The sequence below is a fragment of the Erithacus rubecula genome, assembly GCF_903797595.1.
Source record: "Erithacus rubecula genome assembly, chromosome: 1".
Taxonomy (NCBI): domain Eukaryota; kingdom Metazoa; phylum Chordata; class Aves; order Passeriformes; family Muscicapidae; genus Erithacus; species Erithacus rubecula.
The window spans coordinates 55,070,249-55,214,427 of NC_136658.1; the positions used below are offsets into that span (position 1 = coordinate 55,070,249).

At 37.1% G+C, this 144,179-nt stretch overlaps 1 protein-coding gene across 4 annotated transcripts; it reads left to right on the plus strand.

Annotated features, from left to right (window-relative positions):
• The first annotated feature begins 33,076 nt into the window (after positions 1-33,076).
• Positions 33,077-82,380, plus strand: RBM26 (RNA binding motif protein 26). 4 transcript variants are annotated; one of them, XM_079317175.1, is made up of 22 exons: positions 33,077-33,562; positions 44,215-44,333; positions 45,011-45,147; positions 46,052-46,140; positions 46,722-46,933; positions 48,793-49,053; positions 51,241-51,480; positions 53,023-53,190; positions 53,544-53,684; positions 54,695-54,806; positions 55,554-55,713; positions 57,111-57,275; positions 60,635-60,766; positions 61,828-61,899; positions 65,020-65,148; positions 67,285-67,359; positions 67,998-68,168; positions 71,938-72,042; positions 74,013-74,222; positions 75,918-76,004; positions 78,289-78,402; positions 81,703-82,380. In XM_079317175.1, the coding sequence occupies exons 1-22, from the start codon at positions 33,492-33,494 to the stop codon at positions 81,790-81,792; spliced, it is 3,060 nt and encodes a 1,019-aa protein (XP_079173301.1). In that variant the 5' UTR covers positions 33,077-33,491; the 3' UTR covers positions 81,793-82,380. The 4 variants fall into 4 exon arrangements, with proteins under 4 accessions (XP_079173301.1, XP_079173302.1, XP_079173303.1 ...); XM_079317176.1 differs by having other exon boundaries at positions 53,023-53,163; XM_079317177.1 differs by having other exon boundaries at positions 53,023-53,115.
• Positions 82,381-144,179: the final 61,799 nt, after the last annotated feature.

Genomic DNA, 144,179 nt, shown 5'->3' on the forward strand with positions numbered 1-144,179 from the left:
AATTGGCTGTATGCAAAACAAAATCTAATCCGTTAAGGCCTTGATGTTATCTGAAAATCATTTTCTTATACAAGTAGAAGAGGAAAGCAGTAGGTACACAAGAAACTCCATGCTCTTGGAGTATCAACATAGCTGTAAGTATTAACTGCAAAGCACAGTCTCCGTCCTAAAGAAACACAAGTAAGCTAGATGGATATTCACAATAATTTACTGCTAGATCAGTAAGTCTGAAGTGTTGGCAGCTCTCCCAATGCTTATAATACAATATAAAACTATTTGAAGAAACTATAAAATGAAAATTATCTTCTCATTTATCCAAATGATGCTGATAATTTGAATCAGACACTCTGTGACACTGCCCTGCATAGCACTGTTAGTGGATTTTTCTACATAACTTTCAGTCTGTTCCTCATTGTATATATTCCCCATATATACAGCTCTTCAGCAGGCTTTATGCCTAAATTGATTTTCTTCTACACAAAATTAAGCTCCACATAAATTATAAGCCTCTTTTATTATTAACCCTCCTTTTATTCTGTTTGTAATGCAACTGCATTAAAAACCACAGAGTGGTTACACAGCTGTTGAGCTGTTAAAGTGGCTCCTTGTAATGCCAGCTTAGTCTCCTTTGAACAAAAGGCAGAAAACAAACAGAAATAGAGCAGAATATAACAGAAATGTTGTTAACCACCACATCATCAGTCAGACCTAGCCAGCTGCAGTGCTAACTCAGCCTAAATTCTGTCTGAGGCCCCATGCCTCGAGTTTCCTGTTGAGTAAGCATTCAGCTTCTTGGTTCAAATGACTCTTCAAATGACTTTCAGAGGATTCCTGATGTGCATAGATTTTACCTATTAGCTAGCCACATAAGATTAGGTAGCATGTGAATATGACCACTTACCTCAACAGATAATATCTTAAACATGGAGAAAAATGTTCTTTTTCATTGGTCCAACATGCTAACAGTCAAACAACATTGTGTCCCATTGTCAGAATACACTCTGCCATTTCAGATAGAAGCAGTTGTCTAAATTTTATCCAGTCACTGCTCAGGAACTAGTAACATGCAAACACATAACAGTTGCTCAGGTCTTTTGCATACTCTTGTTCTGAAAACTATGTACCTCTCTGGAAAAAAATGCCTCCCTCCTTTGGTGAATCTGAGTGGAAGTGTCCAACAGCATCTGATCTGACCCAATGATGCAGTGGTAAAAAATGAAAAATAAATGTTGAGAAATAATCTTCAGTAGAGATATCCACTGAAGCTAGCTTTTGTTCCATTGTGTGGTATGTCTAGGTAGCTTCAGACATGATATTTCAGCATTCCTATCAGTTTGGAGGCAAAGAAAGCAGCACTGTACTTGAAAGTCAAATGCTGCTGGTAATATGCAGAAGGGCTCTAAACCAAGAGTTCAGTAAGGGTTTGATCCTGCACATGCTTAGGTGAATTCAGCCAACCCAAAGGAGGAACACTTGTCTTGAAATATTTGTCAGCTGTTTTACCCCAATTGATTCTACTACAGAGCAGTTAGCTCACCTAAATTTAGATGTTTCTGTCACCGATGTCTGCATTGGATCCAGATATCTAAGTATTTTTTATAGTGAGTGGAGAAAAAAAGGCACTCTCATGATGCAATTCATCTCAGAATGAGATACCTGCTCATTGTCTTGCCACTGGGCAACACTGAAAAATGTGTGGCCACCTTTTCTTCATTCCCTCCCTGCAGACATTCATAAACATGGATGGGGTTCCCCACAGCCCCTCTCCTCCATGCCCAACTCTCTCAACTTCCTCAAGGAGCCAACAATGAAAGGAGCTTTCCCAGGCTTGATAGTTACAAACAAGGAATAATTGGTCAGGGATATGAAAGTTGGAGCAGCCTTGGCCGCAGTAGCCATAAGACCACTGGGATAACAGGGTCCAGAAGGATACAGGGGAAAGAATATCTAGAAAGGAGGAAGCAGGACAAAAGTCAGGACCACCAACCTGCATTTTGGGAGCTCAGACTCCAACTTCTTCAGAGAACTTGGAATAATCCCATAGGATACGACCCTTGACCCTAGAAAGAAGAAGGTTCTAAGAGAGCTGGTTTATATTCCAACATTACCTCCTTCAGGCTTAAGAAAGCTGTATCCTAACAAGTAAGAGATCAAAAAAAGACAGCAGGAATCCTGCATGGGTGATATAAAAAAGAAATGCATGAGATGAGGGAAATGACAGCTCACCCACAGGTGTGCAGAATGTATATTTAATAAGGGTATATTTATTTAAAAAATAGCAGAAGGTACTTTATTTCAGTGTTGGAGGTATTTTATTTTATTTTATTTTATTTTATTTTATTTTATTTGGATATCTCATTTGATTAGCCCTTTCTACCTGGGAAGTAGGGAAAGGACACTTAAGGGCTAATTTTTCTCACCACAAAATAAGGAAGGAAAGATGAAAGAGGGAAAGGATATTCAAGAATTTGAATAGAGATAAGTCTCCTGTGCTTCTGGAAATGTATTCACATGCCACACATACTCTCTTGGAGATGAAAATCTTGTGGGCAGCAACCACCATGCTACTCTGCAATGTGGCCAAAGCAGAAATTAAAAAAATAAACAAAACCACAAACCAGGTACATATCTCAGGAATGACAATGAGTGGGTGGAGATCAGGACCATGGCATGTTCCAGCCATAAGTCTATAAGTACACTGAATAACAATTAAGTAAGATTATTCCTGTGTAAGTTGGAAAGCTCTTCAGTGAGATCTTCCAGAAGTGCTGGATCATGTGCTGGCAATACTGCTATTAGGATGGTGGGAACGGAAAACAGAAGCCCCTGTAAAATCTGCAGGCAATATTGTGTCTCAGAAAGGAGAGTAGACAAGGAGACAAGAATAAACAGCTGAAAAATAACTTGCAAAACCTTTGGAAGCATGGAGACCAACAAATGGGACAAACCATATTGTTTAAGATGCTGGCTGATACATTAAGAGAGTTTGACAACAACTAAGAAATAGTCCTTTGCTCCGAATACTTAGAGATCTAAGACTGCTTTCCTAGGTCGAGTTTCACTTGACCATATCCCACCTCCATTTGAGAGACATACTAGGGCATGCATTATACCAAATTCCTTAGACTTTGATATTTAAAATACCATGTTTCAATAGAAACAAAGCTAGGAATTGTGGGCTGAATCGGACTCATAGTGTTTTACAGCTTATTTTCCTGGTAATTTCAACTGGAATGATGCCAGAATCCCAGTAAAAGTGAATTTGCACGTAGCAGCTGTAGTTGGAATTCAGGAGGTGCTACAGGAACAGGGCTTCAACTCAGGTGTCAACAAGTAACACAGAATGTTGTTCAACTCAGCACACAAATGTGCACTTGGCAGGATGTGCTGGTCTCAGCTACTTTCACTCTGTGACAGTTGTCCCAGTCAGGAAGGAAGTGTGGCATTTGTTTGGCTAATTAGGACATCAGACTTATGAGTGATAGAAAACTTGTCTCCAAATGTGGAATATACTAGTTGTTCTGATGTATGAGCTCTTGCTGAGGTAAAGCATCTGAGATAAGACCATGGTATTTGCATATCAAAATGGTTTTGCCAAGCATGTGCCTCTCAGGATGACTTTTAGAAACATTATTTTATCTTTGCACTATCAGAACTAGGTAAAGTAAATGTTAATAATTCACTCTCCTTGAAGATCAAGGAACACATTGTAAGGATTCCAAACTTTTCCAGGACGTTGTAGGCAGGACTGGGTGCTCCAAATGGAGGCATCTGCTACAGAGTGAGCTATTTATCCAGACCCTTCAGTTCTACAGCCCGGCACATACAGTACCCATATGAGTCGCAGGCTGCAGGCTCTGTGTGTTTTAAGTTAACACAATTATTAAGGAAGAATTATTATCAGGATTCATCTGGACTTGCCTTGACCTGTCTGAAGGTTGAGATTAGCTTATTTAGCTCTAACAGCTGTTGTCTGATAACCAGCTGGCAGTTACCTGATTTGTTTCAGCCTTTGCTTGACTTTGTACAGCTGAATGGTACAAGGCTTATTGGAATATCTATTTTTATAAACAGTAAATACAACATGCAATTTTTCTTTATCTAGTGATTTATTTTGATGCTAAAATAAAAATACAGGGTAGGGAGGTACAGGCATTAGATGATAACTAGTGTCTTATCAGTGTACACACAGGTTGATAACAGAGGCCTTTGGCTGTAAACAACTTGGGAGCAGCCAGTTACTGGCTGCTAAAGCACTACTATCTTGGCAGATGGGTAAAACAATTTAGGTGTGACAAAAAAAAAAAAAACAACAGTGATCTGATATGTGTTAAAACATGCTGTACAGAGTAGATTTTGCTATAATGTGGAATTGTGAACCAACGAGTAAGGAGCAAGCAAATTGTGTTAGGAAGTACTCAACAATGACAGTAAGAAGACCCAAGAGTGAGGAGGAGGAGACCATCAATACCAACATCATATTTTCAGCAAAGAGAAGAAAGAAACCCTCCACCTCACACCTCTTCCATGGATGTCTTGCCATGACACACCCAGACCCCCCCCCCAACAGAAGCCATCAACTTTAGGACCGTGACTCTGTGTCACCAGAGTGACACTGGAAGGGTGAGCATAATACCAGAGAAAGGGACAATTACTATCAAGTTTGAGTATTTTGATTTTTAGTCTATGATTATTGGGATAAGCCATAATGTTTGGATAATTGGAATTTAAATTGATAATACTATTATGTTCAGACTAATAAAAATTCTTTGATTAGGGTATCAAGATATGAATTAGACTAGCAGTAAATTCCCAGTTCTGCATAAAATGTAAGTGAGCCATATAAATTGCAGAAGTTGTATTGCACCAAACTGCCAGGGGTGACATAAGCTGTAATTTAAATGCAATAAATCAGTACTAATCTTGTGGAGGACCTTGTTGGTGGGCCTAGATTCTTCAAACTTGATGTAGCTACCAACTCTGATTTGATTTCCACAGACTGTAATGGGAGGTGAGGTGCCAAGCTCATATACAGGCATCTAGCTACTGTGTGCCTGTGTGCCTTCAAAAAAGTTACTGAATGTATGTTTTGACATCCTCATTGTACAACTGGAGAGATGCCAGGTGCCAGCATTCAATTCACAGAGGCTAAATACACCAATCAGAGTCACAGAAAATATAGTTTATATGCAACATGCGAAGGTCAGCCCAGCCAACTCTGTACAAAGCAGGCCCAGTAAGGTCAGCCTGCTCAGGCCTTGCCCAGTCAAATTTTGGATAACTCTCAGGATGAAGAAACTGTTTCAACTATAAAACATTAATTCTGTTCTCTCATCTGGCTATAAGAAGGGCTTCTCTGTAGATAGGGATTAATGAAACACTGAAGAACTCAATGTAATATCACAGTTAAATGTGTTATTGTGGACTGGTGTCATGGAGAGGATGGGGGTCTAAATGTTTGTGGGTTTTGGATTTTTTTGTCTGACTCAGTGTAGTTATAATGCTTTTATACAACCTCAATTTTCTTCCTTTTTCAGCAGTTTTTTTGAGATACAGTCATAATGCTGAGCAAGCACTCACACGGAGAAAAGTTCCTCTCATATAAACTCCTCATATATTTTTTAGTGAAAGAAACCAATGGACACACAAAGAATTTGGAATCATACCAAGGCATGAATATATTTAGCACCAGATGTCTGAATGAACTAGAAGACCCTTAATTCCATCTGAACCAGATGTCCATAAGACTAGAGCTAAGAGGGGAAAATGCAACTTTTCAGGCTTTTTTTTTTTTTTTTTCTCCCAGAAAGAAAGGTACTGCTTAAATAGGAAATATTTTTTTCATGGAAGTTTAGACATCTACCACATAATTAACCTCTACTAGTTCTGAGAAGGCTCTTATCACCAGAGTACAAAGTTTGGATTTGACAAAGGACAAAGCAGTATGGATCTTTGCTGTAACTTGTTACTCTGCTATTTCTAAAGATTATACCTGACATACGCTACTGAAAAATCTAGTGATTCACATGTCAGAGAGAATAATAGTGAAGCAATTCAGGAAATCAGTGCCAGTATCCTCTATTTTTCCAGATAAAGAGGCTATTTTGTCGAACTCTGGCTGGAAAATTAATATATCAAATAGATCAAGTTGCTAATTTTTTTCACTACTAAGTACTGTTGCCACTAAAAGCACATAATTGTATTTAGTGCCTTCTTTTGTAAACCCCATTAGTATTGGTTTATGTGATCATCATCTCACAGCTTGGCTAAAAGAGCTCATAAATTTGAAAAACTTAGATTAAATATCTCTATCAGGAAAAAAAAAATACAGTCTGTGCAGAAATAAATGACTAAGGCAAAAATGGCAATGAGTCAGTCCATGGACAGCCCCAGCAGTTAGTGACTGGCATACTTCCCAACAGCATGAGTAAGGAAAAGACCAAACCACTGTGTGGTGATTCAGCTTCTTTCATTCTTCCTATTTTTAGTACAGAATACTTATTTTCAATACTTAGGACACAAAGACAATCCCCACAGACATTGCTAACTAGTATATCTCTTAAATATGTGCACTATGTACACCACAGCTGGAATATTCACAGGCAAGTGTTCCATACTGGTTCTCCAGAAAAATAAATAACTGTATGTTGACTTTGTATTGAATGTCATGCAGAGTACAAGATTTGAAGTACCTGCCTCCAAACTGTGACGCATTTATGTCCATGATAACCAGGAAAAGCTGCAGATCTTAAACACCTCTGCTGTTTTCACAAAATGAAGCATGCAAGAATGAGCATAATGAATGCTTGTGACTTTTGAATAGTTTCTTTATGATTCACTATCTCTTGTAGATGCCAAAATCTGCCACGATTTCCTTTTCTTTTTACTTCAAAGTTCAAGGCACTATATAATTTTTTTCCTAGTAACACATAGTCGATACAAACTAACTGATGTCCCATTATGAGAGAGAAACAGAAGCAGAATTTAACGTGCATCCCCTCAGACCAGTTATCTCCTCAAGAGGGTGGCAATGGATACAAAAGGACACACATTTGTTTGATGTTTTATGGAAACACATAGCTTTAGTTTAGTAAGGCCACAGGAGGATCTTAAATGTCTGTCGCCATTTAAGACAAATAAAAACAAATAGTTGATGGCAATGAGAGTTTAAGGTTGTTTCTGAATTGCAGGTAAATGTAGTGAAATTGTTGTTGCTGTAAATCTTGCTACAGAAAATTCATATATACACAGGAATGAACCCTTCCTGAAGGATGACTTCCTTCCTGTAAATTTCTATGGAACAAAAGCAGATTTCCTGCAAAAACACTCATCCATCTGAATGAGAGCAAAACTGGTTACTTAGAACGGAAAAATGATAAAAAAACAAGGTTACTCTAGCAGCTAACTGGAAGGGAGACTATGTTTTCCCTGGCTACCTCAGAGAGCTACTACATTGTCTGGCATTCCCCTGAAGCAGTGTCCTTGTCTGTGCAGAGGCTGGATGAAAGGTCTTGCATTGCACTTTGTCAGAGGCAGGCACAAATGCTGAAGATACTGTGCCAAAGTACACATCAGTATCTGATTTTTTAAAAATGCCATTGTGTTCAAAGTTAAGGAACAAACATAATTTTATATTTTCCTGTATATTAGTACAATAACATCGTCACTTCAGCAAAGTATGAATAATTGATTCAGTGAGTCATTATAATTTATTTTAAAATAAGCCTAGAATAAAAAAATACTGCCTTTTGCACTAACAGTACCACTACAGTAGAACTTCCTATGCTTAAGATAAGCAAGACTTATTTGCACTGTGAGGACCAGATACTTTTCATGTCTTTAACTACTTTCATATGCTCAAAGGAAGGAAGTAGCTTTAAAAAAAGGATTCATTAATCCAAATTAAATAAACTCAGGTGTCACCAAACTGCTATATTGCTCCAAGTTTGTTGTTTTGTTTTTTTTAATATTATTTCCAGGGATAGAGTTGCTTTCCCATGGAACAGAACACAGGCCACTGGATTTTAAAAGAGCATAGCCATGAAATAACTTGTGGCAGTGATTAGATTTGCCCCAGTTCCTGGGAAAGTAAGGCTGGATGACTGCAATTATTTCCTTTCATTGTCTCTCTTTGCTTAGTTGTGCTACACAAGTTACCAAATCAACTGGAAATGCTAGATTAAAAACACACAAACAAACAAGCAAACAAGCATCCCATCATTTGAGGCTCTAGGTGAGGCTCATCTGAAATTCCCTGGGATAATCAAGACATCCTTATAGGGCTGGCCAAACCTAGGAGATACCTGAGCTTTTTAAGGCTTTTGAAGGCATCTGCCTCAGAAACCAGACAGACTTTGAAATAGCATCTGAAAGTTACAGCAACCAAACCAATCTTTCATTTTTTTTCTGCCTGATCATTTTCCTTCTCCCCACTCTGCTCATTAAACCCACACAGCAGGCTCATAAGAAATGAAGATATTCACAATAGCAATTCATTTTTTTAATTGAAAACATTATCTTTCTGAAATATATTTTTTAAAGTTCTCAATGTTTGAAAACAGATAGACTGGCTTAAATTTTCACAGAATAAAATCCTTAGTAAGTGAAACAGAACCATGCTGACAAAAAAGGCCCAGCAGATAAGTATAATATTGTATTGATCCACAACTGCATCCATTAGCAATATGCTATTATTATAAGAAAATGCCCAGAAAAAATGGGGGTTTTGAATTCTGTGGCTATTAGGTAAAGCAGGAAAAATATGTAGAGAGAAACAATATTCTGGAAAAAAAAACAAACAAACAAAAAAAAAAAAACCAAAAACCCTGTTATGCCTGCCTTTTCCCTTTTCTAGTAGTTATCCATTAAATTAAAGTCTTACTCCCACAGGTTTTGCTTCATTTCTATTCTTGAATGGACTGTCATGAAAATCTTGATACTATTTCCACATATATTTTATAAATTAAACAAACAGTAAACTCTGGAGAAGGCAGAGCAAAAGTTCAAGAGTACCGAGAATATACAAGATTTGAGCTGTCTCTTTTCTAGCCATTATCTGACTGTTGGAATGTTGGAAAATAGGATTTTTCACTTTTTTGTTGTTGTTGTTGTTTGTTTGTTTGTTTGTTTTTTTGTTTTGCTTGCTTGTCTGTTTTGGGGGGTGGGGTGAGGTTTGGATAATGAAGTATCATATAAACATAGAATGGTTTATTTTGAAGGGACCTTAAAGATATCATAGTTCCAACCCACTTGCCCTGGGCAGGGTCACCTTCCACTAGAATCTAGATCAAATTGCTCAGAGCTCCATCCAACCTGGTGCCCATCTGCACAACATGTTCCAGTGTCTCTCCACCCTCACAGTAATCCATTTCTTTCAATTACCTGACTTAAACTTTCCCTCTTCCATTTTGAAGTCATTTGGCCTTGTTCTGTCACTATGTGTCCTTGCAAGACCCTCTCCAGCCTTCTTTTAGGTCCCCTTCAGGCACTAGAAGGCTGCCATAAGGTAGCTGCAGAGTCTTCTTTTCTCCAGGCTGAACAATCCAAATTCCTACAGCATTTCCTCACAGGAGAGGTTCTCTACCCCTCTAATCATGCTGGAGGCCCACCCCTGGACTCTCCATCAGGTGCCTGTCCCTCCTGTGCTGGACCCCAGGGCTGGGTGCAGCCCTGCAGGTGGGTCTCACAGAGCAGAGCAGAGGGGCAGAATCCCCTCCCTGCCCTGCTGCCCACACTGCTCTGGATGCAGCCCAGGACACCTTTGGTTTCTGGGCTGGGAGTGACCATGGCTGGGTCATGACCAGCCTCTCACCCACCAGCACCCCCAAATCCTTCTCTGCAGGGCTGCTCTCCATCTGTTCATCCCAGCCTGTGTTGATGCCAGATGTTGCCCTGATTCAGGTGCAACACCCTGCACTTAGTGTATAATAATATTACATTTGGTTCTATAATATTCCTTCCTGGAATCTGACTGGGTTGCAATTAAGTATTGATGAGAAGTAAAAACTATGGATAGTAATTACAGTACCCTAATAGCCTTCACCTCCCAAGCATTTAATATTTGAGGGACATCTGTAGCTTGCATTACTCATACTGACTTCTTTTTCTATATCAGATATGTAGAAGTCATATATATGCTTTACATATTCAAAATTATGGGTTCATATGATGCTTTGAAAAATTATGATGTCAGCTGGTGGCCTCTTAGCTTTTGTCTGTCAGAATACAAGTAGGGGGAGTTGATGACCTCCATCTGGCTCCCAAAACCTGCCAGATGCTCAGAGACAGGAGTAAGAACAAGACATCACAGAATAATTGCCTAGCCTGTAGCTGCAAAGTGTCTCTGTATCTAACAGATCCCACAGAATTTCCTTTAATACATATGTTTATTGCTTTTTGGACTCTTAAGATATTTGATATTCCAGTGACACATGGCAAAAACTTCTACATTATGTGAAGAAGTATTTCCTTTTCTGCTTTATTTTTTTTTTTAATCTGACCCTCACCATCTTTGATACCTCTAATGTACTTTTTTTTTCAGAAAGATAATCAGTTGATTTCTATCCATATGCTTCACCCTACCTATGTAGACTGCTTTCTTCTCCTTTCTAGACCTCCAAACCAATGAAGAGCTGGTGGTAGAAGCACTATCTGATTCTGAAGGAGATGTAATGGAGCAGAGGCAAATATGGAAGACACTATCACTGAAGAGGCAAAGATCTGATGGACAATGAGAATGGATATATTTTTATTTCAAAGAATACAGTTACAGAAAAAAATAAGAGAATGTTTGTGTAAGCTTCTTAATCATCTCATAAGCAAACTGCTTTTTATGGAAATGAATATGACAGAATTTTTTTTTTAAATAACAAGAGGAAATCAGACTACTTGAGAACAGCAAAATTACATACTGGTTGGTGTCTTGATTAACTATAAAATTCAAAAGATAACAAAAGTAGTTAACAAGCTGAGTTTAGTAGTTGGAAGACATTTCAGTGGAACAGATGAACAGTTAGACATAACAACTTTGGAGAAAATACAATTAGATTAATTTGAAAGACTATCTTGGCATCTCTATCTTTAATGCTATCTTTATTACACAATCCCAAAATCAAAGGAAATGAGAAGGTAACATCAATAGGAGATTCAAAATAAAGCTAATCCTAGGGGATCAAATGTTTTATTTTTGTCTGCTACTCAAGAAAACATGAAAAATACTGTTAAATATATTGATGTTATAAAATTGGTGGCTATGGGGGGAAGGCATATTGTGGCTTTCTGTAAAATAGCCTTGAGTTTTGAGGAAAAGTTCAGAATCTCAGAATACTTGAATGATAAAATTAGGTGTTGGAAGCTGCAAAATGTACTATATAGATAAAGAATATGTATCAGTTTAGGAGTACTGCTTCTTTAAAATGACTACTGAAAATGGTTTAATAAGAAGATAAAATTTTCAGAACATGACAACTACAGAAGAGTTCCACCATCTTTTCAGATATGCTAATAATTTGGTTATGAAATAAGATACATAGGTTGTGGTGAAAAATTGAGTTATTGGATTTGGACAAAAGAATCAACAACAGCAACAAGAAGAAACTTACCTTGAGTTGACAAATTATATTAGCCACCAGCCTATAAACATAAACATTAGTAAGTTAAAGCAATTGAAATTATTATAAGCATTAACTAAGAATTATTTGGGGACAGAGTAAATTAAGGCCTGGGGGCAAAGATGGAATAATTGCTCTTCAAATTAATTCAGTAACAAAAATTAATTGTGAAATACTTTCTCACGTAAAAGATTCTTAACAGGTTTTTTTGTTGTTGTTGCTTTTACAGACGGAACATTCGAGTAAGACAGACAATTCAATATATTACAAAATTAAGCACCAATTTATATTTCGGTCAGTGAGTTTCATTTTTTACAAATTTATAGAACATAATCTTCCATCCTATTTTCAAGAATACTTTGAAAGAATAAATAGATTCAAAAGGAAGGATACATTCAGGTGTCATTTTCATATCAAATAGGCTGATTTTTTCACCTTCCCTGAAAATGTTTTCACTTTATATTTTTGAAGGATCATCACCCCACAAAGACCACTGAAAATTCTGTTCTGCTTAACAAAACTACTTATTTGAGACCATCACACCAACAGAAAAAAAAAAAAAAGAAGAAGAAGCTGAAGCATGTAATGCATTGCTGTACATGCTGATACCACTATTTTTCTTAGTAAAGCAATCTGAGGACTGATGAACATCAAAATACTGAGTTGTAAGTTATCCCTTTGATATTTTCATGGTTTGTTGAAGCCAAAAGAAGATGTGCACTTCAAAGAGTGAAGTGTTTGTGCAGTATCTTTTTTTTCCAACTTTGAGCATTTAACATGAGGATATATTTTACATATTTGCAGCCTGAAAGTTGTTAGTTTATCAATTAGTTTTTATACATGACTTGTTGGAAGATGCATTGCTGTAGCAAAGAAGGTAAAGGAATATAAGCAAACCAAATCAAGTCATTAGTATTGCCGTTTTATTCACAACTATTTGCTGATGATAACCTAAGTTGTTTTGTGTGCCTGAATTATGACAAATGGGCAATGGAGGAGCATTTCTGGGCATTTACTGAGAAACCAGAGGAGGGAAAAGCCAACACAGGGCTCAGAAGGAGTGATCCAGCTGGCAAGTGGTATCTGGCATGTCTCCTAACCCTCAAGTTTCTTCCCGCATTAAGGAAGAACTCTCTGCCTTGTACTCATTCAGTTATTCAGGCCAATATATTTTTTAAAATAGGTCTATAATTAGGCCCTAAATCCATACATTTAACTTAAGCAATCGAACTGAGTAAATTATCAGGCACCTGGAAATTTCCACATCAGCTGGCTGGGCTATTTTAAGAAATCAAATGTACCAAAGACAGTTTGCTGGCACTAGAGGCAATTGGCATGGAGCAGCCCTCACCCCCATAGCTATGTGACTAGGCTGTCCTGAACAGGGTGACCTGACTTAAATTGCCTGTTGGGAAAGTTCCCTTACCCACGGTGTTACCCAAACCATGCCTAGGAACTGCTGGGAAGCTGGGCAAAACCCAGACTTCTAGGGATCATACTTGCAGTTTAATGGTACAAAGTGTTAAATTAAAGTGCCTGAGGATTCTCTCCGGTATTTTGAAATTGCTAGCACAGTCATGGCTAGTAAGCACTCCCAGGTGCACAGGATTTCTAAAAACAGAGCCTCTTTGGTAGGGCTTTTTACTATTTCACTTTTCCTGTTTGGTACAGATTAGCCTAATCCACTTTGTTCATTTATAATAATATCAGTGAGAAAACCTTCCCACGATATTCTTCCTGCAGTATCTTTCCCACTAGACTAGGATGTTCTTTCCACCTTTTCAGAATCTCATTTTCTCAGATATGGTGTTAACTCATTAACCTGTGAAAGTTAGACTTGGATTGTGCAGGCTTTGAGGATTCAGTCTTGCTCCTGCACTGTATTTTTTAGGCAGGCAGACTATAATCCTCTTTCTTGTGTTAGAAAATGTCTTACTCTGAGTAGTCCACTGGCATCAGTGTGATTACCTCTGCTGGAAAAAAATAACAGTGGTAAAAACCACTGGTATATGTAGTTCTTGGGAGTTAGCCCCAACCTTATTTTCCATGGGTTTGGGATTTTTTTTCTCTGATCTCTGTCACACAGTAGTTGAAACTTGAAGTTTTCAGAAGATAATAAATCAATAAAGAACAGGAAGAAATGCTGGTTTAAAAGTAAAAAATGGAAGATGTTCATGGTAAGACCAAAGTTATTTAAAAAGGAAGAAAATTAGACAAATATTTGCATCTCTTCATGCTTGTTTAAGCGTTCTAGCAAAAAAAAAAAAAAAAAAAAAAAAAAAAAAGTAGTTATTTGGTCTGAAAGGCAAAACATAATGAACATTTCAAAGACAACTCTTACAAAGTTACCTTCATGAATTGCTGTTTTGCTGTTTCACTGTTTAGAAATATGTCCTTAGTTCCTCAAATATCTGCAGGCACTGCCCAGCACGAGTGGGTGGCATGAGATGTACTGTGTCATGGAAGGACAGAAGGACTAATCAGAAGGGAGCTACCATCAGGATTATATGACAGGAAACTTAGAGACAGGAAAATTCCATTATCCAATGGGCATTGAGAGCTGTATCGGAGTCTAACCACATGTTTTAAGAAAAAAATATTCTTTCAGATTTCTTTGAGATTCCTCCTATTTAACATTTAAAAAGACTGAGAAAGAAGAGAGGTCTACCTTGAATAAGTCTACCACAGCCTTAAAGTGGCAATGAGGACATGACTAATTATTGATAGCTGTCAACTACTGTCTGAAAGTTGATTAAAACCAAATTCAATAATTTAAAATCCGAGTTTAATTAAGGAGATTTCTTATCCTCTATTTGAATGAAAACTACAAGGATTCATAAAATTCCTGGCTTGCTATTGAAAAAAAATATGTTTTGTCTAAAATGTCTGCTTCTGGTATAATTTAAGGAGAGAATTATCTACACACGAGATGTTGAAACTATGTTTCTGAGTTCTACTGTAAAAGAGAGGAGCTAAACAGTAACAAAAGCTAAGATTAAGGAATCAGCTTCCTCCATAAGAAAAAAGGCACTGCTTCCTATTGAGAAAACCTTAAGATCTCCCAGAGAAAGGAAAAAAAAATTCTTAACAAAACGTTGAGGAGAAGCTTTTAAGCATCTGGTACAATTATTAGAGTGGCTGCCTATTGTGCTTGTGTCTCCAGTTGCCTCAATACATCAGCTGTACAAACACAGATAGAAAAAGAGCTGGAAAATATTTATCTTTTTCTCCATTCTTCAGAGAGGCTTTGGTCTTTTTCTTTTTCTTTTTCTTTTTCTTTTTTTGCCCTGAGACGACATACAGGGTAAAATTCATCCTTTAAATTATGCCAGTGAAATAAACAGAATGGAATCAGGGATTATTTTTCCCAAAGCATATAAATATATAATTTTTATTAGTTATATAAATTATATTAATTATAGAAAACTTCCTTATATGTTACACTGTGGTCAATCAGACTAATAAAGATATTTTATGTAATAAGAACTACAGAACTCTTTATTGTCATTTTTCCCATCCTTATGTTCAGGCTGTGCAAAGGCTGTACACAGATTTTGAGACTCCAAATTCCACTTGAAATATTGTGTAATACTCAAAATGCATATTACTATTACTGACACTAGTAACGTAATTACAAAAACAGTAACACCCAGAAAAGTAGAAAGGCATTACAAATAAGGTGTAAAAGGTTATGTATTCTCATATAAATACAACATATTTTTTTTAGTTAGAATTATCAAAATACAAAATGGAATATTAAGTGGCAAATATAGTCACTGGCATTTATTTTTCTAAAAAATGAAACTGGTGGTTTTTTATTCTTCATGGACACACAAAAAAGTAGCTAATTACTCCACCTTACTGTTTATCAAGTCTTTAGCAAAGCTGAAAACTGTGTTTCTAAACATCTTTTCTCTCTGAAATAGCCACAGGCATTCAAATGACAGTGTCTTAATCAAGAGTCACTTTCTATTTATCATGGCATGTTTTTACATCTGAGGTATAGGCATAGTTGCTTGCATATTTGAGCAGTATCTTCTTTAATAAATAGACATGAATAACAGTTTTAGCAATCAGGCCTTTAATGAAAAATGTAGAAGGCTTGTATGAAAGCATATTTAAATAGCATTTGTTTTAATTTCTGCCATTCAAGTAGGTTATTGTTCAGCATATATTCACAAAAATGTGCTGCCAGGTTCAATTAAATGGAAAGAAAAGCTGTAGACTTCCATATCTACAGACTGTTCAAAATAAGTAATTGGACTGAAAATCAGTCAAAATCATTAATAAAGACAAGAGAATGCTGACCTGTAAGTCTTGACTTTTTTTTCAGCAAATGTCTACTGGAAATATATTCAGTTATTTAACCTACCACAGTTGTAACAAAAATTAAAAGGAGGAAGAGAAGTCTTTTAATCCTAAAGGGATAATCATGACAACACCACCATGAAAAAAGTAAACCTAGGCTAGCAAGATCTGTCCTAGGCCACTCATAGTCAAGAGCCAATATTTGAAAGAAAAAATCTGGTGACATAATGGTAACTAATTTTACTGAGTGATACAGTTCCTAAAGAGAAAATGTGACTCTTCTGCAGAGGCCTTCAAGCAAATAACTGAAGTATGTCAGCAAAGAAAGATTCCTGTGTACAGCAGATATTCCAATTAAGATCTTGCAACAGCATTCATGCTGTCAAGTAACAATAACATAAAAGTTTAAGTTAGGGTTTTCCATAATAGACTAGTACAAAATAAATCTATCAATATATGTAAAGTCTACAGTTTGCAATAATTATGGAAACAAAATGTACATGTCTGTGAATGAGATGCCAAAATAAAAGAATGGTAGCCAGTCCTGATTTCTGTGCTCAGGAATCCTGACTTGCACCCTGTTGTGAATTAGCAATGCAAACAAACTTCAAAAGGAAGTACACATTCCCAAGGCTCAGTCACACATGTGCCTCAGGGTGCCAATGTTGGAAGACAAAATGTACCACATAGAAGAAGGAGTCATGTCAGGAAAGTATATATTTTCAAATGCAGGATAACATTCTTGCTTTGAATTATTATGAGCAAAGATGATGCTGCTTGGATCACAAAGGGAAACAGTTATACCGTGCCAAGTGATAGAAGAATAGCAACATAAAGTGCCTTGGTGTAATGAATATACATGAAACATCAAAGGTCATAAAGCACAGAACACTAAGAAGGCATGAAAACCATGGGTATTATTAGGCTAAAGGCATGGTTTTGAGAAGCCTAGAAATCAGAGTGGTATTGACACATTATGGACTCTTTGTAATAAAAACAGGCAAGAATGGCAAGGGTACTTCTAGCAATCTTAATTTTGAGATATTTTTGTCCTGTATAGCAGATCCATACATTGAAATGGATGGAAAACTACTGACTTTTTTCATACAAATAACCTGAATTGAGTTTTCAGGGGAAAAATCAACAGTGTTATCCCTATGATAATTTATTGATGTACTTAATTGCATTTTTTGTTGCCAACACATTATTAGTAACATAAATAAATGTGCCACTGGTATTTATGTCTATATATAAAGCCACAAAATGTATTAAAGAGTTCATACTGAGTTATTATTACACTGATAAAAAGGATAAGATGCTCTGGTAGCATGAATGTCATTTCTTTAGCCCATTGACAAATTATATGAAGAAAGATATTTTTAAATAATTCAATTTAAAAATCAGACTGTGTCCCTTTGCCATAAATTAAATTTAGGTGCTTCAGCAGAAGCACATAAATCAGCTATTTACAGAAGCTAGGTTTAGCAGCAGGCATACCATTCCCTGAGGAACACAGCTGGCCCTGTGTTTGGTTCAGGAAGAAGCATCCATGGAAGAGAGAGGCAGAGAGCACAGCCTTGTGCAAGGTATAAGGAGCCAGAGATGGAAAAGAAAAAAAAAAAGGAGACAGAATTAACAGAGAGATTGATAATTCCACGCTCTACACATTTATTAGCTTGGTATAAAAGAGGTCTTGGATCAAAAGATAAGGATTTAAGGAATGCAGTCCAGATTTCTGATATCTTTCTTTTGGAGAAAGTGCTCTAACTGCTCTAATGCTGCACAGAAATAACTCCTTCCTTCCCTCCCTGGAATCTAACTGGGCCCTTCAGGGAGCACACACACACAGATAGGATCCACCTGACCTAGTTTTAGATACTTAACATCTTGGTAATTAGATCTGAGTTCACTGTCTGAACAGTCTTCATAGTGAAGAAACAGCTGTATAGCATCATTCCTCTCGGTTCAAATAAACACTCATAATGAATAGGTCCAAGTAATCACTTCCTAGAAACGTTGTTAATTATAAAGGGAGACCTAGGTGACTAACAGAGACACAGATCATTAACACACAGCATAATTTGGGCTGCAAAGGACCTCAATAAGTCTCCAGTCCAGCCTCCTGCTTGACCACCTTCAAGGCCAGAGATGGCAAAACCTCCCTGCACAGCCTGCTTCCCTCCCTGACTGTCTTCATGTCAAAAAGATTCTTTCTTATGTACAGTCTGTCTCACTTTGTGCTTGTCACCTCTTCTCATCTCACCATGCACCACTGGGAAGAACAAGGCTTCATCTTCTTGCTCACCTCCCCACAGGCACTGTTAGGTGAAGGCTTCCATTAGCTGTTCCCAAATCCATGACTTCTTCAGGCTGAACAAGCTCTTGCCCACAGCATCTTCTCACAGGCTCCAACCACTCTGATGGTTTTCCACTGAACTCATCTCAATTTCCTGTAGCAGGGAGTCAAAAACTGAATGTGGTATTTTCAAAACAAGGATGTTTTGAGTTGGAAGGGACCTTCAAAGACCATCTGGATCAAGTCCCTGCTGTGGGCAGGGACACCTTTCACTGATCGTGTTCCTCAAAGCCCCATCAAGGCTTTGAACTCTTCTGGGTATGGGGCATCAAAAATCCTCTGTGTAGCCCACCAATCATTGTATGAAGCAGGAAGAGGCTAAACACAAGCAAAAACAAGGGACTGGAGGACTAAGTGGTAGTAGGAAAATCCTTGAATCAAAAAATGTTTCTGCTTAGGATAAGATCTAAACAGCCATGTAAGTCTCTATGTCTAGCCTGGCCTGCTGGGATCATGCTGTGCAGCCTTGAACCCCAGACAGAGCAGACACAGAGGCACTGTGGGTCTCTGGTTTCTGTCTAGTCTCAGTACCCCTTCTTTCCCTCACAAATGAGTAAGAAATTGATGCCACAATCTGCCTGTCTCATAGCTTGCTGTGCATCTTCTTGCATCTTCTGCAAGAAATATGAAAATATTCCTGAGTTTGATAATGCAAATATTATTGTTGTGGTCACACACTGCTTGAGTAGTAAAAATGGTTCATCCAGCTTGGTCAGAGAAGAGAAATCCCACAGTACTGACTCCAGTTCTGTATCATGGCCACTTCCAGCTAGGAACCCTAGTGAACTGCTAGTCACAACTGGGGAACCTGGACCACTTATTAGCCAAATTATAGACAAAAACTTGTCTTGCATGGAAATTGTGAAACAGAGTTTAGGTCTTCTTGTATGGCTTTGGTCAAGTGCTCCTTCTCACCTTGAAAATGGGCCTAGTATTGCTATTTTCTGTTAAGCATTTAAACTCTTTTACTACAATCTTTTGCTAAGCATTGACATTCTGACTTCTCAGCATCAGCTGTAATTTGTAGGTATTTAAAAAAATAGGAACAGTCAAGTAGAAAAACAGCAATGTAGCATTTGTTGCTGGCAACAACAGTGTTCTAATACTCGAGATGAAACGCTGACTAAAGCAAAAAAACCAACCATGCAGTACATCATTATTCTGAATGGTTGCAAGAATCCTTTTCCAATCCACTCATCCATTATACCAGAACCACAACCCTGGATTTACCTCACCACTACAGGCTTGCCTGGGGGTCACTGGATGGTGGCTGACCTTAATAGCTTGTCACAGACACAATCCCCACACACAGATCTGACTTTCCTTGACCCCAGACCTGCCTCATCCCCATGGACGTCTCGTTGCCTGAATTCCTGGCTGACCAGGTTCCCATCCCCACCTCTCCTCTTTTCCCCTTGTTTGGGTGATGGGAATTGCTGTCCTGCCAGCCCCCCCATCCCTCCCAGCTGCCAGTACCACTGGCCTTGTAGAGGATCCCAGAATTGCTGCTCCCTGACAGAGCCTAGCTGTAAAGCAGGCAGCAGAACACAGCTGAGCACCAGGAGATGAGGATGGACAATTTTATTACAGATTGCACTACTCATATTCATGGAAGTGCTTGCAATGTTATGAACCAAATAACCCTTCTTCCTCATCCAACTCTCCTTACAACACTCTATCTCTCTTCCCCTTGATGGCTTTGTGCTTTACTACTTTGTATGCCTCAAAGTATCAGTAGCTAATGTTTTGGATAATATACAGGCATGAACACAGTTGCTTTCTATGTATTTGCACAAACACAAATGTGCATTTGAGGATCAAAAAATAAGACCTCTACCAACTAGAAGATGCCAGAATAACAGTGTAAAAAGGCCAAGTACAGACAGTATATCTAGCCAACAACTTTTTTTGTCTAATATGAAAGTCCTTTGTCTTTTCTTCCTGTTCTTTATCCTGTAGAACAATTATCCAGTATATTGGATTATTTTGGCTACATAGATATTGAGCCTTATATAGTCCAAATAATCTTGGGTTATAACCTTGAGAAATCAATAGAAAATGTCTGCAGGGTTCTTTTTTTAATGCTAAGATGTTACTTCTTTAATTTCAATTATTAAAATAGTTTTTGTGTGAGTGTATGTCTGGGGAGATTAATTATACTCCACCTAAGTTACAGTTTATTAACTTTTTATCTTTTGCCAAAGAAAAATTAGATTATCTCTTCCAAAATAATTTCATGCGCTTAGCTGAAACTGCCCACTGACTCCATATAAAAATTGACTTTAATGGGGCCATACATGAATTAATTTAACCCACTTAAATCTGGCTGGACTTCAAAGCCAGCTGGTATTTTCCTTGCATGGCTTAGCTGAGACCTCCTTAGTCAGCAGAGCTGGGTCTTCCTCTTACTTTCTCCTAATTTGACATTGTATCTATCCACAGGCTTTCAATACCCTCTTGAATAAATAGTGAGGAGCACTGTTTTTTAAACCAATGAGATTGTAATAAGTGTTGACAGGAGTCAGATTCTGGAGCTGAAAAATACCCCTTTCTGTGTGTCTGTCTCTGTGTTTCATTGCAAATAAATTTGAAGGAATTATTTCTGTAGAAGTCCTGTTGTAACCTGTGAGTGCATTATTATCATCAATATTTTTTAAACTTTTGATGTAATTTTATGTGTGAGTTTTGCCAAAGCTACTTGAACATTCAGGAAACTTCCCTGCCTGACCATCCAGGGGCCACTCCAGCAGTCACACTCCCACCACCTGAGACGGTCACTGCTGGGACCAAAGGCTGTGGGCAGCTTCAGGGACATGACAAGTGTCCATTGTCATGTCCTACACACCCCACTCTCACACAGTCAGACCAGGTTTCCACCCCTCAGATTTCCAGAGCAGAATCTCAGACATCTAGAACCTTAAAACGATTTAATCATGGTGCAATCAGAGTAACTGGCCAAGCTGGTGCCTTTGAGGACAGACCCTGAACAAAGGACTCCCTGGGCTTTCATACCCTCACAGTCTGTGCATGGTGAAGTCTGGGGTCTTCCAGCTGAGTCCTTGGCTCCTGCCGTGTCCCTGAGTGCCCAGTCACCTGGCTGGGACACAGGTCCCTGTGTCCTCTGTTCTGCAAAGGGTCAGCAGTTCACAGCCTCTGGGATGGGCTCCAGCACCCAGAGCTCAACTCGGCTCAAACTGCAGCTGCATCCCGACCTACTGGCACTGAATGTATTCCTCACCATGAATATAAAATGATTTCTAGCCATGGTCTCCTGATTACAGATCACCAAGGAAACATAAAAAGAATATAGAAAACAAATAAATAATTATTTATAAAATGCTCTCACAACTCTAACTCCATGGCCTAAATTTTAAAATGCCATCGGTTATTTTAAATGGGTTTTTGGGAACCTCACCTGAATTATAAATGTGCCTGGTTTAGGTAAAATGCCATGTTTAGAAAACTAAGCAATCACCCTCTGAATATCTATCCCTTTTCAAGTATTTCAGATGGAAAATTTAAATAATTGAAGCCACGGATTGATATTTGTAGATGTAAGATAAATATAAAAGAAATCCTGTAACCCTTCAAATTCTTCCTAAAATTGATTGACATATGTAGGGACAGTCATGTACAAGTTCTTGATGTAATAGCTGCTCAACAAACAAGAAACATTTTGTTTTTAATCAAAGCATAATATTAAGGAGTTTATCTAGCAGTTTCCCTTGAACTTCTGTTTCTTTTCATCCTATTTCCTCTATTCAAAACTCTCTCCATTGGTTTGTTTACATATACTTCATTAGATTAAACTAACCCACATGTATCTTAGTATATTTATAGTATATATCATTCCCTCATGGATACCCTTTGCTGGTGACAGTAATTTCTATTTTTAGTTGAACAACATATTTACTGAGTGCTGGTGCAAGTGCTTGGCTTCAGATTTGCAACACAGTCAAGGTTTATTGAGCCAACAATTTTGTGGACATATTAATATGGCTGACAATGAAGATACAAATATTTGTGTACAAATTATGCTTATTCTTACATTTCCAGTCTAAGACTGTCAGCTTCACTCCTCAGAATGTACATAGGGTCATTTTGGTTTTATTTAATTAAACCCCAGCAAATTCATATCTACATAACAAAAAAACAATAACAAAACAAACAAACACAAATTAAAAAAAACGAGGAAGATGAGCAAATACCAATATCCACTTCTTTTTTTTTTTTTTAAACCTGACAGAAATTTTATTTAATTATATTTTATTACATTTTGCTATATATAATTTTATTGCAGAGTATCCTTTACCATTAGACGACAATATTCCTAAAAGATTTGTTTCGAGTAGAGGAGTCTCAGTCAGTGGAATGGTCTCCCATAAGTATTTTGGGAGAGCCCTCCCTCTAGCGGGAAAAGAGAAGAGTTTTTGGAAGAGGTGCTTTTCTGTCACACCACATGACAGATATACACAATAGGCCAATGCTGCAATATAGGAAAAAGTAAGAAAAAAAAAAAGGCATTTAGCTAAGAATGAGAAGTTAGATGCAGGAAAAAAGTCGTTGTGGACCAGGTCAGAGTGTTTTATGGAACTGTATAAATAGTGATTGTCATCTTCCACCTTTCCTAAAGGGAAAAAAAACCCAACAAAAAACCCCAAGAAAACTTCATACAAAACTAGCTTTCTTATATCAGAAGAGCTGCATCTTTAATATAAAAATATATCTGAAAATCCTTCAGAACTTTTTATAAACAGCAGGTAGAAAATCCTTGTATAGTTATTGATTATTCTAGAAAATCCAATTTCAGATTAGCTTCTGACAAAATTCTGTGTTCTTGTTGTATAAGCATTTACATAAGTGACTTCCCTTCATCCACTGTGATTCGTCAATTCTGATAAGTTTCATCCATTTTGATAAGCTTTGCCTTCCACAGAGGCTGCAGAAGAAAATGCAAACATATGCTGGAAAAGGTGTTAAAAATGGGAAACCTTCATTTCCCTTGTACTGCTACACCACCCATTCACACAGTGCTTTGAGCCCAGTTGTTCAGCCAGTTCACCCAGTGCACCATGTACTGATCATCCCACAATTGCACAACTTGTCCAGAAGCATGTTGTGAGGGACGGCATTTAAAGCCTTACTAAAATCCAGAACTTTACATCCACTGCGTTCCCTTCATCCATGAGATGGATTCCCTTGTCATAAAAAAATATCAAATTATAGTTAAATAGGAATTTCTCTTTGTGAGCCCATATAGATTGTGACTGATCATTACATTATTCTTTAATTGCCTTTCAGTAGTACCCAGTATAATCTTCTACAGTGTTTTTTACAGAAACTGAGGGTAGAATAAAACATCTCTATTTTCCTGGATCTTCCCTTGTTCTTTTTGTGGATGGGAATAACACTGGCTAATTTCCAGATGTAAAAGACCTTTGGTAGATGTTTAAGAAAGGTCCTACCATAACATCCACCAGCACTTACAGAACTCCAGGATGAATCTCATTGGACCTCATGGACTTGTGACTCTGCTGATGGACATGATGGACTCATGTGACTCTGCTGATACAGCTGATCCCTTAAAATTCTGGTATTCACAAATGGAGAACCTCTGCTCCTGCAGGCCTGTGACTCAGTGACTCAGCACCCCAAGGCATACCAGTAATACTAAAGACTGACTCAAAAAAAGAATTCAATGCCTCTGCCTTTTCTTCATCGCCATTTGTCAGATGACTGGCTTCATCAGGTATTGGTGCAGTATTTTCCTTAAACCTCTTCTTGCTATGAAAATAATTTAAAAAGCCCTCTTTATTGTCTTAACACAGCACTGATCAGTTTCAACTCTTCGCCTTTTGTGTTTTCTTCCTAGACATGAGAACTACAGCTCTATGATCTTCTTGTGAAGCCTGACCTTACTTTCAGAGAACACAGAATTTCTTATTCCACCCAAGTGACAAAAGGAGTTCCTAGTTCTGCTAAAATGGTCTACTGTGTCCCTTGCTTGACTTACAATTCCATGGCATTGCCTGCTCCTGGGCTTGCAGAAGGTGGTTCCTCAAAACCGACTGACTCTCACAGAAAGCTCCAACTCCTCAGAAGGCAGGGCACTGTAAATTGGCTGCCTCAACAACTTAAGGCTTGTCCTCTTCTAGTCCAGGGTAGTGGCTTCACTGACCTTTTTTCTCATTACACTGCAAATTTTAAACTCCACCATTTGGTAATCAATGTGGCCAGATGATTATCATTTGTACTATTACACCTAGCATCACCTCTCCTATTGAGTCCTCTATACACAGATAAGAGGTGATAAGATTTAATCTGTTGAGGATATAAGGTGCCATGGGGAGACACATAGAGCTACAAACTGACCTGACATGTTGCATCATGCAGCCTGAGTGAGAAGCCAGCCTCCTGTTCCCTAAGCACCTGGCATAGAGAGCCTGTGGCCCAAAATGATAGAGCTGGCCATCAGGACAACTGGCAGCCATCACCTGGGCATTGCCTGGCTTGTAAGCTGTCATCCTTGTGGTGCTGCCAGTGCTCTTTGGACACAGATCTCAGATCAAAGACATGAGTGAATATTTTTTCAGTACTACAAAGCCATCTCACAGATCATCCATTTTTATTTCATTCAGGGAATTCTTACAAAAGCTTCACCCAAGTCCTGCTGCAGGAAAGCAGTGCAACTCTCCTATACCAATTGATTCAGTAGTAGAAATGATTATCAGGGTGAAATAAGGCACTTTGGGATGGTTTTCTCTCTAAAGTCAGCAATATCTAAGTGGTACAAGAAATTATAATTGAGAAATTGAGGAAATTATGACAGAAGTGAGATATGGGAAGTTCTAAAAATTGCTATTAAAAACTTGGAAAGAATTTATGTATCCTTTGTGTCTTTAAAACAATGTTTTAAAATTACTGAAAATTACTGAGTAAACATATGATCTGAAGTTAGACTAAAACTATGAAACACACTGAATGACACTTTCTAATAATAGACTGCAGTGAATCAAATCTTTCTCCTATATTTGAATTCTGGTAAACTTCACCTTCCTTAGTGTCTGCAGAAGAAAATGCAAAAATACTTTTTTAAAGTTTCTAAAATGTTAAAATATTATACCAGCCATTCATAAAATTACAGGGGTTTTTCCATGTAGCTTTTTTAAAATTATTATTATTATTTTTGGTTTGGTTGTTTTTGGTTTTAGTTTTTTGTTTTGTTTTGTTTTGTTTTGTTTTGTTCTGTTCTGTTTTGTTTTGTTTTGGTTGGTTGGTTGGTTGGTTGGTTGGTTGGTTGGTTGGTTTTTTGTTGTGGTTTGTTTGGTTGGTTAGTCATTTTTTTTCTTTACAGAATGAAAATACCCAATTTTTAATTTCCCCTGATGAAATAATATTCAAAAACTTGTGAGGAAAAAAAGAAGAGTAGAAAAAGAGGATTCCACAATATCTCCTCTTAACACAAGTTTAATGGTTTTCCACTGGAAACAATCCAAGTTGCCTCTAAAAGCATGACCAAGAAGTGGCAATGTCTGTGCTCCCTCTCCTGGCTCTGCAGCTACATTGGCCTGGGCAAATCCTAACCAGGATAACATCAGGGCTGAAGCCTGTGCATAACAGAAAGAACAAAAATGTGAAGCACTGCACTGTTTCAGCTTCCTCAATGAGGAAAACTAAAAGTTTCTTCAAATGGAAAACAAAATTATTAAAAAAATATTTTATTTCCAAGCTTCTTGAAAGTTTTTCCCAAGATCTGACAATGAAAAAATATAAAAATGCCTTCCACCAGGGGCAACAGCAGTTTTCTCAATATTTGTAATACTGCAGGTAATTTTTAAGAATTTTTAAGTTACTGTTTTCCATGGTGGGCAAGCTGAAATCTTTAAAATAATAGTTTATCTGATAAATTGCTCACAAAGAAGATTCAAATAACCTTTTTAATGCTAAAATTAGATCCTTTTTAATTGTGTAATTGTAAACCCAGTAGCTCCCCAAAACCAAGCATTACCAGAAATAAAAAGTAGACAGCTTCATTCTCTTAGGACCAATTTATTTGTATATTTCTATAGGAAGAACTCATAGAACCAAGACTTTAGTGCATCACCACAAATGATTATGTATAGCCTGCTATGAAGAAGAACAGGTGGTGTGAACAATACAACTTCCACTTCAAATATGACAGAAGGTATAATTTAAAATTCTTTGCACTGGTTCTGCTACAGTCAACACAGAGCTCTTACATCTGTAGGATGAAGCCATCCTTGCTGGATTAGTCATGTGGCTTCTTAGCAGTCTGTAATAATGGCTGGTTATTTCAGTCTTAACTAAGAAAATATATTTATTTATAACTAAAAATAAATCAGTGGTTTCACAATAAATAGATAAGGTACATTCTAGCACTTGAGATTACTTTTTCATTTATTACTTATTTCATTTATTATTAATTTATTATTATTTATTTGACTGCAATAAATCTTAAATCTATGATCTTAGATAGCTGAGCCATCTCAGAGGCAATGAGGATCATACTGTGACTCAGGAATGCCTTCTCTCCAGTATAGTGTACCCTACACAAAAACTTGGAAAAACAATTTTCCTCTACTGTTGTTCAACTTAATGCAAAGGTGAGCTGGGTAGCAGGAAGGACAAAATAAAGATCCTGCTTGCTTCTTCCTATATTTTTTGTGTTCTCAATATCTGAAATGGAAAGGATACCATATTGCAAAGCACACTAGACAGCACTAAGCAAAAATCTGCCACTCCAGGAATCAACTGTCCACATACTGTGTAGTGTGACTCAAACCTGAGGAAGAACATTAGGTGGTGTCTAAGACACACTATAGACAGGATTTTGAAAATAACATCTGGGATGAACCACGTTAATTACTAGGGAGGCAGCCTCTGTTCCCTAGCAGTAAATCCCAAACACAGCATGTGTTCTTCATGGCATGAGCTGAGACCACAGCACATCAGCAGCGTCACAGTTGCCTCCAGCCTCAACCCCTCCTTCACAGCAGTTTGCCTGAGGAAATTGGGGAGTGTGGGCAGCCTCTTTCCCCACATGCAGGCATAAATTCAGGTGTGGCTCTGCCCCCTAATCATGTGCTCATGCAAACCAGAATGACATAGTAGCTTGAGACTCCATTAAGAAGATTTCTGGAAGAAGTTCTGCTGGTTGGTGTCATAGGGCCAGAGTTATGAGCTATGTCTTTTCTTTCCTGCTACTCTGCAACTTGTGAAGGAAAGGAAGGAGGTATTAATTGCACCCTGGCTCCTTTTTCAGTTGTCCTTCCCAGAAGCACCAGCAGTAGCTAAGCTTTATTTTGTTGCCATTGGCAAAGTGGAGCAATCCTACATCTGTGCTGGTACAAGGAAATGAGCAAGTCCACAAACAAGCTCTCCCTGCATTAGTACAAACTAATGAGGTTCTGAAACACCACCATCATAACTTACAAACCAACACTTCCCACTTTTCAAAACACAAGGCCGTTTAGAGATATACAATACACACTTAGCATAGTGTGACTTCAGAAGTGTGATCTATTCTGCTATGTATCAACTAAATATCCCACTTTTGGTCTCTGTATTTAAACACACAGAATTTGTAGGTTTGATTTCTAATGGTAGCAATTTGTTGCAACCTTGGCTTTCAAGAAAACCTGTTGAACAGCTGTTAGGTGAATTCAAAAAAGCAATGCTCTATTCTATGACTTACCATCTCAAGCCAAATGTTGCATGTACCAGCTGTGAATACTTCAAACACTTGTAGCTTTGGGATACTCTGCACAAAGCCTTTCATTGAATTGTAGGGTGGTTTAGGTTGGAAGGTGCCTCTGGAGTCCTCCCCTGCTCAGTAGGGCCATGTTGATCCCTTTTCTCCAGCTCTGTCACCTATCTGCTTCCTGCAGCATGACCAAGCAAGAGAAATATACAGTCCCAAAGTTTAGGGCTGTTGTATAGAAAGACTATGGACAAGAAAGTTGTCTAATGTCCAGAGCCTATTTTAATAATTAAATTTTTTGTTTCAATGTTAGAGGAAGACATTTACATCTTACATACCGTCTGCTCTGAGAGCTTCTACAGGCCCTGCTTTTTCAGTAGCAATGGGTCTATTTGCTTAAATTCACTTTGCAGGAATAGGTAGTAAAAAACAAACCTAAACTTTCCTATAAACATTGATCCTTTTGGACCACAATCAAGTAAGAGTATTACAAAGCTGACCTGCTTTGTTATCCCTGTGGAAGCACCAGAAGGTGTATGTATAGGGAAAGGCAAAGTGCCTCAGCTTTCAGATGATCAAGAACTGATAAACATTTGTTATTTGTGAAGGATGGAAAGGGGAGTCTCCAGGTCTAGATCAATTCTGTGACATGATTCTCAAAACTCATATTGGTGCCTCCTGAAATGAAACATATATAGACAATATATAATATATATATAGATGCTCCTATAGACAAGGAACGTCAGGAAGAATATCATTTGACCCTTTCGCATAAAGGCGGTACATGTATAGATACATGTCTAGATAGCAACCAATGGCAAGTCCCAAAACTCAATACAATGAGTACAGTATGAGACAGTACAAACTAAAAATCTGAACATATAACATGGTTTAGCTCCACCAACTCATCTTGATGCCATCCAGTTTCAGCAGCCATGATTTTTAGCCTGTGTGTTGATGCTAGGGACTGCAATAACTGCAGGGACATGGAACCCTTGATCTCTAGGTCAACCTGTCTGATACACCTGAGGTCTATAATGCTGAAATGCTTTTTCTGGGAGACATTAGAAGCCCCAAGTCTGGTGTGTTGCACCCTGGCAAAATCAGAATCATATTTAACACTAGACAAAAATCTCCAGTCAGAGATGAATCTTTAAATACAATTGCAGTTTAGGAAGTATAGGTCTGGCTAAAAGATGGATGATGTGCCTAGAAGTTATTCTCTTCTACAACTGCCTTTGTATTTTAAAAATGGAACAAGTCTGAGTTAAAAAGACAGCTATGGAAAGTTAAGAAAATGTCAGCTTTCAAAGAAAAATCTTTAACACTTAGAAGTTGCAGCTTTACATTTTGACAAGGACTGCTTATGAGCACAAGTTCAATGGCTTTGGAGAGAAGTCAGGGAAAATAAAATCTCAAGAAATGTCAGGAAGGATCGATCTTTCACTGGCCACATTAAGCTCTCACGTTATCAGGTGATCCAGTAAAAACTTGAATAAATACACCCATTGTTTTTAGACATCAAAGGTCACTACAATGTGTTAGATAAGATTACTGCACACCAAACCTATGAACTTTGGGAGTCATTATACATGAAAACATCTATATTACTCTAAAAAACTTAACAAAGGTTTCATAAGCCAAGAGGGCTGTTAGGAGTCTATGATGCATTAACAAGTAAGAGAATTATATTTATATTACTTTATTTTCATAACAGTTTATTTATATTTTGAGCATATTGATGTGAATTGCAACATTTATATTAATCCACAGGATATATTTGTCAATTTTCAAAGTTTTGAAATTATTATTTAGTTACTTAGTTCCTATTAAATGCTTGGTACCCATAAGTCATATACATGACATCACTATCATGTATCAGCTGTAACTGATTTCTTAAATGAAAATGTTAAATTGTTGAATCCTAAGGACAGCTGTTCAATGTGCTCTATTTTTCCTTCTTACCCCTTTCAAGGTTTTTTTGTACAGATAGGGATGAAATTTAGAGTTTGGGGTTTTTTTCCCTTTAACAGTTTGTGAATTTTATATGGAACAGCTACAGGAGAAATAAAAATGTATTTGTCCTACAGAATTATGACATTGTAGAAGTTAATTATTACTTTGACCCTTTGTACAGATGCTTATGTTGCCGTAAATGAAACATGATCTTTATGATTTTTGTTTTAAAGTACTTGTTTTACATGTGAATGAAGTTTCAGTTAAGAAAAAACTACTTTTTTTTTTTGTGTGCGTGTGTATGTTTTGAAAATTTCTATTAAGAACCTAAAGGTATTGTATCTTACATAGAAACCATCCTATTTATAGAAGACACTTTATGCTTGGGGAAATGATTTCCTCTGATCTAATAAATAGTTTTATTTTATACTCCTGTAATTCCAGCTGTGAAATGAAATTAACATTGCCCAAAAGATGCTACAAAACATTGCAATCACTTCTGAGGATGTGGGATGTAAATATTTATAAGGCTTTTAAGATTTCAAGTCTGCAAACTCAAGAACTGGGAATGTTGGCAGCATCTATTTATTTATTTATTTATTACAGTTACTCTGAATATCACCACAGAAATGCGATAACAACACACTTGTATAAACACAGAAATGTTCAGAAACTACCACATGCAGACAAGTTGTATCCAGTGCATAAAATGTATTTCTGAAAACCTCTGTGTGATCACTAACTTCATTTACTTACAGCATTGTGCTTCCAAATGACTGAAAAAGCAGTTTAGAAAATGAAATATCAGAAAAGTTGCTACTGTGATACTATCCATACACTTATGTGGGGAAGCCTTAGAGGCTGTGCTTTTTTGCTGGCTGTTGCATATCCAAGGATCAAAGGTAGTTGCAGTGCTTGTCTGAATGTGGTGCTTGTCTCAACTATTTTCACTATACACTGGCTTTTGCAAAGGATTGAGGGACAGATCCAAAACCAAATTAAGATTCTTATCACAATGCCTAATCTGAGTTCCTGTCCCTTCAGAGATCCATCAGAATCCCAAGGTTAGTGACCTTTTTCTATGTGTTCATGGGGAGTTAACGTATAAGTTGGCGACTGTGAGTCAAGGACTTTTTATACATGTTTATAGAACAGTCTCCAGAAAATTTCAGGCTCTGGTGATTTTGTGTCTACTGACAGGATTTGCTGTTCTTTCTCCACTATGCAGGGAAACTGAAGTGTATCCTGTAATTGGGAAGTCCTCACCAAAGTACCCACTAAGCTAGCAGCTTCTTCAGTTGGCTTGCCACACTCTCCGGTCTTCAACAAACTTTCAAATATGATAACCAAGTCACAAATAATTGTGTGCAGGCAGCTTCAGCCTCCTCCACCTCTCATTTAGCTGTCTTAGTGATAGTGAATTACCTGAAGTTCCTCTCCCTCTAAGAACACCAAGCAGGCAGCTCAGGAGTCACCCGAAAAAGGCAGAGTGAATGATTTCCATGACACACTTGCCTTTGTTCACTGCCTGTGCAGAAGGCCTGGCTCAGGAGATCAGGTGGGATGCCGATCTTTGAAAGCACAGATGAATCTGACTGAGGGACATCGAGTGGGGACATCTTCTTTTAGTGCTCAGGTACCAGAGAAAGCAGCACGTATGTAACTTTTCGTGGGAAGGTGCCACACTGGTGGGCACAGGGGTCCAGGGGGTTGTCCCATGTGCTCCCACTGCTGCTGTCCATGGGGATGTCCGAGCAGTGGTGTGGGCTGGGCTCCCCTGCCAGGTGCACCCTAAAGAGCTGGGAGTACACCCTGTGGCAGGAGTACACAGAACTTTGCTGCCAACTCCCGTGTTTTCAAACACATTTTTTGGTCCCACCTCTTCTTAAACAAAAAAAAGAAAGTGTATATATATATATATCTATATGGATGTTTTTTCCTTTTCCTGTCAGTTGCAAACATTTATGGGAGTTTGCATGTAGGGAGCCGAGGGAGTAGCGGCTGTGCCTCCCTTCCTGCTCATCCAGGGTGCGGCTCCTTATCGCAGCAACTCCCGGCTGCCCAGCAGATCGGGGGGCTGCTCTCCGCTGGGGGGAGGCCAGGGACGGGCAGCAACTGTGTCCAGCTGTGGGCTTATAACAGGGAATAACCCTGAGCACCAGTACAGACTGAGGGTGACCTGCTGGAAAGCAGCTCTGCTGAGGAAGACCTGGGGGTCCTGATGGACAACAAGTGGTCCATGAGCCAGCAGTGTGCCCTGGTGGCCAAAACGACCAATGGTATCCTGGGGGGCATCAGGAAAAGCATTGCCAGTAGGTTCTGGGAGATGATTCTGCCCCTCTGCTCAGCCCTGGTGAAGCCACATCTGTGTCCAGTTCTGGACTCCCCAGTACAAGAGAGACATGGAGCTCCTGGAGGAGGTTCAGATGCTATGGAATAAGGGGCTGGAGCATTTTTCTTACAAGGAAAGACTGAGGGAGCTGGGCCTGTTCAATCTCAAGGAGAGACAACCGAGAGAGGACCTCATCGATAATTATCTGAAGGGAGGGTGCCAAGAGTGTGGAGCCAGGCTCTGTTCGGTGGTGATGAGCTATAGGACAAGAGGCCATGGGCAGAAATTGATGTATAGGAAGTTCCACCTGCATCTGAGGAAGCATTTCTTGACTGTGCAGGTGATCGTGCACAAGAACAGATTGTCCAGAGAGGCTGTGCCCATCGAAGGAGTTATTCCAGAACTATCTGGAAGCAACCTGTTCAGTGTGTTCTAGGATGGTCCTGCCAGAGCAGGGAGGCTGGGCCAGGTGATCCAACGTGGTCCTTTCCAACCTCACCCGTTCTGTGATTCTATGATCATATTAGGTAAGGCTATCAGCGTTTCCAAGAAACAAAACAAGTACATGCGCACTTCAAACACCATTCGGGAATACACAGCGGTATTTCTTTTGCCCTAGAGCACCGTTCCACGCAGCGCAGCACAGCACAGGGAACGCGCACACCCCGCACCATCCCCGCACCATCCCCACACCGCCCCACAGCCTCTCCCCGTCCCGCCCCCGCACCGCGGCTCCCCGCTCGGCCCCGCCTCCCGGCAGCCCCCGCGCGCCGCCCGGCCTCGCGAGACTCTGGGCTCTCGCGACAGCGGGGCGCCGCCATCTTACCCGCTCGCTCGGGCGCTCGCTCCGTCGGGCGCTGCGGCTCAGGGCGGCGGGGGACCGCCCGTCCCGGACCGTACCGCCGCCTCCGCACTCGGCCGCGCCGCCCTCCGGCGGGGGGGAGCCGCGCATCGCCCGGGACGCGCTCCCCGGCACAGGAGCGACGAGAGCGGGACCCGCGGGAAGCAGCCGCTGTTCGACTGGTTCCGCCCCCTCCGTGTCGCTGGGCCTCCGGCCCCTGCCTGGCGGCCTCTGCCGAACCGGGAGGCGGCGGAGGCTGCGGGAAGGCGCGGCGGGAGCCGGCGTGCCGGCCGGCGGGGCGGCGCGGACCCCGCCGCCGGGGCTGCTGCTGCTGCTGGCGGGGAGGCGGGGGGCCCGGGCCGCTCTGGATGGTGGTTAAAATGATCATAGAAAACTTCGAGGCGCTGAAATCCTGGCTCAGCAAAACCTTGGAGCCCATGTGAGTAGCCGCGACCCTTCCTCATCCTCTCGCCCCCTCGAAATGATCGTTCCCCTTGCAGAAGAAGGGGATCCGCAGGGGCGGGAAACGCGGTGCCGGCGGGTGCCGTGGGTCATCCCGGCAGGTGATGCCCTCGCAGCGCCCTCCTGCCCCGGCCGCCGTGTGTGACGGGCTGCGTCGTTCTCCCGCTCTCCCGTCGCCGTTCTCGGCCGGGAGGTAGGACCATCTCTCTCCGAGGATGCAGCTTCCCCCCCTAGCGACCGCGTTCCTCTTCCCTTTGTAGCCCGGGGAGAGCGGGAGCCGCCGTGTGTGCGTGTGCGGCTCGCTGTGCCCCGCGCTCGGCCCGCAGAGGCCGCGTTAAATGAGCCCGGCCCGCCTGTGCAGGGACCTGTTCCGGGAGAGCTCAGGTGCCACTGGCACGTCTTGATGGCTCCTGGCAGCTTCCCAGTAGCATGTTCTACAAACCCGTCGCACACAATTCTTAGTTGTTTTGAGTATCTGACACTGACTGGTTTCCCTTCCCCTAAATAAAAATTGCATCAGTAGAGGACTTGGGATTAGGAGCCCCAGAGAATAATTTGTCTGTCTGTGAATACGTGCGTGGCCTCTAAGCATAACATTCATGTGAGTAAGTGGAGCTGTTCTGCAAATGCGTCTTCCTTCTCTAAATGGTATTTTAGTGGGACTGAGGTGTGAACTTAGTTTTAAAGGTTTATCTTCTGGAAGTATAGTGTCTACAGATGAAAGCATACACTTTTCTTGTCATTCTGAACTACTATTTTAACATGGCCAAATTGAATTGCTGGAGTTTGGATTGAGTTAAATGAACTAGAACTCCTGACTTCAGTCTGGTGTTAACTTTTGTGCTGAGGTGTTTGCGCACTGTAGGTTTTACTCTTGATGAGTTCACATGGGGAGGAAGGAGGGGAAAAATTTGCTTTATGGCTTCCATAGCCATTAGTCAAGTATATCTTATGCTGAAATAAACTGAAAAAGATGCTGGGACATTTTTAGGAGAGCTCCACTTGGGTTCTTCTTTTGTTTGTTCGGGGTTTTTTTTTGGTTTTTTTTTTTTTTTTTGGTGGTGAGGGAGGGGGATAGTGGTTCTCCTTCATTCCATGGGTTCTAATCCAGACCACATTGAAATAGATGAACTATGAATTTATTTTCATTGAATTAGGCCTGCTGCAAATTACACTGAGTGTCTTTGTTATAAAAGGTTTGACGTTTAAGATTTTTATTTTGTGGGGAGAGAAGGGCATCATCTTGTAAAGCTGTAGTTTGGAGAAGGTGAATTACTTTTTCTCTTGGTTCAGTGTAATGCAGTATGTTATGTTCTGGGGTAATAGACTTCCCTAGTTCTCTGCTGCATAATGTTCACTGTAAGTTTCTGGGTACTTTCTTGTGTGGTTATTTTGTTAATGGCAATCAGCAATTCGCTGTCAGTGTTTTGAGTGTGGTGGTTAAGAGGCTTGGAACAGACTCAGATTGGTCCATGTTTCTTTGTTTGAATATTAGACCATGAGCTCTCTTAGCAGTAGTCAGCAGTTAAAGGGTGAAATTGAGATTTTCGGCTTTCGTGATCAGTGAAATTTTCTGCCTTTTTTCTGCTAAGAAGACCAGCATGTATCTGTTAGGTTAAATTGTGGTATATGAGCAGATCAAATGTGGTTGTCGTGTTGGAAAACCATGGAGAGCTAGGGAGATGCTGATCTGGAGGATGATGAGTTCTCTGAATTTTTAGCTTTGGGCAGAAAAAAATCAGCAGTGACTGTCAGTTTTCTGCAGTGTCCTGTATTACTACATTGTTGAATAGATGCTAGAATTTGTGAAGATGCATTGTCCTTTTCTAGCAGTCAGATACTCTTGGAGGTGCTTTTGGCGTCAGCTATCTGAAGTGTGTAACTACAGCTGTAGCTTCTGGCTGTGTGAAAATTTCAATGTGCAGCTACTTGTAAAGAAGTAACTGTTGCGTTACTGGTATAATACGGCACTAACTACTGATTCTCTAGAGGTGTGTTGCTGTAGCCCAAAAATGATTTTTTACTTGTCTTTTCCTGTTAATGAAACAAAAGTGCCAGGTGTTTTTTGTCTAGTGGCTCTTTCAGAAACCTTTAGCTGCAATAAACATAGTTTAACCTCCAAACTACACTAAAAAAGGTCATTATGGAGGTGGTGTCTTGGTGGTTGTAACGGTAGAAGTGCATTTAGGAAGAAACATAAATTTTATACAAACATGTCTATATTTATGTGCTAGTTAACCTAGAGCTGCGTGGTTAGAACATGCTGCACTTTCCAAGTTGCCTTTTCCAAAGAGCTAGCATTTTTTAATCAGGATGTATAACTTATTCCAAAGGCCATAATGCATGTACTTCTGAATTCAGAATTAAAGTATAGCGATAGCCACAAAAATTGTCTCATTTTATCTTTAAACGGTTGTAAAAAATGCCAACTTATTAATATAATGAAACAAGTGTGTTACATAATTATATGGACTGGACATTGTTTGGTTGTTGGACTACTTTTACATAGAGTCTCTGGGAAACACTGTTCATAGACAGGAATGTTAAGGGAGACAAATGGTGGAGGACTTAAGATCTGGAATGTTTTGTCAGTGTAGGTTGTTGGGGTTGTTTGTTTGTTTTGGACTACTCTGATGCCTTTGGCAAAGCCTTGGTGATCATCCATACAAAAAGGCCTTATCTGAGTTTTGTCTTGTTGCATTGAGGCAGAAACTGCAAATGCTGCCATGTGGTAGCATTTGCATAGTCCAGCTCTGTTTGAGGGGTAATAGGTCTCTAGGAGCTTTCGGCAGTTCTTCAAGAAGAGTCTGCTTTTGTGGTTTTGGAAATAATACTTTGTAGAGCTCTGTGTGGTGTACAGAGAATTGCTAAATATACACACAGAATCGTTACAGATACAGCCATGTAGATGTAGTACCAAATAGTACAAATAAAGTGGTGAGAGGCTTTGTGCTGTGGCTACTCTGTGTTTGACTAGAATTATCTTGTATGTTTAACTGTAGTCAGCTCTGTAAAGAAGGCATTTGTTACCAGTCGTCCTCGTTGCTTGCAGACAGCAATGAGCTAAGTTTCTAGTGTTACACACTTTGTTGTCCGTGGCATGATTTCTGTCAAGTGCTGGAAGATAATGTTAGACTTGGAATATAACCGTATGCCTGTCACTTCTGGTTTCCATACTAACAAGGCACTCACTGAGCCTGTCAATTTGATGGGTTTCTTTTCTGCAAGTTCATTCCAGATACTCTGTAAACTGTGTATGTAGTCCTTGCTGAAATATCAGGATCTGGCTTGGCAAAGTTCCTGGAAGGGATTTCCTTAATTGATGTTTCTAGAATTTATTTGGATCTCTACTTGTGAAAAAAAATAGCTTCTTGTACAAATGCTACACTCACAATTTCACTTATAAAAAATTGCAGTCTTCTCCCCCATGTCCTAATTCTCCACTCTGGAAAGTTTCCTTGGTTTTAATTACTTTGTGTAAAATAAATTAAATTCAAATATTTCTGTGGCCTGCTGAATTTTACTTTCAATTTGATTAAGGCTCCCATATCTAGTTTTTTTTCCACTTCACTGTATTTACACATTTGTAGAGGTTTTCTCCTGTACTAAATCAAACTTGAAAAAAAAGATGAAATGCCTACAACATTTATGCACTATTTAGGCATAGCTCATTGAAATGGAACTGTATTTTGTATTGATGAATTCTGTAAGTGAATATGGTGTTGTAACGACTTACATCAGATGGAATAAAATTGTTTGAAGAATGTTTTGAGTATATTTATCAATGGAATATTTTATGTTAAGCAATCTGGTGTTTTGCCCTCACTATTCTTTGTTTGTCAAGCTTTTCAACCCATTTTTTTGGCTTCACAGGTAGCACATGAAAAAGGTTGAACAGTGGTGTAAGGAATATGCTAATAAGCTAGGACATTGAAAGCATGGAAATAAGTTAAAATGAAAAACCTTGTCATTCCTTTCATGGGGCACATCATCCTACCAGTAACACTCATTGGCCCACCATAAGATTTCTGTCATTTTCCATGAAACTTCCTAAGATGTTCAGAGGCAATAAGCATTCTCTTCATTTCACTTTATTAACACTTTGTTAATACATTGCATGAAGCTGTTTGTCACTAAGATAAATAAAGCACAAGTGCACCCCAGTGGTGTATAATTTTTAACACTAGTTAGTTTTGTACATCTGTTATGAAACTTGATAGTCTGTTCACCTGACTCACAGAGAGCTACTATGTTTGAGAAGTCGAGGTTCCTAGCTTAGAGTGCTGATGCTGCTAAGCTTTTGTGCAAAAATATTACATTAATATTAAAAGATTGGTATTATTAGGTATAGTTAAAAATCAGAAAATAAAAAGGAGAAAATTACTCCAGTTACAGGAAGCCTTTTTTTTCTGACAATGAATATCAGCAGTAAAGTGAAACTCCTTTGACTGTATTTCAAGTCACTGAGACACTGTGATGAGTTTTGCTTTCTCCATAGAATGGGTGTTGGAGAGCCAGCAAGCTGACAGCTGTTCTGCCTCATGAGAGCTGTCTTGAGTCTAGGGGTGGCATTCTAGGCTGCCAATTACTGGTTGCAGCTGTATGAACATGGCAGATTTTGGTATCGTAATAATTCAGAACTGACTTAATGGCATCATTAGCTTCAATAGCAGCTTTGGAGGCTGCACTGTTCCTCAGTGTGTTTCTATTGCTTTAAGTACTGTTAGAGAGTTAGTGAAAGTGAGCGTCATAAGAGTGGTCCTTCTCAGCCACAATAGTGTCCTAAGATAAAACTTGGATCTTGCTGAATGAGTTTGTCATTCATTTTACTTACTAAACACCATAGGTTTTCATAGATATTTTAATTTATTTGGTTTTTTTTATTTTTAGTAACAATGCAGTGGTGCAACTGCCTGAATTAGGCTGGCTTCACTGCCCAGTATGCAGTGTACATCTCTCTGCACCCACTCAGCCCTACAAGTACAAAGCATTTCTCTCAGCCTTCAAATACAGCCACGTCCACCTTGGTTAATGTCAAGAACTGAGCAGTATTTTAGCAATCAGTCTTCAGGCAGCAAAACTAGACTCTGAAATTTAGGTTATTAACTCTCAGGATCAGAGCACGATGAATAGCATGCACCTACATGTTATTTCCTTTACGGCAGCACCATTTGTTGCCTGGAGGAATACAGACGTGCTTTTGAGGTTTCAGCGTGTTGTGGTAGTTTAAATTTGTCAAGGAACTAGTTACAGGGTTTGCAGTATCATTTTGGTTTGTGCATTAATTCTAAAACTGAAGAAAAAATCCCTTTCTGTAGTTTCTTTGCATCTGAAAAAAGTAGTGTGTGCATACCACATTAGCTATGTGTTAATAAGGGCTTTTGAACATACAGCTACACCAGGAATGAGTTTCTGCAAACATTTTTAGTATCTATGCCACATATACTGCATTTCTCAGTTAAGGCTAGCGTCTGTAGTTGCCTGGTGTTTAAAAAGTCAAAGTGATTTCTCAGAACATACTGGAAATGGATAGGTTAAAAAATGTTTAATGAATTGTGAAGTATTCAAGTAAGAAGAAGAGACTGTACTGAGAGGTGACTCAGCCAAATTGCTTTTCCTTTTTCAAGTATTATTTACAACAAAAAACTTAAGGCTTAAATTCACCCTGATAGCTTCAGCTTTTATGGTTTATATTTATTTGAAATAGTAGTTTGAAATAATGACTGCAAAAACAGGTGAGGTCAGAAACATGGGTTTTTGAACTTTCCTATGATCTTTGTTGAAATATTCCTTCTCTGATTGAAACAAAATATTTGATTGGGAATTGCTTTCCTTTTTGAAGCTTTTATCTGTTGCATAGCAATTGGAGGTATCCATATAATTCTCTGAAGAGCATATAGAGATCTAGAAAGAAAATTCTTCTATCTACGCCTGTATATTCAATACTATTTATTAAAGCAGGATTACATGAGCAGCCTTCCTTGTTTAATAGTGAGGAGTAGGCACTGTGTATTTTCTGACTTTTGTAGACTGCCAAAAAGTATTCCTAGAGGTAAAAACATTTAACATTGCTAGGAATAATGATACATATTCAGAAATAGGGTATAAGAAAACATGCAATGGTGTTTAATGGTAGCACACACTGGGATGTACTTGCTGCAGTGGAAATGAATTCAGATTACTTGTACCAGCTGGTGTGTGTTTGTTTATTAAAGAAAACACAAAAGCAGGAAGAGGAATTTGTGATTACAGATGCATATTAGTGCTTGCAGCACATGCCTACAGAATGTTGAAGGGATGGAGATAGGGAAATCAGAGTTGAGAAATGTTTTTCTACATGCTTCGATGCATGTGACCATTTTTCTAGTAGCATTATTGTAGGAGTAAAGTTATGTATAAAGTTTTGTCACACTTGTAATACACAGGTTGTGTTTATGGTGAGGGTTGATGTACCGCACTATATTCAAGTTTAGCTAAGGATTGAAACCTGTATTTAATAATTGAAAATGTATATAATTCAGTGAGCAGTAAAATCATTATATAAATTTTTTGTTCATATTTAGGGCAACTTAGAGTATTTGAAATGTGTTGGTGGTATTCTCATTTTTCTGATATATCAGTTAAGGATCTTTCTCTATTATCTTTCAATCTGCAAGAACATAGCACAGTACGTATATTGTATGATAAATCCTTGTGCTATACACTATATTTGCTGCCACCAGCATGGGTGCCTTTCCTTTTTCTCTTTATTTTCACATTACTTGTTAAAAAAATAAAGTCGATTATAAGAGATTATAAGAGCATAAAATGCAAGACAAAGAGGTTTAGAAAACCTGACAAAGCTAGCTCAAAATCAGTGAAAAATCCATGTATGCACAACAAAGACAGAGCAAGCATATTGAGTATTATTCACACACAAAGGCTGCTATTCTCTAAGAAAATACTGTTAAACTAGAGAACATGAGATCTTGTTTACCAGGAAAACTCAAGGCCCCATAATCCAAACCAGTGGATTTTGACTAAACCAGTGCATGGAGAATTTGTACAGAACATTTCAGAATTGAGTGAAAAAGTGGAAAGGAATTGCTTTTCAAAAAAGCTTGCCCCAAACAAAATGAAATCACCTTTTGATTTCTAGAAACTCTTGATAGCAATAAAGAAATTTTCAGGCAGACTTCCTTAATTTGCAGTTTTGTAAACTTTAAATTTATTTTCTGTTTTATGAGGTCTCCTCTTTTTCACCACTTGAGGTTGATAGCAATTTAAGTTTAGCATCATCTTAAAGACATTTTACAAAAGTTTGAAAAGCAATAAAAGATCAAATTATGAATGTGTTAGATCTACTTAAGACACTATCTACAGAAACAATCTTCACAGTACTGTGGAGAAAACAGATAAATTGCTTCTGGTTTTTTTTTTTTCAAGCTTTGAAGAACAGATTGAGAAGAGGAGATTTCTGTTTCAAGTACTTAAAGGACACCAGCCTCTGTCTGTGTAAAGACCATTTGCAGTTTATTTAAAAAAAATAAAAGCACATAAAATCCTAATGTTTGTTTACAAAAGCATCTCCATCTCACTGAACCACAAAACTCACTATATTCATTATTGCTTAAGTAGTGTCAATTTGAAATATTTGCCTGTTTTTTTTTTTAATAGTGTTTGTTAAGTAGTCAAAATTGAAAGCATGTAGATTCTTGTACACACTGAATAACAATAATAGTAGAATTCAGTATGATTGTTTTGCATTGTACATGGATGACTGTACAAGGTGACAAATGTTAAACCGTGTGCATGAGTGCACAGCAAAAAGTGATCCTGTGTTTTGCAAATTAAAACTGCATTTTCATTGAGAATGTTTTCATAAGCATGTCTGTTGGGTGGATGAGTTCAAGTCCTGGGGGTGGACAGGATTGCAAAGATATCAAAAGTCATCATGGCAGGGAAGAAGAAAGCATTAACTGTTCATTATTTTTAAACATCTTCTGCTTTTTATTTGGGGGTTTTGTTTGTTTGTTTTGTGCGTTATGTGGGGTTTTTGGTTTGGTTTTGGGGGGTAGTTTATGATTTATTTTGTTACAGTCTAGGTGGTTTTCCAGAGAGGACTTTATGGTTTTTATCCTGCTCATTAAAGGGGAATTGCTTTAAACTGAGTATGAAGTTGTTGTATAGTCAATGTTGTAGGAGCTGGAGATGTAAAACACATTGTAATAGCTAAGAGCAGTAGGCTTTTGTGTTCTAGACTGACTCGTGGGTTTTTCCCTGCTCCCTTTTTTTTCTTTATTTCTGTTCCCTCCCCCCCTAAATTTTGAGTTATGTATGATTTAAGTAATTTGTAACAGATTTTGAACAATGACAGGTAACTGTTCTTATTATCAAATGAGCACAAAATCTATGGAAATTGAAATTAAAAAAGAAAAACTGAGGATAATAATGTGAAAATTGTCTGCTCCCCACCTGTCATGATGAAAACAGCACATTAATTTTCCATGGCACCTTTCAGCGTTAAACCTGTAAAGTATTGAAAAACTAAGGTGCCATTGAAGTTGCATGAAGAAACATGGAAAAAAGTTAATAACTTTGCAAATTCAAGGACTGAAATGTTATGAAATGCTGGTTTTAGGGCCTGCTGAAAGCTGAGAGAACCCTCATTGCAACCTGTGATGAATACTGTTTGACACTGGGCTTTTAGATAATCTGCTTTGCTGATGTGCTCAGGTGCTTGCAGCGTTACAGTTCTGCTGCTCGCACTGTAGAAGGTTGTGTCAGGTCGTGCACTGACTTGGTGCTTGGATAGTGTTTTCTTCTGGATAAAGAAATTGTTAGACCTGAATGAGGCAAACTAGGTGTGAAAAATTTCTGTCAGTTTGCAGTCTGATTTTTGATTCATGGTACATATTTTCATTTTGTTCATTTAGTGTGTGAGAGTTCTTTTGGAATGTAGACTGATCATGAACTTCTGTTTCCTCTATCAATAAATTAATGGAGACTAACATGAAGCACAGTGGTACGTCCACTAGCAGTCCATGTTGCTTTTTCAGCATGAAATTGTGCTATTGCCTGCTTTTTAGAGAATGCTGGGTTATGTTTGAAGCTGTGACCTTTAACTTCAGGGCTCCGTGTGCTGGGCCCAGGCCATCCATAAGTGATGCTGACAGATTGGCTTCCTTTTCTGAGTGGGTGTTTGCATGGGGTTGTTGCTTGCTGTGCAGGAGATAAGTTTCTCTGGTGAGAGGAATTAGGTGCTGTGATATGTCTGCTTAAGGATTTGGGTTCTTTTGCCCAGTGTCCAAAATAATGCCATTTCAATGATCAACACTTAGATTAATAATTAAGCTTCAGCATTTGTATCTTACTCATTGTGAAAGGGATTTCAAATGTCTTATTCCTTTGTTGTGACTGTTGGGCCTCTATGCTAGAGCAGTATTTGTGTAATGTTCATATTGAGTGCAAAACCCTGACCACAGATTAATTTTTCTTATTGGTTATTTTTGCTAGAAAGCATGTACAATTAGGATCTATTGATGAAGTTTATTTCTACTTGTCATTCTTTAAAACATTAGTACAAACTTTAATCACCACCAGAATAAGCTGTCTGTATCTCATGACCAGTATGCATCCATTCAATACTTGGTTATTTTGTGGGGCCTGAAGTCTTCCTTTGGTACATGCTAAATAAGGAGATTAAGGTGTTTAAGACCAGTGTGTCACCATGTCATGAGTTACTCTTTTTGAAACATGAATAGTTTTGTGCAGTAGTCTCACTTGCTTTGGCAGGCTTTGCAACACCACCACAAAGTTTATTGTAGATTCCTATTTGTGAAACATTGTAAAAATAATATACCGCTTATATTAAATAATGTCCTACTGAATGTGCATACATGGCTTTCTTCATTCTAAATCCTTTGTTGATGTGCATAAGACCACCAACTTCTACGTTGAGGTGCTCTGTATTTAATTGTAGGTTGAATTCTGAACTCAGATGTCAAATGGATAATGGTCCCCTAAATTTCTCTCAATTTTCAGTGTACCTCTTATGGAAGTGTCTGTTACAATATATGAATTTAGGCTTTTGAAACCAAGTTTGAAACTGAAAAAATCAGTTTCGGTATTCATGGTGTCCGTATGTAAGTAATAATAAGAATGTTCAAAAGTGTATTTAGGAGAATACTCAAGGGTCTGATTTTTTATTTTATTTTATTAGTGTAGCATCGATTACTTCTGTAGTCTCACTGTGTTAATTTGCAATTGGATAGACTGACTTTTCCGAGATAATAGTTATTCAGTGTTATATTCAGAATTATTGATTCCATCTTTGGGGAGTTAGGGAAGTATTTGTTGTCTTTGTTTTTAATACAAAACAGGCAGTTGAGGCTGTTCCTTACAAAATAGTTTCTTCTATTTTGCTCTGGTGTTCTTTGTTCAGTATTAGGAAATATTCTAGGCAATTGTTCTCTTGACAAGGAAAGCAATACTTAGAAATATTATATATCTGGACTCTGTTTTAAAAATACACCTGAGTGTTGCTTTGGTAGGAAATGGTTTTGCCCTATATATGTATTGGTCATACCAGTTTCAGACATTTATTACAGTAACTAAATTGCTTTTTTTTTCCTAACTAATTATTTGCAGATGTGATGCAGATCCATCCGCCCTAGCTAAATATGTTCTGGCTTTGGTAAAGAAGGATAAAAGTGAAAAGGAGCTGAAGGCATTGTGTGTTGATCAGCTGGATGTATTTCTTCAGAAAGGTATGGGATTTGTCATAACAATTAAGATTGAGTGAAAATTCTGTCCTGTTCAATTTATTCAAGTAATCATTTACCATAAAATTGGGCTTTGATCTCTTTATTAGCTTTGTTACTTTGTAGATTGTAATTTAATTTCCATAAAGTAATTTAAAAAAACCCAGGTGTATAGGTTAGCATGCATATATTAGGTATATGTTTTGTTAGTACTCACAGAGGGACAGAATTGTAGAATAGTTTGGGTTGAAAGAGACCATAAAAATCCTCTAGTTCCACCCCCCTGTCCTGGGCTGGGGCATTTCGCACTAGACCAGATTTATCAGGGCCTTGTCTGGTCTTAGATGCTTCCAAGACTGAGGCATGCACAACTTCCCTGGGCAAGTATTGAACCTCTGTATTGAACCTCAGATGCTTTATTAAGAGACATTAAATAATTCAAGAATTGAAAACTTTTGTGAAACATTGTTCATTATTGACATGTTTTTTGACTCTGTAAATGTCCTTTTAAAATATAAATTAGGAACATAGTATTTTAAAGAAAATATTCTTTGTTGTTTTAACTTCTTGCTGAATGCTGGTTTTGGTTGCTTGTCTTGTTGAGTTTATTTAATTATTAATATTTAAAGCAAATGTTCACCATGGTTTTGTATAATGCGTATTTGTACACTCTTTACTTCTAGAAACTCAGATATTTGTGGAAAAACTGTTTGATGCTGTGAATACGAAAAGCTACCTACCTCCACCAGAGCAGCCATCATCAGGAAGTCTGAAAGTAGAATTTTTTCAGCACCAAGAAAAAGAGACAAAAAAGGAAGAGGTGGGAATTTATTTTAATTTGCATGTGCATCTTTTTCCTCATTGATGTAATTTGCTTATTTGCTTAACTTAATTGTTTTTATTATTAAGAGTTATTAGTAATTTATTATAGTTTATATCAATAATAATTTATGTTTATTAATAGTCTTTTTAATAATTGCATGACAGCTTTAAAATAGCAGAATATTGGCATGTTGAGCACTGCTGTATGACTTTTTGTAACCCAAGTGGGTGTTCCAAAAGGTAAACCACAGTAGTTTTGCTGAGGCAAAGGTAAATGAAGTTAATGAATAGTGTAGGAGCTGCAGTACAACCTGCATTAGTTCTCTGGTCAAAATTGCTGTTGTAGTTGTGCTGCAGTTTTATTCTCCGTAAATCCTGGCTGCCATTCTAAATGGCAATTCTCATTCCTTCAGCTGCTTGATCCAGATTAACATCCTTTTGTCACAAGTGTTTGTATTGTTCATTGAGCCAGAAGAGTAAGTTTGTGTTTTTCAGTAGCAACCTAGGTTTGCTTATGTGAAAGTGTTTTAAGTGTGAACTGAACTAGATAACCTGCTGATAACAGAAAGTCTTTGGTGTTGCTTGTTGAATATCCATTTCGAATCTTCCCAAAGCCTTTGTATCGTTTTTTATCTACCTACAGTAAAAGCAGCTGTATTTTCAGTGCAGCACTCTAAAGACTGATTATTTTATTTTCTCTCAAACAAGGCTTTTAATATTCCTAGAAATAGAAAGTAGCATGTTATGAAGATTCTCTAGTTACATTAGAGACTGAAATATTTAATTGCAGTATTACTGCTGATTGCTCAGTGTTCGGAGTTGTTGGTTTTATTTGATTATGCAGAAGTTTGCATTTTGGTGTACTCATGTTTTGATCTAATATATATACACTTTGAATTCAGATCGTTAAAGAGGAAGAACGAGAGAAGAAGTTCTCTAGAAGATTAAATCACAGCCCTCCTCAGTCAAGTTCTCGCTACAGAGACACCAGGTGAAAAATTTTGCTTAAGCCCTTGTATTATATCATTATTCAGATGGATTTGGATTGTTGACTGACTTAAATAATTTGCTTCTGTGTTGTCATCTAATAAGCCTGAAAAGGTGACTTCTATTACTTTTAGGCATATGTAGTTAAGTGACGAGTGTGTGTCAGTGTAACCTGTGTCTTGAGTTGTGCACAGCTGTCATCCTTGGAGTTTTAGGAGTAATTCTGGTGTTAGATTTGTGATTTACATTGCTGTATCTATTCTGCCTGATACTGAGTTTGAATTTTCATTTAGAAGCATTCCCTCCAATAACCAAAGTTATTGTTCATTTCCAACTTGGGAAATACACAGTATTGTGCAGAAACATAAATTGGTATTTGTTTTTAAATCTTAGGTGTAAAAATAAAACAAATAAGTGAAATTAATTTTAAAATACTTCTGAGAGGAAAGGAGTAGCCATAAGCTACATGCAATTTGTAGCTCTTCTCTAGTTTTCCATTGACATTTCTTAAATTTTTAAAGTAGTTAAGATTCCAAACTACAGCTTCATAATTCTTGTAATTAACCTCTAATACTTCATTTCTAGAAGCCGTGATGAAAGGAAAAAAGATGAACGTTCTCGGAAGAGGGATTATGACCGAAATCCTCCCAGAAGAGATTCCTATAGGGATCGATACAACAGACGGAGAGGGAGGAGTCGGAGCTACAGCAGGAGTCGAAGTAGGAGTTGGAGCAAGGAGAGGTTGCGGGACCGTGATCGAGACCGCAGCAGAAGCCGGAGCAGAACGCGAAGCAGAGGTACCAACAGTTGGTCTCTAAAATACGGTGAATGTTTTCTACAAAATTTAGAAACTAAACTTGAAAACTGTGTTCAAAATGTACTAGATTTTCCTTTATTGTTCTTGTTCCTTCATTCAAATTTGACTGTGTTGTCTATGGAGATGAGGCTTCTGTGATTGTTGTCAATTCTTGTTTTCCTCTCTTATGCTCTGTTCTTTGTATTGAGGGTCTCTGCTGTCCACTTTTAAGCATTCTTGTAAGACAGGCAGAAAAGTACAAGTTATTTACGTTTCATTAAATTTAAGAAACTCAGAATCTGGTTTAAGGAGATACAGAAATTAATACTCATCTGCAGAGGTGGAACTGGCAGAGGATGCCTGTTTGGCAGTAAATGACTTGACAAGCAGATCAGTACAACTCAAGACTTATGGTCTTGTCTCCTCTTCAGTGTCATAGGTGAAGGGCTGAAATCATTACAGTAAATATCTGTGTTTGTGCATATATCTGTAGGACTTAAGGCTTCAGTGCAGTAGTTTGTTGAATTAAACTTCTTTATAAAGGGGGTTGCTTTTTCAGGTGAGAAGAGTGTTTTTTCACTCAATGTTTCCTTATGGTAGATTGGAAAAAGCAATGGAAGTAATTTTATATCTTTGTTCTGTCTTAGACAACGTACGGGTAAAAACAGTGTGGTAGAACTTTCCTGTGTATTATTTTTCTTTCTGTGAAACAGACATTGGTAACTGAGCCTTAAAACTAGGAATGTGGATTTCTGAAAATATGAGACCAGATATTTTCCAAACAATTTATTAACAAGCAAATGAAATAGCATGCAGCAGTTTAACTAAAAGATTACAACATGATTAAGTCTTAATTTAAAAATTATTTGCATAAACTGAAATGACAATACCTTATGGACACTATTTCATAGTGAAAACTTTGTTTCTTTTTCTTAGAACATGAAGAAAAGTGTGTTTTACCACACTGATGAGCCATCTTTTAAGATATTTCATAATACTCCTTTAATGTGGAGTTAAATTTAAGTCTATTAACTTACGTTGTGACATAACTGTTCTGTCTTAAATGGGATATTTTCTGGTTTTTGGTGGTAATACTAGAAAGTGAAGAGAATAGTTTATATGTATTCAGAATAAAAGGCCATTTTACTTGCTGTATCTGCCCAGGAGTGTTCCACACCTGTCAAGCATTATTATTTCACCTATTAAAGCAAAGCTTTGCATGCAATAAATATATCCATTTGAGTGGAACAGAAAATGAAGATCAACAAAATGAAGATATAACAATAACATTGTCTTTTAACATTAAAAATTTGTATCGTGTTTTCAAGTGATGGTTACCCTTTTCTTGCCATTGCTTCCCTTTATTCAACAAAACTTTCCATCTGAAGTTCTTAAAATATGTGCATCACTAAAAAAGATATACTCTGCCTGAAGCTCAATAGAGTATCTGCTCTACTGTGGATATAGTTGTTATTAAAATAGCCCAGGGTCTGACTATGTACTTCACAGATTATTATTTTTCTGGTTAAACCTTTGGAATGTAGCATCATGGAGTAGTTGAGGCTAGAGGAGATCTCTGAAGGTGGTATAGTCTTCACATCCTTTATCAAAGCAAATAAACTGAATCAGGTTACTTAGCATCAGCTAAATTATTGTTATTTTTTAATTTTAAATTATAAAGAACTCCAAGGGTGGAAACTCCACAGGCACTTTGGGCAACCTGTAAAACATTTCAATTATCTTGTATGTGTACTGAGTTGATGTGGAGTAAAGATACTTAGAGAGTAGTGGCTGCTTCTGGTGAAAAGGTGGATAAGGAATTATGCAATACAATTTTTATTTTAATTTTTTTTGTTACAGAAAGGGATTTGGGAAAGCCAAAATATGACATGGATAGAACAGATCCTTTAGAGAACAATTATACTCCAGTTTCTTCTGTGACGAATATTTCATCTGGCCACTACCCTGTCCCTACATTGAGCAGTACTATTACTGTTATTGCTCCTGCTCATCATGGAAATAACACTACTGAAAGTTGGTCAGAGTTCCATGAAGAGCAGCTGGACCACAACTCCTATGGAAGACCTCCGCTGCCAAAGAAACGCTGTAGAGATTATGACGGTAAGTACATTTTAATTTTTTAACTGCTTCCTACAGCTGTGATAGTCCTCTTTCTGAAAACATTGAGGTAATTCACCCTTCTTTTTCTGATCTCTAGTACAGTGGGACTTTTCTATTGCACAGTTCTTGATTGCAAATTTTGAACCACTTCTTAATTGAGTTTAGACAGCTTGATCTTTTAGTGTTTGTATTTTTTTTTATACTTGGTAGGATTATTTGCTGTAAATGAAAAATAATATATTAAAAATCTATTTAAAAAAAACCAAACAGTTTTACTTAGGTTTTCTGTCTTATGTCATGTTCCAGCCAAATACTGTATTTGATAGTTTTGACAATGGCAACACCTTACTGATCTAATCCTATTTCATTCTGTCCTATCTAGGAGACAATTTTTAACTAGAAAGGTCTAGAGCTGAAACTTCCCTGGCTCATGTTAGACCATCATTTCTTTCTGTGTAGGTGTTTCTTAAAACTGGCTAGGTTTTTGCTTATCTCTGTCTTAAACTTTCATTTTAAATGTCTTGTGCCAAAATAGGCACAGGAGGCTGCTACAGTTGGCAATTCCTTAACAAAATTCAGGTGGTCAATCTGCACGTTCAGGAGAGTTGAAATCTCCTCATAAAGTTGCTTCTGAGGGACTTTGTTGTTGTTATTGTTATGTACCACAATGAGAAGTTCAAGTTCTAGGCCAGTTTACATTCAGAACTCTGATTATATTTTTTTTTTAATTAAAGAAAATGGAAAACTGAGCTTTCAAGTATTTGCAGAGTTGTACTTCCAAAGAATAGCTTTGTCAATGTACATCACAGCAATGCTGTGGAGCAAGTGGAATTTTGAATGTGTCATTTTGTTTCGAAGTTTTCTCTCTTCAGTGGCTACATGGTTCCATCATACTGCTCTTGCTACCTACACTTTCAAAGGTTCAGCTTTACCCTCTGCTAAAATTTTTGTTTTGTTTCTGTTTTGGTTTTGTTTAATGTGCTCTATAACTCTTCCTGAAGATGAGGTAATACATGCTGCTTCCCCACATTATGTTTTGAGGAAGTGGGCGCTCCTCTTTCTTCCTATTTTACCAGAAGGTGTTTCACCCTTTTCCCTGTATTGCATTGACTGGTATTTTTGTGTTGTTTGTTTTTGTGGACACTGTTGCTAAATAGATAATAATAGAACAATTTGGGCTAGTAGGCCTCTAAAAAACTCATCTAGTCTAGCATCCCTGCAGTGAGCATAGTCGCCTTCAACGAGATCTTGTTGCTCAGAGCCCAGTCCAACATGACCTTGAATTCTCCAGGGATGGGGCATCCACTACTTTCTGGGCAACCTCTTCCACTGTTTCACCACACTCATTATAATAATTTCTTATTCTTATATTGGCTTTGAATCTACCATATTTTAGTTTAAAACTATGACCACTGGTCCTATCCCTTCAGGTCCCACCAAAAAGTTCTTAGTACTTAAAGCTGCAGTGAGTACTTAAATTCACTGCTCAGAGCCTTTTTATCTCCAGTCTGAACAAGCCCAAACTCTCTCAGCCCTTCCCCATAAAAGAGGTGCTTCAGGCTCCTGGTAATTTTTGTGGCCCTCCTCTGACCTGCTTCTGTTTGACTTGTGTGTAAAAGAAAAGGAGTGAATGCAAATTCATTTTTATTTATATATATTTAACATTTACAAATGCATACGTTATATGTAAATAATGAATTTTGCTCCCAAGTAATCGCATTAAACTGTGCCAAATGTTTACAATGCTTCCTGACATAATTGCAAAAGAGGAAAAAAATGAGTGAATTTGCTCATGTTGGAATTTCGTAATATTAACTTCTAACTTTTCATAGGGGTTTCTCAATTCTAGTATCTACATTTTTGCTTAGAAGCAAATTGATTTTGTTAATGTGATGATGTCTAGATTTCATTTTTGCTTTCAGAATTTTTTATAATTCAGTGCAGAACTAGTTCTTCAAGAACGATTCAAAACATTTATGCTGGCAAGTTTCTGCCGTGTCCATGTGCGTTGACTGTTAAGAATAAAGTTAAAGATGTGTAATTAATTTAATTTTCTTATCTAAGCTTCTGCTGGGATGTGGAGCTCTTAATTTATAAACTGCCACATAACACATTGAATGTTTCGTATCTGTCCTGAATCTAGCTACAGCTGTTGAATACTAACATCAGTTCTTTTTGGTGTTTCAGAGAAGGGTTTCTGTATGAGAGGAGACATGTGCCCTTTTGATCATGGAAGCGATCCAGTAGTGGTAGAAGATGTGAATCTTCCTGGCATTCTGCCTTTTCCAGCACAACCCCCTGTTGTCGAAGGACCACCTCCTCCTGGACTTCCTCCCCCTCCACCAATTCTGAGTCCTCCTCCTGTTAACCTTAGACCTCCAGTACCACCACCAGGCCCCTTACCACCTAGCCTTCCACCTGTAACAGGTAATTAAAGAAGATTAAATTCCATTTTTTAGGCGAAAAGCTTGGATCTTACTTGAATTGTACACAGTGCAGCAAGCTGTTTTGAAGAATCCCAGCTGTATTACATTATAGAAAGTTGAACTGTGCTCTGCTGTTGCATAGCTTATCTCAAAATCACTCTTTTTGATGATAATTCTTGCAGAGATGGTTGTTGTAGAATCTTGCACACTAAATGTGACTCTTTAGTATGGAATAATATTTTCATTGTATTTAAGCAGAAGTATGATATCACAAAATTTAATTCCTTGAATATTATGGAGAAGTTGTCCAAAATTGGCTGTGGATAAAAGAAGGGAACATCCTGAAAACAACAGATCCTTACTGTTTAATTTATATTAATAGAAATAGTGTTAATTCATGACCACATCAAATTTATACCTGAAAATTTAATTTGGGACTAATTGTAAAACTAAACTTGTAAAGTAACTAAGAAAAATTCTCCACTTTGTTTATTGTTTCACTGGAAAAGTGCTTCAGCTGAAGCACTAAAAATTACATGAAAACCTAACATGCTGGACTGTCGTTTATAAAGTGGTTGAAGTTTAATGCTCAGTTGACTTGTGTGGTGTAAAAGCTGTTATGTTAGTTTTATGTAATTATTCCTTTCTCTCTTTTTTTATTAACCTAGGTGTCCCACTTTGTCAAATTATTCAGGAGTAATTTATATTTGATACTGATTAGAAATTTCTTAAACTGTTTTAATTTTTTATTGATGGTATATTTAAGAAAGATATGAATGAAGGTATTAATTTCAGTGAATATAGAGTGTAGTCTCGTCTGGGTTGGTCAATTCCACTTACATGCTATTTTCAAATCTGCTTCACAAGTTCAGATATATAATTTTATAACTTCTTCTGAAACCTTCTCTTCTCAATGATTAAACTGAAGATTGGACTTGACCGCTTAGCTTTGAGGGTGTTACCTTATGTGTTATAAAAAAAGTCAAACCAGTCGCTGCCCATGTCCTGATAGGGAGCTATTTCAGGAAATTTATACAAACCACCACACCAACAAAACAAAAAACCCCTCAATTTTTCGAATAGTTCCATTAGAGTTGAAGGTTTCTTCTTGGGTATTTGGAAAAAATAATTTCAGTCAAATTAGTTATTGTTATCATAGAATATTTTTGTTATATTAAAAAATACCTTTTTATTTTAAAAATAAGATATGTTTCTTTGATCAGCTTTTTTCGAGCTTTAAAATCCTTCTGTTAGTAAAGATGAATGCTGGGCTAGGAATTGAATTTTGCTTGTAGATAGAATGTGTTCGGAGAAATGTTAAATGATTCAAATGCTTTTCTCTCTAATCCAAGTTCTGAGTCATTTGATGTTGGGGGTGGTTTGGGAATTTGTGGTACAGCATCAAGTCTGCAGATGTGCCTTCTCAGCCCCTTTTTTCTTAAACAGCTTTAAAAACATTTCAGATCAATCTCCTTATGAGTGGAGTCTAATGAACATGTATTGGATAATAAATGAATGCAGTGTTTTCATTTGTTTTTGACAGGACCACCCCCTCCCCTTCCACCATTACAGCCTGCTGGCATGGATGCCCCCCCAAACTCAGCAACCAGCTCAGTTCCTACTGTTGTTACCACGGGTATTCATCACCAGCCGCCTCCTGCTCCACCCTCTCTTTTTACAGCAGGTGTAGTACTGAGGCTTTGCCCACAAGGTTTGCTAAATAGAATAACATTGATTCATATTATAGTATACTTTATAGAAATTATAATGTCGTAGTTTGGGAGAATAAGTTTGTATCATATAGACGTGGCAGTAAATTAACATTCTTCTTTTCAGACTTAGTTCAAGATGGAAGTAAAATTTGCATATGAAGTGTGAATTTTGACTGGAGAGTAATATTTTCATTGTGTTTAAGCAGAGAACTTGGCACGATGGTTTTTTATGATAGTGGTTATTCAACTCTTTTATTGCAACTCTATCTTGTAATTAAATTAAATATTGTATTTGAAACCTTAGGGGTTTTAACTGCAATTTATTTTAATTAGACAATTTTTTTGTTACCAGAAACGTATGACACAGATGGCTATAATCCAGAAGCTCCAAGTATAACAAATACTTCAAGACCCATGTATAGACATAGAGTACATGCCCAAAGACCAAATTTGATAGGACTCACATCAGGTGATATGGATCTACCACCCAGAGGTATGCTCTCAAAGATATACTTGGTTTAGCTGATTATATTAATGCAGGTTGAGGAACTTTCCAGAGAATACTGGAAAATACTGCATTTTCCTAAAATCTTCTGGAATTAATAGATGTTTAGTTGAATAGGGAACTATGTTTATAATTGCTTTATTTGCATTTTTACAGGTAAAATGAAATCTCTCAATAGAGAATTACAGAGTTTACTCTTACCTGTAGTAACTGGTCACTTTGTATATCTTTCTTACAGAAAAATGTTAATGTTTCTGTAGTAGAATCTCAGGGTGATTTTTACTGCAGAGAGGAGGGACTCATTTTTATCTGGTAGCAGTTTTATGCATGAATAATCTTAACCTCGCAGTTCCTGTGGCTCTGAGAAGAAGCAGCAGCACGCAAAATAAGAATGGAAAAGGGATAAAACCATTTTTAATGTGGTTTTAATTTGTGTTTGTATGTATTTCTGTTTAATCTTACTATGTTTCTGTTGGTATATTTTCAGTGAGGAGTCCCCCAGTGTGATTCCTGTTCTTCAGCAAAAGTGACTCCTTTCCCAGTCCATCCATAAATCTTGCTCCTAGGTGTTAGTGTCCTGGAGTACTGTGCATTTCCTATCATGCCCATTTTTGTGTGTGCCATCTAATGGTAGAATGAAGGTGTTAGCTGGAGTGGTGTGAGCCTCAGAGTATTATTGCATGGGACATTGTGAATCATTGTGAATCAGAGTGCAGTCATCTCGAGGCAGATGCCTTCTCTCACACCTGTTTTGTTTTCTGTATGTGTGATGTTACTGTGACAAAATGAGTGCTATTAGCTATTTTGAACTGTCACAACATCTGTTTATAGCTAAGAAATCTATGACCAAGGTTTGATTCAGTCAGAACAAGACTCATAATAATTTCAAAATAAAACAATTGTGCTTTTCAGTGCAAATTCAGAGCAGAGTACCTTTTTGCAATCAAATGCATAGAAAATAAATTCTAAAAAAGTAAAATCTTCTCATCTGTTTACAGAAAAACCTCCTAATAAAAGTAGTATGAGAATAGTGGTAGATGCTGAATCCAGGAAAAGAACAATTGGTGCAGGGGATGGTGGAGTTCCTACAAAGAAGACTTGGTTTGACAAGTGAGTGACTGTTAACGGTGTTTGCTTAAGAGTTTGAATTTAATGAACCTCTTCACTGTGGTCTCTATAAATTGCTAGAAGTGAAATTGTGAGTACACTGATGGTACTGAAGTAAATCATGCTGTAGTGTGATCTGTATTTCAGTGTCTTCTATCAAAGGTAGTATACAGATAGATGAAGTTGCTTTGGATGATACTGAGATCTGTTCTTTGTAAGTTGGTGTGATCTAAGAAACAGGGAAGGTGCAATGTGATTATTGTTAGAGATGTATGATTTTAGTTGTGAAATGTGAATTTTATCACTGCTATTTTGGTTTGAGTTGCCAGGTATGTTACTGAGAAAAAAACCAAGGGTGCAAGATTAGAAGCAATTTTAAGAGATTGCTGGGAGTGAGGAGGGCCTTGAAGTAATAGTTTTGTGAAAAAGTAGTGGGGAAATTTCATGGAATAGCTAAGAAACAGTTTTTTGGAGAGAAGTGGAAGTCAGGAATTACTGACATGAGCAAATGAATGTGAATTATCTCACAGATTTATGTGCTGGGGTATGCTGAGAATATCACTGGGGAAGATGGCAGGTATATGGGTGTGTGTCCTGTACTCTTCTTCACTTTTCTACAATTTCATTATTTTTTTGAGTGTGCAGATCTTTTTGTCTCATACAAACGTGCTTCTCTGTAAGCATATACAATTTAACATTGTGTTTGCTAGTTTGCTATGGATTTCTGGCTTGATTTTTTATTTGTTGCAGGCAAAATTTTAACAGAACAAATAGTCCAGGTTTCCAGAAGAAAGTGCAGTTTGGAAATGAAAATACAAAACTTGAATTGCGAAAAGTTCCCCCAGAACTTAACAACATCAGCAAACTTAATGAGCACTTCAGTAAGTTTGGAAACTTAGTCAACTTACAGGTAAGAGTCAACAAAGAGAAAGCATTATGCTCTGATATAAAGGTAGTGGTAGTTGCAAAAAGCAGAATGCCATGTTTTTTTCCTGGCTCCCTGAAACTCTTTATTAAATTTCCTAACTTGTTTCCTAGTTCCCTGAAACTCTTTATTATTTTCCTAACTTGTTTCTCTAAAAAGATCTCATTGTTTTTAATGATATTGCCATTGAAGAAGCAAAAATGAAATGTTCTAGTTATCTTTTGAAAAAATGTGTTCCTCAGAGATAAGGCTTTTAAGAGACATTGTTTAAAATATTGAAAATTTTGGGTTTTTCTCAGCCATTTTCTCAAGTTTGAATCTGTTATCATAAGCACTCTGAATATTTGGATATTGTAAATACAGAAAACCTCTATTTCTCATCCAGAAAGCAGTCCCTGTGACATAATTTCTTTCTAGTTCCACGGTAATGATGGTTTGTCCCTTAAAATTACTTTGGGGCTTGTTGGAGTCCCCCAATATGCAATTGAAGAGTGAGAGAACTAAAGCCTGATGTAGGCTGATGTTATGTATTGTAGGCTGCACTTGTAATATCAGTATTTCATACCCAGCCTCTATGCTGCTCTGTGTGACCTTTCACTGTGCTTCATTATCAACAAGTTTCAGATGCTACCTTGCATTTTTCTAAACCTTTTTTTTGTTTGCCTTGACGGCTGGAATAAAGGTGTGACAGCATTTTTGTATGTACTTAGGTGGTACAGAATGCACCTTCTGTGCCTGTCTGACCACTGGAGGGATTTTAAATCTCTCTTAATTGTTAATAAATGTTTCTTAAGCCTTTCTGTAGTTTACCTGAGAATATGGGTGTATTAGCAGGCAATATTATTCATTAAGACAAGTAAAATATGAGTGTGTACGGAGACACAGATATATATGGACATTGCAAGCTATGCTCTTCTTGCAAAGAGTATAATCTTGGCTTTTGAAGCAAAAGAATGTGTTAATGCTCAGAGGAGGGAAATCAAAATGAGCTTTGCTGTCTAGCTCTGGTATTAGATAGGACATTTACTATTTGATCCCTGTATTTTTTGTAGTAATTTTCTTTATTTGGCTGATGCTTCCTGTTTTCTTATAACTTAACTAGTCATTTTTGCAAACAGAAATACCGGTTGACTGGGAGTTTTGCTTTACTTTGTTTGTTTGAGGTGTTTTAACTATTCTTAAAGTTTATTAGCATAAACTCAAGGTTGATTTTGACACCAGACTTTTCAAATGGCCTCATGAATGGGAAGTATTTATGTAATGACACATACTAGATGTAAATTGTAAGCTTGTAAGTCCAAAAGCTGATGATTTAATGATAATTTAGACACAAATGAGAATCCTCTGTGTGGTAAGCTTTGTTCTTCTGTTTTAAATCTTAGGTTGCATATCAAGGTGATCCAGAAGGTGCCCTTATTCAGTTTGCCACACATGAGGAAGCAAAGAAAGCTATATCAAGTACAGAAGCAGTATTAAATAATCGTTTTATTAAAGTTTATTGGCATCGAGAAGGCAGCGCACCGCAAATCCAGACTACCACACAGAAGGTAGAGGATTTAAGTCTGTTCTAGCATGTTATGTAAAATATAATCTGCAAAACATTTTTAAGAGAATGTTTATATCAAGTAAGTTATGTCCTTTTGAAATAGTGACTACTAAATGTAAATAATTTGCAAAAGTCACTCTTTGACCTCATATACAACATTCAGTAATTTACTAACATGATGAGACTGGGGGTATTTAAAGAAAGACCTTCAGTGACTTCTAGTGTATTCCACTCTGTTACCATCTCAAGCAAGATTTGATGCAGCTCTCTGCTAAGTAAGGTCTATTTTGCTTTAATTAGTATAGGCTTTTTATTTCTTCTGCTGAGCATAAGAAAGGCAGCAGAGTTATATTTCTTTTCATATAAGATGACCTCCATTTTCTTCCAAGAGGTTCTGGTTTTCCCTCTTTTGTATTTCCTTTCCTGCTGAGTATGCATATTGTACAAAGTAGCAGAAGAATTTGTTTTACACAGACACCCCTATGGGTATACCCAGGTATGCACACATAGATCTAAGGACTTGTAAACAACAGTTGAAGAGGAGAACTGCATTAGAGAGGCTAACTTTCTAGGAAGGGTTCATGGACATTTTTAAGTAGGGAAGGTAGTTGCTGATCTCTGTGATATCCAGGGAGAGAATTGTCTGACAATGGATTGGCATCACAAGAGGTCCAGACTGGACATGAAGCATCTCTTTACTGAGAGAATGGTCAGACAATGAAACAGGTTTTCTAGAAAGGTGGCTGATGGCCCCAAGCCTGTCAGTGTTAAAAGAGTTGTTTGGACAGTATCCTTAGCAATGTGCTTTAACTTTTGGTCAATGCTAAAGTGACCAGGCAATTGGACTAGATGATTGTTGCAGGTCCCTTACAACTGAAATACTCTAGTTTACTTTTTTTTATTGAATTGCAGAGGAGCACCTTTTGGAAGTTGTCATGTTCATTGCAGCATTAGCAACGTGTAAAAAAAAAAACAAACTGCAGTTACTGTTGTGAAGGGTAGATTTGTAACTTGTGTCAAGCCAAATCAGACTTGTCAGCAGTACAGTAGTGGCTGCACTCAAGGGGAAGAGGAACCCTGAGTTCTCACTGGCTCTATGAGTTAACTGAGTAGAGTCTTCTCAGGTGCTGGTGTAGCAAGTCCTTAAAAATGTTTGTGTATCCTGTTCTATTGGATTGCCATCAGTGTGGAGCAGCTTCAAAAATATGAGACAGGCTCTGTAGAAGAAATGGTCACTTAATTATATATGGTGATGTAATGCATGAATAACTCGTTAGAGGATTCTTTCAACTGCTGCTCTGAGTTGAGAATTCCTGCTTTCGGTGGTTATCATCATCATTCAGAATCAGTGACCTGGTTTTCCATGGCAATCCTGCTGTACAGCATTTTAAGTTTCCTTTGTCTCATTCTTTCTGAGAAACACCCTGATTTTTATCTTCAAAAATTCGGTTTTAATGACATCTGTCTCACTATCTTCCCTGTTATTATCCTTTCAGTCTTATCAGTATCCTTAATACTTTGTCTAAAGTAGTGTTGCTCAAAATGGTGTTTATTTTCTAAGCTTGATTTTCATCTCAGCCAGAAGAGGGCAGTGGAGGACGTCATTTGCTTTCCTACAAACATTCCCTCTTATGCAGAGGACAGCTTGGGCTGTGCTGCCAGCTTATTTGCTGATTATGCAAGTCAGTGTATTATTGAAATATTAACTTTATATTTCCAACCAAACATTCAATCTGTATATTTGTTATTTTTAGTACTCCCATAATTTTTAGTGGTGTTAACAGCTTCCAATAACACCACCTTTAGCAAGTTAACTTTGCTCATCTGCGAATTAACTCCCCTTAGTCCTGGGGACGGTATTAAATATTTCTGCCTCACCAAGAGCAGCCACCCAGCACATGTCAGCAGACTGCATTTTGAAATATGTTATCAGCCACAGAATGCACACAGTAACAAGAAAGCTTCTAACAGGAAATTAAAAGTTTCAGTACAATGCTTTTATGTTCTTCAATCTTCTACACCAAGATATAACATTTAACAAATTGTTGAGTCAGTAAACAGGTATTTTTTGTTCATAAGTGTTTCAGGAGCATGAATATTTACTTCTCATTGAAATTTATATTTGGTATTTATATCTATGGATAATTAATGGGTTAATTAATTTCACCTGTGTTTGTAATGGCTTCCAACCAGATTTTGTCTGTCAGGTACCAAAGACAGGCTTTTGAGTTTTCTTCAGTATAAAGTCAGTTGACTTTAAATTGTCCCTTCAGTAGTATCTGGTCCAGCACAATTTCTTAGCCATTGCTATTTTATCAGCAGGATTACTTTAGAAAATTTTTGCTGTAGAACTTCTGAGAGCGATGGAAGTACTTGGGTAAAGGTGCTGGGAGTCAACTACAATAAATCATCAAATAAAAGGCTTCTGCCAGGAAACAGAAAATAATATGCTCTCCACATCTGAGATAGATAAAGCAGGAAGTTGTGGGCGTAAAAGGCAGCACAAAGAGATTTAGGTTAAATATTAAAAAAAACATTTTCCAATGCCAAAGCTTACTGTAGCACTTTTATCTAGAGAGGTGACAGGATCTTTTTCATTGGAAATCTGTAAGAGCAAAATAGATAGATACTTGTCAGTAGTGGCATAACTGACTTTGCCCTACAGTGGAGAAATGGATTAGGTGACCTTCTGAGAGCTATAAATATGACAATAAGCTTGCTTGGAAGCATATTTTTCGGTCTTAACTGTTGAATGTTTTTGTCAAAGGGAAAAAAGGAAAGGTGCGAGCTGTCAGGGTATATCCATGGTAGATTCAAAGATTATCTACTCTCTTTTCTTTTTCTTCAGTCCTGACTGCATGTTTCTATATCCTTTTTTTTCAGTTTTGTCCAAGATAAACACATAGGAGATGAAAAGTGATATATCACCATAAAAAGTGGGAGTCTTTGTGATACAAATTTGTATTCTTTTTTCATAACTAAATGGTTGATGGTCAAAGAGTTGTGAGAGGAATCAGAAGACTTGTTTATTGCATTTCATTTTGTTCTAATAGGTAGAATTTGAGTTAGGCTGAGTAAATATAATTAATAGAAATAGATCATAGTTGTTTGGTCATTTCTGTGAGCTGCAATTGCAAAATGGATGTTATTGTCACTCATGCTACACAAATATTCAGTATAACATAATAAATCTCATGAAGTGGTTGTTTATCTGATCAGGTTAAAAAGCCATTGAATGGTAGAAGGGAAGAAGCATAAACATAAATTCCATTGTAATTTCATTGTGCTGTAACTGAATGACATGTATAGCAGCCTTTTAATCTCACGCAGTGCCTTTTGGGGTCTGGGGCGGTGTTCCAGGTGATCCAGCCTTTGGTGCAGCAGCCCACTTTGCCTGTAGTGAAGCAGTCGGTGAAGGAGCGGCTCGGCCCAGTACCTGCCAGTAATATTGAACCTGCAGAAGCACAGGGTGCCAACACAGAAGTTGCTCAGGTTTGTATTGTAGTGAGCAATTCAGTTGCCAATTCTTTCTGAAATGGGTTCTGTAGTGTATGAATGTACCCGATACTTCTGTAGTACAAGTACACATTTACTACTTCAAAGTGCTTACATTGTTAGTGATGTTTTCCTGTTAAAGTTTTCCTCAGTACAATGATATTTGGCTTTTTTTACCTGAGCATGGTACTTAATTTTTTTAGTATTATCTCTTTTTACATGGTTTAAAAAAAAAACTTAAAGGCTCTCAGACTGTTTCAGGATTGTTGTGTTATATTGCTGGTGTCAGATTTCAAAATAAAGTGAGTCTTTAGCCAAAGAACTAAATGCTAATTTTTTTGAATGTGTATATATTTTATCTGTTAAACACCTAAAACCGTTAGAGAATGAAGCTCTGTATCTAGAAGAATTTTCAGAATTTGTACATCACCCTTAATAAAAGGAAGAATGCAACCACAGTATCATTGTGAATAATGACAGAATGTTACTTGCATTAGAAATAGTCTTTAATATTTTATTATATTTGCAATATTTCATTATTAGCATTTTGCCATCACTTTGGATCACTTCTGAGACCAGCAGAAATCAGAACACATTTGTAGTTTAAATTCAAACAACTTTCTGCATTTGCTGCACATGTAATCTGCAAATAGCAGATTATAGAACACAAGAACTGTAGTGTATTTAAAAGGGCCTGTGCAGATAATCCTCTGCCAGCTAGCATGTCTTGGAGTTCTGGCTAAAAATATGTAGGATAATCTTTGATTCCAAATTTGGCTTCATATTTGTCTTACCCAGTAACAGATTGTTGGGGGTTATTTTGTTGGGGTTTTTTTGTTTTTATTGTTTTAGTTTGGGGGTTTTTTTTTGTTTGTTTGTTTGTTTGTTTGTTTTTACACAGACATATATTAACTGCAAAATCAAATATGTAAAATTAATTTTATCATCTGTTTGAATATGTTTCTTGTATTGTTGCCTATAAGTCTGTGGTTTTATTAAATATTTTTTCTAAATTGCTGATGCTTGTAGCGTACTATTACTTTGCTTTGTTTTCTCAGAATGTGACTAAATTATCTGTGAAGGATAGACTGGGTTTTGTGTCAAAGCCAGTTACTCCAACAACTGAAAAGGTAAGAAAATGTCTCATATTCTCTTCTCTCATATTTATTTTCAGTAGAATTAGTTTTTTTATGAAACCTCTGTGTCAATATTATTTCATAACTATGAATAAAATAATTTGTGAAGGATTAGTTTTAGGAAGCATGATAAATCAAAACTCAGCAGATGGCTAAATGATTATAAGAAGGACAAAAGCTGCTATTTTGTGGATTTTGTTTAAGCTGTCAGGTTTCTTTTATTCAGTCATAAAAAGAACTTGATATATTTCATAATCCTGAGTTGTGTAGGTGTATACAAAAATAAATTTTAAAAATAAATAAATTTTGTCATTCCATATGACATTTTAGGAAGGAGTTCTGTATAAACGTTTCTGGACTTCTGTGCCCCTTAAAAGATGATTCTGTAAACAGTTACCCTTTTATTTGGTTTTACATTTGCAGTACTTGTGAAAAGATAAAGGTGGAAATTAATCAGTATAGGGACAAAGAGAGGGTAGGAAAGGTAGATCTGAATTGTGGTTCTGAGCTATGTATTTTGGCCAGTGGTTCCAGTTTTCAGAATACAGAGTGATTAATGTGTTTACTATAGTAGCAAAGTTTGTAATGCACGTTTCCAGATCTTTTTAGCACTTCAAGGGACAGGCTTCCCCTAATGTTTTTAACATTCATTTGAGAAACCTTGTAGTAGAAAGATAGCAAGTTTTATCATGTAACAGGATTCCTCTGTCTAGATATATATCTTTTCTATTGGGAGTTAGCTTGACCTGAAATAAATGAAGCGTACTCTGTATTTCCCCACACACATCCCCTCCCACCCCTTTTCCCTTGTGCACTTGATGGATTAAGTGGCATCTAACAGGTAAAATTCACTCCAGAGATACTTAGCATAGAAAGTTAACAAAACTTGAAGTTGATAATATTAGTTGTTATATTAGAGAATGTGTTTTTGATTCATTTCAAGCCGAGCAGTCTCCCTGCATGCATTGATCAAAGCTCCTTACCTGTATTTTATTGTTAGTTTGATTAGTTCCATTCTTGGTACTCTAAATTAGTTACAGATAAATACCTTACTGTGTGTTCCTGAACTACATTTTACATACATAATATGTGCTTTCTTCAGAAATAGGAAGTGTGCTTCAGCTTGCATCTTGAATGAAAATACTTTTTTTCCTCATTGTGTAAGAGTTGAATTATCCTGAAATACTTTTCTGCAAAGAATAAATCTTATGCTAGAATGTTTTTTTCTTCTGTTGTCTTACAGCACAGATGTGATTTTGCTAAATAGCTGGGCTGTTCACTGAATTTGTTGTGAAACAGCTGTTTTCTTTGACATTTTTTGTAGTAATCTGTAACTTGATTTGACATATTTTTACCTACTGCTGCCTCTTTACAAGGAAATACCTTGTTTAGTTTGCAATCACTTTATTCTCTAACCATTAGAAATAAAATTATGGACATGCATCAAAAAACAGAGGTGTCGTGTCCTAGATGGTTTTTTGCACCTGATGGAGTGCACAGTTGGGCAAGAGCTTTGCAATGAGAAAGCAAGTAGCTATTATTCCCAAAGAGCAGGAGGAAAAGGTGATAAAAAAGTAATTGTGAGACCTTGTAAGATCTGTATAGGGGCTTAAAATTTCTAGATTTGTGAAGAGATTAATGCTATTCATACTGCTCTTTCTCTTGAATAGTATTAAGCAATTTAGAAGACCTTAGTGTTGTTTTTGACTTGTCTGTGTTGGTGCTATGACATCTCTCCTTATATCTCCTACATAAAAGAGATGAGGAGGTCTGGTTCACAGTTCAGGGTGAAAGGAATGTGTCAATATTTTTGTCTTTGCTTGATCCTCTGTTTGTCTCGTAGCCTGTCCTAAATGTACTGTGTAATAGAAACTGTATGACTGAGATATGCATACTTTAATGTTCTTTAATACATTTAGAAAAGTCTTTCATCTTTGTAATGGTCTGCTTAGAGCATTTTGTACCACCTTCTATAGTACCCTATAACATGTGTTGATTTCTTTTTGTTCTTGTTTTCTATGCACTGTGTATTCTTAAAAACACTTTACTGTGGGAAGCAATAGTATAAATATCACACTGAAGTGCAAAGGGATTATATGAACTGTTTCTGTTGTAAATTCTTCTAACCTCTTGGTCTTTTCTCTCTTTCTGTTTCATGTCTATCTCTTTTTTTTTTTTCTTTTCTTTCTTCCTGTTGGTGGGCATTTTGTCTATTTTATGGAGTGCATGATGACCAATAGAATCTGCATGCATCTTTTAATTTTCCACATAGAAAGTATTTTTAGACTCCTGGAAATCATACCAATTGCATAATTTCTTCTATTCACTAACAAGGTGGCCAAGATCATGCCTGTATTATCTCTAGGACTTAGCTGTGGATTTTTCAGTATTAGCAGGCCCAAAAAACTCTTTAAGGAACATGCTAAGAAAACAGAATAGTTCAAATCTTCTGGTATTGTGGAGATGTGCATAGTGTGTTTTAGAGAGATAGTATAGCAGTCGTCAGTGTTCTTAGTCATGGAGAAATTTCATGCCTCATTACAAATGTAGGAAAGAGAACAGAGATACATAGGAGTCTCTTCCTTTGCTGTATAATGTTGAAGACTTCCTTGTACTTGAGTTACTTCTTGCTGATTATGCAACTTCTACTTTGCACCAGCTGCATATGAAAAGAAACTGATGTCTCTACGTTAGATCTTAGTCTCTAAAATTATGTTGAACTTTTGCTTGGAAAGTTCATACAGCCATGAAATACTGTATTTTAGACTTCAAAACACAAAAACAACAGTTACTCTTGCAAAAATCTCAATCTTCTGTTTCCTTAGTTATGCTCAAATACATAAATATTTATGTATTTGAAACTTGGAAGTACGTATCAAATCTCTGTGGAGAGGGATTTATAAGCTGATGTTGATAGCTTACATATCTGATGTGGTGCTGCCTCTTCAGAAACTATTTAACTTCAGCAACTCAAAATATAATTGCTACACCAAATTTTTATATTCCATATCATCAAAGGAGACAAAAGACACTGATATATTTTTAAGCACTCATGCGGGTTTTTTAAAAGATTGAAATTCACTGGCAAAAAAATAAAATGATTTCCTCCTATAGGTTTTATCTACTTCTACTGGCTTGACAAAAACTGTGTACAACCCTGCTGCTTTGAAGGCAGCACAGAAATCTTTGCCTGTTGTTTCCACTTCCGTGCTAGACTCTAATGAAGCACAGAAGAAAAAACAGGTAAATTAAATATGCTTCTTTTTAAGATGGACCTAGGTTGGGAGCTTGTGACCTAGAGATAGAGCACTATGTATATTCATCTCAAGAACGTAGATGAAACTTGTTGCAAGATTAAATTCACTATAATGTTTTATTTTCCCCCCAACATATTACCAGAAAATTCAGCATTGTTTTGTTATTTTTCAGTGTATGTTCAGGCAGTGTAAGCAGGTTTAAAACTGTAGAAATTCAAAATGTGAAAAATTTTTCCTGGAATCAGAATCTACACGTTGAGGTATGAATTGTCTATTGTGAGTGAAAGGGAGTATAGTATAGTCACTGTTCTTCTCTCTTAAACTATTCTGGAACTGGCCTCTATTTTCAGTGTATTTTGTACATGTGACCAAAATTGTTTCTTCGAGAGAACTGAGAATTTTGACTCTGCATTTTGTTGTTTCCAAGCTATAGTTCTTCTGCACCCATGTTTATTTTGACATAGTGCCAGGCTTTCTCTTTTTTATGTTAGAAAGGAAATGCAACAAAAATGTGTTTAATAGGTCACTCAGTTACAGTTTAGCTTGCTTAGAATTTTCAAGAGGGCACAGCAAAGCTCATTTTTCAGGTTTATTCTTACCATTTAGAGAAACTAAATACAGGACATGGTGTGCCTTACTGTTTTTTAACCACAGGTTATGAATACAATACTAAGTTACATCCAAATATAAGTGTTGCAATCAGTATAATTATGAAACATCTGTTTTGGTCAAATACTGCTAAATTTCTGAAATTTATGTTTAATGAACTAGCAGTTTGTAGCTGCATGTGAGTTTTGCCATTGGTCCAGAATTTAAAGAAAGCAGTTCTAATTTTGAAATTTCATTTCATCTTTATCCCTTAACATGTTTTTAGAATTAGAGCCTTTTCTTTTCAAGTTAAGTTGCTAAGTACATGTAAAATGGCAAAAAACTTGTAATAACATTGCTGACTCATCATAACAGCTGTAGAGGCTTTTTGAGAGAGAACACTGAAGTTGTGCCGAAGTGATTGGCTCTTTGTTTATGTGATATTGTGCTCCTTCCTGCCTTCAGAGATTTCTGTTACGATATACTAACACTTGTGGAAAAACATGATTTTGTGGGACTGACTCCCTTCTTTTCCTCCTGTCTCCCTAGCTTTTTTTCACATTCATCCCCTTACCTTCCCTTCCCTTTCCCTTCAGAAAAATGGTTGCACACTGTATTGAAAAACTAACATTTCATGCAGCAGAGTTTGTCAGTATTTGGGAAGAAACTTGACTACTGTTTCTTTTCCTGTGGGTGTTGTGCATTTATAGTCTTGTATAAGATATTCCACTTGCAGTTGATCGCAGCTGATCATCTTCTGCCTCTCCTCTACTATTCCATTAAAAATGTTGATATGAAAGTTCTTAAGGGTTTTCTGCTGTCTAAGACTTCTATATTCTGTATTTGAGAACAAGAAGCAACAGCTTTCTTACAAGCACCATTAGTAGGCGCTGAGCACAGCAGGGGTGGCATCTCCTCCCGCTTCTCATTCGGAGTGCGATATTGTCACTTACTGATCAGTTTCAGTTCATTTCAATTTGCCCATTGCCTGGTCATGTTCTGTTGTTGGCAGATGGAGTAGCTGTACTTGTCACTTCCCAGTTAGAGTGCTCAGACACAAAAGAGGTGCTTTTCTTTGGCTGACACTTCAAGTTTAGAAAATAGAATGTGTTTTCCTTTTAACTTGTAACATTTCTGGAGACTGGGTTTTAATTGATGGACTTGATTTACAGTTGCTTTCAAGATAGTTGTGGTCACACATTTAAACACTTGCATACTATACCTCTTGAGATAGTGTATGTAATGTGTTGCCTTTCAGCTTTCAGTGGAGCTGTGTAAGGTGTTACTTTATATGTGAGGTAATAAAAGTCTTCCCAGCACAGATCTAACTAAAAAAAATAAATAGGTCTTTGTTTAATTTGGTGATGGACTGTATTCCAAAACATAGTTGGAAATATCAGTACCTTGCATTTCCTGTTACTAATTTTTTCTCTGTTATTGTAAGTTACTACTGTGTAGTTGCCAGGTGTAGTATATTATTCAGGCATTATGCTTCAAAGCCTAGAAACTTTCTGTAATCTTTTTATGCTTCTAGGAAGCATTGCGACTTCAGCAAGATGTGAGGAAAAAGAAGCAAGAAATCTTGGAGAAGCACATCGAAACACAGAAGGTAAAATATTAGCATTAAAGACAGTCACCAGTTTAGTTATAAAATCTCAATTCAGTGTAAAACATTTCAGAATTTTTAAGAATAAACCAAAAAATGGTCTATAAAGTAAGCATTCTCTTAGAATGGCAACATCATGCTATTTTGAGTGTATCGTTTTAATCTAACTTACCCTGTTGGTTCACTTTAAAAAAGCATTACAAACTTAGGCAGTTTATGTCCAATTTTAACTGATTTTGCCTAATTTGGGAGCAACATGCACATATTTGGGAGAAGGGAAAGCCAAAGTCTGTTTGACAAGAGCAGGAGGGAATGATGTAGAAAATTATGCATGACTGCACTTAGGCTTAGGAAGAGAAAGAAAGCCAAAATGTCATTTAAGTTGAATAAAACTTTGAAAATGTGTTAAGCAAATCTGTCCAAATAAATTGGAAATATCCTATGCTCATGAGGAAACAAAGCAGGGATTCAGACAAATATTTTAATTTAATACAATGTGTTAGAAGTCTTATGTGTTGATTTGTAGGTCACAGCAAAGGATTTGCAGTACTTGTTTTTTCCATTAGTTATAATGACCACTGAAAACCAGATCTGTAGTAGTAGTTGCTCAGTAAAAATGCTTTTTTTTCTGAACTGGACAGATGCTGATTTCAAAGCTGGAGAAGAATAAAGCCATGAAGTCAGAAGACAAAGCAGAAATCATGAAAACACTGGAAATTTTGACTAATAGCATTACCAAGTTAAAGGATGAATTAAAAGGTGTATCACCAGGAGGAGGAACTCCTTTAAAAAGCATGAAAACTAAAACTCAGGTACTCAAGTTTTGATCAGCTTTTTCATAGATGAATTCACTGTTTGTTTCAGGAGAATGAAAATAAGTAGTCACATCAACAGTATTTAAAATCCTAACTGGTTTAGTTTATAAGTCTTTTTTGAGGTGAGATTCATTTTGCCTTCTTATCAAAGCAACATCGTTAATTTTAAAACTATGCTCTTGTCTAAAATCTGTATCTGCTGTTACGCAGGTACTGCATCATCTAGAAGATAAAAAAAACAAATCAAAAGTCTTATGATTGTTTCTTTTACTTTGTCCAATGCTTTGTGTGTAGTCTGTTTCTTTCTTAAGTTTTTAATAGAAATTATGGAAGTAGTATGTCTTATGTGAAATTATTATATATAAGCTGCACAAATATCTTCTGGTCAGGCTTAATACAGAAAACAAACTGTACTGGTATGTAATTTCCTATGACTTCTTGTGTCACAGAAATTTGTCAATATATTAATCTTCTAAAACAACCTATTGAAACTGGTTGGTTTACCTTTGATCTAGGTGTCCATATTTTAATTTTACCTGTGAGAAGCACTTTTTCCTCTGCTCCATTCTTATTGATACATGGCTGTTACCAGTTTCCCGGCTGCCTAAACATGCAATTATATTACCTTTTTAAAATGCAGCATTTTGCTTTTAATAGAAGTATTTGTTCCAAAATAGATCACATCCTTGAAAAGAAATACTGAAATTACCTCTATGTACTCAACTACAGCTTCTTATATAGTGTGTCAGGAAAAACTTGAAGCAACATTTATTTATCCTGAAAATAGGCTTAGACTGCTAGAGTGGTCAGACAATAGAATAGGTTCCTGGGAGAGGTGTTGGAGTCACCATCCCTGTGGTGTTTAAGGTGCTTCAGGCGTCTGCATCAGGTGCTGGGTGATAATGATTTTGAGGTTACAGTGGTAGTGCTGGGTTGGTGGTTGGACTTAATGATCTTAAAGGTCTCTTCCAACCCTGATGATTCTATGGATCTTGCTCCAGGCCTTTCCAGTCTCAGGATATGGGATTGATGAAAGCAAGTATTTCCAGTTTGGACTAAGGAGTAGGAAGTATTGAGTACCTCTACTGTTCTCATGTCCTTTGTTGCCAAGTCCTCTTTAATGTCAGCAATCAGATCACATTTTTCACAGCATAGTGTTCCTATTGCTGCTGCTTGATGTGTTGAAGCCCTTGTTTGTCACCCCCTTGCCAGATTCAAAGCCCTTGGTGGAATTGAGCTTTCCCAACCAGTTACCTGCATGCTCAAGGCAATTTCACTGAGTACCTTTCATGCTCCACCTCTTGTACACCTTGGGTTTGAATATAAGTTTTTCTAGAATCATCATGTTCATCCAGGCAAGCATCATGCCAACTTCATTTCCTGCATCTTCTGGTACTTGGAGGATGCAATTCTTGGAAATCATCCTGCCTTTCCAGCAATTACACAGACCCATAGTATTGAAATAGGAGGCTTTTGCCAGCTGTCTGAAGAAGGCCCCATTTGCTTTTACATGACTAGATAGTGTGAAGTACACACACACTGCAGTATCACCTGCATAGGTCTGCCATGGACCGGACTCAGACTTTCAGATGGCTCATCATCTGTCCCCAGTCAGAGCTCTGTGTGTTCATACTGCATTCTCTAATGAAGAGCAACTCCTACTCCATGCCATCCTGACTTACCTTTCCCTAAGACACTGTCCACTGTTCTGCACCATTGTCTGTTTTTCTGTGGTATTTCTGTAGTCCCAGGGAAACTGTAGCCCTCTAACTGCACACAGACATCCAGTGCCTTCTCTGTTTCATACGTCTATTGTAATAGTTTATAGACTCTCTAGAGAGGCACTGATTTCCCAGAAAAGGAAGGAGATGTTGCCCCTGTGGTGCTGTTATTTAGGTCCTCTCTCATTTATATGATTAGGAAGTTTATGTTTGAGATGGTTCTTCAACCCAGTTTTGTTTATCTGAAGATCTGCCCACATCACCCTTTGCTTGGCAACCTGATCCACCACTTCCTTGTGTGATAGTTTTTATACTAAGAAAAAGTGAAGCAATATGAAGTTTTTGAGCTGCTTTTCAATTTCCTTTGTAATCTGGAAAATGAAGACAGATTTTAAGTAAACTTACTTCATAGTGGACAAAGTATCCGTTATGTGTTTTTCAACATTTGAAACAGCAAAAACTGTTGCTGAAACAGCAACTGAAACAGCTCTATCTGATCTATGTCTGCTTTTGTAGAAATGAGGATTTTACAGAGCCTTTGGTTGAAATTTAAAACTTTGACAGTTTGCTGAAAGACTTTGATCTTGGTTCTCTTGGATTTTTTAAGTGTTTAAGAACTGGATAGCTCTGAAGAAGACCTTGAATATATGTAAGATGAGGCCCACATGACTGTGCCATTATCTTTGCCTATTTACTTCTTCCAGTTCATTCAGATTACAAAAGGATCATCCCCCTTAAGTGAGAAACCTTTGCTGCCTCCTGGTGTGTCCTGAAGGAGATATTTTCTTCTTCAGATTTGACACAGCTCTGTAACAGAGAAGTCTTCCTTAAAATCACTAATAATAAACTTCAAAAGTCTTCATTACACCAGTGTATCACTGGCTACTCTGTGAGTGCTAACTGCCGGTCATCATTAAACTTCAGAAACACTTCTTTGTCATGTCAGTGATGTATTGCAACACAGTGGGATTTGAGAGAAACACTGGTTCCAATTTTGAAAATTTGGAAAACCATTATTCAGGAGATAATGGATTTTTTTCATCTGGATGTAGTAGATAATCAGAAAATGGGGCTGAATAAACTTGAGGTTGAAGTTGGCAGTGGAATAATCCAAGTTTTTTTTCCTTTCAAATATTCTGAGGGAGAAAAAATAAAATAACCTTTCTTTAACAGTGGTGATAGTTGGTTTTCAACTGTCACAAGAGCAAAATGTTCGTCGCTTGACATCCAACCTTTGCAAACATTCGATGCTGTTGTTTTTAATCAGCATGTGTAAAGTGTTTCGCAATCCTTCATAACTTTTTTTTTATAGTTAGCCTTCATTTGTGATGTCACTGAAATGTTTGGGTCCTGCTTCTTCCATGAAAAAAATAAGACAGAAAAGTTTCGCTTTAGATTGGAACTTCAAATTGAAGTTTTCATGGTCACATAAATCTTTCCCTGCACCTCAGTGGTTGCAGTGAATGTGTCCTAGTTGGGGTTCAGAGATACTTTCTGTTTCATATATGTTTTCTGACCTTTAATATTTTTTTTAAGATACTGTGTCCTGGAAGGTAACTTTGAGTGCATCAGAGACCAGTCTTCTCTTAGCAAAGGTCTTGTTACTTCCTGTGTTTTTTCACTGTGGTCTGAACAGAACTACGTGTGCTTTTGTATTATGACATTGCAATAAACATAGACTCTTTTTCTCAGTACTGATCATAGATTTTGAATTCATTCATACTGTACTGCCTTTTTTTTTTTTTTTTTTGTTATCTTGGCACTTTAACTATATAATCTTAAATTTTTATTGTATGTATCTTTAGAAAAAAATCCATTGTGCTTGGCTTTCCTTGGTAGTCTAAGAGGTTTGACATCATAAAGCTCAAATGAAAGTTTTACTTAGCCACAAAGGCTCCTAAGCTTGTGCTTGGTTTGTTTTTGAAGGTGGAAACCCAGTGTAATAAGCAGTATACCTGCAAAGTTACTGCTTTTTATTGAACAATTTTTTCCTTAGTAGAGAATGTGAATCGTGGAACTAATAATTTACCATAACAATTTCTTAGATGCAGAAGGAGTTACTAGATACTGAACTGGATTTATACAAGAAGATGCAAGCTGGGGAAGAAGTTACTGAATTAAGACGAAAATATACAGAACTGCAGCTGGAAGTATGTTTGTGTCTTCTTTTGTAGCAATTAGCTTTTAATCAAATATTTTCCTTCATGTTTATTAGCATGCATATTGTATCATAAACTATTTTTATCCTGAGTGCAGTATTAAATTGCATGTAGATGGATACATTTATCAGTAATATTTTAACAAACCACTTTCTCTACTGCAATGGAATTCAGAAATAGTATTGTCTTTAATTGCAATTGCTAATTTGTTTAAATTCTGTAACTATTTAGATAACATGAGTTTTTTTTAGTTTTGTGGTAGTAGTACTTTCTTGACAATGTGGAGTGTTTTTAAATTGTTGCCTGAAGGTCATTTTGTGTTTGACACAGAAAAGTTAAGAAACGCTGCTTAGTCTTTTGTTCTTAAGTGTTAGCATCCTTTTAATGCGATTAATCAAAAAGCCCGAGATGCCAAAAGTAATATTATTATAGTGTTGATTTCAAGAGGAGAGCTTAACAAAAGCAGATACAGTGTTTCAAGAAGTATTCAATGTATAGAAACACAGCTTTCTCTTCAAGTACTTGCTTTGAAAAAAAATTGAGATGGTTGCACAAAATTCTTCATATGTGTGTCTAATTGAGAAATTATGAATGCTGTGGGTGTTATACTGTTATATTGCACTTTCTTGCCTATATGATTGTGTAATATATACCTGAATCACTTGATAATTTTACCTCTTCTTACTGTTAAGCAGGGCTGCTGTGTCGCTTAAATCACACTTAATGAAGTTTGGTCACGTTTTATGTATTACTGCATAGGAATACAGTGCACATACGTGTGGTGAAGTTCCATTAAAATCTTACTTTAAAACTTGTTAAGCAGCTTTGGTAATTGTCAAAATAATTTTGCTAATAACCCAAGCCAGTTGAATAGAGATGACACACAAGATTATGTTAATGAGTTTTCTGATGGTGAGTAATACTGGATAAGTGTACTGAAAGCTTGTTTATAATTTCTGTATCTCAGAAAATTGTGAATTGAATGACATGTAAAATAGGAAAAGTAGGTGTACATTCAAGATAAAGTTACATCATAGCTGAGTGAAGTAATTCTACCTACTCCATCTCCCATTAAGTCTGTTTGTATTTTGAGTTAGATAAAAAAGAACTCTTTCAGGACAGTAATATTTAAATGAGTTTTCTGAAGCCTTTAGCAAATACCACCAGAAGTAGATGGAGAAAAACAGGGTCATCAATGATGCACACTTACATGTTTCAGGGAACAGCATGAAATATATCCCTTGTACAGGTTACAAGAGGGATGTGGTTTTCCCCACCCCTTGATGTTTGTTTGGTTCTTCAGTATTCTTAGAAATTATTTTAAGAACTTTTATTCACGCATTGTGCTTGAGACTTTGACTCCTGCAATATTTAATGTGTTATTTCTTTGATTCATAACCTGTTTTTCTGTTCCAGATGACCCTGACTTTACTGAAAGAAAATACTAGTAGTTTAAAGCTTGTTTCTTGGGTCAGCATGCCCCAAATTACTAATTTAAACATTTTATGATGTTTAAAAAAATCCAAAAAAAGAATGAAACTAAAAAAACTGAAATGCCTCAAGATTCTGTTTATAGAAAAATAAAAAGCAAACTAGATATTATCGTAAAATTATCTGAATAATTTAATGAATAAAGAAAATGGTCTCCTCCTGGGTGGTATCACAGTGCTTTTTCCTGTGAGGAGTTAATCTTCACAGATAAGGGCTCTTTTGATACCTGGTTCTTGTTTCCTATTTCCATCCCATTATTGGTCTGGTAATAATTAACCTTTAGTTAATTAGCTTTTGAATGTTATTTAAGTGTTTGCCTTCTGTTATTTTTAAGACCTGCTAGCTGCTTTTTCTGAGGCTTTCTTGGGGCTGTGTTTTTAGGAGACTTCAGAATATGTGTTTGTTAATTCTGTCTGGACACATGGCCGTTGAATTTTAATCTCTGGATCCGTTCCATGTGAACACCTTAGGCTGCCAAGCGAGGGATTCTCTCTTCGGTTCGCGGTCGAGGGGTTCACGCGCGGGGCCGGGGTGCATCGCGCAGCCGAGGCAGAGGAATACGGGGCCGGGGCAGAGGCAGAGGAGTTCCTGTGCACGCCGTGGTGGATCATCGGCCCAGGGCGCTGGAAATCTCCGCCTTTACCGAAAGTGACAGGGAAGATCTTCTGCCTCATTTTGCGGTATGGCACACCTGCACTTTTTTCCCTTTGGGTGACATCCTTCCATTGAATGACTTGTTTTCTCTTGATTCAGTTCATCTGGAAATATTATGTAATGTGTCTTTAGGGTGATGTGCAGGGGATGCATTCAGAGAAACAGGAAAAATGCACTGTGCATTCGGCTAGTTATAGCTGTAATCACATAGCGTTTACAAGGCTTGTTTGGTTTTTTTTTTTTGTCAATACAAAGAAAAATGGTTTGTAATATTTTTTTTTTGCTCAGGGCATATGTAATTTGTTTTACAGTTCTTTAGGTACAGAATGATAAAATAATGGAAGGGTTAGTGAGAACAAAAATTGATTTATTGTCAAACTTTCAGTACCTGAAGCCTGTTTTTCTCTGTTGAGGTATCTTAGCAAATACTTAATGAATATTCTCTTCAAACATTTTCACTGCTTTTGCCCAACTTTCTGAATTTAAGAGTCACAGTAAAAATTGTGCAATTATCTGTAGATAATCCAAACATTTCTGTATAATCATGTACTTAAGCTTAAGAAGTCAGATATTTTGCTACTTATTTTTTCTGTTTTCAGTCTAAAAATGATAAATTGACATACATAGTTTTTAGCAAATCTTTCTTTGCAAATATAATAGTGAAGAATCAACATGAATTTATAAAAACACTGATTATCCATTTAAAGAAAAAGTATAATAAAAGCAAATTTGCTTAATTTCTGGAATAAATGCTAAGAATATAATGTGAATCTCGAGGTGTGCCACCCTCTCCTTTTTTTGTTTGGGGCTTTTTTCCCCAACATTTAATTGCAGTGGTTCTCTGATGGGACAAGTCCAGGAGCCAGTTAGTCCACTAAATTCTACTCCAGTTAGTGTATTTAATATTTCCTGTCAGGCAGTCATATAAGAAGCTTAAAAAAAAAAAAAATCAAACAATGACCTGTTTCTCTTTTTATAGGAAACTTACTATCTTTAACAAGCCAAAATAATAATCAAAAAGAAACTTAGTAATGAACAAATACAATTCAATTCACAGTGTTAATAGGATAACACTGAGAAAAAAATTAATCATTGAATTTTGCAGGTTGCAAGTTTGGTGTTTTAAGCTTGCTTCAAATTCCATTAGAAATGCTCTGAACTGTATTTCTGTTTCTGTGATGCAATACCACAACCCTGTGTACATCAGCAGTGCAGTCCACCTGCCCAGATGTGGTTTTTTGTTGGTCTTTGCAGCTTACAGTGATGGCACCATCAAAGGTAGCAGCACTATCACAGCCATTACAGGAATAGATAGGTCATACTATTAAGATGCTGAAATACAGTTAAGCTTTCAAAATATTCTGTGGCTCGTGACTCCCAAGAAATATTTCTGTGGAAGAGTTTCATAATAGGCTAATGCAGTAATTTCAACATCCCTTACTTCTAATCAGAGGAGGAATACTGAAGCCCACCAGCCTATTTCAATCTTAGTTTTGCATCATATCTATAGGAGTTGGGAAATCCAGAGATGAGAGCACTTTGGTATTCTAGAAGTGCGAGTGACTGTATTCTTGGCTAGGACAGGTACTCTGGCATTAAGACTGTGAAATATACACTGTTATAATTTTCTGCTATTTTTGGAGGGCATTGATTTAGGACTGCATTTTTAGAGATGGGAGAACTATTTTACTAAACTTTTCTTTTTGTTTATTTATCAAAAGCAATATGGTGAAATTGAAGATTGCCAGATAGATGATTCTTCACTCCATGCGGTGATTACTTTTAAAACAAGAGCAGAAGCTGAAGCTGTGAGTACAGTCTTTCAAGCATAGAATTGCAGAAGTAACTTTTAGAAACTAAAATTGACTTACATTATAATTTAAGTCTCATTACATATGGATTGTTGGACCTTAATACATTTGGCTCAGCAGGACTCCTGCTTTACTTGGTCCATGGTATAGGCATATAATACAGGTATATTATGTGATCTTGAACAAATTAATGAATATAGTTTTTCTGCAAATTCTTTTTTTTCTTAAAAATCCTTGTGTCACTGTTGGGATGGAGTATTCCTGAAAGTAGTGGGGACTATAGAAAGAATGGATTCATATTTGCAGTATGTTTGTATAGAAAGATTTCATTTTATGTTTATATTTTGTACAAATATTATCTTGAGGAGTTTACCTGAATACAGTTTTCATACCTGGCCAGACTTGAGATGCCAGTCAGGTGATTGATAGAAATAACTTCAATTTACAATGCAGATTAACTGCTGGGGACATTTATAGTATCATTTATAGTTATATATTTCGGTATCCGTGTGCCAAAGATGTTCATAAAGCACAGAATTTGTTTTGTTTGTGAAACTCTTTGCTGTAGCAATGAGCACTAACTGTATAGAGATGGTGTTTATTCTGTAAAGAAGGACGTGCAGTTAATAGTACATGGTGTATACTGACTGATACGAGAAAACCAGTATTGTACAGCTGTATGGAAGGAACACAGTTTCAACAGTGAACAGAAGTTCTGTTCAAAGAGAAAAGCTTCTGTAATTAGTGTATTCATAAATTAATTGAATTGAAGTTGAGATTTTAGTTTTCGTGCTTCCTGGTAATGGGTACTTCCTTTTGCAGGTTCATATTCTTCAACATTGTAGTTTATGTAAGAAATGCTCTTTAGTGTGGAGAGAAAGTTCTGCTTCCCTGAAAAAAAAAAGTCAGAGCAATAATCTGTTTTTGTGAACTACCTAAAAATGTCTTTACTTCTCCCAGATGGAGTGTGATTCACTGCAAGGATCAGGATTCATGATCAGTGTTTGAGATGTCCAGGTTCTAGTGATCATTGAAACATTTAATTGTCAACTTTGTGTTTGATTAGACTTTGTGTCTAATTTCATCATTGTTTGTAAATGAAGATTTTATGAAAACTATGTTCAGTCAAATCTAGAAAAATTTGTATTTTCTTTAAGTTCTTACATATTAAATATATTTCCATTGGAATGTCTTTGTTTACAACTAAAGCATTAAGGCTGGCAAGTTGAGAAACTGTAGAAGGTAATCATGAAAAACCTCTGCTGAGGCAAATTGTGAAGTAAATGCAGCTAATATTTTACCTTCTTAAATGAAAATAGGTCTAGGCTTTATCATCATATATGTTCTAGCCTAGAAGGAACAGGAAGATTCCCTATTGCAAAATGTTGCATTTTTATGTAGTAGTAATTTCTTCCAAAGATTACAAGTTATTTCTGGACCTAAATGTCACATATAAGTACTTCTAAAAATTCTAGTTGTGTGACATTGTGATGAGACCATGGACAAAAAGCTCCTGAGCTGCATTTTAATAAGCACAGAATCTTTTAAATTTATCATAAATTTATATGTACAGATTTAAAATTTATACCTGGGGACTTTAATATCACACAATTCATGTTCAGATGTCATTGAACATGTAATTGTTTCTACATTTCACATTATGCTGTACTTTCAGATTGTACTATAAATCTTTTGTGACCATGACGGTTATTTCGGAATGTTGCTAACGCTGATTTATGCTCATTCATGTTACTTTAATTTGAACATACTATTTCCAAAGCAGCCACTTAATGTAGCTGCTACTTAGAAAGACATGAATATCCCATAAGTTAAAAATTTTTACATTCTAATTACAACAGCTTTACAGGAAATGGAACGTTTTCCAGTAGATTAAATTGTAATCACATAGTGGCTTTTTTTCAGTTGTTTGGTTGTTGGGTTATTTAAAATATGTTAAATAATTTGTGGGATGTCTTAGTTCTTCCAGTAAGTTATGCATTAACAGTTTTGTCTCTCTTTGAAAGGTGAGAAACTCAGCAAAATAATACTAAAAAGCAGGAAGGTGTTGGTTCAGTATGTTACCTGCATTTCCAAGTGATTTATGGTTTTCCAAGCTTATTTTCTTCTGAATATATTTATATCATTTTCCTCAAAGGATGTGTGAATTTCATGTACAGTGAATGAAGTTGTTTCATTTAACCTAGTAGCAGTATGAACGTGTTGCAACTTAGACTTTCCTTTTTAAAGTCATGTGTAACTGAGATGGTTAAACTTGTTTCAGGCTGCAATTCATGGAGCTCGTTTCAAAGGGCAAGAGCTAAAGTTGGCATGGAACAAGCCTGTTGCTAGTATGTCAGCTGTTGAAACAGAAGAAGCTGAACCTGATGAAGAAGAAGTAAGCTTGCTTTGTCTTTATTTTTATTCTATTTTTTCTTTTTTTAAGATTAGATAATACAGCTTTTTCAAAAAGAAAATCTATTTGTGGACTCACGCTTGTATTTTTTAATCCAACTCATACTTTGATATCAGAAAGTAAATTTCTGTGTATTTCTTGGGGTTTAAGATTTTGAAAGTCTAGATACTTTGCTTTTCCTTGCAGAAATATTTCATTTTTCACATAACAAAAAAAAATTTAGAGGATATATCTAGAAAATGGAAGGCATGGGTTTGAATTTGCATGTGAGAGATAGAAGATTTTTATCCAAAACATGGGTTTGTGCCTTCTGCTTTTGGCACTAATTTCCTAGAGGATCATATTTCAGACTGCAATTTTCCTTTATAGATATGTCTCAGAGGACACAGGTGAAGGAATAATTCAGAACATTTTCTGACTTAATTCAGACATCTGAAGTACCCTTGCTGAGTGTTAGTCTTCATCCATGGTCCACAAGAGATACTAAAGCCTTGTCTAAATAATCCTCATTGGTTAATGTAGGAATAGTGGGGCAATATGTATTAATACAATCTGATTCATTGCACTCAAAATACCTATACTTGTGAATTCAGAAAGGTAAATGTCACCTGGGAATAAAGTTCAGCAGTCTTTTTCCAAATCTACTTACTGTCAGTTAACTGTATTCACATAATTGGCATAGAAAATTGAAGTGCATCTTGACTTACTCAATGGCAATATTTTGTCTGCATCTTTTTCCTCTGGCATTTTGGCAGATCTACCACAGGAGCAGCTTCACAAGTTTGCTTTGATAAAACCAAATTTGGTTAGTTTTCTTACACTTGGTGGAGTTCACTTTCAGTTTTTTTTACTGAAGAAAGCCACTTTGTTGCCTTTCTGTCCCCAAAAATGCTAATTTATTTTTTGTGTGCCAGTTGAAGATAGAGAGATATTTGTGCATTCTAATTTACTGAGTGCTACTTTTCCTCATGTACACAAACCTCAAGCGTTGTCAGATAGTCATGAGCTGTGAGTGAGGTGAGAGACTATGTTAGGGAATCTTCAAAGCTTCTTAGGTATTTTCTCACACCTCCTTCAGGGAAATATTGCCTGGGAATATCAACAGCAGTGTGTTGATGCAAGGAGTCTGCAAAGGAGACTGTGTAAGGAAGGAAGGGAATGCAGGGATATACAAACGTCTCAGCAGAGTAAAGGAAGGAAAGTACAGATTTGTTGGTAGGTGAAGTGAACTCGAGAGACATCTGCCTTTTAACTGCCTTAGCTAATTATTCCTGTGGAAAATGCCTAGGAGTTGAACTTGGATCAAAACCTTTAGCTGTTCATTGATGTTGTCTGCTAGCTACTTACTTAATTTGTTTTATAGCAGCTATTGTAAACAGATGAAAAAGGTTTCCTTCATTATTCCATATCCATACTGCCATGTTAGTTCAGCTGAGTATTATGCTAGAGAAGGTAGCAGGCTTAAGACTTGAATGAAACTGAGTACTTTGTCTCGGAAAAAAAAAAAAAAAAGGAGCTATGTAATTAAACCAAGTGAGATTCTTAATAATGAAACAGGGTTCCTAGTCCATTTATGAAAATAAGAGGAAAGTCTTTTGGACTTGAGTGCTTGAGAAAATCCTTGGTGAGTAGCCAGGTGTTTATAAAAACATCTGGTCTTCCTAGATGCCTTATGTTCTACACCTGGGTGCCCGACAAAAGAGTTGACTCTGCTGAGTCAACAACTGAACCCTAGGAAGGGTATAAAATGTGTAAGAGATAAGCTTTTAATCATCAGGGGTTTGCAGTTCAGGGACCTCTTGAGTCAGAGGTGTGTCTTTGTAGTTGAAAGGACTTGACATGTATTTATAGTATTAATTTATCTGGTTTCTTTGGAATCTGTGTAATGTCTTGTAACAGGGAATGCTACTGTTCAACTGTGTCTAGCCTGAATAAGTACTGTTCTATTAGATCTGCCACCTACATTCTCTCCTTTCACTTTCTTTAAGATACCTGATATACAGGGACACTGTTGTACTTCCCTCAGGTGTTTTCTCTCCCTGTAGTTGTTCGCCTGTATTGAAGCTTGGCTTTCTGTTCACCTCTACTACCCCTCAGTCTTGTGCTCTGCATAGTTCTGCACTCTGCACTGCTCAGGACTCCTCCTCTTGGACTGTTGCACTGTTGTATTTTAGCTCACTGAACATCAGGGAATACCAGGAAAAAATCTTAAGTCCTCAGAAAGCTTCTGTGTTTTAGTCAGGGTCAGTCTACACAGGCATACAGATGGGTCAGGTGTCAACAGAGCTCCTTTTGAAGCTGTGCTCTCCATATGCAAGAGTAACGAAGACAGTAGTTTCTCCCTCTTGTAAAAGAGCCTACTGGAAGGAGAGAAGGATTAGTTCTAGGCTTTCTTTAGCCTAGAGTCTCTTCTCTTTTCAGAAGACTTTTTAATTTTGCAAATCAATCTTCACACCTCCTGCTGATTTTGGAAATACTGTAGCAAAAAACCTACAATTCTTTAGACACAAAGAATAAGCAAGAAAGAACACAGCTGCTCTCTAATACCTTGACAATTTTGCTAGGGAAAGTCATCCTTGCATTTTAGTCCTTTCTTTAGCTATGACAGAGTTTGCTGTGTTAGCTGTGATTGTCAAAAAATTCTCAAGACAGGGTGGTTTATATACACCCCTGTGCCTATATGTAGATAGAAATTAAAGCAACTTATATTTAAAGGCTTTGAAGTCTTACTATGTTGTTATGGAACAGAATTGAAAATATACAGTTTGTCTGAATGTGTCTTAATACCTATTGCCCTGCCTCAATCATTTAAATTTTTATATTGATTTCAGTCTTGATTAAGCTGTCAAAATAAAAAAATTCCCAGATTCAACGTTTTTGATACTGTGGAACAGGTGGATTAAGCTCTCTTGGATGAAAACAGATATAGTATTGTGAACATGCAAAACACCATTACTTTTCAGTATAGCATATTAAGTTTGATGGGAACATAGCAGCTTGAACATGAATGGTATGCTGAAGAATCAGAGGAGCTGTTTGAGGATGAGGTGCATGTGTCATGGTCATCTTGAAGTCTGTTGAAAAGAAAAAAGTTTCATTTGCCATTTAGTAATATATGTATATAAGACATACACATCCAGTGTACTTTCTTGAAAGCATTAATGATTGCCTATTCAAACCAAATTTTTTTATTACTAAAGTGGAAGTGCCAGAGATCTGTATTTTCCCTTTTGATTTGTAACATTTTTCTGATACAACACTTACCACATTTTTCTCTTGAAGTTTCAGGAAGAATCTTTGGTGGATGACTCACTGCTTCAAGATGATGATGAAGAGGAGGAGGAGAATGAATCTCGTTCATGGAGAAGATGATTCAACTGATCAACGACAATGCTAGAACTGCACCTGTGTTGCATTAGTATTACCTAATGTACTTCTGCATCTTTGTATTAAAAGGGGTTTTGTGATGAAGTTGGATTCAGATATAGATTAAAAAGCAGCTGGTCAGTTACACATTTTGAGAGATTGATGTTTGAATTACATTTCAGTAAATGATTGCTAAAGACATCATACTAGGAACATATGCAATGTTTTTATTACATAGTTCTACAGAAAGTTACAGAATTCTTTGGGTTCTTTGTAATTTACTGAATTGGTCAAACACAAACGACCAAAAGTTGTTATAACATAGATAATTTTTGTTCTATTCCAGATACGGAATGAAAATTTGCATTTAAAATCTTTGTGAATGTTTTCAGAAATGAATAGATAACAGTACTAAACTGAAGTCTCTAAAGTTATGTATTCATAATATTGCATAGTAGTATGCTTAGGCTTTACTATGTACTAGCCTTTTGTTGGATTTGTGTACGTATTTTACCTATGGGTTTTAATGATAAAGTGTATGACTGCTTTGCATATAAGTCCTTATGACTTTAAGATGTTAAAAAAATAAAGAAATGGAATGGTCTTAAAAAAAAAAGAAAAAGAAAAAAAAAAAGCAATAACCAAAAAAGCTAAGGCAATGGTCCTTCATGATGAAAAAAAAAAAAAAAAAAGAAAAAAAAAAAAGAGAAAAGACCATTCCAAATGGCAAACCCCACCCCCATGTTCACAAAAGGAGCTTGAATCACTATCACTTACACTAAAATAATACTGAATATTCTCAATCGTGTTTTATCTACATTAACACATGGTGTACTCTGCATAAATATTTCTGGATGTTCTGAATTTAAAGTGGTGCGAGTCAAATCTTAAATAGAATAATGCTCCAACAATGAGGAATTTTTAAATGTCTTTGCACTGTACAACTCTAGAAGAAAGTTTGATGCCACAAAAATAACATGCAGTGCTGAAAAACAATTTAGAGAAATTTGAGGAGAATCTGAATAGTTAGTAGGTAATATTCTAAAAATTTGAGTACACAACGAAAACATTTTTTATATTCCCATATCTTTATGATTGCATTTTTTCATTTTGAAAGTAACACTTGGAAAATCCTAAGTTTACACTGTAGCACATATTCACCATTCAAAAATGCATAAAATGTTAGTGTATTCCACAGAAAATCTTCATTGGCTCTTTCTAGCAAGTCTTCTGATATGTGAGGTCTGAAGTTGCTTCTTAGGAAGGGGAACTGCCTACTCCTTTGCAGTATATGACCTCTCAGAAATATTTGTTTTTATTTCTTTTTAGTGGCATTTTGGTGGACTGGATTCAAAAGGAAACTCGTTTGTTAAGAATTAAAGTCTTGGGTTGTTTGGGTGGGTTTTTTTTTTGTGGTTTTTGGTTTGGGTTTTTTTTTTTTTTTTGGTTTGTTGTTTTTTTGTTTTTGGTTTTTTTTTTTTGGTTGGTTGGGGTTTTTTTTTGTTTTGTTCTGAAGGGAGTGGGTGGGCTATTGTTTTGATTTCATATTTTCTTTCCCCTCCATTAATTCATTAATGAGTGCATCATAAAACCAGTCTTATTTATCAAATAGGTGGATATGAGCATGTACTGCCATTCACTTAAGTGTTGGACTTGATGATCTTTGTGGGTCCCATCCAACTTGGAATATTCTATGATTTTGTGATAGTACTTCAGTTAATAGGGTTTTTTTCTTTAGTCCATGTTTTTGTCTTTTGCTGGAAAAAGTGGGAGAACTGGTATAAGTCATGTCCCTGTCCCTTTTTTTTTCTTTTTCAAGTCCAAAGTAAGAATGCAGGAAAGTAGAAATAGTAGCATTCTATTGAGAAGAGCTCCAGCTATAGAGTTTTTGTTTGTGCTTTTCAGTTATTTGAAGGGATTTTAGGAACTAGATCCTGGTTTGGGGTCTTTTTTTGTTGAGCTTTTGGTTTGGTTTGGTTTTCCCTTCTGTCCTGACATGTATGCATATCTAGTTGCAAAAAACATGCACTTAAATTTTTGTATAGTCCTAGTTTCACATTGAAATGTCACAATTGACTGCCATGCTTGTTACATTAAGTTCTAAGTTTTGCCATAAGGAATTGTGTTTGGGAAATGAATTTCCTTTTACACTGAATTTCAGGCAAAATAAAGTGTTTTAAGAACCTTTTTATCCAGTGCTCTGAATGAGCTGTTCTAATTGGTGCCTAATTAGTCCATGAGGTGGAGGTTTTTTGTGTATTGTCTTACAGAACAGGTACAGCACAGGAAAACACTGTCCATGCTCCATAAAGTGTAGGGCATGCTTTGCTGCTGCTCAAACCTGCCTTTTTACTGCTGTCACTCAGCACAAGCTAATGGCAACTATAGGTGTAGTTTTTTACATGGATGCTTCTTACAAGTCATCTGAAATTGCTGTATCATATAATTTGAAAGCTTGGGTTCCAAGTTTGCCTGCTTGTTTTGAATTCAGCCTGGTAATCCATCTATCCTGGGTTCATTTCATTGAAACTTTGCACCCTGATCTACTGGTGAGGGGAGGAAACCTTTTAAAATTCTTTTTCTTGCCTTCCTTCCCTAACTTCCTGCTGCTGTGTATTTTATTCTCTGTTGTTACCTTGTGACATTCTGAATGGTTGAAAAACATCTGGATCAGTATGGCTTGGCTTATTCTCACTTTAACACCAACCCCAAAACCAATCTTGTTGGTTGTGTGTCATTCAACATAAGAAATCATTGTCCCATTTGCAGTCTGATTGGATTCTATACAGATTTCTGTCAATATCAAATTATTTTCTTAATTTGATTTTTTTGCTGGCTTGCTCTGTCTTGCTTGTCTAGCTCTGCTCTTCCCTCCATCATTTTGCTACTACCTTAGTCAATGCTTGTCACTTCAGTCAGAACCGTATTAACATAGCTTGCAGTGAAATCTTTAGTCACCTGGAGCAGCATCCTCATTTCAATCAACAAACCAAACGTCCTGCTGGCTTGGTTTTCATCAAGAAAGCTTTTCAAAATTTCCATGGAATAAAAGGTAACATGTAAGAAGGTATTTTATTTTCCACTTTGATGCTAAAGATCTTGAGTAAGGTGTGAGCTGACAAGCAGTTCAATGGCAGTGTTGTTTAAAACTACATTTGGTTAAACTATAAAACATTTGAAATAAAGAGAATCAGTAATTCAGACTATATTACAATCTCTACAAAACGTAAATTAACATGAATATCTCTTTGAAGCAATGCCTATGGCCAATACTATTAGTATTTAAGGCCAGTCCTATATTACAGTTGTACAAAGTAATATAAAGGGATAGAGACCTTCAATGAAACACCTCATTTAGTCTAATTCAACTTTGCTATTTTTATGTATGCAACTAATGAAGATATAATCAGATTTAGTCCTGTGTTTTATTGCAACTAGGACAGTAAATTAAAATGAAGAAATTAAGATTAGAGTAACTGGAACAAATAACAGAAATTTGAGTGGTTTCTGGGAAAGCAAGTGAAATATGAAAACATTTTATTGTTCTTCATCATACATCTTTATTGTTATGAGTGGAGCTGTTTCTTGCTGTATTGATGTTACAGCACTTGGTTGCTTTCCGATAAACCTGTTGAGTCAGGCAAAGTAAAAGTTCTTGATCAAGATAAAAAAGCTTCATCTTTCTCAAATGATCCAATATAGCTGTAAACTTATCCTTGGAGAAGATGAACCTTAAGTTTTGGTGTAAAGAGATCAGCGTAGACCTTTATAAATGCTCTAGTGTGCTTGTTACACAAGTACCTAAATACTGTAGTCTTATTTTTTATTTAAATATGCCTCTGCATCTTGTATTCTGAACCATGTTTTAACTTTGAGAACATCAAAAATACTTGCAACAAAAATACTTTAGTGATTTCAATCTATTTGATTTCTCTTGAGATCTAATAACTCTAATGTGAAGGATTTCAAGAACATACCACATATACCACCTATTTTTCCTAATAGATAATTATTTTTTAAAAATTTCTGTATGTGTTAATGCTAAAACTTACCTGAATGATTGTACTTAGTTCTTGGTTCAAAAATTAACATTTTTTTCTTCTTCTTTCAGTAAGCTTGTAATCCTGAGACCAGTTGATGTCTTTGAAAATCATCTCGTCTGATCCTGTGGTATATTATAGTAATTTTTATATAATAGTTAAAGTTCTTGAATTTCAAATCCTTCCTGCTTTGTTAGCAGAACAGACTAATTCAGTTTCTCACCTCTCTCTGCCAAAGACTGGAATATCATATTTAGCAAATCTGTCTGGTCTAGTCGATGAATGGGATTTTAGTGTTTCCCTATCAGAAAATGAAAGAAAAAGTTTGAGACCTGTACTCCTCAAAATTCATTTTTCTGAAAAACATCTGCATTAGACCTATTTGTTTCATTTTGACCTCTTGGATAAAGAGAGGGTAGAATAGTCTTTTTCCTCTTTTACACAGTTTTATTTTTCTGCGTTGCAGATGCACATACATTTTTTGATAGTAATTTGATGGGTAAAAATTTTATTTTAAAATCAGATCTTTCAATATTATATAGCATATACTCTTTTTATTTGCAAAGAAAAGTAATTGTGTTACAGTTCCTCCTGACAAGCTGTGAAGATTACTGGAAATTAGAAATATTTACAGACCTCAGAGCTTCAACAGTGCAGATGTTCTTTTCCCAGTTGCTGAAGAACGACTTCTGTTTCTTAAAATTAGTGTTCTTTTTAAATGCAAAAGGAAAAGAAACACTGGCTTCTCAAAAATGTTTTTGTGGTAGTCTGCAGCCAGACAGGATATGTTCCAGCTCTAAGGCATATGAACTCTTCCATAACCAATAATTTGCTCTCTAGGGAAATGATAAAAGTTTCTTAGGTTTAAAATGTCATAATTTATTCTTTGTCTTGCACAAAATTTTGTGCCATAAAGACATTTGCGCCAAAGAGAAAACAAAAGACTTCACAAAAATGTGTGTTGATGATCTGTGCATTTAAAAATCTATATCCTTTTGCTAAAGTAAGGTGCATGTTGCTAATGCATGTATGGTGTAGCTGAGATCTGCTGAAGCACAGAAATGCCTTCAGGGTAAAACCCCCCATTTCTATAGAGCTTCCCAGTTCTGCAGAGCTCTGCTGCATAAAAGCCAAGAGAAGTGTCCTTTCCATTAAAGTACCTTGTTTTAACATGAAGAAATGTTCTTCCTCTCATTTGCAACCTGTCCTTTCTCTGCTTAAAAAAAAACCAAACATAAACCCAACACACTTCTGGTTTTGTGTTTTTTTTTTTTTTTTCTCTCGAGATAAAGCCTTGTATTTTCTCTTTTGGCTGCTAGAGGGCACTATGGCTACACAAGTGAAACACAAAAGCTAGGAAATGCTCCCATTTTAACACTTCAGTGATATTTTTCCTGTTTCAGTTCTCATGCTAATATTTGCATTTCTTGCAAAAACCTGTATACATCTCTACTATGTCAGCAGAAATTCTGTTTGTCTGAACTGAAACAAAGTATCTCTCTGGATTTAGGTACCAATGATAAAACATGACTCCAGGTGTTTAAATCTGAATAAAACAGAAGAATTCTTCTGTGTTGCAAGAGGCATGTATCTGTTGCCTTTTCTGCTCTGGGAATTGAATTAGGTTTGATAGATTACAGTTGAACTTAGAGAAAACTTTGAGTAGTTTCATCCTGTTTGTCAAAGCTTTTATAAGAATTAATCTTCTAAAAATGTATTTGTGCTCTGGAATAGAGAAAGCTAGAACTTCTTGCTGGAAAGTGGAGGTGGAAAGAAATTGCACACAACATTGGGTTTTCATACAAACAACAAAAGAAATCACCAGCCTAACATAGTTTGAATAGATTTTACCACTGCTGCCAGTTATATTTGCTTTATGGTAGACTCATCCTAAATACATCAAATGATTACTGTAGCTCCACCAACTGGTGCACTGCAATTACACAAAACAGTTTTTCAGCTATGATATGGAATACTTTCTCATCCTTATACACCCATTCACTGTCTCTTACTGTCTTGCCTGGGTGCAGCAAGAAGCTGCTGCTGGCCCATGCATTGGAACACTGAGTGCAGTGGAGCAGTTGGAACTCTGAAAGTGCAATGCCCATGCACACAAATCATACATAGGTGAACACCATGGAGGACATGTATGTGACGCATTCTGTGTTGTTTTCTATCTCCTTTCGGTCATTAGTGCAATGTCAAAAAGTGCTGAGGCACCACAGATTTCATTACACTCCTCCTAATTCACAAAATCAGCTATGAGGAGATTATTATATGCTCTCTTTTTTCCTTGAAGGGGGCTGCAGTATCAACACCTGTGGATAAGCATCACAAAATGCTGCAAGGAGTCAGTATCTTTGAATTCACCTAAAGATGGAAACCATACCAGAAGTGTGAGAAGAGGAATTCTGGTTGTAAAAATTACTTGGTTTTATTTATCATGATTATTTCTTTGCATTCAGATCTGATGGATTATTAACATTTATCCACTGCTGCTCTCAGAGAGGTGTTAGGTAATGTTTAAAATGATTCATTCCCCATGTGGTTCTACCCATTAAATAGGAAATCAAATTGTATTTTAGTACAGTTTTTAATTATATTTTTCTATCTACTTTCTCTGTGGTAATACTTTGCCTTAGAAAACAGAGAAGAGTGTTTGGATGCTATTTATTTATTTGCACTGTTATACAGTCTTCAACTTTTTCATTAATGCTGTTTTCAAAACTCTCTTATTGGTTGCACCATCCTTTACATATTAGACAAAAAAAGAGTTGTGTAAGGTTAAGTAAAATTAGAATTTCTATCAAGAACACAAAAGTAGAAATATCCAGTAAGCAGCAAGTGAGCAGGCTTAGATAACTTGCCTGAGGCATGGAATTTTGTATAGATCTTCAGAATGGTGGACTTTCTATACCTGAGTAATTGAAATCTTGACCATCTTTCAAACAAGTTCTTATACTGAAGGTAAACATTACCTGCTCATACTTGAAAACTTTGTTTACATGGATTGTTTTAATAGCAAATATGGATATGGAATCATAACTGCTTATGTGCTTAAACACATTTTAAATGGGTTAATCTTTCTATAGAAAGATTAAAAGTCTTATTTTGCAGCTGCATCCAAGAGTACATATTCAGTATCTGTGGGGTAGTCTGTCTACTTCTAAAATACTAAGTCAATAATTGGTGAATATTTCTTTACAATATTCAGAAACTTGGACTCTGGTGGTCCTACAAACTACTTCTGTTGGATTTTTTTCCTTGTTTTGTTTTTTTGTTGGCTTTGCTGGTGTTTTTCTTTGTTCATTTTTTGTTGTTTGATTAGGTTTCAGGTTGGGGGAGGGGGTGCTTGTGATTCTGTTTGAGGTTTTTTTCCAATTTTTCAATTTCATCATTTACTTTAGAAAACTACCTCTTCTTGCTTAGGATTTGTAATTCTTTGTTCCCAGAAGCAACATCCTGTGTATTGTGTAGATGTATTAATGTGGTATAGCCAAATTTATCTGTGGCAGTATTCTGTTACTGAAAAATGTGAGATTAAAGAGCTAAAAGCAATAGCTGTAGCCTTTATGGTGGGATAAGCAAAGTGCTGGTCACCAGACTTACTGCCTGACCTGAATTACAAAGTAAGTTTTCTATTAGAAGTAATGTAAGGATATTGGCAGTACAACAGAATGATATAGAGTGCTTTTTGCTGTCAATATACAATGAAAAATTAAGGAATATAAGTCATATTAGACCTTGTTAGGTTTCAATAGGTTAGTTCTCTCCATATGTGCAGTTTTGTATTGGTGAATTCCCACAATATTGTTTGCATGTCTTGACTAAATTTATATTCCAGTAACTTGAATATTAAAATAATTTAAAATATATTTATTTCTTCAGTTTCTGTGTTGAACTGTCTCCAAATATTATTTCAAGCGAATTTAAAGTGAGTACTGTATCTTTTCCATCCTTGTTTTCTGTAATCCTTTGCTAAAAATACTGAGATCTTTGCTGTTTACTGGCTCTTCTCTGCAAATCTACTGTGTATTGGATTTTTTGAAGACAGTTTACCAGGAAAACGCAGAATAAATAGAGAATAAGTCACTGAAATTGGAATCTGAAATAACTAAAAGATTAGCCAGGAGAATTCACTTCACTACCATTTTTAAGGTGACAGTATATCATGCTACAATACTATCTGTAGATAAGCTTTTGTTAAACTTTTAAAGTCATTTGAGTAGGTAATTACTAGTATGTTAGTAGTCTAAGGCAAGATTGATGGCACCTTGATTGGCTGTAGCAGTTACTAAAGTTCACATTTTATGACCTCCTTAAAAATATTAATTTAGAAGCTTATGAATTACTCTCTGGAGTCATCCTGAATTAACAAATACTGAGCTAGTTTTTAGCATTTGAATCTTTCTGTGAAATAATTTCTGCCCACTGTTGAACTTTATAATGTTTTTCAAGAATTAATTTTTTAGATAAAGCAGCATTAACTCTTTGATGGCCAGAACTAAGTTGTGAAAAATGTTCTCATAAATAGTTTTGTTCTATGACAGCATCAGAGAGGGCCCTGGCTGGTCACTTTTTCCCATCCTCTGTGCTTAACACAGCAGGTATTTGCATGGTAATGTAGTAATTGAGGAACTGGGCTATGCTTAAAAATGGGATACTACACATGAATTGCTTTCCTAATCTACCAGATGACTGAAAAGATGTTGCTGGTGGGGGATGCTGAGACAGGAGTGAGGAAGTGACATCAGTAGACCTCTTAATCCCATGATTCTGTTCCAAGCCATGCTACATTCACTGAAAAAACCCACAGCACTGCTCTTCTTGGTTGCATATGTTTGGCTTCAGCTCTTGGTTTGTCTGTTCTCTTCCCCTGATATACAGGAGCCATTTTAAAAAACCTTTAGTGAGCAGAATGTGGAAGCTGAAGTGTTTCCACAGAAGTTCAGAAGAACAGTTGAGAACAGAAGCCTTACACTTTGCACAGGACTCAGGACAAGCACAGAACATGCTGTGCTTCAGCCGTGACCCGTTAAATTGAAAGCTGCATGGCCCTGCATTTGAGCTGACTCTCTGGACCCATTTGCATTCTTGATAGCCTCACAAATAAAGACTTTGCTGAAGAGTCTCTGGCTCCTTTTGACATATCCCTCAGTGGTTCTAATGGGGGGAAGGCAGTCTCAGATCAATCAAAGATCACCTCCAAAAGAGGTGAGAAACCTTGAAAGATTTTTATCTGCCTTTTCGGACTTTCATTTGGTTTATTGTGAGTATGGTAGCTTTGTGTCAAAGGCTGCGTGACTCATATGTTAGTGCAGTGCTAATGCAGCAGCAGCAGGGTTTCCTGCTCTACTGACCATTGGGCAGCAGAGCCACTGTGCTTGCACTTGGACTCCCTAGGAGAGCTTTGCCAGCAGTGTGAAGCAGGTTGGAGGCTAGGTTGCAGCAGGAAGAGACCATTTTCTTTAACGGATCTGTGTACAAAAGCCAAACCATTGGCAGGGAACAAAGGCACTTCTGATAGCATTTAGGGACCTTAGTCAGTGAACCCAGCAGGTGGGGAGAAAGCAGAGTAAGTGTAGGGATGTACCATGCACTGTAGGACTTGAAATTTAGGTTAGATGATGAAAGGATGGCTTTGCTTAAATGTGTTGGGTGTTGGTGAAATAAATTACTAGTATTAAAATTCTAGGAAGAGGTGCTGAGGCAGATGAAGCTGAGGTTTCAAGTTCTTGGCCAAACAAGTGTTTATGTGCAGGTTTCCTTTCCTGCAATCTAGCCTCTCTGCCATGCCTGTGGGTAGCCTAGTTTGTTGCAGACAAGACATGCTGTAAAAGATTTGGGAAATACTACTAAATCCAGAGAATAGGGCCAGGATATACTGATTCTGCCTAGTACTTTCACAGAGGCTTCCATCTGGAGCTTTAGAGTATCATCCAAGATACCTAGAAGTAAAGAGAAGCTTAAATTTACTTCTGCATGGCTTAGTGATTGCAGAATTCAGTGTTCCTTGTTATGAGTTCCTGTGCACTATCTTGTGTCAGCACTCAATTACAGTTTTGAAAGACTACTTTTTCAGCCAGTGAGTGTGTGTTCAAACCTGTTCATCCAAGTTAGGTAGGATAACATCGATGAGTCAGGTAATGGAACTTTCCTGTTTTTAAAGTTGTTTAACCTGTTGCTTGAGTGAACTGATTTGTAATTGTTCTGAACTTTGAAAGTGTTAGGAGCCATCCCTAGTTCTTATCTGAGAGAGGTGGTGTATGCTTTTGATGTCTGCTTTCTAAAATCAGATAATAAAAACCATTCAAAATGAAAGTATTTATATGGAAGGTGGACTTTAATCTTCAGTCTTTATCAGAGTCCAAAAATGGCAATAGAAGTAATTATCTACTTTTATATCCATGGATCCACATGCAAGTCTCTAAAATATCCCCAAATACTCTATATATACTGTTACTTGCAAAAATACTCATATGCTTTTGAAGAACTCAGCATTTTGTTTGTTTTCCTCCAAATGCCTAAGCAAAGAATGAATAGTCTTCTCTAATCACTCTGTTTAGTATTGGTTTGTGGCAATGGGAACAATGTGTTAGGAACCCCCTTAATTAATTTTTAGTGATATTTTAGATTGATATGGGTATCCTAGGACCTTCTGAATTTTTCTTCCACACCAACAACCAAATGAATGGTGAGAAAAGCCTATGAATGTACTTGTAACACTGATTTCTGTCTCTAGCAGCTTGCCTAAAGATCTTGGTGATAGACTTCCAAAGCCACTCGTGATGGCTTTCAAATAACTTCATGTTATGCAGGAATGCTGTGGTTTAGTTGCTGTGTATCCAGCACTATCACATTTCAGCTGTCGTCGTAGCTTTTACTTTTAGTAGAACTCACTAGAGACATAGGTTATTTCAGTGTCTTGTTCCCCATCTGAAAGTGGTACTCAGCCTCCTGGTCTACATAAATACTAGTAAATTAGACATGGCTAGGGCCATTCTCTGACACTGAGGCCAACTGGCATGGAACAAATCTCACACACACTGTTAGGCTTCAAAACAGGACAACCGTATCCACATTCTCTGCTGGAAATGGTCTGTCTTGAGGTAGTTGACCTGTGTCTCTCAGGTGCTGTGGCCTAACAACATAATAGTTGTGGAACCCATATGATATATGCTGGACCTGTTTGTTTCACTAATTAAGATGTGTCTTGAGTTGTCAAGATTAGTCCAACAATAGGTAATATGATTTGTTTCCACTGGTAGATGAAGGGGGCTGAAAGAAAATCTGTTCTTTTCAAAAGCTGTGAGAATTGTCAGCAATGTTCTGCAAGGAATCCATCCTCTAAAGATAAATGTCACTAACTGAAAGAGGAAATGGGTACTAAAAAAATAAAAATCCTAATAATTATCTAATGGGCAAATAAAAGGCAATTAAAAATTAAAATTTTGTAGACCATAGTAACTACTGGATTTAATGAAAGGTGTAAAATACATGGTGGTCTTCTGAGATACAGAGTTAGACAAAAATTTATTAAAGAAAATTAATAGTAATCTTCATGCTGAAATTCATGTAGATGATTTTATTCAAACTTTCCTGTCATTAGTAAGGTCTGAATGTCTCTTGAACAATCTCTGAGTATTACCAACAGTCTTGAAAATTAACCTAGCAATAACAGAGTGGTGTAGTTGAAGGGGCAAGCTGTGTGCCTTCCTCTAGAATTTCAGTTTCCTATAAACTGGCAAAGGGGGAGCTCTACACAGATAATTAATTCTTTAGCCCTTCATGTGTAAGTATGCTTTTAGGTTAATACATCACCTTAAGTATTATACCATCTGCAGTAGGATAGAATTCTCTGACCTGATAATTTCTACTGCCAAATTACTTGCAAGTACATTGTGAAAATATTTTCTGTGTCTATGCATGTATTTCATCAGCCATGCTCCTATCTGTCAAAGTAGATTGAATGGTTTAATTGCCTAATCAGTTTTCCAAGTCTCCTATGCAAGCACAAAAACATCACAGTGAGTTGTAGAGTTACAAGGTTGGTGTATAAGCTATTATTGGAGATACCTATTAGAGTTTTCCCAAGTTCCTTGTTGCAATAGGCAATGTTGGATTTAGCTAGATTATAAGTATGGTTATTTACTAGCAGAAGCTGATGTTTTTCTCTCCTCTGTTTTTACATTTGAGAATAAAATACAATTTATATTCTGGGCATCATCTTGTGGAAGTTCTAAATCACTTCATGAGGCTTTCAGCCTGGGTTATGTCATTTATCCATCAGCACTCAGTCCATTTAATCCAGACCTCTCAGCTGTACAGACCTAGCTCCTGTTGTGAGTGATCGGCCTGCTTGAGTGCTCCCAGCTTCTCCTGTCACATCACATTTGCATAAAAGAGGACGGATAACCAAATTTGAGCACACAAATGAAAATGCTAAGCGCTGAACCTGTCACAGTTGTTGTTCAACTAATTGTGAAAAATTTGATTTGCTGGCTTTTCACTGTTTATCATGTGGACCCCCTTCTCAAATTTGCCTTGGCTTCTGCTTCTGTACATGTAGCTTTTAAACTCTCTACACAAGCAGCCCACCCTGGGGATTACTTACCTCTCCTACCAGCTTTTAATGTTGGCTCATCTACTTGACTAAATTAGGCCACCATGGCAAACAAACACATAATTAAAAACCTGGGAAAGACAACTGCAGTTGCACTTCTTAAATTGATTTTGCAGTCTATTACTGGTATATGCCTTTGCATTTTGCCATTTTTATCTTGTCCTTCTGTAAACCCAGAGAATCTCTTTGCTTTTGATTATATGTAAGAGGGAGATATATTATTTCAAAATGAAAGCTAATATTTTCTCCTGAAATTAAAATAGTAAATAAAAACATATTCTTATTTCTGGGTATTTAGTGGCAGCTTATTACAGTGGTGCTGTATTAATTTGAAATTAAGACTCATTTTTGAACTGGCATTTGTAGATGAAGTATTATTCAAATTATTGTGATTTTTCAAAATTCCAGGGTTTGACTTTGCTTTCCAAATGTACCTGCAACTGCTGTTGTATTTCTAATTTAGAATACATTCTCTTTACTTAGCTGTTAATGCTTTTTATTATTTACACCAAGAAATCAACAATTACAACAGTTGAATATTATGTTGCTTTTTGTGAGGGGTGAGGAGCTTCAGCCAAACAATTATCTATTAGAAACCAGGGGGAATCATCTACAAATCCAAATCTTCCATCCCTTTGATATTGTCATTTGTTAGTTGTACTCTGAATGCCCATAAATCTGTCAACACCATTGAGGGCTTCTAAAAACAACTTGATAAGAAAAACTGGTATTTAGATGTATAACAAAAATCTGTACTTTTCTAGTTCTAAAATATCAAAATAATTGTTTTCAAATGGAAAAAATATTCATCAGCAGCTATGGCTGAAATATTGTTGAAAAAGAAATTTGGAATTATTTGTTTAAAATCCTATTAAATTTCATGTGAAGGGATAGAAGTTCCTAAAGTGACATTCATGTCAAGTGAAGTTCTCTGAAAACAGTTGTAGTAGTAGGATGTAATCTGTTTTGTAAACTGATCAAGGGTGTATCTTAAAACTGTAGGATATTTCCAACTTTCTCTGATAAGTTTGTACCAAAAAAAACCCCCAAAACCAGGCAAAAACCAACCAACCAACCCCCCCCCCTCTTTTTTTTCTTTTCATGTTATTCTTGGTTAGGTGTCCTTCATTTAAAATGGCTTTTCTCCCTTCATGATGTTTACTTACTTGATATGTTTGCCAAAAGCAGTCACATTGTAGTAGCCTTCATTTCACAAGGCTAAATCGACTGAACTCCTAAAGGCCTTTGACAAAGCCTGGTGTATTTAACTACAGCAATACCAGATCGTATCATTCACAAATCAGTATTTTGGAGAACAACGTCCTTCTCATTTTTGAGACTGAATACTACTGTAATTAAAAATGCACCTGGAGAAAATAACTTGAGCTGTACTCTGTGCTCCTACATTTGGCTTGTTATCTCTAGAATATTATCAGTTTCTTTTTTCTCATCCTTCCTTCACAACATACTACTTTATCTCCTTTCTCATTACCAACTTCTTAATGTTGACCTCTTTTACTGGCCTCTTTCTCAAGTTTGCCAGTGAGTTACATTAAATGCATAAATCATATTTGCAAAATAAAATGTTTGGAAAAGAGGGATACAGATGTTTGGAAGAGACTATTCATTTGCATATCAAGCTCACAGCATCAAACTGAGAAGCAGCAAAAATTCAAGAAATTAAGTTAATTAACAAAAATTTCATTCTGTATTTGAAAAACTGCAACTTTCCTTCCAATAGGTTTGATTCTGAAAATCAGTGAAGCAGCGGCTCCTGGTCCAGAACAAAAAGATCACTTGCGAATTTTGAAAGTGTTGCATCTTTCAAGTTACTCTGAGTAACCTTCAACAAGATATTCCAGAATGAATCTAGTATTCCTCCCAGCTTCTCCCATTTACAAAATACATCTCAATAGCTGAAATATCCTGAGATACCTTTGTGACCGAAGAGGCAGAAGATTTTTCTATTCAAGGAAATAGGTGGTGTTTTCAAAATCAACTATTTTCATACAAAGAGAAGAATAAAAGTTCAACAGCAGGTCTCATGTTTATTGCTAAACTGTTATCTCATCTTACCATGCAATGATTCGATCTGAAAATCCCATAGATATGTTAAAACTGGTAGAACTGAATTAAATATCTGGGCTTGTACACCGTATCGGTCTTAGAAAAAAAATGTGCTTATGGATAAGATTATTTTCTCATATTTTAACCAGAAAACAATACAAAATAATGCCTTGCTTTGGTTCTGACTTAACTTCTTGAAGAATTAATATTTTATCATTAAATCCTGGATTTTTGTATTCATTAAAAAAAATAAATTCTTATTCTTTGTTTTACCTCCTTTAGCATTTGTCTGAACTTAGTTATGTGTATTGTTATATTTATTCTGAAGTAGTGTGAGAAACAGAATGGAAGGGAGCAAATGAAATAGCTAGAAAACAAACTAGCAAGTCTGAGAGTGAGTTTTGCCTTCAGAATACCGTTGTAATAGTCTAGCTTAAAGGCAGTTTCTAAAAAGGAAGTTAAGTTCTGAACTTTGTTCATTAAGTTAATCCGTTTCCTAAGTAAATGGGAATATATAGGTCTCCAAACTTAGTTCTTGATGTAACTGTCCAATCCATAATTTCAGAAACTAATTTGCAGAATTTCTTTAAGTTCTATATGCTTTGATATCCTTATCCATAAAATGTTTTGCTAGGCAAGTGTGAGAAATGAAAAAAAGTGAGGGTAATAAATGTGTTTAAAATTTTGAACAAGTACTAGTGAAAAATGTTTTGCCATATTCCCTCAGCTGTAATAAAATGTGCACTTTTCATTTATTCTTTTAGTAGATATCTATTGATGTTTGATTAAAAGCAGTCTCCCCTGCTTCTCTAAGTACCTTTATGTAATTCATGGGTATTTTCTCATTTTCCCAAGTCTGCTTAGGTAAATAAAGGTTTCTTCTTGGCTCAGTCTCTTTGGTTGGATGTTAGAATAAACAAACGTCCATTAACTTGATTTTTGTTTTGCTTTAGATTGCAAGCAACTTCATCAGCATGTAGGAGAGACAACTGCTCTATCTTTCCCTATATATTTTAGTATATGGGGATGACCTCCTTCCCATGAGCTTAGCTGTTGACTATAGCTAAATGCAAAAGAATAAGCACACACAGACATGATTAGCAGGTTACACATACACATCTCTGTGGTGTGGGGTACTTATAAGGAAAGACATATATTAAATTGCCTGTTCTTTTTACATGAAAAAGTAAACTTATTTACCCTATGGGTAAAATGTGTGTTGACTTACTGCATTACAGTATAAGCATGAACAAGGTTACTTTTTCCCCCTTTCTGCTAAATAATAAGGCAACTCATGCTGAGGGTGCACTTAAACTAGACCTATAACTCTTGGAAATTCATAGATCGTAAGGCCAAATGGGACCATTATGATCATCTTGCCTGACCTCCTCTATAGCACGAGCCATAGGGTTTCGACAACATAACAGTATTTGTAATTTCATATCCATTAGAGTGCTATTTATAGGTTATATATTGTATTGAAATGGCAGAATATTCATTGCTGTGAAATTCTGCTGGATAATTTTACTACTGTAGTGTTTTCTACAGGGTTCTCTGTTGGTATATATTAATATCAAAAAAGTCATACAAAATTTCAAGCAATTTGCTAAAAATGTGACCTTAAAGTGAATTGCTTGTGACAACAGCTGAAAAACCATTTATTTAATGTAAAAATAAAGATGAAATAAAAGAAACCAAACCATTTATTAATTGCCAAGTATTGTAGAATCTGAAGTCTAATTAAGAAAAGAAAAATGATGACCTACTGGTCCATTACACAGTTTGGAGTATTTTAGTAGAAATAGGGAAAACTAAGCCTGTATCTGTGTAGATGTTTCATAAGGCCTCTTGTCCTTTGTTGAAGGTCTTTCTTCTTTGGATTAATACCAAGAACTGTGATGAATAATTTTCATTTTCATGGAACCCCTTCTATAAAATGTCTGTTACAAATGAAATCTGATTTTAAATGGTGAGTAGGGCAGAAGTAGGCACTGGACTGTTACACATGTAAAGCAAAAGGAACTAAATTCCCTGCCTTGCTTCGTAAAATTACTATTATTAGCTCTCGGTTTCATTTCCTATCTATCTGAAAAACGAGAAAATGTTTTCTGCATTTTCTATAGAAGTCAGTTATGAAATGTACTACAATGAGCAGTCCTAGAGGTCCTAAACAAACCAAACTAGCTTCATTGCTCAAATCTTTGAAACGGAGAATAGGCCTTATTTTTTAGATAAGAACCCAGATATCTCTCATGCTGAGAGTAATGAAAGAACAATTAGCATTTCTACTGATCATTGATTAAAATTATTTAACCATTCTTTTAGCAAAGTAGTAAAGGCTCTTGAAGTAATTATATCAATTTGTTAAATGCTAAGAACGATGATATAAAAAAAACTTGGATGTTATTGGTCAAAGATGTTTATCTGTGTATATTAAAGGATTTTAAACATTATGTTATAGAAAAACCTGTGCTATTCAGATCAATCCCTTCCCCTACCAGTCTTCTCTAAAATTTTACAAATTTTAAGGCATACAAACAAGTATGCCATAGAATACCAGGTAGATTACTAAATATATCACTTAACAGAAACCTCCAGAAATTCAGTAAAATAATCAGTAAAATACTAGTTAAATAATCAGATTTTATAAAATTTGAAATGCTTTGTTCAAAGAGTCTCCTTACTATGCAGGAGCTTTGAAAAACTTGTGACAAGGCTGTGTCTCAAGGTTTGTATTTTGATCTGTTCACTAGTAAATTCTCCAAAAGCATAGATAATGGCATAATTTAGCTAACAAAGGTTAGTTTAAAAGCAGTTTTAAAAGATATTTCAATGGAGGGAAAGAGAGAAGGGATGAAGAGACCAATTAACCAATTTTTCTTGGCCTTTCTCTCACGCGCAGACACATTCTGTACAAACTCCTGTTTTGATGTATTATTTTAATTAATCCCAGTCTTTTGATTTCTACAAAAAAGAAGGTTAGCAAATGTAACAATGCTCGAGAGTTTCTTTATCGTAAAAGACACATAATTTCAAGCATTTAATAAGGTAGATTTATTCTGGGTAGTTTAGTTTGCACATTCACTCAAACAGCCCTCCCCAAAGACAACATTAAAAATGTGATTAGTTAGCTGCCATCAATAACACAAAATAGGAAAACACTCTCTGAAGGGACAGCTTTGTGGAGGGCACTGCACAGTGTGTAGTAAAAATATATGGCCTAATAAGTTTACATTTGCAGGCTCATTTGTTAAAACTCTTGAATTTCTAATTTGTGTCGGAAAGATAAATGGATGGGGCCTCAGTAAAGTGTGAGATTAATACTGATGGATGGGGATTCAGATTTTTGCTAGCCTCTTACTTCTGTACAACCCAGTAGGCAGTTTATGGGGAAAACCAAATGTAAATAAAAAAAGAGGACATTATTTACCTTGGTCAAGGCCAATTACCAGTTATATTGTTCTTTTCAACTTTATTGTTTGGATGTAAATTATCCTTATCTAATTATTGTTTAATGCATTTTGGTAATCAAGCCCTTACAAAGTGTAATTAGATGCTAAAAAGGACAGGCACCCCATGGTTACTGTGAAACACTGCAAATAGTCAAATGGTGGAAATGGAGGCCTCTGGGACCTTTCAGGGTGTAAGGTGGAAGAATAATAATAAAACATATTATATAATAAATAATTGCTTTATACCTGAATCAAAATGCTCACATAAAATTGAAATGAACTGAGGTTAATATGAATAATAAAATAGGTGGGATCTGTGTATGCTGCACACAGCTGATTTCAACAGCTTTCCTTCCACGTGCAGTGCCACTACTGTGTGCAAAGAGACAGACACCAGCAGAATGACAGCAGAATTTCTGTCTGGCAGAAGATACCCCTGAACTTGGAGGAGCTTTACCAAAAGAGAGTAAGAAGCTCTTCTATTCTAACAAAATAAGTTGACAGATAACCTTTTCAAAATCAAATACATAGATATGGCAGAAGGGCATGCATTAATAAAGGGATAAATGAAAAGGAACCCTTAAAAGTGAACAAAACAAAGGTCACTGCTGCTATGCTCCTGTATTTGTAGTATCTTTAAATCAAAGTTATTCCAGAAGTCTTCAATATTTGTAAAATGTGTCAAAATGTCAGTAGAAGTTCATAGGGGCTTTCAGATCTTCTCCAAAGAGAAACAAATTCAGGAACCCAGCTCTGACCAGTGACAAGGCTGGAATGTATTCCCAGTAGGCAAGTACATAAATGTGTGTGTACAGTGCATGTGTATAAATAAACATATCTGTCCTACCACACAGATCAACGCAGGCAGACCACATGAACATAAATGGCACTTGTGGTTTCATCTTGTTCCCTGGCTGATCATGATGAAGGCTTGCTTGTGGGAAAAATACAGATATGTATGTAATGTTGATATCTCCAGTAGCTGGGGTTGGACATGCCAATAAATTGCCCCTGATCCTCTTTTCTCCGGGTGTCTCGTACACCCACACTCTCAGCCAACCCACAAGATCTGTCCAACAGCTGGACAGGACTCTTGTGGTGATTCCAGTAACCAGCTTTTCCAGTGGTCTTATTCTTAGATATCCCCTGGCTCCTGGGCCACTTTGCCTACTCACCAGCTAGTTCTGACCCTGATGTCCCACAGCAGCTCCTGTGAAATCCTGAACCACTCTTCCTTTGCATCCCATAACATGCCCCATGTCCCTAGGAAGAGATCTCCATCAGTCCAGAAATTGTTCTGGAGATCTGCTTCCCTTTACCTGGGGCCGCCATCTCTTCTGTGATGGGGCTGGAGGTTGCTAGCCAGGGCTTTAGTTTGGCTACCTCAGTTACCATTGCTCATTTGTGCACTTTAGTGCCTGCAGAGATGAGATTTTTATCACATAACAGCACAGACTCATACCTTGATGAGCCATATACTTAAGGAATTTGAACAGACATTTTTAAGGCAGCAGGCAGAGACAGAGACAGAGACAGGACTTATAGGTATAAAGCTATGTCTCTGCCTGCCAGTAAAAGGAGATAAAGAATCAAAATTTTGTCTTAAAACCAACTTAAAATGTGGTTGTAATCAGAAAAGTGGTTTATATTTTTTTTTCTTTACTGAGATGTAATGGAATAGATGTTCTCTTCATCTATACTCTTCCTCCAATACCCCCCCAATGCACTGGAGGGGTATTTGATGGAGTACAGGGTGTTATGCTGTAAAAACCACAACACATGCTTAGCAGTAAAACTGGGGCGTAGTTCAGGGTTGCTCAGAGGCTGGCTGAGCACGGACCTGCTGGTGAAAGGTGATTGCCTTTGCATCACTTGTATTGTGATTTTTTTCTTTCACTTATTAAACCATCTTTATTTTGACCCATGCTTGTCCTCTAGTTTTTGTTTTCCCAATTCTCTTCTCCACCCCTCTGCAGGACAAGTGCATGAGCAACTCTGTGTGTGTGTATGTGTATATATATACATATGATATACTACCAAAACAAAGATAAAACTGAAGAATATATCCTAATGGGCATATGTAAGTAGTTCTTAGTTGTTGTTTTTTTTTTTTTTTTTTTTGAAGATGAGGCAGTGACTTAACATATTCTACATAAACAGAAAGCTCTTCAAACTGTGGGGGTAAATTTTAACAAGGATAATTTAGAGAATAATTCAATGTTATATGGCATTCTTAAATTAAGATTTGATATCTTCTTAAGAAGAAGGCTGAGCCAGTTCTCTGTTGAGTGAATGTCTGTGTCCATGCTTCTCACTTGCACGTTGGCATTTTCAGCTCCTGAGCCTTCAGCTTTGGAACAACCTGCCTCACTGCCTGTCTTTTTATTGAGAACATAAAAGGGCACAATGCATCCTCTTCCTGCAACTCTCCTAAGTTCTGTGCTCTAATTCAATCATAAATTACTATACATGATGCAGAAACTGATGACTGAAATTCTACAGCTGGTGTTAATATAGAGGTCAGAATAGATACGCTCATGCCACTCCTTACTAGCTTTGCAAACTCCAAATTTGTTAAAATGGATACTTTGGTCTCATACTCAAATAGTAACTGAAGAAAATTGATGGCTGTTGCTACTCTACAAGTTGAGCTCAAGTTTCTCTATTACTCATGCATTGATATGAGTGCATGTTTAAATGCATGTTTATTTGAAAAGTTCACACAAAAATCATAGTGCTAATGCCAGAACAGCCCTTTAGCTTTGAGTAAAGATACTGTCTTATTTGTAACTGGTTGCAGCTCTACATTGTCTAGATAAAGAATCCATTTGTATACAGAAACTCACGGCCTGAAATTTGAATTTCATCACTGGAAGCAATTACAGTATCAGTGCAGTCCCTGCACGTAATCCCTCATTTAGTAATTTAATTAAAAACAAGTAGTACCATGAGCACCAGAACTAATGAAGCTTAGTTTCCAATAGAACTGTGTCACATGCTTGATTGACTTTTAACTGAGCTATGAGGAAGCTTCTGTGTGAGTCTCTCTTCTGTTTCCAGAATTCAGGAAAATTTTCTTTTTCTAGTTTGACAGCATTAAACATTTTGTATGCCTATTGCTCCTGACATAATTCAACATTGCAGATAGGAAGCAAGCTTGGTTGGGGCAGCTATAGCAAGAAAAGGATTCTCAGAACTGAGCACACAAAACACAACCAATCACTGCTTCAAGTATAGCAAACTTGCTTCCTTCTTGAACTCTGAACCATGGGTTCTGTACAGCATAAGCCAGGGAAGAAAACCAGTAACAGAGTCATTAAAAAAATTCCATTTAGAAGTAACAATTTCTACAGAGCCCATATGCTGGGCTGCATATTCCCAGAGTTCAATAGTTCCCTAGCACTTGTGTACACAGAAGTGGTGAGCATATTTGCCTTATTTGTAAGGTTCTTTGGCTGCAGAAGTCCAGCTCTTTTTGAGGACTCAAACATGGCTCTAGAAAACTGGGTTTAGGCCCCTGCTTTAAAAATGTATTACAATGCAAAGCTTCAGAGCTGTATTAGAAATGTAACACAAAAAAAAAAAAAAAAAATTACCTGCTGAAATGAGTCCAGAAACAGCTGCTAAGTTGATCAGAAAGCTGGAGCACCTTACTTACGGAGACAGGCTGAGAGAGCTGGGGGGTTTTCAGCCTGGAGAAGAGAGATCTCCAGGGAGACCTTGGAGCTCATTCCAGTACCTGATTGTGGCTTACAAGAAGGCTGGAGAGGATCTTTTCACAAAGGCATGTGGTGTCAGGACAAGAGGGAATGGAAAGTGATAGAAAGCAGGTTTAGATTAGATATTGGGAAGAAATTCTTTACTCTGCGGGTGATGAAAGTCTAAAACAAGTTTTGCAGAGAACCTGTAGATGCTCCATCCCTGGAGGTGTTCAAGACCAGGTTGGATGAGGCTTGGAGCAATCTGGTCTGGTGGAGGATGTCCCTGCCCATGTCAAGGGGATTGAACTAGATGAACTTTAGAGTCCCTTTCAACTCAAAACTTTTTATGATTTTATGATTCTAAATGTGAGATTATGGCTGTATGCTCAAAAGTTAAAGCAACAAAAGGGTCAGGAGGGGGCAGGTACAATGCCCCTGGCTTTACTGCACACCTGTTAGCTAAAAAGTGTATATTCCTCTCAAAAGTTAAACCAATTGAGTAGCAGAAGTGGGACTGGCTGGTAACATTGTTTGTCATAAATTTATAAATTTAAATTTATACCAGAACAGGTATAAATTCTGTTGTGAATCCATGTGCAATTGCTTTCAACTCTTCTCCAAGCAGATGACAGTGCTATGTATGTTCGTCACCTTTGCAGCTCAGATGGATCACAATGTTTGACATTTCAAAGACTAAAAATGATCTAAAAAATAAACACACTGCAATAATTTTGAAGGCTGATCAGCCTTTTAATGTGGTGTCAGTTAGTTGACTGTTATTTTGTAAATTAGGCAGTGATTTGATTCTTTATCAATTTTTAGTGGTGTTTAACATCCCTTAACTCATGAAGAAGGCGGCATTGGTAGCCTGAAATCTAAGCAGCTTTAATCTATTTGAGAAACAATGACAAGTCTTTTAAAAAATTGGGATGACTTAAGAACTCATAAAAGAGATGTTAACACAGATACCATGCCAGGGTGCCTTGTGAGCTTCCAGGCAGTGCTCTGACAAGTCCCCTCCATCTCCAGCAGGAGTTTTAGTAAGGGATATCTACTTGAGCAGTGACTCTTGTTGAAAAAGGGGGAATTCAAACCAAAAGAGGTGATACAGATACAGAATTCCCCTGGATTTAGGACTTGTTTCATGTCTCCAGCAATGGAAACTACACTCTCAAAAACACTTAATGGAGACCTGGCTTTGGTGATTTCAGTAGAGGGGAACTCCTTAAGCCTCAGTTTTGAGGAATGAATATAGTTTTATTAATGTGAGTCAGCCACTGTTACTGGTAACCAGAACTGATCAGGTGTTTTTTCATTGGGTTGAGGTCTTTTGGGTTTTTTTGAGGTTTTACACATGCCACAGATTTTTTCAGAGGATTCTTTATTTTATTTTTGAGGGGTTCCAGATCCTGATACAAAATCATAAGAGGAATCATGCTGTAGGATGTATCTACAGAAAGGAATTTTGCCTAGAAGAGGTGTCTGGATCATAGAATCATCAGATATTCTGAGTAGAAAGGGACCTACAAGGTTCACCAAGTCCAGCTCCCAGCTGTGCAAACAACCACCCCAAGAATCACACCATGTGCCTGTAAACATTGCCAAAACACTTCTGGAACTCTGTCATGTTCGTGCTCTGACCATTTTCCTGAGAAGTTGTTCTAGAACCCAGCCACTCTCTGGGTAAGGAATCTTTTCCTGATAGTCACCTTAAACCTGCCCTGACACAGCTTCAGGCCATTCCCTTGGGTCCTGTCACCATAGAGAGGAGATAAGTGCCTGCCCCACCCTTTCTCCTCATGAGGAAGTTGTAATTGCAGTGAGGTCTCCCCTCAGTCTCGTTTTCACCTGGCTGAACAGAACAAGTGACCTCAGCCACTCCTCGTATGGCTTCTCCTATAGGCCCTTCACCATCTCTGTAGCCTTCCTTTGATTGCCATTACTAAACATGGTAAAATATTGTAAAAACTGCAGAATACCTTTGCTCACAGAGATACTGAATGTTTCAGTCAAGGCCACCCTTGAAATTATATTGTTTACTTGTAAATTATTTTGTCAGAAACAAAAACAACTTCATTAATACTTTTCAGCACAATACATTAACAGTGCAATTGCTGTTAATGTATTTTTCATTCCAGTATTTTTCATTCCAGTCTTGCTTTCATGGAGGTAAAAGGTGTGGTTTGGATTATTTTAATTTACTGTTAAATTTGTCATCTAAATGACTTGACCATGAGAGACCATAAGTTCTGTGTGTGGCAGACAGATCTGTGGTAGTATAGAAACAATTTGAGTATCCTGGATTGACTATTATTTGAAAGAGAAAAGGTGGATTTGATCTGAAGTGGACAAGCAAATAGAATATGGATTTGATTAGAAGTAAAATGCTGTCTACTCTGCATGTAAGTTATAGGTGATGACGTGGTTGGTTATCCTCCGGTAAAATTATTAACACCAGCTATCACCAAGTGAGTTCAGTTTTTCTAAAAAAGCAAGTTTACAATCCTCCTTATTTTTACAATATATTCCAGAAAATAGGGAATTTAAACTCTTTATACTTGTGCCATTAAAATGGCATCATGACCTGTCTTTCAGCCTTTGAGTTCTACCTTAAGACAGAAAATTTTGTCTTGTATGAGTTCTTGCCATATCAGGTAAGATAGGCAGTCTGGCTGAAGAAGTCAGCTGCACCAAAACAGTTTTTCTGAACCCAAAATCTCATAGGTATTTGATGGAGACATAGGTGCATTTAGGACAAAAATTCTGGTCCCTCTTACACCTGTGTGAACCTGTGAGCAAATGTAATGAGATGCATCAGGGATAAGGCAGAAATGCCATACAGGTAAGGACTCTTCTGGATTGCAGTGCTGGGACAATGGCTTGCTTATTGTGTGTAGAGATCCTAAAAGTGATAGCTAATAGTTTCAAATGTACTCTCTCTTTAAAATGGTGAAATAATTACCTGTGGGTAGTGACTATTAGGAAGTACATGAGCAGCAAATAATTTACTGCTGGCATTATCTAATAATTATCTCTAGATGAAATTGCAAGACTGCAGTGGGTTTAGAGCCCATTTGTGACCCATAAAATATGGGTTAAAACCTCACATTCCACCACTTGCTTTTGCAATTACTACTGCAAATGGTGGGAAAGTACAAAGCAATCACCAGTAGAAGAGATCTTTTAACTACTATCATTTCTGAAACTATTAAAAAAGATAGAACTTACCCAAAAACTTGATAGCTGATCTCATTATATTCACCAGTGAGACAACATAAATGTAACTTTTAGTATTAGTTTAGATAACTTTCCATATTAATCTTCTTCTAAGTGATGATATAATTTTTTCTGTCTTAAGAGACAATTAGATAGTCTAAGTCTCCATTAAGAATGGAAATTAAGGCAGTAAAGCAAGATCCAGAAGCCTATCAGGCCAGTTATGGGGGAAATTAGAGATCTTCAGCCATGTCATAAAGTAAGTTTTTCCCATAATAAATGTACAGGAGAGATGACAATAGTTTCTTCTATTGATTACAGCAGCAATAAGAAAGCTTTCCCGCATGAAAAATGGGGACAAAGCCCCTGAAGGAGCAGTTTTAATGTAGAGTTTGTCAAATTTGTGACAAAGACAGTATGTTCTAGCCAGTCATCATCAGTAATATTGGAGTTCTAATTTTTTGTAATGAAAATAAAATCTACAGTCAGGGTACATTATGCAAGGGAAACCTTATCACTTGCTGCGCATCCTTCAAGGGATATTCATGCTCTTGGAAAACTCACACAATGTAAAATTTAGAGAATGTACCTTGGAACTCAAGATACAAAAAAGAAAAATTTAGGAGCCAGTTGTGCCCAGTTGTTCCCAGTTCTGAGGCTAATTTTCATTTTATTACATCAGATTCAACAAGCTTCATCTCAGGTCCAAAGACAACTTTAAATACAAAATAGGCTGCAGGCAAAGCATGAGAGAGAAATGTCTGAAATGTTGAAGAGGATGTCTAAATATACAAGTGAAAGGCTTTAACCTTAGAGGCATGTTGACTTCAACCAGTAATAACCTTACAAACACCGATGACTGGAAGCAAAAAGTTATTTCAGAACTATCTGTGTAAAAAAACAATCCAAATCCAGTTGAAACCAAAACAAATCGCTGTGCTCCGGCCCCCAGCAGAGTGAAAATAAATGAGCTGGTTTATGGCAGATGTCTGCCCTTTCATGGAATCTGCATTCCTCTCCCCTCACCCTGCTGCATCCCTATCACTGAGTGGCACTGTGTTAAAGGAGATCCACAGGCACACCTCAAGGATGTGCTAGCAAAGCCCCATAATCCAAAACGGTTACATGCCAATGTCGACTTTCTCTGACTCCACCAAAAATACTGACCTATTGATGTAAGAAAAAGTTTCCTATGTCTCCACCTCTTGAGATTCAGAAGTATTTAGAAGAAACTGGCTATAAAACACAGAGACTTCACAAATGAATTCATGCTTCTTTCTTTTCTTTCACATTTTCACTAATTTTGGAAGAGGTATTACTGGAAATTACTGAAACAGTAGAAGCATTGAAATTACTTCTTGGAAATAACTAACTCACTGGGAATGTATTTCATGATAGCATCCCAAGCTATTCAGGTAGGATGAGCCAGGCAGACTCAACAAGGACCAACATAATCTGTGTAGCAGTGGCTTTTGCAGAAGAATCTTGGGCCAGCCCATGGTAGAAACCATCTCCTCCAGACTCTGAAGAAAATCTGTCTTTGGCACACAGTCACTGTTTCACTGGTGAAGTGCATTGAGATAGGTACAAGCTGAGTTATACACTATGAATTTGGATTTTTTTTTTTTCTGGAGTGGTACCTGACTCTATCTATTAACAAAGAAGCCCAGTTCTAATTGAGGCATTTTTGAGTTATCTGCAATTTCTCATTTGATCATTATTCCTAGTTTTTTTCTTAAACTTCTTTGGTTTGAGCCAGAGCTCAAAGGAAAGGCACTTTTGTTATACAGTTCAGTATAAGGAAGTTTGACAGAGTAACACCCATCTGTAGCACTAGATACCAGAAACAGTGAATACAGTCTTCAACAAGGAATTTTGCTAGGCAGCAAGGAAGAGGTAAGCAGAAAGGAGGAGGAAGGAATTGGCTTCCCACAGTTTTGTCTGAGCCATTGATGAATCATGAGCAGGAATCTCAAGCGTGTCACCTGCAACATGTGCTTTACAAAGATCTATGTTGGTATAGACCTATCCAAAACACATTACAGTAGATGCTGTCTCTAGTGTCATCAATCACTCATTACTCTTAAAAACATAAAAGGATTGATATTACCTACTTCAACTCCATCAAAAGAGAGTGAGATGAGGTCAGGTATCCCGTATCTCTGACACTGTGGTGATGAGTGCTGTGAAAACACAGTATCACTGTCCATGCATCATGGTCCTTGTCCTCAAAAGGATTTCTGGTGCCTCGTGCTTTAAAAATTACTTCCTAGTGACAATTTGCTAGAATTTTTGAACTTTCCTATCCATAGGTTAAATAAGATAAGGAAAACTCCCAGTTAAGCTTTGTGAATAAAACATAAATGTTTAAAAGCAAAACAACCCAAGCACTGCTGAAACATGAAACAGTGCAACGCAAGAGAAAACTGATACTCTCTCTTTGCAAGTGAAAGTGATTCTTGACTAAACATGTTTCCATGGGGGAGAGAGGGAGGAGGAACTGATCCTGGCATGTATAACAGAGGCTTAATAGTCACCTATTCCACCCTCATCTCCTCCAATGCTTTTTTGTCTTTCCCTGTTCCAGTCTAGCTCTCATAGGAAGAATGCATTCTAGGATCTCCCTAACAGTTTCAACAGTTCCCACAGCTATCAGGTACACATTCCCACAGATTGGTATTTGTCTCCACACTCACCTTGGGGAAGGGAAATGGGGAAAATTCTTTCCCCAGAAATGAGGCTGTCTTTTCCATCTGATTGAGAGGATATTGGAAGGCTGCATCATCCACCCCTCTGACAGAAAGGCATCCTGATCTCCCAGAGACTCTTAAGTGCCACACCTTGGAATGAGAGAAAGAAAATATTGTCTAGAAACCTGCATCCACAGATAAGGTTCTTTTGCTTTTTTTCTTTTTTTTTTTTTTTTTGGTAAGTCAGGGTTTGGGGTGCATGTTTTTTCAGATTTACATTTAATTTTTACACTGGAGTTTTGGGATGGGCTGAGAATATAAAGTTTGCAATATTAAGGTAGCTGTGCAAATACTTTGGAGCAATAAATGTCTCAATATATTAAAATATCTAATTAATTTCCAAAATTATTCATTTATTGCAATCTTATTGCTACTTTTCAAACAGCTAGAACTCTCAGACATTCAAATCAACAAACATAATTATTTTCTTTGGAATGAAATACTGTAATTAGTCTGGTTTCCCAAGGATATGAAATTCACATGATTGTGCTTTTTGTGTATGTACACATTATCAGGCATGTATGCATACCCATCTGCATTCCTCATGATAATAGCTACAAATATGTTACCCAATTTTAATACTTTTTCATAAGTTGCTACATTTTTACAAGTGTTGTAAAATGAAGTGGTTATAGAAATCATAGGAGTTGTATTCCTTCCCCAGAGGAGTGAAAAGCTGCAATGCAAGTACTGTCACTACAGGTAATTCACACAGGAACTGAGCCTAAAAATGTAAATTCTTAACAAATGAGATATCATTTACTCTGCTGGTTTTGGAACGACAAGAAAAGCAATTGAAAACTTCTTTAAGAAACAAGTTTCTACTATAAGGTATCTTGAGACCATTTTGTCTTTCTGAAAATGGCCATCTTTCCCATCCAGAACCCTGAATGGCACTTGGGTTTGGCTTCCTTTTGGACCTAGTAACACATCCTTTAACGCAGGACAAAAAAATAAATCCCATTAATAATCCTGAAGGGCTCACTCCTTCCATATTCTCCTAAGACCCTGTCCCTTATTACATTTCAACTCGCAGATAACTTATCACAGGGCAGGGTTATTAATTTGCCAAATGCTAGCATCAAAGAATATTTGATGTTCCTGGTGGAGTTCTGTGTTAGAGCTCTGCCTCGTACTTCAGTTTCCCCTTTATCTGTGGCATTGGTTTAAATATGCTTGCTTGACAGCAATATTTCTGCACTGTACACGAGCATGAACACCACAACATTGACTGTATTTTTTCTGTGGCTACATCTCAGCTGCAAGTAGCTGATGCTTCAGACTAGGGAGTCCTTGAGGGCAGAAAGGAGATTCGTGGTACTACATTAAATAGTTTATTTGGGGGATGAGGGACAGCATTTACCACAGATCTCTGTCTGAAAGGTTTCAGCACATGGCCTGGAGAGAAAAAATTTTCCCTTGTATTTCTGACATTTCTGCCAATTCCTTTACTTCACATGCTTGTCTCACCTTCCAACAGTTGACCTTTTCCCATTCACCTCCCTATTTAACAAGTCTCTCTCTCTCTCCCTTTTGCCATTGAAGGATGTACTGCCACTTGGCAAACTGCTTGACATCAAAGCTGTGCATGTGACTTAGGGAGGTCTGATTTCTGGCTCCATTAGGTCAGCACAGACCCGTTCAATATTCTTCAGATACCAAGCTGGCTCACTCTTCTGCAGAGAGCTGGCAAAGAAATGTTCCCTCCCTCTCCTCTTCATTTTATGTGCACATTAAAAGTATCCATGACCAAATCAAAAATTGTGCAGCTGTTTCAATAGCTGCAAAACTGCTTAGAACAGAGAGCCCAGAGTATAGAGAAAGAGACCTTTGTGAATTGAACACTCTCTGAACTAACTTGTTTGTGAAAACCCATGTATAATTAAAGCCTCTCTTGTTAGTGAACGGAGCCATACTTAAATACACACAATGTATATCTTTATTTCCAGCTCAAATTTTTTTATGGGACATTTTCCAGCAATGCGTATTATGTGGCTTTGGCAACTGCAGTGCATCATCATCATCATCATTCAAACAGTAGAGCTCCCTGCTTCATTATGAGCATCTTTCCCCTAAAATACTTTTTGATGGACTGCAGTATAGGCAGTCTAGACCTGAACTGCATAACAAATGGATGCTATGATTCCTCTAATGGCAAGGTCTTTTCTCCCACTGCAAATGGAGATGTAATTCAGATGCACACTATCTCACCCTTTGCATGCTGAGAGACAAAATAAACAGCAGCATTCATTTGTCTGTTTCCATTTCCCTTACCAAAAAGTCAACTTCCAAAGAAAATGTTTACCAGAACATTTCCCTGAACAATCTGAATAATATTTTAATGGACCACTTACTTAGTTAGTATCTAATTAAATTTTGCATCATGAAGAGCATAGTCAAGTCACTGTGGTATTGTGAATAAGGTTTCAATAAAAAATACAGAATAAAAGAAATCTGCAAAATAACCACCATTAAACTAATGAGTAAAAATTCAGCAGCTATAATAAAATCCACCAGAGAACAAATAAACTGCAAACAACTGTATTACCAAACAATATTAGTCAGGTTTCATCTTGTTCCCTCATGCAGCCCAGCACAGAACAGGAAAAAAAAAATACTCAGAGGAGAACATTTTGATGGAAGGGCCAAACACATACACAGGGAGATGCAGTAAACCCTAGCAGCTGCATGGCTTAAGGTACAAAATAGTATAACATCTCTTAATTAAAAAATGAATTAATTGTTGTGAGTATATTTCTGTTGTCAAAGCACGTTTCCTCTTCTGTAGAATGCAATCGTTAACATATTTAAAAAATAAACTCAGTTATTTTGACAGCTATACTTGTAATGCAAGGGCATAAAATTAAGGAAGCAAGCAATCAGTCTTCCTTTTTCACTTGAGCTTGGGTTTATCTCATCCCACCTGGATCCTATAAATATTTTCCTAAAGGTTGCTCCGTTTCTCCACCTCTCCACAACTTAATTCAGCAACAGACATCCATAATACTAAGCTTGAGCTACGACACTGAAATCGATCCTCACATGCCTAAGTGCTTTGCTGTGAGGGGGACTGCTATAAGACCATTGCCCTGTCACTCCATGTAGAGTGATTTCCCTGCTGTGCAGTATAACTCTGTAAATGTAATCTATTCAGTGTTCCAAATAAATACTTCCATTGGAACATTCACCTAGGGCTTATTTGTGACGTGTGCAGATGTTATTTATTAGAAAATTTAAACATTATTGTTGCCAATTAGAAAAGCACTTTTTATTACTTGCAGCCTTTGCTGCTGCCAGTGCCCCATGTCCTCCCCCTTGACACCACCATTATATACTGGCTCATGTAAAAGGCACAGCTAGCAAGTGTGCCCAGCTCTGCAAAGGACTTCTGTCACCTGAGCCCCAGGCATGCTGGTGGGCTGATTTCAGCTCTGCTACCAGTGCTTAAAATCAAGCAGGCAAGTATTTGCACAAGCATTTGCAGGATCCAAATTTCTACAGATTAATAAATTAGGAGTTCAACCAGTGTGAGAGGGGAGTTCCCTCCTCTGAGCTGTAGTTCCAAATACAGAACATATTTCTGGAAGAGTAACATCTTGTACTCCATGCTCCTGGTTTTTGGGGTGCATTCCAGTCCACTTCATCTTAGCTCATGTTTGGGCAAAAACCAAACTACAGATATCAGAAGCCCCTCCATGTGTATTGGTTTTCTGGAGGTAAAGCAGTACTTCCTGAAGAATTTCACTTTTATTGCTGTCTGCTCATTGAGGAGGTAGGGGAGCTGCCAGTTTGTAAAAGCACTGTTGCAAAGTCCCATAAAGAGTGGGAGATCACCCCTAAAATTTAAATACACAAAACATATATTTTCTTTTGCACAGACATGCTTAGTTGTAGAAACAAGAGAGAATTTCTGAAAAAACTTCTCAAAATCAAGTAATTTGGATGAATGTTTGACCTAAAGAAGATTATTTTCATTCCATCTTCATGCATATTTATAGTCTCCTCTGAAAGGTATTGTGATAGCAAAATGCAGACAGCTTTGACTCCAGCTGTCAGCCCACAAAAATCAAACGTAATTATGTGGTAAAATTGTGTCTATCTGTATCCGAGACTCTACCTCCAGAAGCTGTAGAAACAAAGTATTAAAAAGAATCTGCTTAACACAGACACTTAACTTTGCCTGAAACCATAGTGGCTTAATCCTACAGCCACAGCAGCTTCATTTCTCAGTAATGTCAGCAAGAGTGGAGATGTTTTCAAAGGATCCCAAAGGAAAGAACCTTAAACTTATCTAAATTTGGACAATCTTTTGCCTTTTCAGACCCTGTAATGCACCCATTGCTTTCCACTGAGGAAGCAGTGCACCTAACTGCTCCAACAGACTGGGAATAGCTGCCTAACTTAAGAGGATTGCTTTCTCTGCATCTTACAACTAAGTCAAGGCTAGGTGATTTCTGCCTCGGGATCTGAGTGAGGTTCTGAGCAGCTTGCTCCTGTTTGGTTTTGAATTCTCTGTGTCTGAAACCGACTAAGGAGTCAAATCTAGTTTGGGGAGGTAGAAAGCAGGAAAAGGATTGCTGTGGATATACTCAAACCAGTTGATAACTTCTGTTTGTTTGTGAGTCTAAATATGTACATTAATTTGTTGCTCATTAACAATTCTGCTTGATAATGCAGAACAGAATATGCTGCATTTAAGAGAAAGACATTAAAAATATTTTCTATTCATGAAAAACTTAATAGAAAAAGGAAAATAAGCACAGCTGAAACCATATATAGGCATAAAATACATAGAAATATATACATGTAAGTACACATTTATATAAAAGAATGGATGAATGCTTGAATTCTGAATTAATACTACCTTTAGTTATTTTCCCTGTATTCTAACTAGTTGGGTTTTTGAGGAGATTTATTTAAATGTCACTGAGAGCTTTCCACCTCTTTTCAACTCATTTTCCATGAAACATACAGTACTAATTTGAATCCCAATAGTGTTATTTTTGTTATAATATGCCTACACACCTCTGAAACCACTCTCTACTAGTACTGTGCAATGGCAGGGACAATATTATAAACCTTTTACATAATTTTTCATTAATTCCTTGTCAGATGTGTAGGTCTTATTCAAGCATTCTCCGGACCTATTACCATGCAGTAAACGAGGGTGAAGAAAGAAAGGAGAGTTGGTAAACTTCAGTAAAATATATCAGCAGGAAAGATGTTCCTCCTTTATTCAGTAACCTGACATTTAGGACCTGCCAGGGTATAGGAGCCCTAGATTCAATTCACTCTTCTGTGTGGCAATATTTGACTGTCAGTCTCCCATTGCCCCAGGGTCTGTCTTGCCACTGCAATCGTGCCAGGTTCTTAATTTCTCTTTAGCTGCTTTTTCTTTCTGTATAATTATTAAATATTAATGGGAGAAGGAGTTGGTGTCCAGATCTCTCACATTCTGGATGCATGCCCTAATCAATAGGTTACCACAAAAAAAGGACAGACTCTTTCTCCACAAATATATCTTTACACGTCCTTGTTTTTCTCCTAAGCTCCTAAAATCAAGGTATTTTATTGTATTCAGCATAAAATCGAGTTCTGACACTTTTCTTTAATGGAAAACTTAAATTAAACTTCAAGATTAATTGAATTTAAACTTTTATTCTTGCCACCACAAAGAGCCTCACCTTCTCCCATACCTCAAATCAGGGTCAGTTCAAGACTAGAGAGTAGACACAAGCAGAATGGGAAATGAGGGGAAGTAGCATAAATGAAGCAAACGAGGACAGAGCTCCTGCCCAGACTTGTGTCTGCACGTATGATATTTCCTAATTAAAAAGTACAGTTTCTATCATCTCTGCCACTCACAGTAAGAGAAATGCTACACTGCCATTGGCTAATGGGAACTGATAGGAGAAGGGTTGCTGTCACTATCACAAGAGCCAGGCATCCTTTGAGGAGCTCTACAGCCTCAGCTGAGTATTCTTCTAATGTAGACTCTGTTCCCAGGCTGGAATGTATCCTTTTTTCAACACAGCTGTTTTACTTTAGTAAAAAGACATTTACTCTTTAACCCCAAATCAACCACAAATAGTATCTGCCATAAACAGGAGGAAAGAGTCATGGGCAACAGTAAAAGAGGCAGAACTGCCACCAAACTAGCTATCATGTTAGATTTTCTCTATGCATGTGTAACTGTTAGTAATTCTCTCTCTGGGCTATTTCTTTATTTATGTTTTCATGTATTCGATTGAAGAGTTTTTCCACATCTTTCCCATCTTTACTGGATAGTAATCTCTGCAAAGACAAAGTCATAATTACAATATGGACAGTGGAATCCCAGTCTTACAGAAAATCTGAAATTTTTGAAATGCCATAGCAGGGGAGTGTCAACAAGATGTCTTTAATAGAATTCACTCTTACTGTACAACCACCATTAGAGATTCATCTCTAATTAGCTGTTTGAAATATAAGCTGTTGAGAGGAGGATATCAAAGTTCTGTTTATTGCCTTCGTGAGGGAGATGAAACAGAATTTTCAGACTTTCTCAGATTTGACTACACCAGACCCAGCTGAAATAATTTTCCCATTCTGGGTAAAACTCTGGCCAATGTCTTTAAGGACTGAGTGGCTTCTTCCTCATCCACTCTGTCCCTAGTAGCTACACAGTCCTATCCAGTATCTCACCAATAGTGAAATTGGCAAGAAAGGTATTTGGGGCCTTTTTCTACCGTAGCCCAAGTTTTGAAAGCTAAAAATATATTCATCCCCGACTGAAGATATTTTGGCAATAATTCCAAATCATATAAAGCTTAATTTGCCATTTAAGTTGATATAATATGTGACCAACAGCCAAACTGAAGAGTTAATATAATTTTTGCTCAGTACAATTTTTAGGGATGTGTATATGGACTGTTTCCTCAGAAGAGTGTTTCAGTGGGAAGACAGAAATGTAGTGGGTCTGTATGAGCCCTTACAGTTTCTCTCATGCAAGAAAAGTGAAAGAATCTCAATTTTAATGTGCATCAGCACAAACCCCTGCTTTTTACTTCCACTCAGTAACCATATTGTATTTAGAAGGATGTAAAATCTTAAAGACGAAAAAGAGAACTTGCCATTTTCACAGATAAAACCTTTTCAGAACATGGCCAATTTATCTCAAAGACCAGAGAAGCTAAGATTTTATCCCAAAGAAATTATATATTTTTAAGTGAAAATATATATTCTACTAGAGTTGGAAAGAATTTAACTTGTGTTGACCAGTCACAGATTTGCATTGCTTCACACAGAAGAAAAAAACACTAAGAATTTGTTTCCCCACTTGAAACATTTTCTATCCTAGTCACAGAAGAGAGCTAGTACCACTGAGTAAGCAAAATTGTATTAAGAGCAATTGATGGAAATGCTTACTCTATGTTTTTGAAAATATACTAATATCCATCTACAATAAACCCTGTTGTATGTTATATATGCTCAAATGATGCATTTTTGTAGCCCAGGTGACATGTACATGCTTTGTGACACTTAATTTAAATATTCTCATCCTAATGGTGGGAAGAAGACTGTAATTTGTAGAAGGAGCTCCAGGGGGTACTTGATTGTTCAGCCAAAGAAGCAAATTCAGCTACCAACTGCTCTAGAAGAAACCTCGAAATATTGAATTGATTAGAAAAAAATGGAACCACCTATAAAATGGTATTTACCTATGTGAAGAAAAATTCTGGCAGCTTACCAAGAAATACTGAAATACTTATGAGTTAGAATGTTTTATTTTAAAATGGCTCTTCAGAAGATTTGATATGGCATCAGAATATTTTATTCTACAATTATTTTAACATGAAATATCTCTCTTTCATATACGTACACACAAATCAGCCAACACACTAGACCACTGAATTATTGCCTACTTGGTAAAACCTAATACTTCTCCCTTCCTAGCCATTCCAGTGGCTAAAGATAACTTTTCCTTTGTTCTTTATAAGCATTGGCAATATTGGAAAGTTATTTTCAAGAACAACCTGTCATAACTGTCTGGCTTTGGAGCTCGCCTCACCCTTTTACATCATTTTATAAGGCAATTTGCACAGAACTTTGCCTCCTCCTTTTAATATGCCCATACTAACCAGACAAAAGCTGTAATAAACAGCAGGTGCTTATTCATGCTGCCATCACACCTTCACTTACTGCACAAGGAGAGCTGTAAGGAACCCAGCTTAAAAAATTGCTTCTGCAGTTCATTGTAACCAAAGCTCATGTGTCAAGGTGAATTATCTACAAAGCAAACAAAAGACCCAAACCCAGAAAAATCATTCCCCAAATTATATAGAGTTTGTAATAATAGTATGAAATTAGGAAATAATAATGTGCAGGACATTTAAAATAAGGAAGCAGAACTTGCTTCAATTAACAACCACCACCTGGCCTACGTAATGAATTTGCTAGTTTGGGATCCACTTTATCTATTAAAAACTGAAAAGTAATAAAGTGATACTAATATACTCCAACCCAGATTAATATTTTTAAACACTGAAAGGAATTCAAAGTTATTAAGACACAAGTAACAGTTCAGAAGCTGAGATTATGCTTGATTCTCCACAGAAATGGCTCCCTCTTTGAATGGGTAAAAACCTTATGGACAAGATTGACTTTGCAATACTTAACAGTGTGCCTACTCTAAGAAAAGAAAGAATGTTAAAGAAGTTTTATGATTTATTATTTAACTTGTGAACTATAATGAAAATGTATCCAGTGAGATCTTTTGAATCCTATCAATCTTTGTTACAAATTATTAGATTTTTTTAGAATAACATATATGCCTCACATAATCTATAATTAAATGAGTTCCATTAGTTAAATGAAATTTCATACATAAATTGAATTTGAAAAATTATGAGTCAATTATAATGAAACAGTTACTAATACTCACTGTATTAAGTGGTTACAATCACCAGATTCAGGTAACTCAAAAGTGAATCTTTTGAGACATGAGCAGTAACACAATAAAATATTGTCTTCTCTTGTAATTAACAGAAGTATTTTACTAAACTCAAGCAGCACAGACTCAACTTGTTTGCCCAGTAGTTTCATTTGCTTACCTCTTTCTGCTCTTTAAATTATCTGCTTGCAGGGATACTGGCAATTAAGGACACATTTAGGGCACCTGTGGGAGTTTGTGCTTTTCCCAGGAAACAGCACAGGTGGGGGAAAAGAGAAAGAAACAAAAGTGATCAATGTGAAAAAACCAGTGGTTTTTTCAACCTCCCATGTCTAAAAGTATTGGTTTTGGAACATTTCTCCCAGAAAAAACAGTACAGTGAAAAATGAAGCCTAGAGGTATTACTTTTTTGGCAAATTGCACCAATACAGTGTCACTGCTGCTTTTTAACTGACCAGTATACTCCAGGTGCTTGTTGATGATATTTTCAGATCCAAAAGAATCTTTTAAGCCACTGCTTGTTTCCCAGAGCATTGGCTCTCAAACTAATGCATGAGGTGCAATTTTTGTTGTGATCTCTCAGGCAAATTCAATTGCAAAAGAAGGTCTTGCAACCAGAAATAAGAAGATGCTGCTGGACATTCAGGAGTAACCAAAGTTGTGAGGTAATGACTTCAGAAATTGTTTCCTCACACTGTATGGTATGTCTCATCACACCATCACTCTCACTATCTCACAGTGCTCCTTTGCATTAACTGTATACTCATCCTCTGTATTCAGGAAAAATGATCTAAAAGTTTTCCTCACATATATTTTTGGCTGCTTTTTCTACAGTTCTTAGATTCACCTATATAACCACAGTCCACTTTAGAGTCGAAATTAAAAGTTATGGGCAGGATTTCCCTGGTGAAAGATTGTCATTTCTGCCACATCTCTGAACCCACAATGTGAAAGAAAGATCCTTCCTTGCATTCAGAAGCTTATATAGACCCCCACCAGAGACCCTGGCTCAAAAGCATCAATAATGCATTCAGATAGGAAGGGGGGAACTTTATTCACTCATTTTAATCAAGTTGGTCATAATCTTTCCTTCACTCAGAAGAGATTTTGATTGCTGTGGAAACTCCCACAGCAGCTTTCAACACCCAACTGTGATCCACTGACTGCAGTGGATAGGTTTGCAAGGAAAAGAAAATTCACTAGTTACTTATTTCTAAACTTAAAGGAGAGTTTTTCTTTTGCATTTTACTTTCTGCAAGGTAAGGGCTCTTGTAGTAGTGAGCTGTGCAGGCTTGTGTATGAGTTTGAAAGCCTTGCAAGGATGGTGGGGGACCCGGCACGTCTGTCTCTTCCTCCTGTTGCTGCTGCAGCCACACGTGCACTGATTTATTCAAATTACAGCAGACGATCAGCAGTGAGCCACTAATGGAGTAATTTACGTCTCCCTTCATTCCCCTGATGTTTGTAGCAGGAGAAAAGGGTTGAGACAATGCACTGAAAAAGAAAAGAAGAAAAGCAGGGGAGAAGCAGAAAAGCAAATGAAAAATGAAATCCTGACTGAGAAACAGACGACTCTTCTAGTATGTGTACCAAACTTCTGATATATTTGCTGGGCTTCTGAGAGGAACAGAATGGTATGTTGTTCCTAATGCAAACATCATTCTGAGGCTGTTCGTTTTCATATTTAGTCATATCACAGCAAAGCTAAGGGGGTGTCAATCACACTTGGTACATCTGACTGAGAGAGCATTCCCTTCACAGCTGCATCTGGCAGAATACACTCTGTATTTATTATATTTTTAGTAAGGCATGCTATCTTGTTCATGTGTGAGAAACTGTAATGCATCTTTCACATTTAAAGTGCCCTCTGAAGCTTTCTGCCTCACAACCTCCTGCCTACTTTCACTGTTACCACTAAATTTTTTATATTGTCTTGAGCATCTCTGAAAGAATTGCAAATTCCAGATAGAACATGATTAATTTAGCACTATCGTCTCCTACAATATAGTGTACAGCCGTCCATCCTGCTTCTGTGCGGCTGTGTCTTATCTCGGCTCTTAGTGAGAAACTAAATTAAGGCAAAGGCTGAAGTCACTCATGTGTACTACTTTTAAAATTAATTTTTGCTGACAGCACCACAGAGTCAAAAGCGTGTAGTTGCATTATGAAAGCCAGAAAAGAGATTAAAATATATGTGTATTTTTGTTATTCCAGGAAAGAAAATCTTTTGCTCCTTCTACATTAGTCATTTTCCCAAAGGACTCTACATCCTTCCTTATTTGGGGTGTAAAAGTTGAAACATCACTCTCCTTTCCGTTTGCAAAAGATTTTTGCTTTTTATTGTGTTTAACTCCTTATACTTACTATCTTCTTAGTAAGATGCAAGTGAAGTTTTATGGTGGGCAATTTGGGTGAGGGAGATGAAGGACAATTTGAAGATACTAACATTGTTTACAATGTGTCTCATTTTCAACAAATGATTTCATTTGAGAGGAATCCTCCTTGGTCTCTAAGAGCTTAAAATGGTTCAGTTCCATTCACTTGAAACAATCTTCTCCCTGAAAATGACTTTTATTTTAACTTTAAAGTTGTAAAATATTCTGAAATGAAACATTGACTTTCTAACTGAACTTTACGTTTTTCTCAACTTTTTGACTATCTGGGAATACAGTACTTTTATCTTGTCCTAAAGTAAGTCCAGCATTGTAGTTTTTAAAACTATGTCAACCCCCAAATCTGTATTTATCTGGATTTAATTCCTTTTTCTCTCCCTGATATTACCAGAAGCCACTTTTCACCTCTGTGATGCAGAGATGAAACTGAAAGAAAAGCAATGGGGAAGCTAATATGTTTTCTATGCTGCAGCTGCTTCCTGAACCTACATCATCACTGTTCCAGCTGATATGAAGTGCAGCACAGGCAGACTCTGCCATTCTTTGTTTACTGCTCTCTGAAGCAGGATGAACTGTGTGTTCACTATTTTCCAGATTGCCATTGAGGTTTAGTTGATGCTTCTTAGTCAGATCAAAGATGGAGAGAATGGAGACAAGCTCAGCAGCAGCCTTGCTCATCCAGCATTCCCTTTCAGCACGACTAACGTCTGGCAACAGTGTGGCTTTTCTCACAGTGACCACACTTACAAGAAGCCTTTGCAACAGCTCTGAAGAGTGTCTCTTCCAGGATGGTACAGCAGAAACAGCCCCTTTGAAAACATGTTTGAAAGCAGAGTGTGATGTGCCATCAAGCTGAGCTCCTCACAATACACGCATCAAAGGGAGCAGTTAGAGCAGCAAGAAGACAGTGTTGTGAAGCTTAACATGACTGCATGGGCTCCCCATGCTGCACTTGCACCTGTCAAGGGACATTAAAAATTGTATCCTGGTATACGAGACCCTGTGTCTGACTCTATTGCAGACAAAGGCTTTCAGGAACGAGTAAGGAATCAGAATTATTTTGATGAATAAGAGCAACATTCTACATAAGATCTAGAAAACTAAGATTTGTAATAGATCACAAACTAAATGTAATTGAAAATATCTTTCAGAGAGACAAAGTTCACAATGTGATATATCAATAGGAACACAGTTTCCAAGGCACATCAGTACATCCTTCTGGTCTTGACATCCTTAATAAGGCCTCTACTGTAAACTTTTTCTACTTCCAGGTACTGTATGGCAAGGGAGATGTGGGCTAAGGCAAGAAATGCAGTGAGTTTCAAGAAATAGAAGAGATTTAGAGAGGTTTTTGACTTCTATAACTGGGATTGTGCAATTTAAACAATGGCAGTTCAAGGGGGGACATGGTAGGAATTTCCAAGAACATGAATTTTATTCTCATGTAATTATTTTCCAGGAAGAAAAAAAAGAGACTTTTTTTTTCACATTCATGTGACCAGGAAAAGAAGGAATGCATGCATTCATAACAGAAGAAGCTTTTAATGGTAAGGGCTTTTGAAGCACTGGGATAGCCTGTGTGTATATCTGTTGTGGATTATTTCCCATTGAATACCATATTAGAGAAAAGGTGGTCAGGAGTGATGTGAACAGAGCTGATCCTGTACTGCAACAATGCAGTGAACAAGATAAAGTCCCCAGGACCTTTTCCTATCTACTTTTTTATTGTATTAGTCCCTGATACAGACTGTGAATATTTGGGTTTAATATTACATTGAGCCACTTCCAGTGGATACATGGACAGGTCAAAAGTGACTGGGAAAAGTCTGGTGACAGAATGGTATTTTGGATGAGATTCTTTTGTTCTTTGTTCTAAAATGTATTATCAGATTATGTCCTGGCTTCTAATGGATAAAACTTTTATCCATCTCTTATCCAAGGATAATAAGCTTCCCCAGGAAAGGAAATATTTCCCATGTATTAGAGCAGTAAGAGGTTAGGAAACACATGCAGAGAAGCAGAGATAGTGACCAAGGCCTAGATTTTTCTTTTAATAAAACTCAGAAAGCCTTGAGCAATGCATGCAGGTAGCTTGAAGAACCAAGACAATAAAAGCCCTGTGTGACAAAGTGCTCTCCAGGCAGATGCCTATCCCAGCCACTTGGCTTCTGCTGAAGTCCATGAATGGATGTCTTCCAGACCTAGACATAAAGAAAAGAAACAATTCAATCTGGAATTATTAAGGCTGAAACTTTGCATTGAGTAGGTATGGGCAAGAGGTGCTGAACTCATGTAGATCTCTGTGGCAACTGGAATGTATTGGGAATACACAGGAATCAAAACAGGACAGAAGAATATTTTGACAAAAAATCTAACATTTTTACTATTTAATCTTTGGGAATTCCTTAAAAGATGATTCTTTTTTGATTTCTAGTATCTCAATGGAAGACTGAAATAAACAGAACATCAGAGCTTTCATTGAACTAATTCCATTAAAATTCCATTCCATGATCTGCAACTCTAGTGCTATTTTGTGAACTTTTTTCTTTTAGTAAAAATTATCCACAAAAATATGTTGAATTATTTTACAGTAATTGGATAATTTTGCCAAGATACCTACATGATTTAGGAGTCAAATTCTCATCTTCAAATGCAGTGAAGCAATAATTTAAAAAAATAACCTTGGCTTCTTATTAGCTCATCAGGCCATACTTTATATCTACTTGATTAAGACTCAGAGGGGTGATCAAGTGCTTTGCTTATGGAAAGGAATTTGGTATTGTAGTTAGGGTTTAGGAGATCTGTTTCAGTTCTTAATTTTACCTCCAAATTGACAGTAAGACAAGAACTACATAATGAAACTTAAGGACGCACAGTTAACTTTTGCATGTCTAAGGGGTCATTTTTCATGAGGAAACAGACTCACATAGATACTTGGAATAACTGTGTTGCTGCAGTGATTATAATAATATGATATACATTGAAACCACTGGTTTCAATGTTGGATGTGCAAATATTGGGAAAAAGAAAAGGGATTTAAAAAACCAAATAAAGCAAAATTAATGGAATAAGTGTGAATAACAGAGTTTTAGTATGTGAACTTAAGTGGGCATACTTTATAGTATGCAACTTTAAGTGGGGAAGGGGAAAAAAAAGAGATAATAAACCTTTTATTTTTCTTCAGGTTAAAAAATAAAACCAAGACATTTCCTTTCAAGTAGAGTTGAAAAAATTTTTGACTGAAAAGATTCAAATTAAGAAACCAAAATATTTAATCCTAAAAACACTGAAACAAAAACTTGTCACTCGATAATTTATTTACTGACTGCCTCCATTTTCTGCTTGTTTGCATCACTGCTATTTGTCAAATTCACAAGGTGCTATACTGTCTATGGAACTACATCTTTTGTTGGTGTTTTACAGAGCCACAAATTAAGGTAACTTATTCCCAGATTTCTGGCCATATATTTGTTAGCTCTAATGTGCACAGCTTTCATTACTGCCCAAAAAACCCCTTTATCCATCAATTTCCTTGGAAAAAAATAGCTTGAAATATAGCTCCCCTGAAAGTCAATAAGACTTAAAGAGTCTATGTCACTTCATCATTTTAGTAAATTGCCCTTCGAACTCCTACACATACATGTGTGTACAGATTTCTCTATACTGAATTTATTATAAATGAATTAATATTAAAACAGCATTATGGAAAAAGAAATTACAAGGAATTTTTGAGATTTACCTATCATATATAAGAACTTTAAAAGACATTAAATACATAAATGAGAGGAAACTGCTACCACAAGTACCTCAATGTTAACTGTTAGGGTTCCAGATAATTTTTAATTAGCTCTCTACAGCCCCCTTCTTATGTTCCCATTCTCCTCACTGGGCAAGCAACTAAACAAGAAAAATTGAAGCAGTTTACCCGCCAAGTTTGTGATTTCACAGACTCTAAAGAAAATATTATAAATGACAAATTGTCTAGAGTGAATTAAGAGTAGTATTTGCACATTTTTCTGCTTGGCTGAGCTCATACTGTTTCTTTGGGAATAAGCTATCAGTTTTTAACATTTCCTTTGCCTTATTCCCCTAGCACAGTATCACTCGCCTTTTACATTTTCTGCTGTTTTATCTCTGTGAGAAAGAGGTGTAAGTTAATTTTGCTCTTGGGATAGAGATGTGTAAGAAGCAAAATTTCCAAACTTCCGATTAATGGCTGGAGGCAACCAAGGATCGTTCTTTGTCCTGAGATTAAAGGACTGTTTCATGCTGAGTGAAGCTTTCAGGCACTTGGAGTTTGCACCCAAAGCCTATGATTTAAATTACTGGCACCAAATAGGTGGCTTGAAAGTGAAAGGCCTGCACTGCTTCCCCACTCTTCACTTAAATCTGCAAAGAAATTCCTCAGTGTCTGCAGAAAAGTGCTGTGCCACTGTTTTCATTGTTCTGATCTTCTCCTGCATAGGGCAGTTGGAACATCCAATCCTGTAACTGTGTAAAGGCTGTTTGGCACCTCCTAAATCTGCAGAATTCTTTCACTTTTGTTTTCCTTTCCACTAAAAATGGTGGGTTTTGGGTGACACAGGCACAGAGAAAAGTGCAGCACACCTGGTTCAAGTGGGGAGTCTTCCTACTACAGGGTGTGAGGGGAGATATATTATTCTTAGATAAGTATGATAATCTCCACAGAACAGAGGATCCCTTGGGAAGAAAGTGATGCTTTTTTGCTTCTCTGCTTATGGAATCATACACTTCCCTAAGGTATTTTCCTTTGTGGGAGATTCACGTGACTAGTGCACCAAGGTGTGAGATGTTTCCCAAGCTCAAGGATGAGTTATTTCCCAAATTCTTTCTTTCAGCACACCACTTGTTTTAAAGTGGGGGATGAAAGGGTCCACAGTCTTTGTCCTCTTTCTCTATTCTCACATTATCAAAAGCATCCAGCATTTTCAGGCCCTGGGTAGGCAGCAGAGATATTAAGGCAAAGCCACATCAGGTCTTGTCGTTTTTCTAGCACAGCCAAATGTCAGAGGAGGACTTTTGTGTTGAATTTCAATCACAGGGACTGCAACTCTCACGCAAGGCACCATCACATGGTCTGAGCAACAGGAAGATAGTGCATGGAGATGATTTTGCTCAGCTCATATTTTAAAAATGAACCTATATGTAATAACTTTCAACTTACAGCTGGAGGAAATGCAGGGTCCTTGGCTGGATAGGCAAAAGAAGCTAAACCCACAAACCTGCGGCGCTGCGCCAGAAAGGATGCCCTCTCTCAGCACAGGTCCATTATCATCATAGCAGGCTCTGAAAGCCCTTGCTCAAGTCCAAGTAGCAAAATGTAAAGTATTTTAAGGACTTCACTCTATTCTGTACTGAAGGAACAGCCTGTGCCTTTTCACTCTCTAGCAGAGTTTGTAGGTGACAACGTCAGGATTTTGGTTGAGGGTCCTTGTGAGAAATGTGCTAGAACAGCAACCCTCATACTCAGGTGAGCTCCCCTTGTCACTCACCAGCTTCTCAAAATTATATGCCTCAGAAGTCTTCAACTCTGTAACAGCACCTGCTGTTATGACAATATCTAACAAATCCTCTGCAAAATCTCACAAAAACAACTGGTGCTATGAAAAGTTTACTGTTCAGCTTAATGACAAAGCAGCAGATGTGTGAGACAGAAAGCTACACATAAGAATGATGACAAAACTAAAGCTCCTACTGTAACAAACAGACATTTCTCTGCAGGCAACCCCAAAAGAAACTCCAGAAGCCTGAGACTGCATAAGTGAAAATGCTAATGGAATTTTTTCAATGCCTTTCAATGAGATGTGCAAGGGAAGTACAAAAATACATATGTGATATTTAGGTCAGTGGGCAGCATAGGATGAGTATTCAGTGGTGCTGCCTGTGAGGTTGTGGTAATGGCCAATAAAACCCCACCACATTAAAACAATTTTCATGTGAACATATCCTTAAAAATTTTAGGAAGAAACCAAGAAAAATAAGTATATCCCTGTCACTTAAAACTGACACTATGAGACACTTTCTGTAAGACTTTATGTTTGCTGAAACACTGCATTTAATTTTACATGGTTATGGGTCTTTTTAAGAGAGAAAGAAACCTGTCTCTCTCTGATGCAAAGAAAACCATTTCAGTAGCCACAAGCACTGAGTTGTACTTTCAATACAGATACTACCAGATGTAAAACTGCTTGGTGCACATAGTGGGAGTTTCCTGCAGTTAAAGCTAATATGTACTGTTTAATTTGCTTAGTAAAAGTTTATGCAATTGAGGATGTGTGTGGTGACTAACGTGATGATTCAAAGGAGTTTTATTATCTGTTTAAAATTGTCTGTAGGAAGATGATTGATGTATATGGACAAAAAATGTAGAGTTGCCTGTGAGCACTAACATTTCACAATTGTTCTCCTCTGACAAGGTCTGGCAAACCAGAGTCTTTGTATAACTTCTTAAAGGCTATGCAGCAAAAGGAAGCCTGTTACACCACCTGCCTTGCCTATAGGGTCTACAGATTAAAAGTGAATGGTTTTAGTAAAACTGAAATTCTGCATCCCCAAAATAAGTTCAGCCTCTTTGAAATGAAGGAGTTTGTTCAGAAATGTGTTTCCTCCCCAAACATTGAAAGCATGATAAGCTTTTTGTGTTACAAAGATAATCACAAAAGGAAATAATTAATGAAATGTTATGCAGAAGACACGTTCTTTCAGCTTGAGAAGTTCAAATCACCTTCTTTGAGCTGGCTGTAAGTTCCCAGAAGGGAAAAGAGCTTTAACTGTACAGGGATTTCATAAGACTTTTTAAAATCAGTCTCTCCATAGGAGGAAGTATAGTACTGCCTGTTCGACTGAAGGGACAGATGTAGAAAGATTCTCCTCATTATTACAGGGAAGAAGTGGTTGCCTCAGCTGCATCTAGTGTGTCCAGCTCTGGGGTCTTCAGCACAAGAAAAACATGGACCTGTTGGAGCAAGTCCAGAGAAGGACCACTAAGATGATCAGAGGGCTGGAGTACCTCTCATAACACTGAGAGAATTGGGATTGTTCAGCCTGGAAAACAGAAGGCTTCAGGGTGACTGAATTGCAGCCTTCCAGTACTTGAAGAGAGCCCACAGGAAGGCAGAGAGGCACTTTTTACAAGAGCCTGTAGTGACAGGACAAGGGGCAATGGATCAAAATTAAAAGAAGGTAGGTTTAGATTAGCTATTAGGAGGAAGTTCTTTACTGTGAGGGTGGCGAGACATTGGCACAGGTTCTCTGGAGAAGATGTAGATGCCCCATCCCCTGGGGTGTTCAAGGCCAGGCTGGATGGATCTCTGGGCAACCTGGTCTAGTGGAAGGTGTCCCTGCCCAGGGCATGGGGGTTGGAGCTAGATGATCTTTAAGGTCGCTCCCAAGCCAAACCATTCCATAATTCTGTGATTCTATGATTCTATGATCTGTACATCAGATACTGCTAAGATACACAGTGTTGTTGTCACCCCAAAAGGAGGTGGTTTGGGGCCTTCTAGATCAACATGCATTTAGCTTGGGCACTAAAGTTCTCCTTGTGGAACTTTCAGTTGCGTTCTTGTATGGACTAGATATGGAACTTCTGCATTTCTGAAGTCCTGCTTCTCTGAATAGGGACATCTGGGATGCAGATCAGGTATCCCAGTTCATCCAGGGAGACCAGGTCATGTACTTTGCCTCTTGCAGCATGCATGAAACAGTTTGGGACCTGTCACTGACAAGTACAGTAAAAAGCAGGAGACCTTACCAGGACTGACTGCCAACCAAAACGTCATTGTGCTGGCAACCTGCTGATTCTTGTTTTGATTTGAGGACAACCTTCCAAGGCCTGTTTCTCCAGTTAGGCAGAAATCCCAGTCTAGCATTCTAAATTAAATTTCTTTCAAAAAAGGTTGCCTTTACAACCCAATTAAAACACTATTCGAACACCACTTATGCATTATGTTATACTTTTGAGGTAGCTAATCATGATTCCTTGAGTCAGGTGATTCGTGAAAGAGCAGATGGATCAATTGTCTAACATTTCTCACAGAGAGTGTCATAACCCTGATTACACCCCAGAGCTTCCAAACTCACAGCTGCTAATATTTAGCATCTTCTTACCCACTCTCCCACCACTTGTACTGCTCAGCTGTATCACATTCACTTGGCTTTACAACCTTACTCCACAAAGGCAAAATCAGTTTTTCTTGGATAGCAAAGGCTTCCCAAATCAAAGTAACCCAGAGAGGAGGAGTAACTGTTGATCCTACGACTCACTGAATACCCATGCCCCTCCCACAGGAGAGATGGCCTGACAAGCCAGTAGCAACAAACTTTAAAATGTGGTTATGTTTAGCAAAATACCTGAATTCAAATCTACTTTCCCATTTGGTAGTTAGCTTGCCTTTCTTTCTAAGGAGTCCCCGTAGAAAAGATCATTATTTTTTCTTAAAAATAAGTTTAAAAATAATTGACTGCCTATGCTTGCAAAGACAAATTTGAAGAATAAGACTGAAAGCTAAAAAGCCATGAAGGAAACAAAAAGGCACCTTATTTTTTGCTTTTGATGATTTTTTCAAGATGTTTGTTTGTTGGGTTTTGTTTGGTTTTTTGGTAAGAAAACCCTGAGAATCCATATGCCTGTGTTACAGTTTTATCTGCTTGCTTGAAAAACTTGGACTGCCAGCACAAGGTCATTGATCATTTCTCATGGTACTTCTTAATTATATTAAATGAAAGACAAAGTAATTTGCTTTTCCTGTTTGCAGTACTGAAGAGGAATTTTGTGTGGCTTCATTGAGAAGAGGTACAGATCGTCCTCAGGCTTTTTCCTGAAAAATTCTTGCTAGCACATTTCTAGACCAGGCTCGAATTTCTGAGAAAATTAAAAATATTTGATGCTTCAGGAAGTCACTTGCAATTTTTATGCATTTTCATCTCTACATGTAAACTGGTTTTTGGTATGAGTGAGATTAAGATATGGCCTGCTGCATATGCCAGTAATTTTAGAGTGTTAAAAAATTTGTACCTTCAATTTACAATACTCAGGGCTGGAAACAAAATAGAGACAGAGCTAAGGATATCACAATTTTAAAAGTAAAAAACTGTCCAACTACTTCATAACAATGTTATATGCTATCAGAAATAACTGCTTAGCAATCACATCAAGTCCACAATGATTTTTACCTCAGAGTGGTTCCCCACAGACTTCTTATCTATTTATCTTTAAATGCTTAAAGGAATTCTTCACAGAGTTTTACATCCTTTCCATTGAGAAGTGTGTCACCAGTGGCCATAATTTTACCCTAGCATGCGAGGTCCCACTGCAATAACCATGGCAGAATTATTTTAGAACATGTTATTACTGTATCCTAGAAATATTTTGTTGATCAAGCATCTTTCAGAATACTGTTTTGCAGGGGGAAAAGAATCACAACAACTTAGGCTAGTTTAGGAAATAAAATATCACCAATGACGACATGGCTTTAGAAGGTAACTTTTGGAATCCTCAGAAAACAAATCAACAAATAAAATGTATGCAAGTCTTAAAATTCAATGTTTTATGGAATCCTTGCATTACAGTCATTGTTAGTTCTGGCTCAGCAAATTGATTTCAAACTAAGTGTTCAGTTTGCTTTTATTGGTATTGCTCTTGTGCTGACAATAGGTATTTGATTTCAGTTGTCTTTTCCGTTCTTTTGGTTCATGAGTACCTGTGACAAGTAACTCCCCAGGCACTTTGTTTATCTATCTTCTCCTGATTAAATGTGCCATTATTTTAGATTTTAAAAGATCACTTTCCAAGCAGAGGTCAGCAGCAAGACAGAGAATTTCTTCTGGCATCTTTCTCCCTCTTTCACAAATCAGAGCTGGATGTCTTCATAAGGAATGTGCTATTCCCCACAGGAGTCATCTACTCTTTATAGAGTTTAATGAGTACAGCATTCAAGCCTGTATTAATCCAAAATCCATTACATGATTATAACAGTCTTTTTTCAGTTTTAAAGGTGTGTGGTTTAATTTTCACAAGCAAAGAAAGATCTTTCAGTCTTTACTCTCAGGCTGATTTTGCCTCAGTTTCACCAAAAGAAGTCCAGCAGTGCAGTCTACATCAGCTGTCTGTCCATTACTCAATAATAAATGAAAGTGACCCCAGGAAGGGGTTTCCAAACCTTTATTGTATGTCTATTTACTCTATTTAATGCAAAATAATTTCTTAAAAAGTCTGAATTTCTTCATCTGTTTTGAATTTCAATAGACAGGGATGAAGAGTTCAGTAGATAAAAGAGCATTTACCTGGGTGGTTATTTAACTTTCCAGGCTCATTAATCAAGTAGGACAAACCTCGTTCAACAAACAGGTGTTTAATTGAATAGGTTTTTTCATCCATCCAATTTATGTTAAAATACTCTGTGCTAATTAGTTCACAGTTACTCCCAAGTTGATTCACAATCAATTCATGTTATTCACAAACATTGTTGCTGTTTTTAGGTGAGAAGCACACAACAGAGTATAGTATTTTGAACAGACCTGAGATATTGCCAGGGTGCTCTAAATGTTGAGGCAAAATGTTGACCACAGAGAGCAAAACCAGGCAGAATGAACAATACAGATTTAATTGCAGAGCAGGGATGTTGAGAAGGAAATAGGGAATGTCCTGCTTCACTGATATCTCTCCCAAATCATGTGGGCTTTGTAGCAGGGAGAAAGGAAACTAATTTGAATGGTGTATGAGAGGAAAGGGAATCAAAAGGGATTTTGAGATGAAGGATGAACACAGTCATAGTCTTCAGTACATAAGTCCCAAACTGTCTGTGAGAAGACAGAAACATTATGGAAGACCCTGGGAAGACTGAACTTTAACAATTAAAGGATAAAGAAAAAGTCTGGCACGTACATAAAGGACATATAATTGAGCTTAGCTTGCAGGCATTTGCATTGCAGGTGAGGGTTACTCATGGCACCTCCTCCAAATCATTACAATGCAAATTCCATTCTTAGTTTTTGGGTTTGGGAAGGTTGCTACGAACTCTGCCATGAAAATATTCCTAGGGTTAGCATATGTCTCACATCTTAGAGCTTTCAGAGGAAAATCAATCGGCTTTTGAGAGAAAGGCTAGCTGCTACTGTGTTCTGGTTTTGAGGGTTTGGTGGGTGTAGCTCACTGGCAGTGGTTTCTGGCTGAACACAACAAAACTCACAATACTTCCTTTCAAAATTGTTCTGAGTACAAGCTTATGGAAAGAATGTATTTTTGGACCTTGATTCCTTTTGGCTTTTAAGATGCCAATCCCTGATTTAACCACAGTAGAAAAATCTGTCACTGTAGAATGAGCCAGTTTTCTGCTTGTGGGAATGACACCAGAATCCATAACCAGAGATACATAACTCTTTGGAGGTGACCTGTATAGCAACTGTATACTGAAGAACACACAGTGCAAAAATAAGAAATATGAAAGCCCAGTGGGGTGGATGGGGAGGATCTGGAACATCAGAATGAGTGGTTTTTAACTTATAATTTGATTTTAATTTAATATCTATGTTTTAAATATGGCACTTTGAGATCTCAGCTGCCTTAGACAGTGTTAGGTGAGCAGAGAAGGGAAACCAGGAGGATGAGTTTTCAATGTTAGCTTTACCTTAAGTTGTTTGTGACACAGCTCTTCACGACTGAACATACATGATGAGGATTTCTGAACTGTAAAATGGAAAATAAAACTTAGAGATCTTGCTTTAAAATACTAACACAGGCTTTTGGCTCTGCTCTTTCAGCTCTGTAAATAAGAAATTATCTATTCCAAGAGACAAGGAGACAACTTTTCAAAGGAGCAGATGGCAGAAACATTGGAGGCATTCTACTTCTTTCTTCTTCTGTGCAAATAAATATATTTTAAAATGCTGAACCTGATATGAAGTTTATTTCAATAATTAATGTAAGTGGTATGCACTTGGAGTCTAGGAATTCCCATCACTTCTGGGCAGTGTCCACAGAGAGATCTTGGAACAGAAGAATCCTGTGCCCTTCAAACTGTCACGGATTTTTTTTTTTTCATACAGAATGCATTCATTTGTTCTATCAGCATATTTGTGGAGATGTTAGAAAAATGTATAATATAAAGGAAAAAGAAAAGTATAAAAGCAACCTTTTTCTGTTTTGAAATCTTAGAATCCCCTCAAGTTTTGGCTGTTGTTTTCCTCCCCCCATCCCACCCCCCAACCCAGCTGCTCTTTGATCTGCCTGTTCCTAAGCAGATAAATATATTTTAAATTATTGCTAGCCCCAGGAGACCTGAACTGGTGTTAGCTAGCAATGAGATGCTTTTAGGAAATGTCTCTAATGTAGGTGGCAAAAATGGCAAGAAACTGTTCAGGACTGCAACATTTCAGCTAGTTCTGAGCCAAGCTTAGGCTAAAATAAATGGGTGCAATGTTCAGTGCCTTCTTTGGGGTATTCAGCCACTTAACAGCTCTGAAATGTTCTGATTGTTCTGTCTTCTTATTAGGAATTGAAGAATGAGAGCTTGAGAGGAGAGCAGTTTACTTTTATATGCAACTTTTTGTTTAAAATACACCAGGCTTACTGAAAGCTGAGGTCTTTGGAAATGTACAGACTTGGAGCATCATTTTCTACTGCCTTTTGTCACCCATAAAATAGCACTAAGCTGTCATCATTCTAATTTGTTGGCAATTCCTGTCAGTTAGGCTAGTTATGCCTAATTAGTGCCAAAGTTTTAAAAGAAATCAAACAAATCCTTGGGTTGGAGGCAGAGGGACACCTTCAGTGGCCTATGTAGAAACATAAGCACCACATTACAAACATCACGAGTGAATTTCTGGTCTTTGTACTGATTAAGACCTCCCAAATGGAAAGTCTAGGTAGCTTACAGGGTTAAAAGAGGGAGTTAATGTTTCTGAAAACCACTTAAGGGGCAGTAAATCTACTCCTTTGCATCAGCCACAGAAGGATGTAAAGCACCTCTTCTGTAAGAGGGACTCAGTGTCAGGAGACTGTGTCTGGAACAGCCTGGATGTAACTTTTAGGCATGAGCAGATCCAAGGCTGAGCTGGATGCATCTCACAGAGGCATTCTCACCTGCTGGGATGCAGAAAGTTGACAGAATATGCCTCTCAAGATGGAGAGAAGAGGTTCCTTCCTTCACATAAAATTTATTCCCAGAAAATAGGCTTTTTTCTCCTGCTTCAGTTTTTGATTCTAGAAGTGGCCAGCTCAGTGCTCTTTGGGGAAGTCACTTGCTTATCAAGCTATAGTTTCTCTGGTTTTTGTCTTCCCATCTACCTTTGTAAATCCTATATGCTGTTCTACATATCAGAATCAGAGTGAACAATGAAGATACATCCATCCAAGGTGACATTCTTCTTCTGCAGTTGTGTTCAGCTTGGTGAGTGAGACATAGTCCTGATACGCAGAGACAGGATCTGAAAAAATCCCCTGGATGGGAGCAAAAAGTGAACCATAGCACTGGTTATGATTTCTGAGATCAATACAGTACTGTTTTACTAATTTATACAGAATCTGATTACACGGAATGAATCAAACCCTCCTGCAAAAAGTTTCCCTCTTCCCAACAGCAGGCATTCCTGAGCATGCACAAAAAGCTTTCTCAACAATATGTAACAATTCTTAAAACTATCTTAAATATCGAGTGAACAACATTGTTCTTTTTTCTTCCAGTTCTACCCTCAGTACTAGTAAAAGTGGCAACAGCTTTAAGCTGCCGTAGCTTCCCTATGGGAAGAGAGCACACAGCTTGAGGTTGGCAGTGTATAGGACTGCTCATTTGATATACAAAATGTTCTATGATATAGGCAGCTGTGCCACAATTCTGGACAACGCTTTTTGCTTAAAAAAAAAAAAAGGTCTCCCTTGCATAGTTTATTTTGGCTATTTGAAGGGCTTTCTAATGCTCTAATAAGTCCTTCACTGGTTTTCTTAAAATGTATGTGGCTGGTGGTAATTCATCTTGCAGAGAATAATTAATTGGCATTTTCAAGTGATGATCAATCTAGAATGATGTGATTTGGGTTACTTGCTTAAAATAGTATTTCACTTATTGACAGTGTGTGGTTTCTGTCATTATTTTGATTTGTAGTGGCAGAATGCTTCTAGTAAATATAGCTGAAGCTGCCTGTTACAGACAACAGGAAAAAGCTGTATTCTGTTGAAACCATGGGATGGTTTTCATTGAGTTCACGCAATGGACTCCTGGACATAATTAAACAACATGTGGAATTCATAAGCTCACAAAGCTCCCTTCACAAAGCCATTGCCTTAAAATGTGTAGTCTTAAACCTCTTCAATGAAATCCTCAGAGCAACAAGTAACTCCCTCTCTCTACAAGTTGATTATTACAGTCTTCACAGCCTTGTGGAAATTTTAATTGAAGGGCACTACTTAAAGAGATGGTGCGGGATGACTCTAAGGTAAGATTGATCAGTACAGGCAGAATTTTATTACAAGTGTCAATTAGATTGAAAAGTGTTATAAAAAAGATCATTTGCATAGCTTTAGGGGACAAGGAGACACATTATTCTGAAATCTCCTTTGCTGATTGTTTAGTGATTCTCTAAGGGTAACAGGGAGGAAATATTCCCTCCTGCAAGTGGAGATAGTAGCCACTTTCTGACTGGCTTTGATTTAAAGCTCATTAATGAGATATGTGCAGCTAATTAAGAGCAGGGAGAATTTAGCTATATACCACAGTGGAGAAGAGCATTTATCAGAGAGGATTGCACTATTGCCCTATGGAAGTTCAGTGCTGTGCTACCGGGAACAATTCAGTTCCAGTGCTGCAGAGAAGGGCAATATAGCAAATAGCTAAAACTGGTTGAAGATATGGTTTTCCCCCTAGAAAAATAAGGTTGGACTGACAATGCATTCTTTTAGTGAAAACCCTCATTTTTATTAATTCTACACAGTAAGAACAAGATCTTTCTTTTCATTTTCACCCATTTTTATCTCTGGAGGGAAAGGAAAAATTAGAAGACAGAAGGCCTTTGGCTGCTGCAGCTACACTTTTTTGGAACTTGAGACAGATTACATGAGTGTGTACAGTAGCATTTTAGTTGGGAGCAGGAGCATCCTACCAAATCAAAGCTTCCTGCAGCCCCCCACTTTCTACACTACTGTTTCCAAAACTGAACTTGTAATCACTGAAATAATTTTGCATGCATTAAATTTCTTTTCACACTGAAACATGTCTGAAAGATGTACTCCAGATATGCATCTTCTCCAGCTGCTAGTGAGCCCTTCAATATATAAGCATACGTATCTGTGTATATCTGTAAGCTTGCTGTTTACATTCCACTAAAGTCAGTGAAAATAGATGACCCAAAGATTGTACCATTTTTGGACATCCTGAGCACCTTCCTGGCCTCCAGGACACCTGTTCTGTCAGGTAGTACATGTGGTGCAGAGATCACATGTGGCATAGATTAACTGAAGATGCTGAATCCCACTTTGACTCAACAGAGTCAGTGGAGCCTAGAGAGCCATTCAGTTCACCTGAAAGTAGATGTGTGACAAGGTTTGATTGCACATGGGGCTGTAGGAGATAAGGAATAAAAAATGTCTGCACAGGACTGGTAGCTCTGACACAGGATTTATAGGAGCCTTCTGCAGCTGTACACCAAGGTGAAATACCCTAAAGGGCTGAAATGAGCCAAGAGGCCTGTGTTTAGCAATGGTCAGACAGTGCAGTACACTGTGGAGACAAGGATAATATATTTCTCATTTGTTCTGTCACTTCCCACTTTGCTATCATCCAAAATTTTCCTCATTTTGGGAAAGGTAATGAATATGCATTGCCAGATGGAAATCATGAGAAAGCGAAATATTCTGGGGAAAGAATTCACAAGAAAATATCAAACTTGTACCTTCAGGTCCTATTCTTTCTGTGTCTTTTCTAAGAGATAACTTGCTATCAAGATCCAAATGTATGTTAAGAAAAAGTAATTTTTTCAATATTGTTTGACTTTAGAACTCCTCTATGCAAGGGAGAACTAGGTGCATCACATACTCTCATCCTGGAATATGAATATCATCTTGTGACTCTATTTTTATCCAAAGACTGGGCACAGTTTCTTTAGGGGGATGAGATCATCTTCTTGAGGGAAATTAAAACTAGAGATCTATATTAAAATTTTTCCAATACAGTGCATATTAAACGATTTATTAAATTTAAAATTTTATTTTATTCATTTTTATACCATAATATTTTAGTTTATGATAAATACATATATTGTCAGAAGAAACTGATTTGTTATGAATATTTGCATATTGCATATATTAGAATATATGTTTCTAAATTATACTTTTGGCTGCTTACCTAATCTCAAGCAGTCATTCCTTTGTCATGTGAACTGAAACTCTAAAACTTCATTAAAAAATAAACTGAGGTTAATTTGAAATACATTTGATATTTGTGGGTAATAGAGTGATATAGTTATAATGTGGACAGGTGCTACATACAGGTGTCTCATTTCTGCCATTTCTAGCTATCAAACTTGTAAGTGTTAGAACAGTTCTTGGCATTAATCTCTCACTGCATCGTTTTTCACTCTGTGAAAAATTAATTTTTAAACAATTTTCTTTATTAAAATCTACGGAGTAATTTACCTGTTTCTGTAAAATATTTCAACATTTCTTTTTATTGATGTGTGATGCGACTTTATGTCACCAGCAAATGTCTTCTCAATGCAGATACATCTTTTACCTAACTCAGACATTAAAATATTATATAAGCTTGGTCTCGGAGTTTTGGGAAAGCCTGGAAAGATCTCCCTTCTATTCCAGTAAAAGCCCTTATAGCAGAGTCCTTGAGTTGTCAGTATTTTATCAAATGCGTATTTTTTGTTTTCTCTGAAAATTTACTCTTCTGTCAATTTTTTCCCCTAGTAATGGACATAGTACAAAAATTAATAGCTACTCAATGATATATTTGCCTCTTAGAATGCAAGAATTTGTATTGCTTTTGTCTCAAGCATGGCAACTTCTTTAATTGACAAATTCACAGAAAAATATTGTTCTGGTGGCACAGCTTATGTCAGCTCAGAGTGACTTGCTAGTGGTCAAACTAAGTGTGCAGCTCTGAGAAACTTAGCTATGCATATTCCCTTGCTGTTGGCTTTGATCATTGACTAGAATGTAACATAGAGATCGGTGCTGGGTTTTGTGGATGTGGATTTGCATACTTTTTTGTGTGGAAATTGGCTTCAGAACCACAGAATCAATTCATGCAACCATAAAAATGTTGGTTGGAAGACGATCTGGACCAGCTCTCTGCTTGAATTGGGAATATGGTCAATGCTGGATTGGGTCAGACATGTCTCCGCCTGGTCTTTGGTGGATACAATTACACATGTATTTGTTTGAGCGCTTTTAACATTCAAGGAAAGCAAAAACAAATGGGTCATGAGAAAGGGTGATGTGGAATTCAGATTTGCATTAGAATGAATATTCTCAGATCTCTTTCATAATATTCCCTTGGGCCATGAAAAGTACAGGCACAGATTACTGAGAAGTCTCTAGACTGACTGATTGATATGATTTGTATTTGCCATGTAAATGTATAATGTTTAATACTGTATCTATACAAATATAATGTTGATTGACAAACTTGCCCAGAAACAGTCATCTCCTAGGAGGAGGAAGTCATTAACATTTTAAAAAGCAAAACCCTAAAGGAAGGCTGTTCAGGCATTGCAAAGGAAGGTGCTACTTTGAAATGTGCAAAGGTATGAGCAGTCAATATTAAGGATTCCTTTGTTTTTATTGGAACAAAATTCAAGGATCTTTTTTTTTTTTTTTTTTCCAGTAGGAGAAACACTTGATATGCAAACTAGAAGAATTCAAAAAGGATTGTGGAATAATTAATTTTATGATATATATCAGAGCATAAAAACAGAATTGTAAATTGCATATTTAAATTTTTAAAAATGAGCAAATGTACATCGTGTTAAGGAAGCCCTTAGCATTCAAACTCCACAGAGGACTTCTAAAGGGGAAGGACACTAGCTCTAAACATAGCCTACTTGCTCTCAAGTTTCCAGAGAGCAATTCTCTATGTCAAACCATATGTTGCTGTTCAAGGGGAAAAAGCTAGGCACAATTATTAGGTAAGGGTTTTATTGGCCAAGGTAACTTACAGCACACAAGTAAAATACCAGTTGAGATAGTCACCATTTATTGTAGGGTCCTGCCTTGAAGAGTGGGAAACTAATTTCCATTTTAATGAGCAGTTGTAGAGGAGGACCTTAGTTCATACAGCATCAGGGAGAGAATCGTTGATGCCACGAGGAAGAAGTATAATGAGTTTTGTTTTTATCAGCAAAGTTTCTACATCCTTCAGTTTCCTTTTCAGTCTCAGGGCATCATCTCTTCAGAAAGTTGTGGAACTTTTCTGGATATCCTCAATCTACTTTGCCTCTGTTGATCCTATATGCCATCCTTTTTTGTTGGCTTTTTGATTCCCTTCAACCTTTGTCTTTTCCCTGTTTGCCTTCCCACTCACTGCTTCCTCTCCTAATGGCTAAAATGGGACACATCTTCCTCAAGGGCATAATAACACATACATTTTAAACCAGTGGAGTTTGTGAACATCTTTCCCGGGTTTTGCATGTCAAAACAGAGCACAAGTCTTATGATGAGTGACTGAGGGAGCTGGAGTTGTTTAGCCTGGAGAAAAGGAGGTTCAGGAGAGACCTTATTGCTCTTTACTACTTGAAAGGAGGCTATAGTGAGGTGAGAACTCATCTTTTCTCCTGGGTAACAAGTTATAGGGCAAGACAAAATGGCCCCAAGTTGCACCAGAGGGCATCTAGACTCGATATTAGGAAGAAATTCTTTACTGAAATGGTGATCAAGCATTGGAACAGGCTGCACAAGAGAAGTGGTGAAGTCACAATCCCTGGAGGTGTTCAAAAGGTATGTGGATGTACCAGGGTTTCATGGCAGACCTTTCAGTGTTAGGTTAGTGGTTGGATCCTATGGTTTTAAAGGTCTTTTACAACTTTAATGAGTCTATGAGTCTATGAAAATAAAAAGACCAGCCCATGTGTTTTGATCAACTGTGCAGAATACTTTAATCTTCCTCAAAACACTGAGGAAGGATGATCAATAGCACATCAAAAGCTGTGCTTGATTTAATCTGCAAACCTATAACACACTTATCATTTATTGCAGGACTTGTAGTTTGCCTTTAAAATTGTAGCTGTGTCAGACTGTATAAGCCAGACATGGAGCTCCAAAAGAGGTATGAAGTTGAACACAGGAAGTTCCATCTGAATGTGAGGAGGAACTTCTTTACAGGTGCAATTGAACCTGCCCTGGAAGACATTGCCCAGAGTGGTTGTGAAGTCTCCCTCACTGGAGATACTCAAGAATCCTCTGGGCCCAATCCTGTGCCTTGTGCTCTGGGGTGGCCCTTCTTGAGCAGAGAGGTTGGACAAGATATCCCACTGTGGTGCCGTCCAGCCTGACCTATTCTGTTGCTCTGTTGTCAGTTCCTCAGTTTGCTGTGGCACATCTGAAACACAACACGAATGCCATGGAACAGGCCTGCAACATATGATGCCTGCAAGATCCATTTCCTTTCCAAGAGCAGGAGATGGTCCCGTGAGCCTCCCACACTCTGCAGGGTGGCCAGCAGCAAGTAACACATGGCATCAAAGGTCACACAGGCTGTGCTTGAAGGCAAAGTGCTGTCTGTGCAGTAACAATTAAAAGTTGTTTTGAAATGCACCAAACCAGGAAACTGGAATTGCAATGTCTAGAAGGCAACATCACCCCTTTTTATTTCTAGAAACAGAAGTATTTTTCTATAGCACTAGGACTTCTCCTTCATTTTCAGTGTAATCAATGTGTTGACTTGTAGATAAGATCAATAATTCTGCTTCTCAGTCAATAAATTTCTTAAAAATTTCAGCCTTCTTATCAGGAAATCACTGAAGATGCATTTTTCCTTTCTGATTTCTCTTGCAGGTGCTGTTTCCAGAGGCAATCTATCTGCTCATTTTTCTGCACTTGCCATGAGTTACAGTATATGCAGTAGTATTTTTACTGCTGTGTGTGCAGTTAAGACCTAAAATGGGTCACTGTAGTGATCCCATGTTTACAAGCCTTCCAAAAGAGTGGGGCATGATCCCACAGCTCATTTCTTAGCGTTGGTGACTAGCACATTTATTCAAACCCATTCATTCAATATTATTTGGTACTTGCAATATTCCAAGCCTAGTGCCAACCAGCTGCTTGCTGGTGCCAGACTCACATAAATACTTATAAAGTTTTCTGCTACACTCCTGCTTAATCCTTCAGACTCATCTCTTATCTGCCCTTCTTATCTTCTCATCTACTTTTAATACACATACTACCTCTCCTTCTTGAATTTCAGGTCCTTTACTTTACACTCTTTGGCCAATTATGTGAGGCTGAACGGGGAAAAACAAGCAAAATGTTTCCTTGTAGGCAAGGCTGAACTCACAAAGAATAGTGAAATTTCTTTTTCCACCAGGATATTGCTCCTTGGCATCTGACAGCCCTACTCATCTTTTTTAGGAGTGGCATTTATTGTTACATGCAGAGCAATTGATAAGGATTGATTGAAATCTCAATCAGTGAAATACCCCACTGGTTTAAGACAGACAGAGCTCCCCAGTGATCTGTGGGTAGGAACACAGAGTTTCTCCAAAGACCACTTTGTGCCTATCTCTAAGTCCACTGGAAGCAGCTGAAATCTTTCAATAGGTGTAGGATCAGTTATGGCAGAGGACAAACCTTTGCTCCCCTTGGTCTATCCTATTTATTAATGCAATTTCAGATACAGAGGGGTAGCCTTGCAGTGTTGTATTACTTATTGCAAACATAGGTATTTTAAATCTATGGGTGAAAAGTGTTAATCTCATACCAGGTAATTTTGTTTATTGTGATTCAAAATTACAGAAAGTAAAAAGAAATGAATAATTAAGTTGATTTTTATTCAGCAATAATTAACTATTTAGAGACAGAAATTTTCTTGGGATCTATTTACTGCAAGAAGTTTAGCATGGCAGGTACAATACTATTTAATGAGACAGACACAAATATACCCAATGTATTTTAAATATAAAATGAGTACTAATTTAAATATGAAATCCATTGCTTCTTCCTTTCAATTTCAGTTGCTCTTATAATTGAATCTCAATATCTGTATTTGTAATAGCATTGTGGGTTTTGTCTCAGTCCCTCCCTAAGAGTAGTGGCATGACAGATGTTATGAAACCAAAAAATCTTAATAGATATTGATGACATCTATAGATACTATTGAATTTTGCAGAAAAATAAAATATCATTTACCTTACTTGAGTGAACTCCCAATGAGTTTTATCTGTTGTGAGCAGAATACATATTTTTATATTCTAGAATCATCACATTTTGCAAGGTCAAAAAGTGCTTAACAAATAATTTTAATTATTTTTAAAATAAAAATTTGATTTTGCATTTTTGCTTGCTGCCATAGAATATTATGCTCATTTCTGTGAGGCAGATATTCTAACAGCTCTTCCCTAATAAGGAAAAAGTTGTAAAAAACATGCATTTGAGATTTTGTAATTAAGTACTCAATTTGAGCACACTTACAAGTGCCAGAGGTAATGATTCTTTGAAGTTTATCGTTCATAGTAATCTTTTCATACTACAAAAAAGGCAAGTAGTACTGTGACCAAACAAAATTAGAACCATAAATCAGATTAGCCCCTTGCTTAGTTTTTCACCAAACAACCAGTTCAATAAATCACTCTGCATGGTCTATACATTATGCTTACTGCTTTTCCTGTATCTACATCAGCACAACAGTGGGCCACAGTTATTTGATATCTTCAAAATGAGTTAATGAATATTTTTAAGAGGAAAAAAAAGATAAAAGAGACACTATTTTTACTATCTTAAAAGTGGTACTGTTTTCAGCTGACATTGAGTTGGAAAATATGAACTGGCTGCAGCTGTGCAGCAGGAGCATGCAGTAAATCTCTTCACTATCATTTTTCAATATGGTCATTGACTAGCTGCTATCCTTAGGGACAGGGCCAGCTTAACCTGTCTGTGAAGGTTAAACTGTGTGATTCCTTTAGGTACATCTGGAATGAAACATCTACATACTCCTTTGGAGCTTTTTGTATGTGCTGTGTTCCTCTTGATCTCTGGTTCCACTGGTAGAGCTGGTCCATGATTAAACTCGCCCTCTTCCATCCTGCGGTCTTTCACAAACTATTAGCATGCTTGCATTTCCCCTATACTTGCAACACAGCCCTGCATAAAATCATGCATGCTTTGGCTCACACTTTTTACAAAATGCAGTACATCTGTGCACGAGTTTTCCTGGTATGGTCTAGAGACAGCAGGAGTGATCTGCAATGCTCAGTGAAAGAGAGGGGTTAGTGTTGGAAATGGTAGTTGGTAGTTGTTGCAGCCAAAATCAAAGATCCATTTTCTGTTGTCTGTGTTCCTAACACTAAACAAATTGCAAAAACCTCAAATTTGACAATAACAAGGCGAGTTGAAAAATTACTGTCTTTCAACCATCCCAAGGTAATAATAATGGATAAACACATAAATAAAGAAATAAGAATTGGTCCTTGATGCATTGTTGATTACATCCCTTTTCTCCTGACTCTATGCTTTTTATGTTATCTATTTGGCATCTCTAAATAGTTAGAAACAACCTAAGTGCAAACTGAAATGATGACTACCTTGGTGTTGTAAATTAACATTCCTGCTTTTTGAAGCTGAAACATTAAAACTGCTTAGCATATAATATTTTTTATTTGTAAGCACTGATTTTTATGTGGGTATTTTTCTGAATTCAAAACTATTCTTATGAACAGTGATTGTGACATGACTTTGGCTGGAAAGGCACCAAGGTGGAGCTTGAGACTATACAATATTTTAGCACTTTTAGGCTAGCAAATATTAATGATATGAGCTATAACTCACTACTAACTATCAATCATTAATCATGACAGTGGTAAATTGTTTATTTAGATCACAGGAGATCCTTAATCTGCATTTGTAAAAGCAGGGACTTACATGGTCATTTTGCATTTTTTGGCTTAATGTCTTTGGATTACAGAGGACTTTTTGTCTCATGGGCTTTCACAAATGTTTGTAAACAGATCTAGATTTCATTTTGTGTACATTTTTTAAACATTTAATTCCAGAA

Coding starts and splice junctions, on each gene's coding strand:
- RBM26 (XM_079317175.1), top strand. CDS start 33,492: ATGGTGGTTAAAATGATCATAGAAAACTTCGAGGCGCTGAAATCCTGG. Junction 46,934..48,792: donor GAGCAGAACGCGAAGCAGAG/GTACCAACAGTT, acceptor TTTTTGTTACAG/AAAGGGATTTGGGAAAGCCA. Junction 54,807..55,553: donor AAGAAGACTTGGTTTGACAA/GTGAGTGACTGT, acceptor TATTTGTTGCAG/GCAAAATTTTAACAGAACAA.